Source organism: Akebia trifoliata, chromosome 16, assembly GCF_017979445.1.
Source record: "Akebia trifoliata isolate Shusen 1 chromosome 16, ASM1797944v1, whole genome shotgun sequence".
Classification (NCBI taxonomy): Eukaryota; Viridiplantae; Streptophyta; class Magnoliopsida; order Ranunculales; family Lardizabalaceae; genus Akebia; species Akebia trifoliata.
In genome coordinates, this window is record NC_141390.1 from 24061527 (window position 1) to 24173184 (window position 111658).

The 111658-nt window shown below is 32.5% G+C and overlaps 9 protein-coding genes across 25 annotated transcripts; 1 reads left to right on the forward strand and 8 right to left on the reverse strand.

Moving 5' to 3' along the window:
* Positions 1-11989: 11989 nt before the first annotated feature.
* LOC147382987 (glutathione transferase GST 23-like) lies at positions 11990-15662 on the reverse strand. Of its 2 annotated transcripts, none has more exons than XM_086429006.1 (2): positions 15274-15662; positions 11990-12454 (listed from the first exon to the last, which is right to left on the reverse strand). In XM_086429006.1, exons 1-2 carry the CDS (start codon positions 15589-15591, stop codon positions 12098-12100), a joined length of 675 nt encoding a protein of 224 aa, XP_086285132.1. In that variant the 5' UTR covers positions 15592-15662; the 3' UTR covers positions 11990-12097. The 2 variants fall into 2 exon arrangements, with proteins under 2 accessions (XP_086285132.1, XP_086285131.1); XM_086429005.1 differs by lacking the exon at positions 15274-15662 and adding an exon at positions 14407-15257.
* Positions 15663-25761: 10099 nt separating this feature from the next.
* LOC147382988 (S-norcoclaurine synthase 1-like) lies at positions 25762-33752 on the reverse strand. 16 transcript variants are annotated; one of them, XM_086428472.1, is made up of 11 exons: positions 33225-33752; positions 33058-33124; positions 32889-32944; positions 31744-31803; positions 30472-30899; positions 29846-29985; positions 28202-28292; positions 27952-28065; positions 26813-27060; positions 26244-26306; positions 25762-26157 (listed from the first exon to the last, which is right to left on the reverse strand). In XM_086428472.1, the coding sequence occupies exons 8-10, from the start codon at positions 28036-28038 to the stop codon at positions 26270-26272; spliced, it is 372 nt and encodes a 123-aa protein (XP_086284598.1). In that variant the 5' UTR covers positions 28039-28065; positions 28202-28292; positions 29846-29985; positions 30472-30899; positions 31744-31803; positions 32889-32944; positions 33058-33124; positions 33225-33752; the 3' UTR covers positions 25762-26157; positions 26244-26269. The 16 variants fall into 16 exon arrangements, with proteins under 16 accessions (XP_086284598.1, XP_086284599.1, XP_086284593.1 ...); XM_086428473.1 differs by having other exon boundaries at positions 25762-26162; XM_086428467.1 differs by having other exon boundaries at positions 25762-26097; positions 26244-26339; positions 33225-33751.
* Positions 33753-36713: 2961 nt separating this feature from the next.
* LOC147382989 (glutathione transferase GST 23-like) lies at positions 36714-38680 on the reverse strand. Its single transcript, XM_086429527.1, has 2 exons — positions 38293-38680; positions 36714-37196 (listed from the first exon to the last, which is right to left on the reverse strand). Exons 1-2 carry the CDS (start codon positions 38608-38610, stop codon positions 36840-36842), a joined length of 675 nt encoding a protein of 224 aa, XP_086285653.1. The 5' UTR covers positions 38611-38680; the 3' UTR covers positions 36714-36839.
* A 10139-nt stretch (positions 38681-48819) lies between these two features.
* LOC147382990 (glutathione transferase GST 23-like) lies at positions 48820-51179 on the reverse strand. Its single transcript, XM_086428781.1, has 2 exons — positions 50862-51179; positions 48820-49176 (listed from the first exon to the last, which is right to left on the reverse strand). Exons 1-2 carry the CDS (start codon positions 51177-51179, stop codon positions 48820-48822), a joined length of 675 nt encoding a protein of 224 aa, XP_086284907.1.
* A 14078-nt stretch (positions 51180-65257) lies between these two features.
* Positions 65258-67792, reverse strand: LOC147382991 (glutathione transferase GST 23-like). Its single transcript, XM_086426981.1, has 2 exons — positions 67343-67792; positions 65258-65720 (listed from the first exon to the last, which is right to left on the reverse strand). Exons 1-2 carry the CDS (start codon positions 67658-67660, stop codon positions 65364-65366), a joined length of 675 nt encoding a protein of 224 aa, XP_086283107.1. The 5' UTR covers positions 67661-67792; the 3' UTR covers positions 65258-65363.
* Positions 67793-75063: 7271 nt separating this feature from the next.
* LOC147382992 (glutathione transferase GST 23-like) lies at positions 75064-76726 on the reverse strand. Its single transcript, XM_086428746.1, has 2 exons — positions 76334-76726; positions 75064-75526 (listed from the first exon to the last, which is right to left on the reverse strand). The coding sequence occupies exons 1-2, from the start codon at positions 76649-76651 to the stop codon at positions 75170-75172; spliced, it is 675 nt and encodes a 224-aa protein (XP_086284872.1). The 5' UTR covers positions 76652-76726; the 3' UTR covers positions 75064-75169.
* Positions 76727-79666: 2940 nt separating this feature from the next.
* Positions 79667-81560, reverse strand: LOC147382993 (glutathione transferase GST 23-like). The gene is made up of 2 exons (XM_086428747.1): positions 81184-81560; positions 79667-80133 (listed from the first exon to the last, which is right to left on the reverse strand). The coding sequence occupies exons 1-2, from the start codon at positions 81499-81501 to the stop codon at positions 79786-79788; spliced, it is 666 nt and encodes a 221-aa protein (XP_086284873.1). The 5' UTR covers positions 81502-81560; the 3' UTR covers positions 79667-79785.
* A 4448-nt stretch (positions 81561-86008) lies between these two features.
* On the forward strand, positions 86009-91158 carry LOC147382994 (malate dehydrogenase, cytoplasmic). Its single transcript, XM_086428179.1, has 7 exons — positions 86009-86168; positions 88433-88591; positions 88894-89069; positions 89170-89447; positions 90104-90239; positions 90350-90461; positions 90819-91158. Exons 1-7 carry the CDS (start codon positions 86126-86128, stop codon positions 90911-90913), a joined length of 999 nt encoding a protein of 332 aa, XP_086284305.1. The 5' UTR covers positions 86009-86125; the 3' UTR covers positions 90914-91158.
* Positions 91159-101413: 10255 nt separating this feature from the next.
* Positions 101414-104329, reverse strand: LOC147382995 (transcription factor MYB30-like). The gene is made up of 3 exons (XM_086428903.1): positions 104040-104329; positions 103589-103718; positions 101414-102077 (listed from the first exon to the last, which is right to left on the reverse strand). Exons 1-3 carry the CDS (start codon positions 104170-104172, stop codon positions 101495-101497), a joined length of 846 nt encoding a protein of 281 aa, XP_086285029.1. The 5' UTR covers positions 104173-104329; the 3' UTR covers positions 101414-101494.
* Between the last annotated feature and the right edge of the window lie 7329 nt (positions 104330-111658).

Consider the following 111658-nt stretch of genomic DNA (forward strand, 5'->3'; position numbering starts at 1 on the left):
CCGAACTAAAAAAATTAAATTTTTATTAGAGTTAGAATTAGTAAAATCCGACTACACTATTAAATCGCAACGAAAATTATAGAAAATGGAGTATTAGTTTGTCAGTTTTTGAGTTCGGAAAGTCGAATTATCATAAAAAACGAAAAAAGTTCAAAAATACCACGTGTGCTCTAATATTTTTATATATAAAAAAATTTCTAAATTTCGGTACTATTCATTATCTTCCAAACCTGTCAACAAAAAACAGTTGTGTTTTTTTTAAACGTTGATTTCTACCAACTTTAATTTCGATCTACATCGCGAACGGGACTCCATCGACATTCTGTGAAGAAGGGAAAAAACTTCTGTGACATCAAACTCTATAAATCCCATCTATTTTTTTTTCTTTTTTTCTTTCTTCGTATTTCATCGAAAATCAGTCGTACCATATATGGGAGTTTCAACCTTTTAACCCATGATTTTACCGACTTAAGGCCTAAATCATTCTTCGTCTCAGAAATGGTAAAGAATGTCATTGTCGAGATCTTCGAAACCAGCGGATCCATTTAAAAAATCAACAATCTCCACATCAAATCCACCTCGATTTTTGCATTGGTCGCCTCAATTCCTGCACATGTTCTTCAATTCTAATGCACAAAGAGTGGTAGGGGTTAATTATTTTTACTAGTAATCATAGATTTTGAAAATACATTTAGGATTTTATAAATCTTTCGATCTCATTTCCAAATGTAGAATTTTGGTCGTTTATTTCAAATTCATATAAAATATATGTGTTTTGATAAGGTCCCAATAACTTTACTTTGGGACCGTAATTTCCCGGATTCTATCACATTATAAATGCCAGTTCCTTTAAATAATTACAAAATTAAACTATTTATCCAAATTAATAGAGCTAATGAGATTTTATTGTTAATTGTAGATAAATAAAGCGCACGTGAAAGTTATCAAATCGCGAAACAACTACGGTTACAATACGCGAGCCGAAAGGAAGTTTCCAAAAAAACCTCGATCGATTTGGACGCCACGTCACCGCGCCGCGGTTAGGCTTTGGTGCTCCGCGGTGATTTCGAGGAATTTGTCCTCGAGATTTTCACAGAAGCTTCCAATTGCTTCGGTGGTTGTAACTGAATGGGTCGTTCGAAGCGAATCATCCGAAAAGTTGACCCGATTACCCGAATACGAATGTTATAAATTAGAAGGTTGATTTTAGAGAAGGGGTCTTCTCTTGGCTCTCTTCTTCTCTAATTTTTGATTTTTCCTCTCTTTAATCTTCTTTTATTCTCTGTAATTTTCCTTTGGGTGAGATCTTGAGTGTAGTGAGAACATCAAGAGTGAACCATTCATTGTTTGTGTAATTTTTGGGAGAGCTATAAAAGAAGAATTTCGGATCGATCATCATCTTCTTCACCAATGTTCTTTGATCTTTTATTAATTTCTGCAATTTTAATTCCTGCGATGATTGGCTAAATTCTCATTAGAGAAGTTAAGGAAGCTAGAGAAAATTAATCCCTCTAGTGTAGATTTAAATTCTTGCTTTGCTTACATGTTTTAATTCTGAAAATTCTATTCTGATTAAGGTAATCCAGCTTATAATTCTGATCCAACTTAGATAGCCATAATTTAGATAAGTTCAAAAATGGCTATGCTTTGTGAAAAATCAGAAGATAAGTTGGGCAATCTCAATCATGCAAGTGTTTTCATAATTATCTTTTAATTACTTTCAAGGATTTAATCGTTCCACCATCCAAACCATGAGCAATGACTTGCTCTATGGATTGAGTTGTATTTAGAATTTATCTATGTTATGGATTCATTGCAAAAGCCTACTTGACTTCTCTAATCTCTCTCTCTTAGATTTTCAATCTTTCTTTTCAGTTTCAATTTCACTTACAAATTAGTTGCTACTCTCATCTCTGTTTTTAAACAAATCAATTTTGTTTTTAAGAAAAATCTATTGCTAATTCTGTTTTGGCCTTTTTATCCGAATGAGATTTTGAATCTTCAATGTCCTTGTGGAACGAATTCGACTTACCAAAGTCCATCTCTTAAATCTTTATCTCTGCATCTCTATAGCAAGCTTTACAATCGATCATGTTTGATGTGTTTAATTGTATTTTATAACAAATTATACGTGGGTGAAACATTTCTCCAGATTACTTTCACCAGTTTAGTAATGTGTACTGCTCAAACCTCATTTTGATCCAATTTTTTTTAATAATTTTTTAATTTAAATGATAAAATAAATAAATTTTAAAGTTTGAGAAAGGGTTTAATAAAAAAAAAATTATATTGAGTTGGTAATTATCAAAAAATGAATGTTATGTTAGAAAAATCGAAAAAAACAAATATCAAAAAAAGGAAAAAAATGAATGAAACGGTAAAATGTCATAATCACACCCGAGGGGTGATGTCTGCATTTTACAGTATTGTGCTATGTATGGGTTGATTAACGGATATCCAAAGGTAATTTATTTTTGGTTGCATATTTATTTATGATTATATTAGCGCACTGTTATTTATTTTAGGTCGAGTGGCTATAATTGTATGGTGATAAATTGGATATCCATTCTCAACACTGTAATGTTAATTTCTTATTTATTTTCAAAAAATATATATATTATGTAAAAACATATGTAAAAACAATGTAACATCAATAAATTTTCAAAATATGGGTTATAAGTTTTTTATTGCGTTAATTTTTTGTGAAGATGATCTCTATGATGGGAAGATTATCCGAAAAAAAAATCAGCCAAATATGAAACTTCTAACCTCATTAAAAGTGATTTAGAATGCGGACCGTCGATTTTTTTTATTAATTTTTGCCAATAATTTGTAAATCACTTTTAATGGATTTAGAAGTTTCAAATTGAGCTGATTTTTTGTGATGATGATCTTCTTATCATAGTGACCAGCCAAAAATCAGCTCAATCAAAAACCTCTAACCCATATTTTGAACTGCCCTTATATATATGGAAATGTTCAACACCCTACACTTTACCCTACGCTTTACCAAATGTGTTTTGTCCTACATGGGTTAGAAGTTTTGGAATGGGCTGATTTTTGGTGAGGATGATCTCTACAATTAGAAGATTCTCCTCACCAAAAATCAGCCCATTCCGAAATTTCTAGCCCCATATTTACAAGTTGAAAAATCGTGGACCATCCATTTCTTGTAAACCATTTTTTATAGGGTTAGAAGTTTTGGAATGGGCTGATTTTTGTTGAGGATGATCTCATCACCATAGAGATCATCCTTACAAAAAATCAGCCTATTCCAAAACTTCTAACCCATATAGGACAAAACACGTTTGGTTAAGCGTAGGGTGGCGAACGGGACCCATATATATATAAGGTCAGGTTCTGTGTACATATATATCTACTCATATATCTACAACGTGTTGTCCTATGTGGTTAAAAGTTTCGGATTTAGCTGATTTTTAATGAGGATAATCTCTATGATGAGGAGATCATCCTCATCAAAAATTAGCTCAATCCAAAATTTTTAACCTCGTCAAATGTAATTTACAAAAAATGGACGGTCCACGATTCTTCAACTCATAAATATGGGGTTAGAAGTTTTAGAATTAGCTGATTTTTAGTGACAATGATATCCTTTTCATAGAGATCATCCTCACCAAAAATTAGCTCAATTCAAAACTTTTAGCTTACATAGGACAAAACACATTGTAGATATATGAGTAGCTATGTGTGTACACGAATCCTGATCCACATATATATATATATGGGCCCCGTTCAGCAACAAACATTTTGGCAAAACATTTTTCAAAACATGGGTTAGAGGTTTTGGAATGAGCTGATATCGATTTTTGGTGAGGATGATCTCTATGGTGAGGAGATCATCCTCACCAAAAATCAGCCCATTCCAAAACTTCTAGCCCCAGTTTACAAGTTGAAAAATTGTAGACCATCCATTTTTTGTAAACCATTTTTGATGGGGTTAGAAGTTTTGGAATGGGCTGAATTTTGGTGATGATGATCTCCTCACCGTAGAGATCATCCTCACCAAAAATCAGCCCATTCCAAAACCTCTAATCCATGTTTTGAAAAATGTGTTTGCCAAAATGTTTGTTGGTGAACATTTCCCTATATATATAGGGGGCGGTTCAAGGGCCATATGTAAAAACATATGGAAAAACAATGGTTTTTCAAAATATGGGTTAGAGGTTTTGGATTGAGCTGATTTTTTGCAAGGATGGTCACTATGATGAGAAGATCATCCTCACAAAAAATCAGCTCAATCCGAAACTTCTAACCCACATTTTGAAAATTTATTAATGTTACATTGTTTTTACATATGTTTTCTCATATGTCCCTTGAACCTGACCCATATATATATATATATATATATGTAGTTATTTTGTGAACTGTTAAAGAGCTTGTGAATACTTGAAGGGATAGTCCATCATATTATCCGAAGTGAAGTATTATCCTAAGATGTTCGATAAGGACAATCAAATTCATATGTGGCATGAGACGCGTATGACAGTGAAGTTACAACTAGAATCTGAGTTTATTTATTTCTATCTTTATCAATAAACTTGTAATGTAAATGTGATCGTATACGAATGAGGATATATAATGGGATTCACATGCATGCCTGATAGGTATAGACAAAGATGGCTAGTTAGTGATCAGTAACAGTCTATAATAGTCAAACGTCTTGACACGTTGAAAAGAGATTCATTGTTTACGGTTACATCAAACGACCAACCTGAGCGGGATAAATGATCTGGCAAGTGTGGTAACGCAGCGACCAACTAGAAAATCAATAACTTACTTCAATATAGTATTGGAACACCATGTCCCGACTGAGAACGATCTAATCGTAGAATCCTAACTCTCAAATTTCATTACTCCACCATTGTGTATTATGTATCAGTTGTTTTATTTTGAATTATAAAATGAAAAATATTTTTATTATTTCAATTTTATCAATTAAAGTTATATAAAAGGAAAATGTTATAATATGAATATTGTTGATAGATATAATGTGAATTTTAATTGTTTAGATACTCATCCCTAACTATATGTACCAATTAATCGTAGTTTATCTTGTAAAATTATGCATATATTAAAATGATTGAGAATGCCTCTAGCTAAGTAGATATACATGTTAGAGAAACATATAGAAAAATAACCTCAAACAAACTCTTGAATGAATTAGAATTAACTACAAAGATGAACAAATACGATTTAAATAAAAATGTTCGTCGATAAATAACCTCAAGAAATATCAATGGGTCGAGCCATTATTAATTTTCTAAATGATTTAGCTAGAGCAAAATAAAATTGACTCTTAAAATTGCAACAAATAGTTTAATTCTTAGTTGAAACATAGCTAACTTGATTCATGTTTCAAACCCAATGCAAAAATATGATTTATATTGGGAAAAATAGAGATAAAGACTTGGACTGAGGGTTGACCACATTGTTTAAAATATTTATGACAACAGTTTTCCATCAAATTCAATTCTAGTATACATTACAAACTCTTCTCCATACATCAAATCCAATACCTTCTCATCAAGTGTGATAAAAATCACATGTCAAACATTTTCTGGTTTAGTTTGTACAGGTGGTTGATCGTGATTCCCTCACCATACTTCTTTGAAATCACCCTCAAATACTTGAATATTTTTTTTCATCTTCATAGTCCTTTGAACCCTATTATTACCAAAATATAAGAGGTGTTCATGTACTACTATGAATTCAGCACATGAAAATGTATACTGAAAAATATAACTCAACTTTATTTTCCTAAAATTGAATAAGCTAATCCCACTCAACTTGATCCATAAATGGTAGGAGGTTCTTTTTTACCTCATCTGGAGCGCCCAAAAATTCTAAATAGTAATTTTTTAAAAGGAATTTGTGGTCTTTCCATTTCTGATTGAAGAATTCAAGAACTCAACCCTTTAAGTCAGCATTGATATCAAAAAATCCCTACATCACATTTTAAAAAGCATAAGAGTAAAATTTTTGGATAAATATAAACAGTCGATGTAGTTTAATTGATTTATTTTTCAAATTTCCTGAATAGTTTCCCAAATGTTCTCTTTAGCTTTAATCGATACTTGCCTCCAATCCGAATACATGAAAAATATGAATCGTGGATTTTGTACCGTGGTACCTAAGAACTGTCCAAGTAACTTTGCTCAATTACCAATAGGCTACTTTTAGTTATTTTTTCGAATACATTTTTTAAAATCCTATGAGCCAATGTTCCAAAGTGATTCAAGACGTATATTGCAATGCACATATTTTTTATGCGTCTTAGTACACCCTGTAGAAAATCATGTACAAAATATTGATTGTCATTCAATTATCTTATATATACATATATGAGTGTAAAATCTTAAAAACAATTACTCAATATTACAAGTTGTTGAATCAAATGCTTGATCAGAAGGGGCAGTCTTGTGTATTTGTATGGATTCAAAATATACCGTCTCATCTCTATGTTGGGGAGGTTGTGAATCATAATACAACATCCTACAATAAAGATCAAGAAAATGATTAATTATTTTGAAAACTTATAGAAAATGTTATTAAGTTAATGATAATGGAGGGTAATTCAAAGTCTTACCAATGAGTTTTCATATTATTAATAATCAAATCTATATCATATGATACATTGAACTTAAAAGCAATATTATACATGAATAATTTCAAATAGCATCACTAGATTTCAACTCATCCTCATCAATACTATTGAAATCTGACACGACAATGTCATCCTCCTTAATCCCATCTGTGTTAATCATTATTCCTAGCATATCTAACCTATCTCATGTTATGTTATCATCAGAGGTGATCAAAGTATCCACTATACTCTGATTATTGCAAGGCAAGCTTTGTAAGTAATCATCGATATCCTCTATTATTTCATTTTCTCTCATTTCAAATAAGTCTCTTAGTTTTGATTGTACAGTAGTATACCAATTTGAATTTATTGAGTCCTTGACGTAGAACACTTGTGTGGTTTAATCAGGGTCTAGAATGTTATTTCTAGAGTCCTTATTACATAAATTTTACAGATAAATTACATATTAAATCCCTCATTAGAAATAATGCATGGTTAGTCCATATTTATCATTGATTTTAAATTAATTATGTATTTCAAAACTAATTATTATAGTTTACATGTAATGAAAAATATTTACAAAGTTTCAAGACGAATCAGAAAAATATAAAGTTACCACTGTGATCCAAAATTCAAAACAATATTGTTGACTAAAAATCAAGTCAATTGGAAAAAATTATACCGTGGTGCCGTGGTCAATGATGATTGTGTGGTCAACGCAAAAAGATAAGCCTTAAAATTCATACTGAAGCTTGGCGGTTGAACACCATTCGTAATAGACTAAGTTTTAGTATTTTTTGTAATCACGAAATGTTTCCAAAATCCTAATTTCTACAAGAAACCCTAATATAATATCTCTATAAATAGGCTATTAAACCATGAATTAAAAGAATCTAGATTTTAGAGAAACCCTATTAATAGTTTTATTTTTTGTTTCTTAGTTTTACTAAAGTTGAAATCAATCTCGCCCAGTTTCAAAATCGAAAAGCAATAAATAATACCTTTCTATCATCTCTACTCTTTTTTTCCATGTTTTATTTTATTTTATTTGTACTTTATTATTTTTGCAATGACAGTTGGCTAAATCTCCGTTAGGTCGATTGAGGAAGTCGAAGCAAGATTTGCCAGTGTTTTTTACTATTCTCGTAATAGCTTTATGATTTTATTGTGATAGTATTAGGTATTTATAATTATGTTAAACATTGAATGTTTCTCAAAGTTTTGATGGTTCCTTGATTAGTTCAAGAAGAACCATGCTTTACGGAGGACAATTAATATTTATCTAATAACCTTGATTTAATTTATTACATACTTTTGATCTCGTTTCTATTATAACTGTTTAATTTTTTCGATCCACAAACATTAGCTTTGTTTAGTGGATTGATATAAATAAAGAACCAGAATTCACTGATAAAGCTTGTGAAAGTAGATCCAATTAATTTACACTTCTCTATCATATTTTTAAGTCTTTATTTTAGTAATTTATTTTAGATAAATTTCTCTCGAAAATTAATTTTAATTGGTTACATAAACTTGAATTCGATTAAAAGTAAAAATACTTTGAATTAATATTGTCTCTATGGTTCGATCTTTGCTTGTTAATGTTTTCTTTTGTACTTTATTTTATCATCATCTACAACATCAAACATGACTTGAGATGCTAGTACAAATTGTTCATTATAAACATTTGCTCCAGTATAGGATAAGTGTATAATTTTTTATTCAAAAATCACTTTGTTGAAGAATGAAGTCATTTGCCTAGAAATAAACTAAGAGAATGACTTGGGTGAGTATATTACACGTGAATCCCATGGTGATGGGAATACAATTATCACCATATAAAAAAAGTGTTCTATATTCTTTCAATTACATGCGTGTTGAGATTTCCATCTTCATAAAGATTGGACTCTATTACTTGGAATCCATATAATAGTTCAATATTTAGAATTATTCATTACCACAATTGATTTTTTTCAATGACATGGTGTCAAACTAAAACCAATATAGAAGTTTTTGTAATTTGGCTAATAAATTCCTAAGACATTAATGTATCAAAGATAAATATAGACATTAAAAATTGACAAGGCCATTGTCATTTGGAATGAAAAGAGTCCCACTAGGTGGGATATTGGTTGGATTAGCTTCAATTAGCACAGTGACCCAAATATTAAAATTACCACTTTTGTTTAGCATTTGATCATTTGGTGGATTTTCTTGTCAATTTTGAGAGCTGGTAACATTAGAGATCTTCTATCACTGATTAAAGGAAACACACCAGAAAAAAAAAATCACCTCATTATTGGACATGACTTTAGAATCCATTTCGTAGGATGTAGATGTTTAATTATCGACCAACCTCTTTATTGCTCTCTAAAGAAATAATAGAATTTCCTCGCTTTCAACAATATCAACAATTCTTTTTTTGTGTGTGTGTTTTCTCATATTAGTGAGGACAAGCCTTCCGATGTTACCAACTCCAATAAGGGACGAGAGAGTCAACTAAATGCTTGAAATGCTAAGCGGGAGTGTTAATTTTAATATTTGAGTTACAAATACGTTGATTGATGTTGATCATGGGACGACCAGCACAATATAAGTTGAGGTCTTAGGGTAAAATTTGAAATAAGGGCCTTTTTATCTTTAATATATTATATAAAAAAATTTGATTGACTTTTTATATAACAATAAAAAATTAACTTAAAATCTACTATTCTCTTTTTTGAGATGTAAATGTGGATCTTAAGTTTTTTTTGTTTTAACTTTCACAGTGCGGACTTCCAACATGGACATGTGTGTAGTAAGTTTCATAGTGTAGTCCGAAAAGAAAAAGAGAAAAATCGATTCTCTTTTCTTTTCTTTAAGTAGCTATATGAGGTTGACTGTATTCTGTATGGTGTTGAAATCTCCAATAAGTGTATTGTTTTACATCATGTGTAGTTATTTACCAGACCAATTATTCATGACAAGGAATAGAGTAAAGGTCTCACGTGTAATGTTAAATATCTATATAGCCATATTCGGGATGAAAATCGTCTTCTAGCTCTAGTTTACCTCCAGGGGTTGTTAGGAGGGTCGATTGAATATCGATTTTATATGCTTTTCAATACATGCATCAACTAAATACCTAACATCTCTTTCCCCCATTTGGAGCCATTGTTGTAGTATAACATGACATGCCTGAATTATTTCATATCTATTCGGTAGAAGACTCCTTATTTTGGGATCCATAAACGTATTGAGGTGACATTATGCCTTAATCGAGCCAATTGTTGCTTATTGTCAGTAATCACCTTCTTATACCAAGTTCTTTTGCATTTTAAAAATAGATAGTGTAATGCCCTAAATTTTTATTTGTATTTCGAAGAAAAATAAATAGTGGAATTTTGAAAAAATTCTTAAAATTAGACTTAGGGTAAAATTTTAGGATTTTTTTATTCTTTTTTTAATGAAATCTAACTTCACAATTGCATTCAAAATGGTAAAAAAACATATTTTTAGTTTGTAAGCACGCTCAAATTCGAGTTTAAACGAAAAAGTTACAAAATCCTCGATTTTCAGGTCAGACCAAACTAAAAAAATGAATTTTTATTAGAATTAGAATTGGTATTATCCTTTCACACGATTAAGTCCGCAATGAAAAATTATAAAAAATGGAGTATTCGCTTGTCAGTTTAGAAATCCGGAAGTCGAATTATCGTAAAAAATGAAACAAATTTAAAAATACTATGCGTCCCGATATTTTATATATAAAAGAAATTTTGAATTTTGTTATCATTCATTATCTCCCAAACCCGTCAAGCAACAATAACGGCATTTTTTTTAAACATTGATTTCTATCAACTTTAATTTCGATCTACGTCACGAACGGGACTCCGTCAACACTTGACGAAGAACAAAAAAATGTCTGTGACGTCAAACTCTGTAAATCCCGCTCACTTCATTTTCTCTTTCTTCTCTTTCTTCATATTTCATCGAAAATCAATCGTATAATATAAGGGTATTTCGACCTTTCAACCTACGATTTTACCTACTAAGAGCTCAAATCGTCCTCTACCGTCGATGGAAAAAATAACATCGTCGTCAAGATGTTCGAAACCACCGAATCTATTTCAAAAATCAATTGTCTCCACATCAGGTCCATCTCAATTTTTGCACTAATTGCCTCAATTTCCGTGTATGTTCTTCAATTCTATTGCACAAAGAGTGGTAGGGGCTTATGATTCTTATTGATAATCATAGATTTCAAAAATGCATTTAGGATTTTCTAAATATTTCAATTTCATTTTCAAATGTAGAATTTTCGTCGTTCATTTCAAATTCATGATAAATTTTATAAATATTTAATTGTGTTTTATAACAAATTATACATGAGCAAGACATTTCACCAGATTAGTTCTACCAGTTTGGTCCTCTACAATGCTCAAACTCTATTTTAATCAAACTCTACCAGATTGAAACTAATTTACCCTAAAAATTTAAGAACATAAAGATGAATGATTTGGGGGTAGAAAATAATGTTAAATTTTAGGTAAAATTATCTAGGGTTTTATGTGAAAAAATATAGAGTTTTCTTTAAAAGGTTTAGTATTAACTTGAAAACGAGACTGAAAATAAAATTGTGTATATTAAAAAATTATACAATAGAGATTGAAAAACTTAAAGATGACTGACTTTGGGAAGGAAAATCAAGGCCCTTAACACGAAGTTGAATAAGAGTATTTAGGTATTTTTCTATTAGTCTATTGAGAAGATTGAGTTCATTGAGGCATGTGCAAAATGTAGAAGATTTTTTCTTTATGACGAGACAAAGTGGTGTAGAAATAGTTCTAATCCCAACTTTACATTTAAACTTAATATAATGAGGGTTATTTTAATCAAAAACCAAGAAAATTATAACCCATTATCTTATTTTGGCTAGTTTTATAAGAGAAACACTTTCCATGCTAACTTAGAGATTGTTTGTTACGGCTTTTTTTTTTACCTGCTTTTCGAGTTGTGAGCTACTTTTAGCCATGTTTGTTAGGTTTGCTTCTACTTTTGTCACTTTCTTTTGAAGCAAAAAAGCTAACAGTCCTCTAGATTGCATGGAAAAACTCCTCCCATCCAAAACAATACAAAAAATAAATAAAATTGGGCTTGATCTAAGGTTTTGAAAAAGGAAGGCTACTTAACTCAAACCAATCGCCCAAATTTAATTTTTTGTAAAGTACATAAAAATTTGTCCTTTGCATCCCTCTCGCATTAGATCATGTTTTTAAATGCCACAAACAAATTATGAACTTATGTGAGCTGGGATTGACTGTGAACATATGAGTTTATTCATTCTTGGATAGAGAGGAATAAAGGCATATATATGATTTGTCTAGTCAACCCGAAAAAGAGAGAGATCATGGAAACTATATATTATTAAAGCTGAAGTATAAATATGATGATATAGTGCATCTCATGCACATTATTATAATACTCTTAATGCCAGAAAAATGTTCTAATTCACTACTCAAAGTGACTAGCTAGAATTTCTTTACGACCGTGAAAGTAAATTACCATCTTATCACGCGATGGTAGACACTCTTTGATTATGGGACAGTTGAGAAAATTCTTCATCCAAGAGTTTAAGTTGGGAAATTTGATTGGATCCAAAGCCTTGAAGAAACCAACTTCCTCCCACACTTCCAACCAATGAGGAACCCAACCTAACACAAAGTCCAAATACCCAATTGTTTCTCCTCCAAAGAACTTCTTCCCTTTGATCTCTCCATCAAGAATTGCAAGAGATTCCATAGTTAAATTTATAGCCTTGTCTTGCTTTTCCCCTTTTGAGCACATAGCAGTGAATGCAGGATCCAATAACTGTCACAAAATTAACCAATATTATATCAATAACTTTTACCTAAAAAATCAAAATATTTATATAATTTCAATAACTAATCTTTTATTTATTTATAACGAGATGTCCAGACTTATGTCCAACTAGAGGGACTGGAAGAGCTAGGGTCGAAGCCAGGGGTGGATTTAGAGTGGGGGCAATGGGGGCACTTGCCCCCATATGAATTTTCAAACCTTCTTTAAAGTAATGAACTATTGCATCCCAATTTGTTTTACACTCTTAGTTGCCCCCACAAAATAGTTTCCATTGTTACGTTGCTCCCACACAAAAAATTACAATCTTCGTTGCCCTCACAAAAAAACTTACACTCTCTTACATTGCCCCCACGAGTTAAATCCTGGCTCCGCCCCTGGTCAAAACCAAGGCATATGTGTCCCTGCCTCGGGCACGTGCAATACCCGCGCATCACACGCACAAGGTAAGTGAGAGAAACAGGTGACCCTGAGGAAATATTGCTCATACTAGGTATCGAACATACAACCATCTCGGAGTTTCAATAATTAGTCTTTGCTACATAAATGGTTCATTGATTCAATCTAGACCATTCATTTTGGAGTGAGAGCCAAAACAGAGTTATAAATAATAATAATAATAAATAAAAGAAAAAAAGAAAAAAGAAAAAGAAGAGTTGAAATTGCATGATTATAATAGAAAATGTCGAAATCATTTAGTTGCCCAAATCACCAGTCCACATACCATGGATTTGATACAGGAAAGGTCTGAGAAAACCTGATAAAATAGTTTGGAAAAATGAATAGATATGCATTAAGATTATATTATGGTAAATAGTGTTTATATTAATATTTATATATACATTTAAAATAGATCTCTAAGAAACTTCTACTAATCCCTAGAAAATTTGTATTTTTACTCTCATCTCAAGTACAAATTGGACGCTATCGTCTAAAGTGATTGAAGATTAGAGAAGTCTAAATAAGTTTAGTGCTAGGGTTGTCAACAACCATTCTACTCTTTAATGTTAACACCTTTATTCCATTTCCTTAGAGAAATTCTTTGATTTGGGACTTTTTTATTAAAGCGAGAAAAACTATTAAACTCTAAAGGGATAGGCTATGAGAGTGAAAGAGTTATCGATAAAGAAATCGATGGTTGGCTATGTCAAATGTCATTGCAATTGTTCCCTTCCTCTTCATTTTTATTTCCTTTCATTTCATAATCGTTTCTGTGTTATGGAAAAAAAAATTGTCTGCTATAATAATGTATTGTAATCACTCATAATAATAATAATAAGGTCTTGTTAACATGTGCCTAAAGTGTAATAAATACACCATGGGAATAAGCACTTATGGGTATTTTGGTAAAAAAAATATTTGTTTTGGGGGACTTTTACGGTATAAAATTCAATTTCTTAGGTGTATTTATTGCACTTTAACATATGCTCCAAGAGACACATTAACAAGACCCTATTATAATAGGGTTAGGTCACTTGACTCTAGGGTTATCAATGGATCGGATAAGTCCGAAATCCAATCCGTTCTGATAACTTCGGGTTTGGATTAATGTTTTGGATTCTAATAGGACTTCGATCCAATATCTTATTGGATTGGATCTGAATCAACCATGCCCCAATCCAATAAGGACCTGATTCTATAATATTTTAGAATGTATATAAATTATATTAAGATGTACAAGGTTTATTTAGATTTTGTATAAAAAACCGGTTTGATGGGATCTGATTGTTAATAGATCGGATCTAGATCTTATTATTGAGTTCCGATAAGAAATCCGATCTGATAAGGGTCCAATATGATACTTATTCGATCGATACCAAATCAACCTTGATCCAATCCATTGACAACCCTACTTGACTCGTAAGGAACAATAAATCTTGGTCGTGAAAGCAAAATATCTAATGTCAAAAAATTAATAATAAGAGGAACCAACACTCACTCACCTTCTCTTCAGCAAATTTAGCCCAAAAGCGTGCTATGGCTCGTTCGTAAGGATCTTTGGACAATATGGGATTTTGCTTCCACGTCTCATCGATGTATTCAAGAACAATGGTGGATTCCGCGATGGGTTTCCCATTGTGAATAAGAACTGGAACCTTCTTATGGACTGGATTGGACTTGAGAAACAGATCACTCTTCTTAACCCAAATATCCTCTTCTATGTATTCATAGTCTACTCCTTTCAGTTTCAGAGCCCAGTGGACCCTGAAAACAAAAGGACTCACCCAAAATCCCAACAACTTCACCTCTTGATTTGCCATAAGACCTTGTTTGCTAAATCACCTAGTTTGCTTCTTATATATATCTCTTCTTTGGAGAGTTCAATTTGATTATTTCTATTGTATATTATATATAGTTGTTTTCAATCTTATGGAAAGAATCTAACATGGGTCAATATTTTTGACTAAATTTGTGGTTTTGCCCTTTTTCTTGACTTTTATAATTTGGGTGGTGCAGAATATTCAATACTATTTTGGCTAATTTGAGATACCCTTGTTTTTTTTTCAAACTGATGACATACCCCTCTTACCAGTCCATAAGAAGATTTGTATATAAAATCAGGTTTGGGCGGATCCAATTGTTAATGGATCAAGTCTGGATCTTATTATTGAGTTCCTATAATTAACCCGATCCGATAAGGGTTCGATATGATACTTATTGGATCGGTACCAAATCAACCTTGATCCGATGCGTTGACAACCCTACTTGACTCATTAAAAATAACTCATAAGAAACAATAAATCTTGGCCGTAAAAGCACAAAATCTAATGACAAAAAATTAATAATAAGAGTAACCAACACTCACTCACCTTCTCTTCTGCAAATTTAGCCCAAAAGCGTGCCATGGCTCGCTCGTAAGGATCTTCGGGCAATATGGGATTTTGCTTCCACATCTCATCGATGTATTCAAGAAGAATGGTGGATTCCGCGATGGGTTTTCCATTGTGAATAAGAACTGGAACCTTCTTATGGACTGGATTGGACTTGAGAAACAAATCACTCTTCTTAATAAAAATATCCTCTTCTATGTATTCATAGTCTACTCCCTTCAGTTTCAGAGCCCATTGAACCCTGAAAACAAAAGGACTCACCCAAAATCCCAACAACTTAACCTCTTGATTTGCCATCTGACCTTGTTTGCTAGATAACCTAGTTTGCTTCTTCTTATATATATCTTCTTTGAAGAGTTCAATTTGATTATTTCTATTGTATATTATATAGAGTTGTTTTGAATCTTATGGAAAGCATCAACATGGGTCAATATTTTTGACTCAATGTGTTGTTTTGCCGTTTTTCTTGACTTTCATAACTTGAGATATCCTTTGGATTTTTGTAAATATTTGAGATATATATATATTTTTTCAAACTGATGACATATCCCTTTTATAATGGTCTTTTATAAAAAAACCTAATAAAATTACTATAATACCCTCATTTTCATTTTTTCTGATTTTTGAATCAATCCTAGATTTATTTGACAAAATCTTCTACGATAAAAACTTGATAGTCCTTAACCTTACTCAAAATCTCAATAATTCAGTCCTCAACATGAATTTGTAGGGGTGTTTATTGACAAATTCCTACTTTGAAAAAGGTTCATCTTTTCGAGTCATTAGACCAGGACTAAAGTCAAAGCGTAGGATTGTCCTTTACTGTGATATTTTGAGGATCATTCAAGCATCAAAGAGGTGAGCATGACTGCACAGATCGAAGCCAAAGTAGCTGATGATGGTAGTGGTAACACTTACGTGTGTAGTTATGTCATGGAAGAGACCAAGCACACTTGAGTTTAAGACTCTTTTATGTTGAATTTCATTGTCAGACCTATCAAACGTGAGAACAGACCTAAGCATGATATCATGCCAAACGGCCATCTTAAATAAATAAATAGAACTTCTATTGCCACACCAACTTTACTAAGATCACCAACCCCAAGGTATGTGCTAATTCTTTGGTAATTTCATACTAATTGAGATGATCTTAGCAAAAGTTGGTGTGGCAAAAGAATCTCAAAAAAAAAATGGCTGACCTTAATTTAAAGAAATTGTCCTTAGATTCATAATCTTTGTGTTCTAGATAAATTAGTGAAATACCTAAACATCGTTAACTACGTGCTTGGTGATAATGATTTTTGAAATATACACCACACAAATCTCTAGCACCATGGATCATCATCATCATTTGAATCTTATTCAAAAGATTTGGTGTGGCTAAATGAATCATATTTCTTTGTTCCATTCTCCTTAGGGTCATTTAATGGAGGAAAAAATTAATTTAAAATCTACTCTTCTCTCTTTTTGAGATGCAAATATGGATCTTAAGTTTTTCTGTTTTAACTTCCAAGGTGCGGACTTTCAACATGAACATGTGTGTAGTTAGTTTCATAGTGTAGTCTCGAAAGAGAAGACGAGAAAAATGGATTCTCTTTTTTTTTTTTTCTTAAATAATTACATGAGGTTGACTGTATTCCATATGGTGTTCTATCTTCAGTAAGTGCATTGTTTTATATCAAGTGTAGTTATTTACCAGACCGACTATTCATGAATAGGAATAGAGTAAAGATCTTACATGTAATGTATCTATATAGCCATCTTCAGGACGAAAGCCGTCTTCTAGTTCTAGTTTACCTCCGGGGGTTGTTAGGAGGGTTGATTGAATATCGATTCTATCTGTTTTTTAATACCTGCATCAACTGAATACTTAAGAAACTCTTACCCCCATTTGGAGCCATTGTTGCAGTATACATTGGCATGCTTGAATTATTCCACATCTATTCGGTAGAAGACTCCCTGTTTTGGGACCCATATAGGTATTGAGGCGACATTAGGTCTTAATCGAGCCAATTGTTGGTTATTGTCAGTAACCACCTTCTTATACCAAGTTCTTTTGCATTTTTAAAATAGACAGTATAATACCCTAAATTTTTATCTGTATCTCGAAGAAAAATAAATAGTGAAATTTTGAAAAAATTCTGAAAGTGAGACTTAGGGTAAAATTTTAAAATTTTTTCTATTCTTTTTTAATGAAATCTAACTTCACCATTGGATTCAAAATGGCTGAAAAACATACTTTTAGTTTGTAAGCATGCTCAAATTCGAGTTTGAACGAAAAACTTACAAAATCCTCAATTTTCAGATCGGACCAAGCTAAAAAAATGAATTTTTATTAGAATTAGAATTTGTATTATCCTCTCACACAATTAGATCTGCAATGAAAAATTATAAAAAAAAATGGAGTATTCGCTCGTCAATTTCAAAATTCGAAAAGTCAAATTATCGTAAAAAATGAAACAAATTTTAAAATACCGCACGTGTCCCGATATTTTTATCTATAAAAGAATTTCTAAATTTTGTTACCATTCCTTATCTCTCGAACCCGTCAACCAACAATAACTGCATATTTTTTAAACATTGGTTTCTACCAACTTTAATTTCGATCTATGTCGCGAACAGGATTCCCTCGACACTCGGCGAAGAGCAAAAAAATGTTCGTGATGTCAAACTCCACAAATCTCGCTCATTTATTTTTCATTTTTCATTTTTCTTTTTTATTTTTCTTTTTTCTTCTCTTTCTTCATATTTCATCGAAAATCAATCATATAATATATGGGGATTTCGATATTTCAACTTACTATTTTACCTATTTAGAGCTCAAATCGTCATCTGCTACAGAAGGGAAAAAGTACCCCGTCATCAAGATCTTCAAAATCACCAGATCTGTTTCAAAAATCAATTGTCTCCACATCAAATCCATCTCAATTTTTGCATTAATTGCCTCGATTTCCATGTATGTTCTTTAATTTTATCGTACAAAGAGTGGTAGGGACTTATAATTCTTATTGATAATCATAAATTTCAAAAATGCATTTAGGATTTTATAAATCTTTCGATTTCATTTTCAAATGTAGAATTTTTGTCGTTCATTTCAAATTCATGTTAAATATATGTGTTTGATGTATTTAATTGTGCTTTATAACAAATTATACATGAGCGGGATATTTCACTGGATTACTTCTGTCAGTTTGGTCCTCTACACTGTTCAGACCCCATTTTGATCTAATTTTTGTCATTTTTCAATTAAAATGATAAAAAAAAAAATTTTGAAATTTTGAAAAAGGATTTAATAATTAAAGAATTTTTATTGAGTTGATAATTATCGAAAAAATAATTTTATGTTCAAAAAATAGAAAAAGGCAAATATCAAAAAAGGAAAAAAAGGATGAAACGGTTAAATGTCAGAATCACACTAAATGAGTGATGTCTGCATTTTAAAGTATTGTGCTATATGTAGGTTGATGAACATATATCTAGGGGTACTTTACTTTCTGTTGCATGTTTATTTACAATTATGTTAGCGCAATGTTATTTATTTTAAGTCCGGTGGCTACAATTGCATGGTAGGAAACTGGATATCCATTCTTAACTCTATTATGTTAATTTCTTATTTATATTCAAAGAAAATAGTAATATGTATATGTAGCTATTTTGTGAAATGTTAAAGAGCTTGTGATTGCCTGAAGGGATAGTCCGTCATATCATGCAGAGTTATGTACTATCTTGGGATGTACGGTATGGATATCTAAGTTCATAGTGGTATATGATGCGTAAACTGAAATCCGGATTTTTTCTTTCTATTTTTACCAATGAACTTGTAATGTAAAGGTGGTGGTATACAAATAAAGATGTATAATAATAATCACATGTACGCCTGATAAATATAAACGAAGATGGTTAGTCAATGATCACTAACAGTCTATAGTAGTCAATCGTCTTTACACGTCAAAAAGAGACTCATTACTTACGATCACGTCAAATGGCCAACATGAGTGGGATAAATGATCCCGCAAGTCTGGTAATGCAACGACCAATCACAAAATCAAGAACTTACATCAATACATTATTAGAACACTATGTCTCGACTGGAAGGGATCCAATCATAGAATCCCAACTTTCTAATTCTACTATTCTACGATTGTGTATTATGTATAAGTTATTTTATTTTGAATTATAAAATGAAATGCATGTTTATTATTTCAATTTTATTAATTAGAATTATATAAAAGGAAATTATTATAGTATGAATACTGCTGATGGATATAATATGAATTTTAATTTTTTCTATGCTCATCCATAACTATATATACCAGTTAATCATAGTTTATCTTGTAAAATTATGTATGTATTAAAATGATTGAGAATGCTTACTCGTTCATGCTAGAAAATGTTATTAGTCGAAATTGTTTATTTACCTATTAGGTAACCATTGTTACTCACATATTCATTCTCCATTTTTTTTAGTTTCGGATTTGACGCTTAGTGAGACAGATGTAAAGCACAAGTGAGGATTATCTAGTAGGTCAGCTAGACAACCAAAGTCCCTTTCCTGGTGAGCACTAAGACTATACCCATTAACGAAATCAATTTGTCCAGGTTATATTATAGATTTTGGTTGAGAGTTATGATTTTGTTGGAAAAAGGAGTTTATGTATAATCCGATATATTAATTACTTCTTCCACACTCTAATTTATATTATATTGTAGATGTAATAGACTTCCGTTGTTATTCATTTTTGTAAATATATATATGATATTATATGTATGGTTTATCATGTGAAATAGATTGACTGCCTTAGAATGCTAACATAAACAAAGAAAACAATGCTAAAATTTTGAGGCACCATCTAGTACATCAAGATCTGACATGGGATTTTGTGTTAGTATTTTTAGGGGCGCCACAAATAGAGTACTCAATTTTGGTATCATTTTTTTTTTTTATGAACTCTTCTTATGGACCCAGGACCTTGAGCTTCGGGTGTGTAACGACACTTGTATAGATTTGTTTCGTTAACTGAACAAGGAGTTTCACTATTTTTTTTCTTCTTGTTCCTCAGCTTGTTTGATCTTTTTGTAGCTCAACTTTTTGTGCTTGCTCGTGTTGGGCATGAAATAAGCAACCTCAAACAGTTCTTAATATATTAAGAATCGCGATCCAGAATGGTATCATGTTTCTATAGCAATATATAGTGTCTACATGGCACATTTTTATTGGAGATTAAATACACTATATTACATACCTTATAGAAAACGGCTTGGTTAGGAGAGCTTAACATATTTCAAAATCCAACCAAACATGGAATTTAGATACTACTGCTATTCTATAGGAATTAGATATCTTACTGTATCTTGCTTAATAGATTAATAAAAAATATGACTCAAATGTACTCTTCTTCGACTTGATTTTTCATCTCAGAACTAGTTATCTCCTACTTCTTTCGATAATTTTTTTAACCTTCATCTTAGACCTCAAGATTCTATCCTCTACTTCTACATTCAAACCTCAAGTCTAATTAAATTTTTTAAGAAATATAAAATGATAAAATTTTTGGTAAAAAAATCTAGGGGGCCGTGTGGATACAGTGTTTTGTGGTTTCGCGCAAGAGTAATTTAGAGAAGTAGCACCATTGGTACTATGTGAAAAAGCACCAAAATGACACCAAAGTAAAGAAGTTCTCTCTAGGAGCTATTTATCCAAACACCTTTAAAGTGTTTTTGACTCCTCGCAAGAGTCAAAAGCACTTAAAAAAGTTAATCCACACAGGGCCTAGGATTTTGCATAATTGTTAAGAAACTATAGAAAATGATGGACTGAAAATAAGGTTGGACATATTGAAATTAATTTACCATAAAAATTTAAGAGCATAAAAATGAATGATTTGGGGGTGGAAAATCATGTAAAATTTTAGGTAAAATAATCTAGTTTTATGTGAAATATCTAGAGTTTTCTTTAAAGGGGTTAATGTTAACTTGAAAACAAGATTGAAAATAAAATTGTGAAGATTAAAAAATTATACAATAGAGATTGAAAAACTTAAAGATGATTGACTTTGGGAAGAAAAATCATGGCCCTTAACTCGAAGTAGAAGATAAGAGTATTTAGGTATTTTTCTATTAGTCTATTCAAAAGATTGAGTTCAATGAGGTATGTGCAAAATGTAGGAGATTTTTTCTTTATGATGAGACAAAGTGGTGTAGAAATGGTTCTAATCCCAACTTTACATTTAAACTTAATATAATGAGGGTTATTTTAATCAAAAACCAAGAAAATTATAACCAATTATCTTATTTTGGTTAGTTTTTAAAAAAGAAACACTTTCCATGCTAACTTAGGGATTGTTTGTTACAGCTCTTTTCAGCTATTTTTTGAGTTGTGTGCCACTTTTAGACATGTTTATGAGGCTAGCTTCTGCTTTCGTCACTTTCTTTTGCAGCAAAAAAGCTAACAGTCCTCTAGCTTTCATGGAAAAACTCCCCCCCTCCCCCATCCAAAATAATAAATTAAAAAAAAAAATTGGACTGGATCCAAGGTTTTGAAAAAGGATGGCTAATGAACTCGAACCAATCTCTCAAATTTAGTTTTTTGAAAAGTACATAAAAATTTGTCCTCTGCATTCCTCCCGCATGAGATCGTGGTTTTAAATGCCACAAACAAATTACGAAGATTTGAGCCAGGATTGAGTGTGAACATATGAGTTCATTCGTGCTTTGGCTAGAGGGGAAGAAAGGCATATATATGATTTGTCTAATCAACCCGAAAAAAAGAGACCATGGAAACTATATATTATTAAAGCTGAAGTATAAGAAGGATGGTATAGTGCATCTCATGGATATTATTTTGACTAGCTAGAATTTCTTTACGACCATGAAAATAAATTCCATCTTATCACGTGGTGGTAGACACTCTTTGATTATGGGAAAGTTGAGAAAATTCATCCAAGAGTTTAAGTTGGGAAAGTTGATTGGGTCCAAAGCCTTGAAGCAACCAACTTCCTCCCACACTTCCAACCAATGAGGAATCCAACCTAAACAATGTCCAAATACCCAATTGTTTCTCCACCAAAGAATTTCTTCCCTTTGATCTCTCCATCAAGAATTGCAAGAGATCCATGGTTAAATTTAAAGCCTCGTGTCGTTTTTCCCCTTTTGAGTACATAGCAGTGTATGCAGAATCCAATAACTGTTACAAAATTAACCAAGATTATATCAATAACTTTCACCAAAAAAATCAAAATATTTATATAATTTCAATAACTAGTCTTTTATTTATTTATAACAGGATGTCCAGACCTATGTCCAACTTGAGGGACCGGATGAGCTAGGATCGGAGCCAAGGCATATGGATTCCTCCCTTTGGCACGTGCAACGCCCGCACATCACACCCACCAGATAAGTGAGGGAAGAAGGTGATCCCGAGGAAATATTTCTCATACTGGGTATCAAACATACAACCTCTCTCGGAGTTTCCATAACTAGTCTTTGCTACATAAATGGTTCATTGATTCAATCTACACCATTCATTTTGGAGTGAGAGGCAAAACAGAGTTATAAATAATAACAATAAAAAATAAAAGAAAAAAAGAAGAGCTGAACTTGCATGATTATAATAGACAATGGTGAAATCATTTAGTGCCCAAATCCCTAGTTCACATACCATGGATTTGATACAGGAAAGGTTCGAGAAAACTCGATAAAATAATTTGGAAAAATGAATCGATATGCATTAAGATTATATTATGGTAAATAGTTTTTATATTAATATTTATATGTGTTTAAAAATATGCCTAAAAGTTTAAGACCAAGGTTCAAATAGATGTCTAAGAAACTTCTACTAATCCCTAGAAAATGCGTGATTTTACTCTCATCTCAAGTACAAATTGGACGCTATCGTCTAAAGGGTTGTCGACAACTATTCTACTTTTTAATGATAACACATCCATTCCCTTTCCTTAGAGAAATTCTTTGATTTGGGATTTTTATTAAAGCGAGAAAAACTATTAAACTCTAAAGGGATAGGCTATGAGAGTGAATTAAAGAGTTATCGATAAAGAAATCAATTGTTGGCTAATGTCGATTGTCATTGCAATTGTTCCCTTCCTCTTCTTTTTTATTTCCTTTCATTTCATAGTCGCTTCTGTGTTATAGAAAAAAAAAAATTTGTCTGCTATGACAATGTATTGTAATTACTAATAATAATAATAAGGGTCTTGTTACTGTGAGCCTAAAGTGCAATAAATACACCTTGGTAATAAGCATCTGAGGGTATTTTGGTAAAAAAAAAGATTTATTTAAAGGGTTTTTCGGTATAAAACTCAATATCTTAGGTGTATTTATTGCACTTTAACATGTGCCATAAGACACACATTAACAAGACCCTATTACAATAGGGTTGGGGCCAATTGACTCTAGGGTTGTCAATGGATGATAAGCCTGAAATCTGATCTGTTCCGATAACTTCGGGTTTGGATCAATATTTTGGATTCTGATAAGGCTTCGATCAGTTATCTTATTGGATCGGATCTGGATCAACCATGCACCGATCCGATAAGATGTGTGAGGTTTATTTAGATTTTGTATATAAAAACCGGGTTTGACCCAATCCAATTGTTAATGGATCGGGTTTGGATCTTATTATTGAGTTCCGATAATAAATCTGATCCAATAAGAATCCGATATAATACTTATTGGATCAGTACCAAATCAACCTTGACCCGATCCATTGACAACCCCACTTGACTTATAAAAAATGACTCATAAGAAACAATAAATCTTGGCAATAAAAGCACAAAATCTAATGTTGAAAAATGAATAATAAGAGGAACCAACACTCACCTTCTCTTGAGCAAATTTAGCCCAAAAGCGTGCCATGGCTCATTCGTAAGGATCTTCGGGCAATATGGAATTTTGCTTCCATGTCTCATCGATGTATTCAAGAACAATGGTGGATTCCGCGATGGGTTTCCCATTGTGAATAAGAACTGAAACCTTCTCATGGACTGTATTGGACTTGAGAAATAGATCACTCTTCTTAACAAAAATATCCTCTTGAGTTGCCATCAGACCTTGTTTGCTAAAGCACCTAATTTGCTTCTTCTTATATGTATATCTTCTTTCAAGAGTTCAATTTGATTATATATATATACAGGGGCGGAGCTAGTAAGGAGCTGGTGGGGGCAATTGCCCCCACAGAACTTTGAGACACCCCTATACTTGCAACTAATTACATGCCCCATTTGTCTCAACTCCCTCACCTCTCTCCCCATTTACCCCCACAACCTCATCTCCCTCCATTTTTTGCCCCCACAACCTCACCTCCTTCCAATTGTATTTTCCAGCACAAATAACTTTTCCACCATTCAAGGTCTTCAACTATACAACTAACCATAGTTTGCCCCCACTACAAGAAAATCCTGGCTCCACCCCTGTATATATATATCTTCTTTGAAGAGCTCAATTTGATTATTTATATTGTGTATTATATAGAGTTGTTTTCAATCTTATGGAAAGAATCAGCATGAATATTTTTTACACAATTTGTGGGTTGGTGCAGAATTCAATACTATTTTGGCTAATATCCTTTGGTTTTTGTAAATATTTGAGTACCCACTTTTTTTTTTCAAATTGATGACATATCCCTTTTACTATGGTCTTTTGTAAAAAAATACTAATAAAATTACTAAAATACCCTCATTTTCATTTTTTCTGATAAAAAAATCTTCTAGGATAAAAACTTGATAGTCCTTATCCTTACTCAAAATCTCAATAATTCAGTCCTCAACGTGAATTTGTAGGGTGTTTATAGATAAATTCCTACTTTCAAAAGGTTCATCTTTCGAGTCATTAGATCAAGACTAAAGTCAAAGGTTAGGATTGTCCATTTCTGTGATATTTTGAGGATCATTCAAGCATCAAAGAGGTAGTCGACTACAAAATATGAGGTATTTAGAGGCGGTTTTAAACTGCCACCAATTTTACCTAAACCGCCTCTAATATATTTAAGGGCGGTTTGACTAAACCGCCCACTATAGTGGCGTCGCTGATTCCTTTTAGTGGCCAACTAAGGGCGGTTTTAAAACCGCCTCTAAATAATGATTTAAGGGCGTTTTTAATATTTTTAGAGGCTATTTGTAAACCGCCTCTAATAATATTAATTTAATGGCGGTTTAAAAACCGCCTCTAAAGAATATGATTTAAAGACGGTTCTTATATTTTAGAGGCTATTTGAAAACAGCCTCTAATAATAATAATTTAAGGGCAGTTTTAAAACCGCCTCTAAATATTGTTATTTAACGGCGGTTTTTATATTTTAGAGGCAGTTTGAAAACCACCCTTAATAACAAATTAGTTTTTAAAAAAATAACATTAGAGGCAGTTCAAAACCGCCTCTAATGTTGTAAAAAAAGAATTAACAAAATATTCATTCCAAAATAAAACCTAGAATTATATAAAGAAAAAGAGCTGCTATTGGCACTACAAATTTCACTTATCATTTATTTATAAAAAGATAACACAACCTGTAAATGAATATTTTACCAAACATAACAGTGCAAACTGTATTTTAAGACTTCCATGGGGTGAGTATGAATTTCAGACAGAAAATGGGTATAGTCCATGCAAATGATTCCAAATCACAGTTGGCGCTCATTAAAAAATAACATCAGCCAAGTTTCATGTTCCATCCTAATGGGCCCTGAATAAAGCTTGCTAGAAGCCAAAGAGGACCACATAACCAGAGATCTATAAGCTCAAACATCTGCCATGTTTCATCTTCTTCGTTGTATGCATGTGTATCTGTGCATCCTACTCACTAAAATGTCATATAGCCAATTTGCAGATTTGATATCCATAGGAACAACTTCCCTATACTTGGCAAGCATGAAACATAACAGAATTATAAGAAAGATAATTATGACTTTCTATTTTGTTTCAATGCTAATATAGAATACCTCTTTCAGTGCAAGTATAATTTCAGTCAAGAAAATGTCACATTTCCTTTGTTTTGATTGATCCTGTAAGTCACATTTCCTTTGTTTTGATTGATCCTGTAAACACAAACAAAAGTTCTTGCTTTTAGATGCAGGTGATTTTCTAATGAAATATTCAATGCATCCAAATCCAAGTTTATTCATTATAGATAACCATTACATTTCGAGGATTGCCAAATTCCAAGTAAAACCAAACAACGACAAAAAGAAACGAAGTGACTTACCTCAAACCAATAAAAAACATGGGTGATTAAGAAGTATAAGCAGTCAAGTCTATGATGTTTGGCAGAAAAATGATAGGAAGGAAGCACTTCAATCATCAGCTGAAGTAAGCCATCAAGCTTAGTTTTCATAAATTCGACTGAGAATTTATGAAAATAAGATTTTGTAATTGAGCATCTACTAATAATCCATCTACTAATATAAATAATAAATGTATACTTACAATGATGACTCCAAAATATGTTTATTTATAAATAATTATAGAATTTTGGATTCCCATAATTATGTGTGTACAATGACTTAAATACCTGAAAGAAGAGGGGTAGTTAGGCCAGAATGTCATGTTTCTTTGAGGGGTAGGAAGGGAAAGAAGGAAAAGCATGTCAGCCCAGTCCAGCTTCTGCTCTTCAGACACAACAAAGGCTTGTCCATAGCCTTCAATGCTGTTGGGTAGCTGTGAGTTTGCTTTCTTCTCCTCTAATGCCAGCCTAAAGAACTCTTCTATGTCAGCCTTCATCTTCTCAATTATTTCCTCCGGGACTCCAAATTTGATCAACTGCTTAACATCCAAATTCAAATGTTTTCGTTATATATGTTGTGGAAATCAAGGTTTATAATCTTGTCTCAAGACAATGTTTCAACAAATCTAGACCAAAACATTTGAAGACAATTTAAAATTCTAAAGCAAGCCGAAACATTATTGAAACATTCAATATAGTCTCGACCGAAATCAAATATTCTAAGATGGTATGAAACTTGATTTGCCCATTTTTGTTTCACCATTTATCGAGAAATTATTATTTTTGTGTCACAGAAATTATTTTCTTGCCCCTGGGACAGTTTCTTTCCATGGGGTCAGACTATTTGAGACCAACTATTTTTGGTGGGTAGGCTAGACTCAAAGCCACAACCTCTAATTAAGTTGCATTATAAACTGTCAACCAATTGAAACATACTTTTGGGGCCAACTCTCACATAGATCTTCGTCCAATTCTAATTTATTTTTTTGTCACCAGATTAAGCCATCACATCTGTGGAATATATATCAGTTTGGCCCCCAATGTTGTATATAGTAGCATTTGGGAGGGCATGCTGTGCTTGAAATCTAAATCTATGATGTGAGTGCTCCACAACTTTTTGGTACCGAGTAGTTAAGGTAGAAGCAACACCAGGTGATCCCACATGAGTATGTTCTTCAGGAAACCCCATATGAATAATATGTTTCTCCCATCACCACTTCACTACACATTTTCAGAAGTAGACTTTGACACCCACGTTATCTATTCTTTTCTATCTTTCCCTACATATGTAAAGTGAGGTATATGCTTCATGACTGTTCAACTTATAACATCTGTTCTAAGTTCTAAGTTTTATGAGAAAATTAAGTAAATGACAGTTCAAAATCACAAAAGCTGGTATTGGTAACTCTCTTTTCACTGTATGATACCTGCACTTCATCAGACAAAGCTCCTCCTCCACGAGCACAAAGTAGTTCTGCCAGTAAGTACTCTAGTTGCTGATGCATTCTTTGCATCTCATTGGATATTGGATCTCTGTTGACCTATAGAACAAAACAAGAATCCCCATATGTGGCCAGCGTATATGAGAATTAAAACTAGATGAGAATTAAAACTAGATAACCTCCCCAGTGTAAAGTATATTGGGAAAAACAGAAATAGTAAACTGAAAAAACTTACAATGGGCTTATTCTGAATATCACAGCAGGATTGGCATATTTGAGAGTGTTGAGAGTTTCCTTTGCATTGATATCTATTGGGCTGATGCACGCTATAAGAGGGCATAGTTTGGAAGATGTTAGAAAAGCAAGTGTGGTCATCTACCACCAGAAAACAACCTTGTGCTTGGGAAATTTATAGAAAATTACTAATGAAAGTGTGGAACCCTGAAGGGGGATGAAGAACTCTAATCAAGTGTTAAAAATAGAAGAAAAGGAACTGAATTGATGGATTCAGGACTCATAATCCCAGTCTGATCCGGGTTAAAGTTGTCCTCAGAAATTTTAAAGTTCAAGGTCCTATCATAGCTATGAATTCCATTGAAGAGACATTGCCCCTGTACTTAAGAAAGCTACAAGGCAACTAGAGGTTAAGGCTGATACCAATAATATCTGGGATTCGAGGAAACAAAGAGCCTCTGAAGATCGAACAACATTGTGAACATACTCGAGTTTCTAGATTGTAGTGTAGGTCATAAAATTGTGTACATGCATAGTTAAATAAATGATGAAAAATATAACAAATATTAGGCAAAAATAGGAAAGGAAGTTGAAAATTTAAGATAGTGGTTACGATAATGTCAAGTTTCCAGCTATTATCAGAAGTTCCAGCAACCATAAAGTAGATCATGAGAAAAACAATCATTTATAATGAAAATATGAAACCAAGGGAACAATACATATAAAACACACGCCAGTATCAAACACAAATACATTTCACCATAACCTCCAACAAGTTTAAAAAATATAGCAAATTAACAGAGGTACATTGGCAACAAACTTGAACTACAGTCATAGAAGAAACAAATTTACACTATGAGAATCAAGAATCTTATGTAAGTGGATTTTCAATTCCTAAAAATGGGTTATATACTAAAAAGCGAAAAAAGTGTTTTGCAAACATACAAACAGGCCCTTATGTAATTTTTTTCCTTGGTAATTCTTTTTTATGCTATACTTAAGTATCATATGCACTACATGTGTTTGTAATGTATTAGAATGATCTGTTAGGAACTCAGGATATATAGAGTAGCTTATTCTCAATCAGGTTTGAATTGATGCCTTATAATGGAGCAGGATTCATCACATAAATACTTTATTTTTTCTAAAATCAAGGGGACAAAGTAAGGCACTAATATCTAATTTCAGTGTTGTGTCTGCCCTTAGAATTTCCAATAATGACACCATATACCTTTATGACGACATCATTCTCAAATCCAAGCTTTCTCATTAAGATGCTATGTACTTAGATTCATTACTGTGACAGCAAATTTCATAGGTATCTCTTTCAATTCCATATGAATGGAATTGGAGAGAAAAAATTAAGAATAAGAAACCATACAGTTGTGCTTGGCAGAAAATTTTCTGTGATAACACCACCACGAGGTCCAATACACTTGATACTATAACCTTCCCTCTTAATAGTCAAAATAGCTGGCTCCCAGATATCAAAGTCTTGAGATAAAAAGTAGGGGAAAAAGTATAACTACAACTGAGTAAAGATATGATAGTATGAAGAAAGCAATAGCTAAAAATTTGAACAAAGGGACAACAATATGAGAAATTAAGAACTATTCAAGCATTTAAGCAGAGATGGGTAGCTTACATCAGCGTGGTGTTCTAACAAAACTTTCACAGCGTCCTGTTGTCCACGGCCACCAACCCAAATCAACGGTGTACCCACATCACTTTGCGATTCCAAATCAACCCCTTTGGAAAGTAAATATCTAAGCAACTCAATGTTTCCTGCAAACATAATGCTTTCTTTAGAACAAGCAGCATGAATAATAAGATTATAAATAGAAATATAACAACGGAAGAAAAACAAATTTGAAGCAAAAGGTCAGAATTGACATGAAAGAACATGAACACACTAACTCCCCAATTTCCCATACTAGGTGTACTCGTCGTCAGTCGTTAGTCTTTCTTCAAGATGAGTATTAAGAATAAAAAGTTCCTAGTATATTGTGTGCCTTCCATTTAATATTTAAAAAAAAAAAAAAAACAGAAAGAGTGCCCACAATTTGACTCAAGTAACACACCATTTCTTGTAGTCCATCCACAAACTAGTTAATTAATTAGATAAATATTATGAACAAATCATGTTCAGTCATGCTATATGCAAAGTGAACCTAATCAATTAACTACAATAAGAAAAGTAAATGACATTCATACTTAGTGCAATCTAAACTAATTAAAAAATTGCATGTAAGCATAAAGTAGGGAACTCACCAATATCAAAAATAGAACATGATAAGGGATCTCTCTCTCTCTCTCTCTCTCTCTCAATGAGAAGATCGCGTGCATCCTTGCCAAAATCATTTACTATATAGGGACACATCCTCATCATTTCTACAATGAGAACCAAAATTGCAAAAAGATAACCAACTGATTGCCAAAGATTAGTTTCAATCAAGACACAATGGAAAGAAAATTACAAAAATGTACAAGTGAAGGTCATATAGATATACACCCATCCACTTCAGCCTGAAGTGTACAACACAGACAAGGCCCCTGCAAGGGCCGGGTTAGAAACTGTGTCTAGCTTTCGACAGAGTCTTTAGCTTGACGATTTTCCAAAACCAAAACACATTCATCACTGTCAACGTGGGAGCTATCACTAGCAAGCTGTAGAAACCTATAAGGAAAATTTGTTTGACCTGAAAATCAAAATAGAAGAACAAGATGGGATTACCAATCTTTATGAGAGAGAGAGAGAGAGACCCACCCTAAATTATAGAAGTACTCTATACAAAAAAGCAGAAAAACCAAACCTGTCTCAACCGAGACATTTGGAAAAAAATACTAATTGTTTCATATTTTGAGGTCAATGTTTCATTCCGGTCTTGACCAAAACATTCTGAGACAATACAAAACTTCAAACCATGGTTTGGACCACTCACAAGCCCAACCAATGGACCACCTCTTGGACAAATATGTACAACTTGCCAATCCTAACAGCCTAAAAGAAGAATTTTAATGAAAGTTAATTGATTCTATCATGGAGATTGAGGTTTTAATTTTGGATAATGTCTTGTTGGATGCATCGGTAAATCAGGTTTCCTTGGTTACTACATCAACCTGTACATGTGTTTTGCACATATAAATGACAAATAAGATATACGAAGTTGGGCTTAGACCCATAGTTCAGTTGGTTTCACACATTGCAAAGCAACTTTGAGGTCATGGGTTCAAGTCCAGATTATCCATCAAGGAAAAAGATATACAAAGTTCAGTAGTCATAAAACAGTTGGGTTGCTATTGGAATACCAGGGAATTTTGGGTTTTCTCTGGGCTCTGAATTCAGGTTATGAACATGCTCGCATGCGTGCACAGAAGGATAGCTGATCCATTTGTGTGGTTTAGCATTCTCTTAAAATATGGACCAACCCAGCAGAAACTTACCTGATCAAAATGGAGGTACAGGTGGGCGAAAAAGAAGATGAATCAATGGTTTCGTAATAGCACTCTCTTAAAATATGGACCAACCCAGCAGAAACTTACCTGATCAAAATGGAGGTACAGGTGGGCAAAAAAGAAGATAAACAGAAGGATCCTCGCAACCTAAAGTCATAGAAAATCCTTGAGTTATGAATCCTGTCATCAAAAGGTTAAATACAAACACAGGTGGGAAAGAACATATAAAAACTCCAAATGGTTGCATTAGTCATAAGATCAAAACAGTGAAGGGTTAAAATTACGACGGCCCTCCAGCTAATTTCAAAAGCTCATTATAATCCCTCAGAACTCAATGAAGTTGACGTGGACTGGTCAAGTTCCCTATACCAGGTCCCTGTCTGATACTTTTCTTGATGAGTTTTTCATCCACTCGAATCACTTAAAAATTATAGCAAAAAGAAACACGATATCCTGACTTCTTAGGTCTTTCCTAGATTCTTGAGTGCTAGACTCATGTATCTCAAGATTACAAATAGCCTAGATTAAGTGCAATTTAGCACCTACAATGGGCATTATCCATATAAAAAGGGAATCTATTCTTGCATATAATTTGATTACAAAATACAATTATTATCTGGTGTTGAACAGACAATGGACAAAAGTACATTTCTGTCTTTGTTTCATATGAGTTGGGTTTTTCCTAACAACTTTAAATTATTTATCACACCACAATTAACGATTAAAACACATTCTTCAAACATTACAAAGATTAATCCACGTGTCACCATACCTCCAAAATAAAATAGTACTCGACATATTTGTAGAGGAAAACTCATGGTCTATATAAACAGGAAAAAATGGAAAGAAAATAACAAAGTTCAAAGATTGGGGAAGGAAGAAAGGGAAATGTAACACCAGCTTCAGCATGAAAAACAAGAAAAATATCTATGGAAAAATAGTATACAGAACAACCTACTTATAAGAACAAATGTTCCAATAAAGAAATATACACATCTTAAAATGAAAAATGTTAATGTTAGGATACACCTCTACTTTTTCTTCATAAAACAGCACAAACTACCTTACAAATTATGCCAAAAACAACACAAACAGGGAAAACTAGAACTCAAAACTTCGTACATTTTCACAGTAGACGATTAAACATAAACAAATAAAAAGAATTATATAAAAAATTTAAATAAATAAAAAAAAGAACAAGAAAGGGTTTGAGAAGAGGGGCAAATACTTACATGATATATGTAGATTTGGTTCTCTAGGATCCATCAAATACTGTAAATCAGATATTCTGAAAAAAAAAAAAAAAATTTAATTCGAATCAGCATTGGACGCTAATGATAAAATATAAAAATAAAATATCATTCAAAATCAATTGTATTGCAAGGAAAAAAAAATACTTACCTGTTCTAACTCTTGATAGATTTGGGTTTTGAACAAAAACCCTCCTTTCTTCTTCTTCTTCTTCAACCTTGACAAATCGTGAGAACGGGATCATTCTCTAATGGGACGGAGATATATAGTGGAAGTGGGAGAGAGGGAGAGAGGAGAAGAGGAAATGAAGAACTTACTGCCAAAATGGAGACCATGAAGGCGCCAAATTGAAAATGCCTCGATTCTTCACTGCATTTTGGAAGAAGGAACCTCGATTTAGGGTTTGTTAGGTCGATTTACAAACTCGCCATCGATTTAGGGTTTCGTTTCTTCTTTCTTCAAAGGCGTTTCCAACGGAAATGCCTCCCATTCATCAGATGCTCGTCGTTCTTCACAGGCGTTTCCAACGAAACTGCCCCTAATCGTCGTTCTTCCCAGGTGGTTTTCGCAACATCGCCTCCAACGGATCTGTATTTTGGGGCTGTTTCGTGAAACCGCCGTGAATAATCTGTCTCTCGTTCTCCAATGGAGGCGTGTTTTAAAAACGACGTGGTTTGGAGCTCTGTGGTGGCTCTTTCTTTAAAAACGCCCCTCACATTGTTTTATTGCTGGCACTTCACAAAACCGCCGAATAAAAACGCCTTAAATGCCTATCATTTTTGTAGTGGTCGATCAGCATGACTGCACAGATCGAAGTCGAACATGAGAACAGACCTAAGCATTGATATCATGCCAATCGCCATCTTGAATAAATAAATAGAACTTCTCTTCCCACACCACCTTTACTAAGATCACCCTAAGATATGTGCTAATTCTTTGGTGATTTCATACTTAATTGAGATGCTCTTAGCAAAAGTTGGTGTGGCAAAAGCATCTCAAAAAAAACAAAAAATGGCTGGCCTTAATTTAAAGAAATGGTGCTTAGATTCATAATCTTTGTGTTTTAGATATATGAGTGAAACACCTAAACATCGTTAACAACATGCATGGTGATAATGATTTTTGAAATGTACACCACACAAATCTCTAGCTCCATGGATCATCATCATCTTAATCTTATTCAAAAGATTTGGTGTCAGCTAAACGAATCATATGTCTTCATTCCATTCTCTTTATGGTCATTTAATGGAGGAAAAAGTTAATTGAAAATCTAATCTTCTCTTGTTTTGAGATGCAAATATGGATGTTAAGCTTTTTTGTTTTAACTTCCACGGTGCGGATTTCCAGCATGAATATGTGTGTAGTTAGTTTCATAGTGTAGTCCCAAGAGAGAAGAAGAGAAAAATGGATTCTCTTTTCTTTTCTTTAAGTAGTTACATGAGGTTGACCGTATTCCATATGGTGTTTTATCTTTAGTAAGTGTATTGTTTTACATCAAGTGTAGTTATTTACCAAACTGACAATTCATGATAAGGAATAGAGTAAAGATCTGACATGTAATGTTAAGTATCTATATAGCCCTCTTTGAGACGAAAGCCGTCTTCTAACTCTAGTTTACCTCCGAAGATTGTTAGGAAGGTTGATAGAATATCGATTTTATCTATTTTTCAATACCTGCATCAACGGAATACCTAACAACTCTTACCCTCATTTGGAGCCATTGTCACAATATAGTATGGCATGCCTAAATTATTCCATATCTATTCAGTAGAAAACTCCCCTTTTGGGACCCATATAGGTATTGAGCCAACATTAGGTCTTAATTGAGCCAATTATTGTGTATTGTCAATAACTGCATTCTTATACCGAGTTCTTTTGCGTTTTAAAATAGATAGTGTAATACACCGAATTTTTATTTGAATTTTGAGGAAAATAAATAGTAAAACTTTGAGAAAATTCTGAAAGTAGGACTTAAGGTAAAATTTTAGGATTTTTCTATTTATTGTTAATAAAACCTGACTTCACCGTTGTATTCAAAATAGCCAAAAAAAAAAATTTAACCTTTAAGCATGCTCAAATTTGAATTCAAATGAAAAATGTACAAAATCCTCAATTTTCAAGTCGGACCGAACTAAAAAAAATGAATTTTTAATTGTGTCCTCCAACCTGCATACTTTGCAGATAAGGGTATTTACGTATTTTTCTATTAGTCTATAAAGAAGATTGAGTTCAATGAGGCATGTAGGAGATTTTTTATTTATAATGAGACAAAATGGTGTAGAAGTGGTTATAGTCTCAACTTTACATTTAAACTTAATATAATGAGAGTCATTTTAATCAAAAATCAAGAAAATTGTAACCCATCATCTTATTTTGGTTAGTTTTTAAAAGAGAAACACTTTCCATGCTAACTTAGAGATTGTTTGTTACGACTTTTTTCGCCTGTTTTTTGAGCTGTGAACCGCTTTTAGCCATGTTTGTTAGGTTAGCTTCCGCTTTTGTCACTTTCTTTAGAAACAAAAAAGCCAACAGCCCTCTAGATTTCATGTAAAAACTCCTACCCCCACCCACCATCAAAAAAAAAAAAAATAGGCTTGATCCAAGACTCTGAAAGAGGACGGCTACAGAACTTGAACCAATCTGCCAAATTTAAAATTAAAATTTAACAATGAAAATATATCTTTTTTAGTTTATTTTAAAATACATAAAATTTTGTCCTCTGCATCCCTCCCGCATGAGATCATGTTTTTAAATGCCACAAACAAATTATGAACATACGGGCCGAGATTGAGTGCGAACATATGAGATCATTCATGTTAGAAAAAATAGAACTTGAACTTAAATTGTATTGCTCTGAGGCACGTAGTAATCTACGTTGTCTTATAGACAACAGACGCCCCCACTCCGATTAAACACGAAGATGCAGATGGGTTGCTGGCGAACTTGTCTTCAGGATACAACAGAGCCCAGTTCTAACACAACTGTATATTTCCTCAAAATTTGCACTATTTTGAGAAAATCTGTCACTCAGAATCTCGGATACACGAATGCCTCTTTTTGTAAAAAAAAAAATTAGTTATATATTTTAACAGAATTAATCTCCATAAATATATATCAATTTAAAAATCACACCCATTCGTAAATGATTTTTGAATCTCAATAGGTATGAAACCCATTGGAACCACTAGGCACCTATTCGGATCAAGGAATCCGTTAAGCACCCTTAAGCCCCTTCGACACCTTTCGGTTCGGCCTTGGTGCCTATCCAAAATTGGACGGCCCTATTAAATATTTAATTTTTCTCTCTCTCTCTCTCTCTTTTTCTTTTCTTTCTTTCTTATTTTATATCTATATATATATATAAATAAAATAAAAAAGAATTACTAAATTTCCATATAGCTTGAAGCCATTAGGAGCTCTCAAGGAGAGAGTCTTTGGAATGAAGAAAGAGTTGAGAATAGGTTCTTATATATAGGTTTAAAAATCCTTCCAAAACATTTTAAAAAGCAATGTGGGATTTATAAAAATTTGAAAAAAGGAGCCAAAAGAACTTTTACAAATTCCAATCCATGTGAAAAGTTATCAACCAATAGAAATGCTCTTTTTTAAAAATTACTTACTTTTCTTTTAACAAAAAGTAAACCAACCATAAAGTAACTTTCAAAAATATCATTTTTAAAATAAACCAAATTAATTTTATTTGAATCAATTTTAAATAAATATTAATCATCATTTATTAACATTTATTTTAACAATTCATGCTTTGGACATAGAGGAATAAAGGCATATATATTACTTGTCTAGTCAACCCGAAAAAGAGAGAGATCATGGAAACTATATATTATTAAAGCTGAAGTATAAATATTGATGATATATTGCATCTCATGCACATTATTCTAATACTCTTAATGCCAGACAAATGTTCTAATTCACTACTCAAAGTAACTAGCTAGAATTTCTTTACGACCGAGAAAGTAAATTACCATCTTATCACGCGACGGTAGACACTCTTTGATTATGGGAAAGTTGAGAAAATTCTTCATCCAAGAGTTTAAGTTGGGAAATTTGATTGGATCCAAAGCCTTGAAGCAGCCAACTTCCTCCCACACTTCCAACCAATGAGGAACCCAACCTAACACAATGTCCAAATACCCAATTGTTTCTCCTCCAAAGAACTTCTTCCCTTTGATCTCTCCATCAAGAATTGCAAGAGACTCCATGGTTAAATTTATAGCCTTGTCTTGTTTTTCCCCTTTTGAGCACATAGCAGTGTATGCAGGATCCAATAACTGTCACAAAATTAACCAAGATTATATCAATAACTTTTATCAAAAAAAAATTAAAATATTTATATAATTTCAATAACTAGTCTTTTTTTTTTTATTTTTTTTATTTTTTTTTTTTTTATTATTTATTTTTTTTACATATATTTATTTATAATGGCATGTCTAGACTTATGTCCAGCTAGGGGGGCCGGATGAGCTAGGGTCTGAGCCAAGGCATATGGGTCCCTCCCCCAAGCATGTGCAACGCTCGCACATTACACGCACCAGGTAAGTTAGGGAAGCGGGTGATCTCGAGGAAATATTGCTTATACTGGGTATCGAACATAGAAGCCTCTCGGAGTTTCAATAACTAGTCTTTGCTACATAAATGGTTCATTGATTCAATCTAGACCATTCATTTTGGAGTGAGAGGCAAAACAGAGTTATAAATAATAATAATAATAATGATAAATGAAAGTAAAACGAAAGAAGAAAAAAGAAAAAAAGGAAAAGAATAGCTGAAATTGCATGATTATAATAGAAAATGGTGAAAATTCAATTTCTTAGGTGTATTTATTGCACTTTAATGTGTGCCCCTAAGACACACATTAACAATACCTTATTATAATAGGGCCACTTGACTATAGGGCTGTCAATGGATCGGATAAGCCTGAAATCTGATGCATTCTGATAACTTCAGGTTTGAATCGATGTTTTGGATTTCGATAAGACTTCGATCCGATATCTTGTTGGATCGGATCTGAATCAATCATGCCCCAATCCGATAAGGACATGATTCTATAATATTTTAGAATGTATATAAATTATATTAAGATGTGCGAGGCTTATTAAGATTTTGTATATAAAACCAGGTTTGGCCCGATCGGATTATTAATGGATCGGGTCTGAATCTTGTTATTGAGTTCCAATAATTAACCCAATCCGATAAGGGTTCAATATGATACTTATTGGATCGGTACCAAATCAACCTTGATCCGATGCATTGACAACCCTACTTGACTCATTAAAAATAACTCATAAGAAACAATAAATCTTGGTCGTAAAAGCAAAAAAATCAATGTCAAAAAATTAATAATAAGAGGAACCAACACTCACTCACCTTCTCTTCAGCAAATTTAGTCCAAAAGCGTGCCATGGCTCGTTCGTAAGGATCTTTGGGCAATATGGGATTTTGCTTCCACGTCTCATCGATGTATTCAAGAACAATGGTGGATTCCACGATGGATTTTCCATTGTGAATAAGAACTGGAACCTTCTTATGGACTGGATTGGACTTGAGAAGCAGATCACTCTTCTTAACCCAAAGATCCTCTTCTATGTATTGATAGTCTACTCCCTTCAGTTTCAGAGCCCATTGGACCTTGAAAACAGTAGGGCTCACCCAAAATCCCAACAACTTAATCTCTTGATTTGCCATCTGACCTTGTTTGCTAAATCACCTAGTTAGCTTCTTCTTGTATATATCTTCTTTGAAGAGTTCAATTTGATTATTTCTATTGTATATTATATAGAGTTGTTTTCAGTCTTATGGAAAACATGGGTCAATAGTTTTGACTAAATTTGTGGTTTTGCCCTTTTTCTTGACTTTTATAATTTGGGTGGTGCAGAATATTCAATACTATTTTGGCTAATTTGAGATATCCTTTGGATTTTTTTTGTAAATATTTGAGATAACTTTTTTTTTTGTCTTTTTCAAACTGATGACATACCCCTCTTACCATGGTCTTTTATTTAGAAAAACCTAATAAAATTACTATAATACCATCATTTTCATTTTTTCTGATTTTTGAATCAATCCTAGGTTTATTTGACAAAATCTTCTAGGATAAAAACTTGATAGTCCTTAACCTCACTCAAAATCTCAATAATTCAGTCCTCAACATGAATTTGTAGGGGTGTTTATAGATAAATTCCTACTTTGAAAAAGGTTCATCTTTTCAAATCATTAGGCCAGGACTAAAGTCAAAGCGTAGGATTGTCCTTTACTGTGATATTTTGAGGATCATTCGAGCATCAAAGAGGTGAGCATGACTGCACAGATCGAAGTCAAAGTAGCTGATGATGGTAGTGGTAACACTCACGTGTGTGGTCATGTTATGGAAGAGACCAAGAACACGCCTTAAATTTGAGACTCTTTCATGTTGGGTTTCATTGTCAGACCTATCAAACGTGAGAACAGACCTAAGCATGATATCATGCCAAACGCCATCTTGAATAAATAAATAGAACTTCTATTGCCACACCAACTTTTACTAAGATCATCCCAAGATATGTGCTAATTCATTGGTGATTTCATACTAATTAAGATGCTCTTAGCAAAATTTGATGTGGCAAAAGAATCTCAAAAGGTAAAAATAAAAAATGGCTGGCCTTAATTTAAAGAAATGGTGTTTAGATTCATAATCTTTGTGTTTTCGATAAATTAGTGAAACACCTAAACATCGTTAACAACGTGCATGGTGATAATGATTTTTGAAATATACACCATGGATCATGATCATCTGAATCTTATTCAAAAGATTTGGTGCCGGCTAAATGAATCATATTTCTTCGTTCCATTCTCTTTAGAGTCATGTAATGTTAAATATCTATATGGCCCTCTTCGGGACGAAAGCTGTCTTCTAGCTCTTGTTTACCTTCGGGGGTTGTTAGAAGGGTTGATTCTAAATGCTTTGCAATACCCACATCAACTAAATGCCTAACAACTCTTTCCCCCATTTGGAGCCATTGTCACAGTATAACATGGCATGCCTGAATTATTCCACATCCATTCAGTAGAGAACTCCACTTCTTGGGACCCATATAGGTATTAAGGTGACATTAGGCCTTAATCAAGCCAACTATTTTTTTTTTTTTTTTTTATCGGTAAGCTGAGGCTATAAAGGGCCCCACCCTTATATATTAAACGCTACTAACGCCGAAAAATACAGACATTGAGATCCTCCATGAGGATGTGATACAAATCCATGGGAACATTAAAAGAATCAAAAAAACAAATTTTCGTATTACGGGCTCCTCTACTAGCAAGCCAATCAGCTGCTTTATTTGATTCACACCAACTAAACTCTACTATAGCATAATTAAATCCCCGCATCTCCCTTCTAATGTCTCTAACAAGGCTAGTTAACTTTCAAGGCGTAGTCCACTCATCTTTAATACATTTAACAGTCACTAACGAATCTAAAGACACAACTATATCCGAAACTCCTTTCATTTTAAGATGTTGAATACCTTGGAGAATCGCTTCAATTTCAATCGCTACAATTTCTATATGATTCGATCTCCCCATACCAGCCATGACCAATTCTCCATTATTATTTCTTGCAATAAATCTAATTCCAACCCCTATTTCTGATAAAGACCCATTAGTATTCAACTTGATAATCCCCATTGAAGGAACAAGCCAACGAACAACATAGCTATCCTTATTTTTCAGAGTTCCATTGCAGCCCCAAACCTGAATCAGATTTAGTATTTCATTATTTGTTATCTTCAAGCCGTTCACTCTACCGCAAACATCCGCCATGATCATCTGACTTAGTTGCTGCCCACTCATCTCTGTTTCATTAAAGATACGTCGATTCCGTTCACGCCATATATGGTACACCGTAGCACATAGCATCAGATTAAGAATAATTGAAACGGGTTGATTAGCAATATACTCAATTTCCTCTTCTAAAGTACCGACTGAATCTTTCTCAATCTCGGCCCTGTTCAATACATTCTTCCAATAGTCCCTGTTATATCTACACTTAAAAAAACAAGTGTTCATTCTCCTCCCCATCATTCCGGCATAGCACACATCTAGAAGAGAGCATTAACCCTCTCTTCCTTAAGTTTTCAATAGTAAGCAGCCTACGATTCATCGCAAGCCAAGCTATGAAAGAATGACGTGGTATTCTTATCTTATTCCAAATAGTTTTGTACCACATAACCTCTGTATCCTGATTTCTGATCACATTCCATGCTGATTTAAACGTAAACTCCCCATTCATATTCGTTGTCCATACAATTTTATCTTTTTCATTCGGCCACGGAGGATGATGCGCTTCAACTAAATTTGCGATTTCCATCATTCTTAAGCCATCTCTCATTAGACCTTCCCAACCCTCACTTCCAGCAAAATCAACGATCATTGCATATAGATTGCTATTCATCCGATGAACAGCCCTTCTACCAAATTGTTCCACTAACGCCCCCCTGCCAATCAAGTGTCATTCCAAAATGACACCGTCGAACCATCATCCACTAAGAACCGAATGTGATTCTTAGTGAGATCACGAACTTTCATAATGCCTCTCCAAGCCCAAGATGCATTGTTTGGAGGATTACATCTCCAAATAGTACCCTTAGCAACATATTTGCTTCTCATCCATGCACTCTAAAGACTCTTGTTATTAACTATTTTCCAGAATAGCTTCATAAGACCAATGGTATTCCAATCTTTAATTCTTTTTAATCCAAGACCCCCTTCTTTAAAAGGTCGACAAACATTGGACCAACTAACAACATGAAAGGATTTACTAGACATAGTCCCACTCCAAAGGAAATTTTTCAACAAGGATTCAATCTTAATAATGACCCCTTTAGGAAGAGAGAAACAAGACGACCAGTATATTTGAAAAGAAGAGAGAATCGATTTGATAAGCTCAAGTCTACCAGCAAAGGATAAAAATCTAGATTTCCATCCCTCAATTCATTTTTGAATTTTCTCAATCAAAGGGTAGCACATCAATATCGTCAGACGAGTAGAAAACGAGGGGAGACCTAAATACCGAATTGGGAGGTTACTTTCTCTGAATGACAATGTTTGAATGATAAGATCTTTGTTTAAACACGATTGACTAAAAAATAAATTACTCTTTTCAACATTAGTTTGGAGACCAGAAATATTGAAAAAATCATCAAGTAGATTTTTGATGTTGATTGCAGATTAAACACTATCTTTAAAAAATAAAACAATATCATATGCAAACAATAGATGAGATATTTGTGGAAGATTATTATTGGTAGGGACAGAAATAAGATTATTCTCAATTCTATTTTCAAGAATGCACGAGAAGGCTTCCATGACAATTGTAAAAATATAAAGCGAAATAGGATCTCCTTGTCTTAACCCACATTTACTAGGAAAATAGCCATACGAGGATCCATTAAGAACAGTAGAAAATCTAGGAGTAGTAATACATTCCCTAATCCAAGAAATCCAAGTCTGGTCACACCTCAATTGATTGAGAATATTAAAAACGAAATCCCATTTGACCTTATCATAAGCTTTCTTCAAATCTACTTTGACAGAAAAAAAAAAAGGAGAATGATAAGTTCTCAATTATTCAATTTTGGGATATTAATCTTATCAAGATTATCAAAGTTTGAATACAAGTTTCTTAAAAATAATAATAAATTATATTAAATTCTAAATTAATGTGGCTAACAATAATGTGTTACCAATTTCAGGTGAAAAGGGTACATTCGGAAATCAACAAAAGGTGTAACAATTACTGTTACAACATGCGGGCAAAAGGAAGCATTCGGCAAAATCTCGAGGAATTTGGGCGCCACGACACCGTCCAGTGGTTAGGCCTTGGTGCTCCGCGGTGATTTCGAGGAATTTGGCCTCGAGATTTTCACAAAAGCTTCCAATTGCTTCGGTGGTTGTAATTGAATGGGTCGTTTGAATCAAATCATTCGCCAAATCAACCTGATTACCCGAATATGATTGTTATAAATTGGAAGGTTGATTTCAGATAAAAGGGCTCTCTTCTTCTGTAATTTTTGGTTTTTCTTGCTTTAGATTTCTCTGTAATTTTCTTTTGAGAAAGCTCTTGAGTGTAGTGATAACATCAAGAGTGATCCATTCATTGTTTTTATAATTCTTTGGAGAGCTATAAAAGAAGAATTTCAGATTGATCATCATCTTCTTCACCCATGTTCTTTGTTCTTTTATTAATTTCTGCAATTTTAATTCTTGCGATGATTGGCTAAATTCTCATTAGAGAAGTTAAGAAAGCCAGAGCAAATTCATCCCTCTAATATAGTTTTAGATTCTTATTTTATTTACATGTTTATTATTTTGAAAATTCTCTTCTGATTAAGATAATCTAACTTATAGTTCTGATCCAACTTAGATAGCCATTACTTAGATAAGTTCAAGAATGACTATGCTCTGTGAAAAATCAGAAGAGAAGTTAAGCAATCTAAATCATATTAGTATTTTCATGGATAGCTTTTGATTACTTTCAATGATTCAATTGTTCTACCTTCCGATCCATGAGCAATGACTTGCTCTATGGATTAAGTTATCTCTTAGAACTAATCTATATTATGGATGATTTGCTAAGGTTTGATTAACTTCTCTAAGTCTTCTCTCTCAGATTTTCACTCTCTATTTTCTGTTTTAAATTTTAATTGCAAGTTAATTTTTATTTCATTTGTACAACAAATCAATTCTGTTTTAAAACCAATCTGTTTCTAACTCTGTTTTTTATTTTAACCGATTGAACATTTGAATCCAAACTGTCCCTGTGGAACGAATTCGACTTGCCCAAAGTCTTATTTTACATCTCTTAATCTCTGTATTTATATATCAAGTTTTACAATCGATCAGAGAACTCGAGTTAAGATGGGAATTTCGAAAAAGTTCATGGGCTAACAAAATGTTATCCGAAATATTTCTCCCTTTAATGAACGCTGATTGGTTTAGGCTAATGATAGAAGGTAAAATCTGAGAAAAACAATTAGCCAAAATTTTCGTAATCACTTTGTAAACAAAATTACAAAGAGAGATAGGTCTGAATCTATCCAACCGATTCGCCTCTTTAACTTTAGGAATAAGAACTAAAAGAGTAGAATTCAATTCCTTAAGTAATTTCCCACGAGAAAAGAAGTTTAAAATAGCTCGAACAAAATCCTCTTCCACAATATCTCAAAAAGAAATAAAGAATTCCGCACAAAACCCATCAGGTCTAGGGGCCTTATTAAGAGGGGATTGGAAGACAACAGAACGAATTTCCTCTCTAGTCACTGGTCTAGACAAGCTATTAGATTGGTCCAAAGATAGTCTATTTTTAAAAGGAATATAAGGACAAGGAGTATTAGAAGAAGACGAGAATACCTCTTGGAAGTAATTAATTGCAAAGTCCCCAATATTCTCTTCACCTCTGATAGGATCCCCCGAGTTATCAAGAATCTCGTAAATCCCATTTCTAGCAACATTAGAAGCCATCGAAGCATAGAAAAACTTGGTGTTCGTATCCCCTTCTTTCAACCACTGGACCCGAGATTTTTGCCTAAACATGAGCTCCTCTGCTGTAATCTCTTTAATCAGCTCATTAATCGTTGTCCTCTCTTGATTAGCCAGCTCAGAATTAAGAGGATGAATTTGAATTTGTTGCTGAATATTTTTAAGCTTTGTTTCAGCCACTACTTTCCTACTTGTAACATTCCCATACTTCAAACTATTCCAGCTTTTAATGGCCATCTTAACCCTTCGAAGCTTGGAAGCTAAAACAAAAGAAGGATTCCCATCAATACATGTTTCCCACACCTCTATCACAATATCTCGAAACCCATTTTGACCAATCCAAGACGTAAAAAATTTAAAGCTACTCCAACTCATTCTAATTTGATCTACCAAACTGAATTTAATAGGAGCATGATCGGAAATGCCTAGATGCAAATAATTCAAACGCACATTAGGCCATTTTTTAACCCAATAAACATTTACTAAAGCTCTATCCAGTCTACTCATTATACGCCTAGCATCCGTCGCCTTATTGCTCCAAGATAGACAAATATATGTCGTATTCATGTCTTGTAACCCACAAGTATTAATACAATCATTAAACTCCTCCAAATTCCTTCGAGGAGCCAGATTTCCTCCTACCTTTTTGTTTCTGAATCAGACCGTATTAAAATCACCCATGACCACCCACGGAATCTCAATGCTGGCTGCCAATTCTGTCAATGATCTCCAAAGTTCTACCCTCTCCGAGCGAAAATTTGCTGCATAAATACAAGTAAGCAAAAAAAATTGCATTATCGTTAAGGCGATACACCTTACAATGAATAAATTGATCCGTCTCTAATATTTTATCCACTCTAATTTTAATTGGGTTCCAACCAACCCAAATTCTCCCTGAATTATCTGATTCATAATTGTCTATATAACTCCATCTCTTTTGAATGCTTCAACGAAATCCCACTGATCTAAATTGCTCCACTTTAGTCTCATTTAAGACTAACAAATCAAGATTTTCTGAACACAGAAGGTCTTTCACTGCTCTTCTCTTGCTGATGTGATTCATACCCCTGATGTTCCAACATCCAGCATTCATAAACACTTCTCAGAATTCGTGCCATCCACAGTAGGCACACCCTTTGAACGTGTCATGATTGTTGAAATCTGCTTCGATTTAGTCTTCTTATTAACCTTTTTCGACTTCCCATTCGATCCTTTCTGCTTTTTCTTTTTCTTATTGTTATCTTGATTAGGTTTCCTAGCAAAATCCGCATTGGAGCTCCTCTCTGTGAAATTTGATTCATAGTAGTCCAAGTCTGAATCATGATTTCCATCAGAGCTATCTGCTAGAACTGAGAATTGATTCTTAATCTTCTGGCTTACACGATCTGTACCCTCCTCAGACCATGAAAGATCTGCACTAGTGGATATCTCCCCTATAGCTGAACTTTCCTTTTGAAGCACAACAGCTGGAGAAGGATATTCCAACGTCCTGGTAAGAGAACTTTCCTTATTTCTACCTGAATAATTTGAATTAGAAACTTCATCTAAATGGATCTGCATCGAAGGAGAAGTTTCTATAGCAGGACCATCACAAACGGCAATACCACCTTCCTCAATATTACATTCCTTTCCTGACTCACTTTCTATCTTCTCGTCCTTGTCATCTTCCCTGCCATTAACACTATCAGGAATTACAGCAAGTTCCATGTTCTCAACGTGTATTGTTGATTGAATAGGAGCTTTAACACGCCAATCCAAAATCTCTTTAGGCTGATTATTTGGATGTTGTTTCTGTTTGATTTTCGGACAGCGTTCATTTGAGTGATCAAACGATCTACACTCAGCACAACACTTGGGCTTCCATTCATACTGAATTGGCGGTATCACCTCTGCTCCTGCCTCTCTATTAAGAACAATTGATTCTGGAAAATAGTAGTCCGGTTCAATCTCTACACATATCCTAGCATAAGATAGTCGAGATCTATTTGCTGTTGGTTCATCCATATACAAAGGTATTCCGAAAGTACTTCCAATAGATGCCAAACTATCAGGACCCCAAAATTGCAAAGGGAGTTTAGGCAATCATATCCAAACTGGGCTAGAATTGAGCATCTCTTTTGTCATAGACAATCCGGATTGCCATCTCCTAAGGATCAATGGACACCCTCCTATAGTCCAAATTGCTGAATTTAGAATATTCGCATAGTCTTCTGATAATCTGAACTTGAAAAGAAAGAATCCATCGTCCATCGAGATAATCTTCACCGAGCCTTTAATTTTCCAAAGTTTATTGATCGCAGCCTTTAAACTCAGAAAATAAGGTCTCTTCCTCAACACATAACCAACGAAAGTGTTCTCCCATCGAAGAATCTCTCTTTGGACTTCCTCCTCTGGGATTGAGATCACCCTTTTCCCCTTTAAATCTGGTTTTGGTTCAAGGGATCTATCCAAGGAGGTATCGCCTCCTCTAAAGAGGTTTCTCCAAGAAAACTCACTAGACGATTCACCCATTTTAATAAAGAAAAACACGATTTACGCACAGAAATTTGCAGATTGTTCTTGTATCAATCCACAGATTGAATCGAACTATCTCAAAAATTTCCCGCCTTCTTATACTGAGTTCCTTTGCGTTGTAAAAACAGATAGTCGAGTACTCAATTTTAGTATCATTTTTTAACGAACTCTCCTTATGGACCCAGGACCTTGAGTTTCGGGTATGTAATGACATTTGTATGGATTTATTTCATTGACTAAACAAGGAGTTTCACTCTTTTTTTTTCTTCTTGCTCCTCATCTTGTTTGTTCATTTTCCAGCTCAACTTTTTGCGTCTGCTCATGTTGGACATGAAATGAGCGACCTCAATCACTTCTTAATATATTAAGAGTCGCAATCCAAAGTGATATCATGTTTCTATAGCAATATATAGTGTCTACATGGCACGTTTTTATTGGAGATTGAATACATTGGATTACATACCTTATAGAAAACGGCTTGATTAGCGAAGCCTAACGTGTTTCAAAACCAACCAAACATGGAATTTAGACACTGCTCCTATTCTATAGGAACTAGATATCTTACTTGATCTTGTTTAATAGATTAATAGAAAATATGACCCAAATGTACTCGTCTTCGACATCTAACCATAAACCTTTGATTTTTCTTCTCAAAACTAGTTATCACCTATTTCTTTCAATAATTTTTTGAACCTTCATCTTAAACCTCAAGATTCTACCTTTTACTTCTACATTCAAACCCCAAGTCTAAATAATTATTTGTGAAATATAAAATGATAAAATTTTGAGTAGAAAAATCTAGGATTTTGCATAATTGTTAAGGAACTATAGAAAACAATAGACTGAAAATAAGTTCGGACATATTGAAATTAATTTATCCTAAAATTTAAGAGCTTAAACATGAATGATTTTGGGTAGAAAATAATGTAAAATTTTAGGTTAAATGGTTTTATGTGAAAAAATCTAAAGTTTTCTTTAAAGGGGTTAGTGTTAACTTGAAAACGAGATTGAAAATCAAATTGTATAGATAAAAAAATTATACAATAGGGATTGAAAAACTTAAAGATGACTGACTTTGGAAAGAAAAATCAAGGCCCTTAACTTGAAGTTGATGTCTATTGAGAAGATTGAATTCAATGAGGCATGTGCAAAATGTAGGAGATTTTTTCTTTATGATGAGGCAAAGTGGTGTAGAAATGGTTCTAATCCCAACTTTACATTTAAACTAAATATAATGAGGATTATTTTAATCAAAAACCAAGAAAATTATAACCCATTATCTTATTTTGGTTAGTTTTTAAAAAAGAAACACTTTCCATGCTAACTTAGGGATTGTTTGTTACAGCTCTTTTCAGCTGTTTTTTGAGTTGTGAGTCACTTTTAGCCATGTTTATTAGGCTAGCTTCTGCTTTCGTCACTTTCTTTTGCAGCAAAAAAGCTAACAGTCCTCCAGCTTTCATGGAAAAACTCCCCCCCTCCCCATCCAAAATAATAAATAAATAAATAAAATTGGACTTGATCCAAGGTTTTGAAAAAAGACGGCTTATGAACTCGAACCAATCTCTCAAATTTAGTTTTTTGAAAAGTACATAAAAATTTGTCCTCTCCATCCCTCCCGCATGAGATCATGGTTTTAATTGCCACAAACAAATTATGAAGATTTGAGCCGGGATTGAGTGTGAACATATGAGTTCATTCATGCTTTGGCTAGGGGGGAAGAAAGGCATATATATGATTTGTCTAATCAACCCGAAAAAGAGAGATCATGGAAACTCTATATTATTAAAGCTGAAGTATAAGAAGGATGGTATAGTGCATCTCATGCATATTATTTTAATACTCTTAATGCCAGACAAATGTTCTAATTCACTACTCAAAGTGACTAGCTAGAATTTCTTTACGACCATGAAAATAAATTATCATCTTATCACGTGGTGGTAGACACTCTTTGATTATGGGAAAGTCGAGAAAATTGTTCATCCAAGAGTTTAAGTTGGGAAATTTGGTTGGGTCCAAAGCCTTGAAGCAACCAACTTCCTCCCACACTTCCAACCAATGAGGAACCCAACCTAACACAATGTCCAAATACCCTATTGTTTCTCCTCCAAAGAACTTCTTCCCTTTGATCTCTCCATCAAGAATTGCAAGAGACTCCATGGTTAAATTTAAAGCCTTGTCTCGTTTTTCCCCTTTTGAGTACATAGCAGTGTATGCAGGATCCAACAACTGTCACAAAATTAACCAAGATTATATCAATAACTTTTACCAAAAAAATCAAAATATTTATATAATTTCAATAACTAGTCTTTTATTTATTTATAACGGGATGTCCAGACTTATGTCCAACTTGAGGGACCGGATGAGCTAGGCTCGGAGCCAAGGCATATGGGTTCCTCCCTTAGGCACGTGCAACGCCTGCATATCACACCCACCAGATAAGTGAGGGAAGAAGGTGACCCCGAGGAAATATTTCTCATACTGGGTATCAAACATACAACCCTCTTGGAGTTTCCATAACTAGTCTTTGCTATATAAATGGTTCATTGATTCAATCTAGGCCATTCATTTTGGAGTAAGAGGCAAAACAAAGTTACACATAATAATAATAAATAAATAAATAAAAGTCAAAAAAGAAAAAGAGAACAAAGAAAAAAGAAGAGTTGAAATTGCATGATTATAATAGAAAATGGCGAAATCATTTAGTTGCCCAAATCACCAGTCCACATACCATGGATTTGATACAGGAAAGGTTCGAGAAAACTCGATAAAATAGTTTGGAAAAATGAATAGATATGCTTTAAGATTATATTGAGGTAAATAGTTTTTATATTAATATTTATATATATGTTTAAAAATATGCCTAAAAGATTAAGACCAAGGTTCAAAATAGATGTCTAAGAAACTTCTACTAATCCCTAGAAAATGCGTCTTTTTACTCTCATCTCAAGTACAAATTGGACGCTATCATCTAAAGGGTTGTCAACAACCATTCTACTTTTTAATGCTAACACATCCTTTCCATTTCCATAGAGAAATTCTTTGATTTGGGATTTTTTATTAAAGCGGGAAAAACTATTAAACTCTAAAGGGATAGGCTACGAGAGTGAATTAAAGAGTTATCGATAAAGAAATCAATGGTTGGCTAATGTCGATTGTCAATGCAATTGTTCCCTTCCTCTTCTTTTTTATTTACTTTAATTTCATAGTCGCTTCGGTGTTATAGGAAAAAAAATATTTTGTCCGCTATGACAATGTATTGTAATCACTAATAATAATAATAAGGGTCTTGTCACGGTGAGCCTAAAGTGCAATAAATACACCTTGGAAATAAGCATCTGAGGGTATTTTGGTCAAAAAAGATTTATTTGAAGGGTTTTTCGGTATAAAATTCAATATCTTAGGTGTATTTATTGCACTTCAACATGTGCCATAAGACACACATTAACAAGACCCTATTATAATAGGGTTGGGGCCAATTGACTCTAGGGCTGTCAATGGATCGGATAAGCCTGAAATCCGATCCGTTCCGATAACTTCGGGTTTGGATCAATATTTTGGATTCTAATAAGGCTTCAATCCGTTATCTTATTAGATCGGATCTGGATCAACCATGCACCGATCCGATAAGATATGCGAGGTTTATTTAGATTTTGTATATAAAAATCGGGTTTGACCCAATCCAATTGTTAATGGATCAGGTTTGGATCTTATTATTGAGTTCCGATAATAAATCTGATCCAATAAGAATCTGATATGATACTTATTGGATCAGTACCAAATCAACCTTGACCCGATCCATTGACAACCCCACTTGACTTATGAAAAATGACTCATAAGAAACAATAAATCTTGGCAATAAAAGCACAAAATCTAATGTCGAAAAATGAATACTAAGAGGAACCAACACTCACCTTCTCTTGAGCAAATTTAGCCCAAAAGCGTGCCATGGCTCGTTCGTAAGGATCTTCGGGCAATATGGGATTTTGCTTCCATGTCTCATCGATGTATTCAAGAACAATGGTGGATTCCGCGATGGGTTTCCCATTGTGAATAAGAACTGGAACCTTCTTATGGACTGGATTGGACTTGAGAAGCAGATCACTCTTCTTAACAAAAATATCCTCTTCTATGCATTGATAGTCTACTCCCTTCAGTTTCAAAGCCCATTGGACCCTGAAAACAGAAGGACTCACCCAAAATGCCAACAACTTCACCTCTTGATTTGCCATCAGACCTTGTTTGCTAAAGCACCTAATTTGCTTAATAGGTATATCTTCTTTCAAGAGTTCAATTTGATTATATATACATATATCTTCTTTGAAGAGTTCAATTTGATTATTTATATTGTGTATTATATAGAGTTGTTTTCAATCTTATGGAAAGAATCAACATGAATATTTTTTACTCAATTTGTGGGTTGGTGTAGAATTCAATACTATTTTGGCTAATATCCTTTGGTTTTTGTAAATATTTGAGATACCCACTTTTTTTTTTCAAACTGATGACATATCCCTTTTACTATGGTTTTTTGTAAAAAAAATACAAATAAAATTACTAAAATACCCTCACTTTCATTTTTTCTGATAAAAAAATCTTCTAGGATAAAAACTTGATAGTCCTTATCCTTACTCAAAATCTCAATAATTCAGTCCTCAACGTGAATTTGTAGGGTGTTTATAGATAAATTCCTACTTTCAAAAAGTTCATCTTTCGAGTCATTAGATCAAGACTAAAGTAAAAGGTTAGGATTGTCCATTTCTGTGATATTTTGAGGATCATTCAAGCATCAAAGAGGTAGTCGATCAGCATGACTGCACAGATCGAAGTCAAACATGAGAACAGACCTAAGCATTGATATCATGCCAAAGGCCATCTTGAATAAATAAATAGAACTTCTCTTCCCACACCAACTTTTACTAAGATCACCCTAAGATATGTGCTAATTCTTTGGTGATTTCATACTTAATTGAGATGCTCTTAGCAAAAGTTGGTGTGGCAAAAGAATCTCAAAAAAAATTAAAAAAAATTGGCTGGCCTTAATTTAAAGAAATGGTGCTTAGATTCATAATCTTTGTGTTTTAGATATATGAGTGAAACACCTGAACATCGTTAACAACATGCATGGTGATAATGATTTTTGAAATGCACACCACACAAATCTCTAGCTCCATGGATCATCATCATCTCAATCTTATTCAAAAGATTTGGTGCCAGCTAAATGAATCATATGTCTTCATTCCATTCTCTTTATGGTCATTTAATGGAGGAAAAAATTAATTTAAAATCTACTCTTCTCTTTTTTTGAGATGCAAATATGGATGTTAAGCTTATTTGTTTTAACTTCCACGGTGCGGATTTCCAACATGGATATGTGTGTAGTTAGTATCATAGTGTAGTCCTAAGAGAGAAGAGGAGAAAAATGGATTCTCTTTTCTTTTCTTTAAGTAGTTACATGAGGTTGACCGTATTCCATATGGTGTTTTATCTTTAGTAAGTGCATTGTTTTACATCAAGTGTAGTTATTTACCAAACCGGCAATTCATGATAAGGAATAGAGTAAAGATCTGACATATAATGTTAAGTATCTATATAGCCCTCTTTGAGACGAAAGCCGTCTTCTAGCTCTAGTTTACCTCTAAGGGTTGTTAGGAAGGTTGATTGAATATCGATTTTATTTGCTTTTCAATACCTGCATCAACTGAATACCTAACAACTCTTTCCCTCATTTGGAGCCATTGCCGCAATATAGCATGGCATGCCTAAATTATTCCATACCTATTCAACAGAGGACTCACCTTTTTGGGACCCATATAGGCATTGAGCCGACATTAGGTCTTAATCGAGCCAATTATTGTGTATTGTCAATAACTGCATTCTTGTACCGAGTTCTTTTGCGTTTTAAAATAGATAGTGTAACACCCCAAATTTTTATTTGTATTTTGAGGAAAATAAATAGTGGAACTTAGAGAAAATTCTGAAAGTGGGACTTAAGGTAAAACTTTAGAATTTTTATATTTATTGTTAATAAAACCTGACTTCATCGTTGTATTCAAAATAGTCAAAAAATATATTTTAACCTTTAAACATGTTCAAATTTGAGTTCAAACGAAAAATGTGCAAAATCCTCAATTTTCAAGTCAGATCGAACTAAAAAAAATGAATTTTTATTAGAATTAGAATTGGTAAAATCTGACTAGACCATTAAATCGCAACGAAAATTATAGAAAATAGAGTATTCGTTTATTAGTTTCTGAGTTCGGAAAGTCGAATTATCATAAAAAACGAAAAAAGTTCAAAAATACCCGTGCGTTCTAATATTTTTATATATAAAAAAATTTCTAAATTTCGTTACTATACATTATCTCCCAAACCCGTCAACCAAAAACAGTTGTGTTTTTTTTTTTTAAACGTTGATTTCTACCAACTTTAATTTCAATCTACATCGCAAACAGGACTCCGTCGACACTCGGTGAAGAAAGGAAAAACGTCTGTTACGTCAAACTCTACAAATCCCGTCTATTTTTTTTTCTTTTTTTTTTTCTTTCTTCGTATTTCATCGAAAATCAGTCGTACCATATATGGGGTTTCAACCTTTTAACCCATGATTTTACTGACTTAAAGCCTAAATCGTTCTCCATCGCAGAAAGGAAAAAAGAATGTTGTTGTCGAGATCTTCGAAACCACCAGATCTATTTCAAAAATCAATAGTCTCCACATCAAATCCACCTCGATTTTTGCACTAGTCGCTTCAATTCCTGCACACGTTCTTCAATTCTAATTTACAAAGAGTGGTAGGGGTTATTTTTACTAGTAATCATAGATTTTGAAAATACATTTAAATCTTTCGATCTCATTTCCAAATGTAGAATTTTCGTCGTTTATTTCAAATTCATGTAAAATATATGTGTTTGATGTGTTTAATTGTATTTTATAACAAATTATACGTGGGTGAGACATTTCACCGGATTACTTTCGTCAATTTAATAATATGCAATGCTCAAACCCCATTTTGATCTAATTTTTTTATAATTTTTCAATTTAAATGATAAAAAAAAAAAAATTTAAAGTTTGAGAAAGGATTTAATAATCAAAAAAATTTATATTGAGTTGGTAATTATCAAAAAAGGAATTTTATGTTAGAAAAATCGAAAAAAACAAATATTGAAAAAAAAAGGAAAAATGAATGAAATGGTAAAATGTCATAATCACATCTGAGGGGTGATGTCTACATTTTACAGTATTGTGCTATGTATAGGGTGATGAACGGATATCCAAAGGTAATTTATTTTCGGTTGCATATTTATTTATGATTATATTAGCGTACTGTTATTTATTTTAGGTCAAGTGGCTATAATTGTATAGTGGGAAATTGAATATCCATTCTCAATACTGTAATGTTAATTTCTTATTTATTTTCAAAGAAAAAAATTATATATATATATATATATATATATATATATATATACACACGAACAGACCAAGGGACATCTGAAAAAACATATGTAAAAACAATGTAACATTAATAAATTTTCAAAATATGGGTTAGAAGTTTTGGATTGAGCTAATTTTTTGTGAGGATGATCTCTATGATGGGTAGATCATCCAAAAAAAAATATATATCTGCCCAATATGAAACTTCTAACCTCATTAAAAGTGATTTAAAATGTGGACCGTCGATTTTTTTGTGAATTTTTGCCAATAATTTGTAAATCACTTTTAATGGATTTAGAAGTTTCAAATTGAGCTGATTTTTTGTGATGGTAATCTTCTCATCATAGTGACCATTCTCGCAAAAAATTAGCTCAATCAAAAACCTCTAACCTATATTTTGAAAAACCATTGTTTTTTACATATGTTTTTACATATGCCCATGAATATATATATATATATATATATATATATATATATATATATATATATATATATATATATGGAACTGTTCAACACCCTACACTTTACCCTACGCTTTACCAAACGTGTTTTGTCCTACATGGGTTAGAAGTTTTGGAATGGGTTAATTTTAACTATTAGTACAAGAAAATACAATTAAATATTTTTTATTTAAGAAGGTGGAATAATAAGTTATTACCTGTGTACCCCAAAGTAGTTCAGCCAAATTTATGATACGACCAAGTTGTTGACTCATAAATGATATCAGTATTTGGAATTGCATCGACGTGCTTGTCTGAAATCCAGTCATCTCTCACTGTGTTTCAATGACTTCTCGACATGCCTCATCAGCTAGATGATTTGCCTCAATGGCCTGTGAGATACACTCTTGATGGGTGCGTTGGCGTCCAAAAAACATTAATGGTCTCACTCATATCTCCATCTGCCTAACACGATCATGACCATCTTCTTCCATGACTTGGGAGAAGATGTCATTCCTACTTGTGTTGTTTTGGGAATCATTTGACAATTATGACTCCTCTTTTTTTCTCATCTCATCCTAAAATAAATTAAATACAATCAATACTTACATGATTTAGAAAAGAAAAGACATAAAAAAAAATTTGTAACTTGAAAACATTTTCATAAGATAGATAATTTGAATGCATAAGTTTTTCTAATAGAATAGGTTGGAAACATATACATACAACAGTTTTCGTTGTCTCTGCATCTATAAAGGTATTGTCATTTTTGTATGGGTTACTATGAATACTTGCATCCAGAATGGCTCCATTTAATTATTTTTCTCTGTTTATTAACAAGTAAAGCATAATAAGTCAATAAAAATTAATTCAATCATGGACTAAATAGGTTTAATGGTCATTTGATTTTACCTCCTCCTCGAATTTCCTTGTGAAACTCTTCGTGCCAGATGTGTGATGCATTTTTTGTTTCTTACAATTGGTTTTGTTTTTCATTTCATGCATCTACAAAGTAAATCATAAAAAGTTAAATAATATTCAGACCTTACTACAATTAATTAAATGAATTTCTATGTATCTATAGTTGTTATTCATTCCTTACCAACTTTGTTTTCCTAAAATTGAACAAGCTAGTCCCACTCAACTTGATCCATAAATGGTGGGAGGTTCTTTTTTACCACATCTGGTGCGTCCAAAAATTCTAAATAGTAATTTTTTAAAAAGGATTTGTGGTCTTTCCATTTCTGATTGAAGAATTCAAGAACCCAACCCTTTAAGTCAGCATTGATATCAAAAAATCCCTACATCACATTTAAAAAAGCAATATAAATAGTCAATGTAGTTTAATTAATTTATTTTTCAGATTTCCTAAATAGTTTCCCAAATGTTCTCTTTAGTTTTAATCGATACTCGCCTCCTCCAATCCGAATACATGAAAAATAAGAATCGTGGCTTTTGTACCGTGGTACCTAAGAATTGCCCAAGTAACTTGGCTCCATTGCCAATAGGCTACTTTTAGTTATTTTTTCAAATACATTTTTTTAAATCCTATGAGCCAATGTTTCAAAGTGATTCAAGACGTGTTTTGCCATGCACATGTTTTTTATGCGCCTTAGTAGACCCTGTAGAAAATCATGTACAAAATATTGATTGTCATTCAATTATCTTATATATACATATATGAGTGCAAAATCTTAAAAATAATTACTCAATATTACAAGTTGTTGAATCAAATGCCTGATCAGAAGGGGTAGTCTTGTCTATTTGTGTAGGTCCGAAATATACTGTCTCATCTCTATATTGGGAAGGTGGTGAATCATGATGCAACATCCTATAATAAAGATCAAGAAAATGATTAATTATTTTGAAAACTTATAGGAAATGTTATTAAGTTAATGATAATGGAGGGTAATTCAAAGTCTTACCAGTAAGTTTTCATATTATTAATAATCAAATTTATATCATATGATACATTGAACTTAAAAGCAATATTATACATGAATAATTTCAAATAGCATCACTAGATTTCAACTCATCCTCATCAATACTATTGAAATTTGACACGATAATGTCATCCTCCTTAATCTCATTTGCGTTAATCGTTATTCCTGGCATATCTAACCTATCTCATGTTACGCTATCATCAAAAGTGATCAAAGTATCCACCATACTCTGATTATTGCAAGGCAAGCTTTGTAAATACTCATCGATATCCTCTATTATTCCATTTTCTCTCATTTCAAATAAGTCTCTTAGTTTTGATTGTACAGTAGTATATCAGTTTGAATTTATTGAATCCTTGACGTAGAACACTTGTGTGGCTTGATCAGGGTCTAGAATGTTATTTCTAGAGCCCTTATTACATGAATTTTACGGATAAATTACATATTAAATCCCTCATTAGAAATAATGTATAGTAAGTCCATATTTATCATTGATTTCAATTTAATTATGTATTTCAAAACTAATTATTGTAGTTTACATGTAATAGAAAATATTTACAAAGTTTCAAGACGAATCAGAAAAATCTAAAGTTACCACTGTGAACCAAAATCCAAAACAATATTGTTGACTAAAAATCAAGTCAATTGGAAAAAATTATACCACGATGCCGTGGTCAACGATGACCGTGTGCTCAACACAAAAAGATAAGCCTCAAAATTCATACTGAAGCTTGATGGTTGAACACCATTCGTAATGGACTAAGTTTTAGTATTTTTTGTAATCACGGAATGTTTCCAAAATCCTAATTTCTACAAGGAAACCTAATATGATATCTATAAATAGGCTACTAGACCACGAGTTAAAAGAATCTAGATTTTAGAGAATTAATAATATTAGTTTTATTTTTTGTTTCTTAGTTTTACTAAAGTTGTAAGAAGGCTTGCCCAGTTTCAAAATCGAAAAGCAATACAGAATACATTTCTTTCATCTCTATTCTTTTTTTTCATGTTTTCTTTATTTTATTTGTACTTTATTATTTTTGCGATAACTGTTGACTAAATCTCAGTTAGGTTAGTTGAGGAAGTCGAAGCAAGATTTGTCAGTGTTTTTTACTATTCTCGTAATAGCTTTATGATTTTATTGTGATAATGTTAGGTAGTTATTATTATGTTAAACATTGAATGTTTCTCAAAGTTTTAATGGTTCCTTGATTAGTTCAAGAAGAACCATGCTTTACAGAGGACAATTAATATTTATCTAATAACCTTGACTTAATTTATTGCATACTTTTGATCTCGTTTTTATTATAACTATTTGATTTTTTCGATTCACAAACATTAGCTTTGTTTAGTAGATTGAGACAAATAAAGAACCAGAATTCACTAATAAAGCTTGTGAAGGTAGATCTAATTAATCTACACTTCTCTATCATATTTTTAAGTATTTATTTTAGTAGTTTATTTTAAATAAATCTCTCTCGAAAACTATTTTTAATTGGTTACATAAACTTGAATTGAATTAAAAGTAAAAATACTTTGAATTAACATTGTCTCTATGGTTTGACCCTTGCTTGCTAATGTTTTTTTTATTCTTTATTTTATCATCATCTATAACATCGAACATGACTTGAGATGCTAGTATAAATTGTTCATTGTAAACATTTGCTCCAGTATAGGATAAGTGTATAACTTTTGATTCAAAAATCATTTTGTTGGAGAATGAAGTCATTTGCCCAGAAATAAACTAAGAGAATGACTTGGGTGAGTATATTACACGTGAATCCCATGCTGATGGGAATACAATTATCACCATATAAAGAAAGTGTTCTATATTCTTTCAATTACATGCGTGTTGAGATTTCCATCTTCATAAAGATTGGACTCCATTACTTGGAATCCATATAATAGTTCAATATATAGAATTATTCATTACCACAATTGATTTTTTTCAATGACATGGTGTCAAAATAAAATCAACACATTGGCTAATAAATTCCTAAGACATTAATGTATCTAAGATAAATAGAGACATTAAAAATTGACAAGGCCATTGTCATTTGAAATGAAAAGAGTCCCACTAGGTGGGATGTTGGTTGGATTAGCTTCAATTAACACAGTGACCCAAATATTAAAATCACCACTTTCGTTTAGCATTTGATCATTTGGTGGATTTTCTTTTCTATTTTGAGAGCTGGTAACATTAGAGATCTTCCATCACTAATTTTAGGAAACACACCAAAAAAAAAAAATCACCTCATTATTGGACATGACTTTAAAATCCATTTCTTAGGATGTAGATGTTTAATTATCGACCACTCTCTTTATTGGTCTCTAAAGAAATATTACAATTTCCTCGCTCTCAACAATATTAACGATTCTTTTTTTGTGTGTGTATTTTCTCATATTAGTGAGGACAAGCCTTCTTATGTTACCAACTCCCATAAGGGACGAGAGAGTCAACTAAATGCTTGAAATGCTAAGCGGGAGTGTTAATTTTAATATTTGAGTTACAAATACGTTGATTGATGTTGATCACGGGACGACCAGCACAATATAAGTTGAGGTCTTTGGGTAAAATTTGAAATGAGGGCCTTTTTATCTTTAATATATTATATATAAAAATTTGATTGACTTTTTATATAACAATAAAAAATTAACTTAAAATCTACTATTCTCTTTTTTGAGATGTAAATGTGGATCTTAAGTTTTTTTTGTTTTAACTTTCACAGTGCGGACTTCCAACATGGACATATGTGTCGTTAGTTTCATAGTGTAGTCCGAAAAGAAAAGGAGAAAAATCGATTCTCTTTTCTTTTCTTAAGTAGCTGCATGAGGTTGACTGTATTCTATATGGTGTTGAAATCTCCAATAAGTATATTGTTTTACATCAAGTGTAGTTATTTACCAGACCAATTATTCATGACAAGGAATAAAGTAAAGGTTTCACGTGTAATGTTAAATATCTATATAGCTATATTCGGGACGAAAGTCGTCTTTTAGCTCTAGTTTACCTCCAGGGGTTGTTAGGAGGGTTGATTGAATATCGATTTTATATGCTTTTCAATACATGCATCAACTAAATACCTAACATCTCTTTCCCCCATTTGGAGCCATTGTTGCAGTATAACATGACATGCCTGAATTATTTTACATCTATTCAGTAGAAGACTCCATATTTTCGGATCCATAAACGTATTGAGGTGGCATTATGCCTTAATCAAGCCAATTGTTGCTTATTGTCAATAACCACCTTCTTATACCAAGTTCTTTTGCATTTTAAAAATAGATAGTGTAATGCTCTGAATTTTTATTTGTATTTCGAAGAAAAATAAATAGTGGAATTTTGAAAAAATTCTTAAAGTTAGACTTAGAGTAAAATTTTAGAATTTTTTTTTTTGTTCTTTTTTAATGAAATCTAACTTCATCATTGCATTCAAAATGATTGAAAAACATATTTTTAGTTTGTAAGCACGCTCAAATTCGAGTTTGAACGAAACAGTTACAAAATCCTCGATTTTCAGGTCAGACCAAGCTAAAAAATAAATAAATTTTTATTAGAATTAGAATTGGTATTATCCTTTCACACGATTAAGTCTGTAATGAAAAATTATAAAAAATGGAGTATTTGCTTGTCAATTTAGAAATTCGAAAAGTCGAATTATCGTAAAAAATGAAACAAATTTAAAAATACTGTGCATCCCGATATTTTTATAAATAAAAGAATTTTTTATTTTGTTACCATTTATTATCTCCCAAACCCGTCAACAAACAATAACTGCATTTTTTTAAACATTGATTTATACCAACTTTAATTTCGATCTACGTCGCGAACAGGACTCCATCAACACTTGACGAAGAACAAAAAAATGTCCGTGACGTCAAACTCTGCAAATCCCGCTCACTTCTTTTTCTTTTTATTTTTTTCTTTTTCTTCTCTTTCTTCATATTTCATCGAAAATCAATCGTATAATATAAGGGGATTTCGACCTTTCAACCTACGATTTTACCTACTAAGAGCTCAAATCGTCCTCTACTGCCGAAGGAAAAAAGAACGTCGTCGTCAAGATCTTCGAAACCACCGGATCTATTTCGAAAATCAATTGTCTCCACGTCAGATCCATATCAATTTTTGCACTAATTGCCTCCATTTCCATGTATGTTCTTCAATTCTATCGCACAAAGAGTAGTAGGGACTTATGATTCTTATTGATAATCATAGATTTCAAAAATGCATTTAGGATTTTATAAATCTTTCAATTTCATTTTCAAATGTAGAATTTTCGTCGTTCATTTCAAATTCATGATAAATATATGTGTTTGATATATTTAATTGTGTTTTATAACAAATTATACATGAGCGGGACATTTCTCCATATTACTTCTACCAGTTTGGTCTTCTACAATGCTTAGACCCTATTTTGATCTAATTTTTGTAATTTTTCAATTAAAATGATAAAAAATAACTTTGAAAATTTGAAAAAGGGTTTAATAATTAAGGAATTTATATTCAGTTAATAATTATCAAAAAAAGAATTTTATGTTCAAAAAATCAAAAAAGGAAAAAAAAAAAGATGAAACGGTTAAATGTCATAATCATACTCGATGGATGATGTCTGCTATTTCTTATTTGTTTTCAAAAAAAACAATAATATGATATGTAGCTATTTTGTGAAATGTTAAAGAACTTATGAATGCTTGAAGGAATAGTCCATCATATCATTCAGAGTTATATACTATCTTGGGATGTACGGTAGGGACAACTAAGCTCATACGTGGTATAGGATGCGTAAATTGAAATTTGGATTTTTTTTCTTTTTATCTTTACCAGTGAACTTATAATGTAAAGGTGGTGGTATACAAATGGGGATGTATAATGAGAATTATATGCACGTCGGATAGACATAGACGAAAATGGCTAGTCAGTAATCACCAACAATCTATAATAGTTAAACGTCTTTACACGTTGAAAAGAGACCCATTATTAACGATTACGTCAAACGACCAATCCGAGTTGGATAAATGATCCCGTAAGTGTGGTAATGCAACAAACAATCACAAAATCAAGAACTTACATTAGTACATTATTGGAACACCATGTCTCGACTGGAAGCGATCGAATCATAAAATCCCAACTCTCTAATTTCACTACTCCACCATTGTATATTATATATCAGTTATTTTATTTTAAATTATAACCTGTTTACTATTTCAATTTTATCAATTAAAATTGTATAAAAGGAAAATATTATAGTATGAATACTACTGATGGATATAATATGAATTTTAATTTTTTTATATGCTCATCCCTGACTATATGTACTAGTTAATCATAGTTTATCTTGTAAAATTATGCATGTATTAAAATGATTGAGAATGCTTACTTGTTCATGCTAGGAAAGGTTATTAGTTGAAATATTTTTTTTACTCACTCATTCCTTCTTCATTTTTTTTAATTTCAGATTTTACGCTTGACGAGATAGATGTAAAGCACGAGTGAGAATTATCTGGTAGGTCAAATAGACAATTAGAGTTCTTTTCCTAGTGAGTACTAAGGTTATACCCATTAGCGACATCAATTTGTCTAGGTTGTAGTATAGCATTTGGTTGAGAGTTAGGATTTTGTTAGAGAGATGAATTTTTGTATAATCCTATATATTAATTACTTCTTCTGCACTCTAATATACTTATGTTGTTAGATGTATTAGACTTTTGTTGTTATTAATTTTTGTAAATATATATATGATATTATATGTATGGTTTATCATGTGAAACAGATTGAATGCCTTAGAATGCTAACATAAACAGAGAAAACCATGCTGAAATATCGAGATGCCACCCAATGTCTCGAGATCTGACATGGGATTTTGTGTTAGTACTTTTGGGGGCGTCACAGATAAAGTACTAAATTTTAATATCATTTTTTAATGAACTCTTCTTATGGACCCAGGATCTTGAGCTTCAGGTGTGTAACGACACTTGTATGGATTTGTTTTGTTAACTGAACAAGGAGTTTCACTCCTTTTTTTTCTTCTTGCTCCTCATCTTGTTTAGTTTTTTTGTAGCTCAACTTTTTGTGCTTACTCGTGTTGGGCATGAAATGAACGACCTCAAACAGTTCTTAATATATTAACAGTCACGATCCATAATGGTATCATGTTTCTATAGCAATATATAGTGTCTAAATGGCACATTTTTATTGGACATTAAATACACTGGATTACATACCTTATAGAAAACGGCTTGGTTAGGAGAACCTGACATGTTTCAAAATCTAACCAAACGTGGAATTTCGGACACTGCTCCTATTCTAAAGGAATTAAATATCTTACTTGATCTTGCTTAATAGATTAATAGAAAATATGACCCAAATGTACTCGTCTTTGACATCTAGTTATAAACCCTTCATTTTTCATCACAAAACTAGTTATCTCATACTTCTTTCGATAATTTCTTTAACCTTCATCTTAAACCTCAAGATTCTACCCTCTACTTCTACATTCAAACCTCAAGTCTAATTAACATTTTTGTGAAATATAAAATGATAAAATTTTGAGTAGAAAAATCTAGGGGGCCGTGTAGATACAAGAGCTAGAAGTACTTAGAACATAAGTACTCCCAAAAGTATTTTTTGAAGTACTGTATAAAGTAGGTGAATAATTGTTGTGTGTTTGGATGTAAATTCTAATAAGTACTTTTGATAGAATCTTGTGTTTGAGAACTATTCTGGATTCTGCTAAAATGACTAGAATGCCCTTATAAGTATCATTTACTATTTTTAACATTATAACTCAACAAATTATGCTTCTGAAAGAAATAAAAGTAATTACTGTTTTTATCCATATAAAATTATATAAACACTCAACAATTATAAACAAATGGAAGATGTTGTGAGCAAATATATACAACCACTAAAAATATGAAGAAGCTATCCTCACATCAATAAATAGTAAATTTACGTGTAATTATTCACATCAATCTTGTAAGAAGAAACTTTCAACCATGGTTGGAACCCTTATGGATAAATTATTGAGTAAACAATTGGTGGAACTAGAAATCCAAATCCAAATACTATACTAAAAGGCTACCACCACATCAATGGATAGTAATATAATATTATTCAATTGCATTTTTGAAGGCATGCTTGTAATTTTCAAAATTTAAAAGGGGCATACTTGTCCCAAATGCTACACCAAAATACTACAACCACATCCATGGATATTAATATAATATTATTCCAATTGCCTTTTCGAGGGTATACTTGTAATTTTCAAAATTTTATGAACGCATACTTGTCCCAATCATGTTATTTTGACGGTGTTCTGTGGTTTCGCACAAGAGTAATTTAGAGAAGTAACACCATTGGTACTTCGTGAAAAAACACCAAAGTAAAGTAGTTCTCTCTAAGAGCTATTTATTCAAACACCTTTAAAGTACTTTTGGCTCCCCACAAGAGTCAAAAGCACTTAAAAAAGTCAATCCAAACAGGTCCTAGGATTTTGCATAATTGTTAAGAAATTATAGAAAACGATGGACTGAAAATAAGGTTGGACAGATTGAAACTAATTTACCCTAAAAATTTAAGAGCATAAATTTGAATGATTTGGGAGTAGAAAATAATGTAAAATTTTAGATAAAATAATCTAGGGTTTTATGTGAAAAAATATAGAGTTTTCTTTAAAGGGGTTAGTGTTAACTTGAAAACGAGATAGAAAATAAAATTGCGTAAATTAAAAAATTATACAATAGAGATTGAAAAACTTAAAGATGACTGACTTTGAGAAGAAAAATCAAGGCCCTTAACACAAAGTTGAATAAAAGTATTTAGGTATTTTTCTATTAGTCTATTGAAAAGATTGAGTTCAATGAGGCATGTGCAAAATGTAGGAGATTTTTTCTTTATGACGAGACAAAGTGGTGTAGAAATGGTTCTAATCCCAACTTTACATTTAAACTTAATATAATAAGGGTTATTTTGATCAAAAACCAAGAAAATTATAACCCATTATCTTGTTTTGGTTAGTTTTAAAAGAGAAACACTTTCCATGCTAACTGAGGGATTATTTGTTACGGATTTATTTTCGCCTGATTTTCGAGTTGTGAGCCACTTTTAGCCATGTTTGTTAGGTTAGCTTCTGCTTTCGTCACTTTCTTTTCAAGCAAAAAAGCTAACAATCCTCTAGATTGCATGGAAAAACTCCTACCATCCAAAACAATACAAAAAATAAATAAAATTGGGCTTGATCCAAGGTTTTGAAAAAGGTAGGCTACTGAACTCAAACCAATCGTCCAAATTTAATTTTTTGTAAAGTACATAAAAATTTGTCCTTTGCATCCCTCTCACATTAGATCATGTTTTTAAATGCCAGAAACAAATTATGAACATATATGAGCTGGGATTGAGTGTGAACATATGAGCTCATTCATGCTTTGGATAGAGAGGAATAAAGGCATATATATATATGATTTGTCTAGTCAACCCGAAAAAGAGAGAGATCTTGGAAACTATATATTATTAAAGCTGAAGTATAAATATGATGATATAGTGCATCTCATGCACATTATTATAATACTCTTAATGCCAGACAAGTGTTCTAATTCACTACTCAAAGTGACTAGCTAGAATTTCTTTACGACCATGAAAATAAATTACCATCTTATCACGTGGTGGTAGACACTCTTTGATTATGGGAAAGTTGAGAAAATTCTTCATCCAAGAGTTTAAGTTGGGAAATTTGATTGGGTCGAAAGCCTTGAAGCAGCCAACTTCCTCCCACACTTCCAACCAATGAGGAACCCAACCTAACACAATGTCCAAATACCCAATTGTTTCTCCTCCAAAGAACTTCTTCCCTTTGATCACTCCATCAAGAATTGCAAGAGATTCCATGATTAAATTTATAGCCTTCTCTTGTTTTTCCCCTTTTGAGCACATAGCAGTGAATGTAGGATCCAATAACTGTCACAAAATTAACCAATATCATATCAATAACTTTTACCAAAAAAATCAAAATATTTATATAATTTCAATAACTAATCTTTTATTTATTTATAACCGGATTTCCAGACTTATGTCCAACTAGAGGGACTGGATGAGCTAGGGTCGAAGCCAAGGCATATGGATCCCTCCCCTGGGCACGTGCAACACCCACACATCACATGCACCAGGTAAGTGAGGGAAGCGGGTGACCTTGAGGATATATTGCTCATACTGGCTATCGAACATACAATCCTCTCGGAGTTTCAATAATTAGTCTTTGCTACAGAAATGGTTCATTGATTCAATCTAGACCATTCATTTTGGAGTGTGGCAAAACAGAGTTATAAATAATTATAATTATAATAAATAAATAAAAGAAAAAAAGAAAAAATAAGAGTTGAGATTGCATGATACAGGAAAGGTTTGAGAAAACTTGATAAAATAGTTTAGAAAAATGAATAGATATGCATTAAGATTATATTATGGTAAATGGTGTTTATATATATATATATGTTTAAAATAGATCTCTAAGAAACTTCTACTAATCCCTAGAAAATGTGTATTTTTACTCTCATCTCAAGTACAAATTGGTCGCTATCGTCTAAAGTGATTGAAGATTAGAGAAGTCTAAATAAGTTTAGTGCTTTGGTTGTCGACAACCATTCTACTTTTTAATGATAACACCTCTATTCCATTATTTGATTTGGGATTTTTTATTAAAGCAAGAAAAACTATTAAACTCTAAAGGGATAGGCTATGAGAGTGAAAGAGTTATCGATAAAGAAATCGATGGTTGGCTATTGTCAAATGTCATTGCAATTGTTCCCTTCCTCTTCGTTTTTATTTCCTTTCATTTCATAATCGTTTCTGTGTTATGGAAAAAAAAAATTGTCCGCTATAAGAATGTATTGTAATCACTCATAATAATAATAATAAGGTCTTGTTAACGTGTGCTTAAAGTGTAATAAATACACCTTGGGAATAAGCACTTAAGGGTATTTTGGTAAAAAAACATTTTGTTTTGGGGGGCTTTTACGGTATAAAATGCAATTTCTTAGGTGTATTTATTTCACTTTAACATATGCCCCAAGAGACACATTAACAAGAGCCTATTATAATAGGGTTAGGTCACTTGACTCTAGGGTTGCCAATGGATCGGATAAGTCCGAAATTCGATCCGTTCTGATAACTTCGGGTTTGGATCAATGTTTTGAATTCTAATAAGACTTTGATCTGATATCTTATTGGATTGGATCTAAATCAACCATGCCCCGATCCGATAAAGACCCAATTCTATAATATTTTAGAATGTATATAAATTATATTAAGATGTGCGAGGTTTATTTAGATTTTGTATATAAAATCGGATTTAACCTGATCCGATTGTTAATGGATCAGGTCCGGATCTTATTATTGAGTTCTAATAATAAATCCGATCTGATAAGGGTCCGATATGATACTTACTAGATCAGTACCAAATCAACCTTGATCCAATCCATTGACAACCCTACTTGACTCATAAGAAACAATAAAACTTGGCCATAAAAGCAAAAAATCTAATGTAAAAAAATTAATAATAAGAGGAACCAACACTCACTCACCTTCTCTTCAGCAAATTTAGCCCAAAAGCGTGCTATGGCTCGTTCGTAAGGATCTTCGGGCAATATGGGATTTTGCTTCCACGTCTCATCGATGTATTCAAGAACAATGGTGGATTCCGCGATGGGTTTCCCATTGTGAATAAGAACTGGAACCAACTTATGGACTGGATTGGACTTGAGAAACAGATCACTCTTCTTACCCCAAATATCCTCTTCTATGTATTCATAGTCTACTCCCTTCAGTTTCAGAGCCCATTGGACCCTGAAAACAAAACAACTCGACCAAAATCCCAACAACTTCACCTCTTGATTTGCCATCTGACCTTGTTTGCTAAATCACCTAGTTTGCTTCTTCTTATATATATATCTTTTTTGAAGAGTTCAATTTGATTATTTCTATTGTATATTATATGCACCCAGTTTGTTTCTTCTTATATATATATATATAAATATCTTTTTTGAAGAGTTCAATTTGATTACTTCTATTGTATATTATTGTATATTATATAGAGTTGTTTTCAATCTTATGGAAAGCATCAACATGGGTCAATATTTTTGACCTTTTTTCTTGCCTTTTAGAATTTGGGTGGTGCAGAATTCAATACTATTTTGGCTAATTTGAGATGTCCTTTGGGTTTTTATAAATATTTGAGATACCCTTTATTTTTTTTTTTCAAATTGATGACATATCCCTTTTACTATGCTCTTTTGTAAAAGACTAATAAAATTATTAAAATACCCTCATTTTTCATTCTTTCTGATTTTTGAATCAATCCTATACTTATTTGACAAAATCTTCTAGGATAATAACTTGATAGTCCTTATCTTTGCTCAAAATCTCAATAATTCAGTCCTCAACATGAATTTGTAGGGGTGTTTATAGATAAATTCCTACTTTGAAAAAGGTTCATCTTTTGAGTCATTAGACAAAGACTAAAGTCAAAGGTTAAGATTGTCCATTACTGTGATATTTTGAGGATCATTCAAGCATCAAAGAGGTAGTCCATCAGCATGCCTGCACAGATCGAAGTAAAAGTAGTTGGTGGATGGTACGTGTGTGGTTATGTCATGGAAGAGACCAAGAACACGCCTTGAATTTGAGACTCTTTTATGTTGAATTTCATTGTCAGACCTATGAAACATGAGAACAGACCTAAGCATGATATCATACCAAAACTCCATCTTAAATAAATAAATAGAACTTCTATTGCTACACCAACTTTTACTAAGATCACCCCACCCTAAGATATGTGCTAATTCTTTGGTGATTTCATACTAATTTAGATGCTCTTTGCAAAAGTTGGTGTGGCAAAAGAATCTCAAAAGAGTAAAAAAAAAAAATGGCTGACCTTAATTTAAAGAAATGATGCTTAGATTCACAATCTTTTTGTTTTAGATAAGTTAGTCAAACACCTAAACATTGTTAACAACGTGCATGGTGATAATGATTTTTGAAATATACACTATGGATCATCATCATCTTAATCTTATTCAGAAGATTTGGCGTCAGCTAAATGAATCATATTTCTTCCTTCCATTCTCCTTAGGGTCATTTAATGGAGGAAAAAATTAATTTAAAATCTACTCTTCTGTTTTTTTGAGATGCAAATATGGATCTTAAGTTTTTTTGTTTTAACTTCCACGGTGCGGACTTCCAACATTAACATGTGTGTAGTTAGTTTCATAGCGTAGTCTCGAAGGAGAAGAGGAGAAAAATGGATTCTCTTTTCTTTTCTTTAAGTAACTACATGAGGTTGACTTATTCCATATGGTGTTCTATCTTTAGTAAGTGCATAGTTTTATATCAAGTGTAGTTATTTACCAGACCGACTATTCATGACAAGGAATAGAGTAAAGATCTGACATGTAATGTTAAGTATCTATATAGCCATCTTTAGGACGAAAGCCGTCTTCTAGTTCTAATTTACCTCAGGGGGTTGTTAGGAGGGTTGATTAAATATCGATTCTATTTGCTTTTTAATACCTAACAACTCTTTCCCCCATTGGAGCCATTGTCGCAGTATAACATGACATGTTTGAATTATTCCACATCTATTCGGTAGAAGACTCCCTTTTTTGGGACCCATATAGGTATTGAGGCGACATTAGGCCTTAATCGAGCCAATTGTTGCTTATTGTCAGTAACCATCTTCTTATACCAAGTTCTTTTGCATTTTAAAAATAGATAATGTAATACCCTGAATTTTTATTTGTATCTCGAAGAAAATAAATAATAGAATTTTGAAAAAATTCTAAAAGTGAAACTTTAGGTAAAATTTTAAGATTTTTTTTTTATTTTTTATTTAATGAAATCTAACTTCACCATTGGATTCAAAATGGTCGAAAAACATACTTTTAGTTTGTAAGCACGCTCAAATTCGAGTTTGAACAAAAAAATTACAAAATCCTCGATTTTCAGGTCGGACCTAGCTAAAAAAATGAATTTTTATTAGAATTAGAATTGGTATCATCCTCTCACACAATTAGATTTATAATGAAAAATTATAAAAAATGAAGTATTCACTCGTCAGTTTCAAAATTCGGAAAGTTGAATTATAGTAAAAAAAGAAATAAATTTTAAAATACCGCACGTGTCCCGATATTTTTACATATAAAAAAAAAAATTTAATTTTATTACCATTCCTTATTTCCCAAACCCGTCAACCAACAGTAACTGCATTTTTTTTAAACATTGGTTTCTACCAACTTTAATTTCGATCTACGTCGCGAACAGGACTCCGTCGACACTCGGCAAAGAACAAAAAATGTTTATGACGTCAAACTCTACAAATCCCGCTCATTTATTTTCTTTTTTCTTTTTCTCTGTTTCTTCTCTTTCTTCGTATTTCATCGAAAATTAGTCGTATGATATATGGGGATTTCGACCTTTCAACCTACTATTTTACTTCCTTAGAGCTCAAATCGTCGTCTGCCGCAAAAGGAAAAAGAACGTCGTCGTCAAGATCTTCGAAACCACCGGATTTATTTCAAAAATCAATTGTCTCGACGTTAGATCCATCTCAATTTTTGCATTAATTGCCTCGATTTTCGTGTATGTTATTTAATTCTATCACACAAAGAGTGGTAAGGGCTTATAATACTTATTGATAATCATATTTCAAAAATGTATTTAGGATTTTATAAATCTTTTGATTTCATTTTCAAATGTTGAATTTTCGTCGTTCATATCAAATTCATGCTAAATATATGTGTTTGATGTATTTTAATTGTGCTTTATAACAAATTATACATGAACGAGACATTTCACTGATTACTTCTGTCAGTTTGGTCCTCTGCACTGCTTAAACCTCGTTTTGATCTAATTTTTATAATTTTTCAATTAAAATGATAAAACATAAATTTTAAATTTTAAAATTTGAAAAAGGGTTTAATAATTAAAGAATTTATATTGAGTTGATAATTATTGAAAAAAGAATTTGATGTTCGAAAAATAGAAAAAGGCAAATATCGAAAAAGGAAAAAAATGATGAAACGGTTAAATGTCAGAATCGCACTCAATGAGTGATGTCTGCATTTTACAGTATTGTGCTTTGTGTGGGTTGATGAACAAATATCCAGGGGTAATTTACTTTCTGTTGCATGTTTATTTACAATTATGTTAGCACACTATTATTTATTTTAGGTCCGGTAGCTACAATTACATGGTAAAAAATTGGATATCTATTTTTAACTCTATCATGTTAATTTCGTATTTATTTTCAAAGAAGACAATAATATGTATATGTAACTATTTTGTGAAATGTTAAAGAGCTTATAAATGCCTGAAGGAATAGTCCGTCATATTATCCAGAGTTATTTACTATCTTGAGATGTACAGTAAGGATAACCAAGCTCAAACGTGGTATATGATGCGTAAATTGAAATCTGAGTTTTTTTTCTTTCTATTTTTACCAGTGAACTTGTAATGTAAAGGTGGTGGTAATAGGAATCATATGCACGCCTGATAGATATAGACGAAGATGGCTAGTCAATGATCACTAACAGTCTATAGTAGTCAAACGTCTTTACACGTTGAAAAGAGATTCATTACTTACGATCACATCAAACGGTCAACTTGAGTGGGATAAATGATCCCGCAAATTTGGTAATGCAATGACAGATCACAAAATCAAGAATTTACATCAGTACATTATCGGAACAACATGTCTCGACTGGAAACGATCCAATCATAGAATCTCAATTTTCTAATTCTACTACTCTACTATTGTGTATTATGTATCAATTATTTTATTTTGAATTATAAAATGAAAAGCATGTTTATTATTTCAATTTTATCAATTAGAATTGTATAAAAGGAAAATATTATAGTATGAATACTGCTGATGGATATAATATGAATTTTAATTTTTTATATGCTCATCCCTGACTATATATACTAGTTAATCATAGTTTATCTTGTAAAATTATGCATGTATTAAAATAATTGAGAATGCTTACTCGTACATGTTAGGAAATGTTATTAGTCGAAATTGTTTGTTTACCTATTGGGTAACCATTGTTACTCACACATTCCTTCTCCATTTTTTTTTTAGTTTCAGATTCGATGCTTGATGAGACAGAAGTAGAGCACGAGTCAGGATTATCTGGTAGATCAGATAAACAACCAAAGTCATTTTCCTTGTGAGTAATAGGACTATACCTATTAGTGACATCAATTTGTCCAAGTTGTAGTATAGATTTTGATTGAGAGTTAGAATTTTGTTAGAGAGAGGAGTTTCTGTATAATCCGATATATTAATTACTTATTCCGCACTCTAATCTACGTTATGTTGTTAGATGTATTAGACTTCCGTTGTTATATATTTTTGTAAATATATACATGATATTATATGTATGGTTTATCAGGTGAAATATATTGAGTGCCTTGGAATGCTAACATAAATAGAGAAAATCATGTTGAAATTTCGAGGCGTCATCTAGTGCCTCGAGATCTGACATGGGATTTTGTGTTAGTATTTTTAGGGGCGCCACAGATAGAGTACTCAATTTTGGTATCATTTTTTAATGAACTCTTCTTATGGACCTAGGACCTTGAGCTTCGAGTGTGTAACGACACTTGTATGAATTTGTTTCGTTAATTGAACAAGGAGTTTCACTATTTTTTTCTTCTTGTACCTCATCTCGTTTGGTTTTTTTTGTAGCTCAACTTTTTGTGCTTGCTCGTGTTGGGCATGAAATGAGCGACCTCAAACAGTTCTTCATATATTAAGAGCTGCAATCCAAAATGGAATCATGTTTCTATAGCAATATATAGTGTCTACATGGCACGTTTTTATTGGAGATTAAATACACTAGATTACGTACCTTATAGAAAACAGCTTGGTTAAGAGAGCCTTACATATTTCAAAATCCAACCAAACGTGGAATTTAGACACTACTCCTATTCTATAGGAATTAGATATCTTACTTGATCTTGCTTAGTAAATTAATAGAAAATATGACTCAAATGTACTCTTCCTCGACATCTAGCTATAAACCTTTGATTTTTCATCTTAGAACTTGTTATCTCATACTTCTTTCGATAATTTTTTAACCTTCATCTTAAACCTCAAGATTCTATCCTCTACTTCTACATTCAAACCTCAAGTCTAATTAACTTTTTTGTGAAATATAAAATGATAAAATTTTGGGTAGGAAAATCTAAGAGCCCGTGTGGATATAAAAGCTAGAAGTATTTAGAACATAAGTACTCTCAAAAATACTTTTTGAAGTACTGTCTAAAGTAGGTGAACAATTGTTGTGTGTTTGGATGCAAATTATAAGAAGTGCTTCTGATAGAATTTTGTGTTTGGAAACTATTCTGGATTCTGCTAAAATGATCAGAATACCCTTATAAGTATCATTTACTGTTTTTAACATTATAACTCAACAAATTATGCTCCGAAAGAAATAAAAGTAGTTACTGTTTTTATCTATAAAAACTTATATAAACACCCAACAATTATAAACAAATGAAAAATATTGTGAGCAAATATATATAACCACTAAAAATATGAAAAGCTTTCTCCACATCAATAGATAGTAAATTTGCGTGTAATTATTCACATCAATCTTGTAAGAAGAAATTTTCAACCATGGTCGGAACCCTCATGGATAAATTATTGAGTGAACAATTGGTGGAGCTAGAAATCCAAATCCAAATACTACACTAAAAGGCTACCACCACATCAATGGATAGTAATATAATATTATTCAATTGCATTTTTGAAGACATGCTTGTAATTTTCAAAATTTATGAGGGGCATACTTGTCCCAAATGCTACACCAAAAACTATAACCACATCAATGAATGGTAATATAATATTATTGCAATTCAATTTTTAGGGTGTGCTTGTAATTTTCAAAATTTATGAGGGGCATACTTGTCACAAATGTTATGCCAAAAGGCTACCACCACATCCATGGATATTAATATAATATTATTCCAATTGCCTTTTTGAGGGTATGCTTGTAATTTTTAAAATTTATGAGAGTATACTTGTCTCAATCACATTATTTTGACGGTATTTTGTGGTTTCGCGCAAGAGTAATTTAGAGAAGTAGCACCATTGGTACTTCGTGAAAAAGCACCAAAATAACTGCAAAGTAAAGTAATTCTTTTTAGGAGCTATTTATCCAAACACCCTTAAAGTGCTTTTGACTCTCCCGCAAGAGTCAAAAGCACTTAAAAAAGTCAATCCACACAAACCCTACAATTTTGTATAATTGTTAAGAAACTATAGAAAACGATGAATTGAAAATAAGGTTGGACAGATTGAAATTAATTTACCCTAAAAATTTAAGAGCATAAAAATGAATGATTTGGGGGTGGAGAATAATGTAAAATTTTAGGTAAAAAATCTAGGGTTTCATGTGAAAAATCTAGAGTTTTCTTTAAAGGGGTTAGCGTTAACTTAGAAACGAAATTGAAAATAAAATTGTATAGATTAAAAAATTATATAACAGATATTGAAAAACTTAAAGATGACTGACTTTGGGAAGAAAAATCAAGGTCCTTAACTCGAAGTTGAAGATAAGAGTATTTAGGTATTTTTTTGTTTGTCTATTGAGAATATTGAGTTCAATGAGGCATGTGCAAAATGTAGGAGATTTTTTCTTTTAGGACGAGACCAAGTGGTGTAGAAATAGTTATAATCCCAACTTTACATTTAAACTTAATATAATGAGGGTTATTTTAATCAAAAACCAAGAAAATTATAACCCATTATCTTATTTTGGTTAGTTTTTTAAAAAAGAAACACTTTCCATGCTAACTTAGGGATTGTTTGTTACAGCTTTTTTCAACTGGTGAGTCACTTTTAGCCATGTTTGTTAGGCTAGCTTATGCTTTTGTCACTATCTTTTGAAGCAAAAAAGCTAACAGTCCTCTAGCTTTCATGGAAAAACCTCCCTCCCCCTCCCCTCCCCTCCCCTCCCCTCCAAAACAATAAATAAATAAATAAAATTGGACTTGATCTAAGATTTTAAAAAAGGACGACTACTGAACTCGAACCAATCTCTGAAATTTAATTTTATGAAAAATACATAAAAATGTGTCCTCTGCATCCCTCCCACATGAGATCATGGTTTTAAATGCCACAAACAAATTACGAAGAAATGAGACGGGATTGAGTGTGAACATATGAGTTCATTCATGCTTTGGGTAGAGAGGAATAAAGGCATATATATGATTTGTCTAGTCAACCCGAAAAAGAGAGAGATCATGGAAACACTATATTGTTAAAGCTGAAGTATAAATATGATGATATAGTGCATCTCATGCACATTATTATAATACTCTTAATGCCACACAAATGTTCTAATTCACTACTCAAAGTGAGTAGCTAGAATTTTTTTACGACCGTGAAAATAAATTACCATCTTATCACGCGGCGGTAGACACTCTTTGATTATGGGAAAGTTGAGAAAATTCTTCATCCAAGCATTTAAGTTGGGAAATTTAATTGGATCCACCGCCTTGTAGCAGCCAACTTCCTCGAACACATCCAACCACTGAGGAATCCAACCTAACACAATGTCCAAATACCCAATTGTTTCTCCTCCAAAGAATTTCTTCCCTTTGATCTCTCCATCAAGAATTGCAAGAGACTCCATGGTTAAATTTATAGCCTTGTCTTGTTTTTCCCCTTTTGAGCACATAGCAATGTATGCAGGATCCAATAACTGTCACAAAATTAACCAATATTATATCAATAACTTTTATCAAAAAAATCAAATATTTATATAATTTCAATAACTAGTCTTTATTTATTTATTTATTTATTTATATAATTGTTCTGTGTTATAGAAAAAAAATATTATCCGCCATTACAATGTATTGTAATCACTTATAATAATAATAAGGGTCTTGTTAACATGTGCCTAAAATGCGATAAATATACCTTGGGAATAAGCATCTGAGAGTATTTTGATAAAAAAAAGATTTTTTGGAGGGCTTTTTTGATATAAAATTCAATTTCTTAGGTGTATTTATTACACTTTAGCGTATGCCCTATGTCACACATTAACAAGACCATATTATAATAAGGTTGGGGCCACTTGACTCTAGGGCCGTCAATGGATCAGATAAGCCTGAAATCCGATCCGTTCCAATAACTTCAAGTTTGGTTCGATGTTTTGGATTTTGATAAGACTTCAATCTGATATCTCATTGGATCAGATCTGGATCAATCATGCCCTGATATGATAAGGACCCAATTCTATAATATTTTAAATCGTATATGAATTATATCGAAACTTGGTTTGACCCAATCCAATTGTTAATGGACCGGGTCTGGATCTTATTGTTGAGTTCCGATAATAAATCCAATCCGATAAGGATCTAATAGGATACTTATTGGATCGGTACCAAGTCGACCTTGTTCCAATCCATTGACAACCCTACTTGACTCATAAGAAACAATAAAACTTGGTCGTAAAAGCAAAAAAATCTAATGTCAAAAATTAATAATAAGAGGAACCAACACTCACCTTCTCTTCAGCAAATTTAGCCCAAAAGCGTGCCATCGCTCGTTCGTAAGGATCTTCGGGCAATATGGGATTTTGCTTCCACGTCTCATCGATGTATTCAAGAACAATGGTGGATTCCGCGATGGGTTTCCCATTGTGAATAAGAACTGGAACCTTCTTATGGACTGGATTGGACTTGAGAAACAGATCACTCTTCTTAACCCAAATATCCTCTTCTATGTATTCATAGTCTACTCCCTTCAGTTTCAGAGCCCAGTGGACCCTGAAAACAAAAGGACTCACCCAAAATCCCAACAACTTCACCTCTTGATTTGCCATAAGACCTTGTTTGCTAAATCACCTAGTTTGCTTCTTATATAAATCTCTTCTTTGGAGAGTTCAATTTGATTATTTCTATTGTATATTATATATAGTTGTTTTCAATCTTATGGAAAGAATCTAACATGGGTCAATATTTTTGACTAAATTTGTGGTTTTGCCCTTTTTCTTGACTTTTATAATTTGGGTGGTGCAGAATATTCAATACTATTTTGGCTAATTTGAGATACCCTTGTTTTTTTTTTTTTTTCAAACTGATGACATACCCCTCTTACATGGTCTTTTATTAAAAAAAAAATCTAATAAAATTACTATAATACCCTCATTTTCATTTTTTCTGATTTTTGAATCAATCCTAGATTCATTTGACAAAATCTTCTAGGATAAAAACTTGATAGTCCTTATCCTTACTCAAAATCTCAATAATTCAGTCCTCAACATGAATTTGTAGGGGTGTTTATAGATGAATTCCTACTTTGAAAAAGGTTCATCTTTTCGAGTCATTAGACCAGGACTAAAGTCAAAGCCTAGGATTGTCCTTTACTGTGATATTTTGAGGATCATTCGAGCATCAAAGACGTGAGCATGACTGCACAGATCGAAGTCAAAGTAGCTGATATCATGCCAAACGCCATCTTGAATAAATAAATAGAACTTCTATTGCCACACCAACTTTTACTAAGATCATCCCAAGATATGTGCTAATTCATTGGTGATTTCATACTATTTGAGATGCTCTTAGCAAAAGTTGATGTGGCAAAAGAATCTCAAAAAGTAAAAATAAAAAATGGCTGGCCTTAGTTTAAAGAAATGGTGTTTAGATTCATAATCTTTGTGTTTTAGATAAATTAGTGAAACACCTAAACATCGTTAACAACGTGCATGGTGATAATGATTTTTGAAATATACACCATGGATCATAATCATCTGAATCTTATTCAAAAGATTTGGTGCCAACTAAATGAATCATATTTATTCGTTCCATTCTCTTTAGAGTCATGTAATGTTAAATATCTATATGGCCCTTTTCGGGACGAAAGCTGTCTTCTAGCTCTTGTTTTCCTTCGGGGGTTGTTAGAAGGGTTGATTCTATATGATTTTCAATACCTGCATCAACTAAATGCCTAACAACTCTTTCCCCCATTTGGAGCCATTGTCGCAGTATAACATGGCATGCCTGAATTATTCCACATCCATTCAGTAGAGAACTCCACTTCTTAGGACCTATATAGGTATTGAGGCGACATTAGGCCTTAATCAAGTCAACTGTTTCTTATTGTCAGTAACCGCCTTCTTATACCGAGTTTCTTTGCGTTTTAAAAACAAATAGTCGAGTACTCAATTTTAGTATCATTTTTTAACGAACTCTCCTTATGGACCCAGGACCTTGAGCTTCGGGTGTGTAATGACACTTGTATGGATTTGTTTTGTTGACTGAACAAGGAGTTTCACTCTTTTATTTTTTTTATTTTTCTTCTTGCTCCTTATCTGGTTTGCTCTTATTGTAACTCAACTTTTTGTACTCTGCTCGTGTTGGGCATGAAATGAGCTACCTCAATCACTTCTTACTATATTAAGAGTTGCAATCCAAAATGATATCATGTTTCTATAAAAATATATAATATCTACATGGCACATTTTTATTGGAGATTAAATACATTACGTTACATACCTTATAGAAAATGGCTTGGTTAGAAGAGCTTGACGTGTTTCAAAATCCAACCAAACATGGAATTTAGACACTGCTCCTATTCTATAGGAACTAGATACCTTACTTGATCTTGATTAATAGATTAATAGAAAATATGACCCAAATGTATTCGTCTTCGACATCTAGCTATAAACCCTTGATTTTTCTTATCAAAACTAGTTGTCTCTTACTTCTTTCTCAATAATTTTTTTAACCTTTGTCTTGAACGTCAAGATTCTACTCTCTACTTTTACATTCAAACCTCAAGTCTAAATAACTTTTTTGCGAAGTATAAAATGATAAAATTTTAGATAGAAAAATCTAGGATTTTGGCTAAATATGTTAAGGAACAATGGAAAACGATGTATTGAAAATAAGTTGGACATATTGAAATTAATTTACCCTAAAATTTAAGAGCTTAAAGATGAATGATTTTGGGTAGAAAATAATGTAAAATTTTAGGTAAAATAATCTAGGGTTTTATGTATTAAAAAAAAAATCTAGAGTTTTCTTTAAGGGGTTAGTGTTAACTTGAAAACGAGATTGAAGATAAACTTGTGTAGATTAAAAAATTGTACAATAGTGATGGAAGAACATAAAGATAACCGATTTTGGGAAGAAAAATCAGGGCTCTTAGCTCGAAGTTGAAGATAAGATTTTTTTTATTAGTCTATTGAGAAGATTGAGTTCAATAAGGCATGTGCAAAATGTAGGAGATTTTTTCTTTATTATGAGACAAAGTGGTGTAAAAATGGTTCTAATCCCAACTTTACATTTAAATTTAATAAAATGAAAGTTATTTTGATCAAAAACCAAGAAAATTATAACCCATTATCTTATTTTGATTAGTTTTAAAAGAAAAACACTTTCCATACTAACTTAGGGATTTTTTGTTACGACTTTTTTTCGCCTGCTTTTTGAGTTGTGAGTCACTTTTAGCCATGTTTGTTAGGCTAGCTTTTGCTTTCGTCACTTTCTTTTAAAGCGAAAAAACTAACAGTCTTCTAGATTTCATGGAAAAACGCCTCTCTCCCACCCCCCCTTCCAAAACAATAAAAAAATAAATAAAATTGAGCTTAATCCAAGGTTTTGTAAAATGAAGGCAACTGAACTCGAACCAATCGACGCCAAATTTAGTTTTTTGAAAAGTACATAAAAATTTATCCTCTGCATCCCTCTCGCATTAGATCATGTTTCTAAATGCCACAAACAAATTATGAACATATATGAACCGGGATTGAGTGTGAACATATGAGTTCATTCATTTTTGAGATAACGGGGAATAAAGGCATATATATGATTTGTCTAATCAACCCGAAAAAGAGAGATAATGGAAACCATATATTATTAAAGCTGATGTATTAAAATGATGATATAGTGCATCTCATGCACATTATTATAATACTCTTAATGCTCAGACAAATGTTCTAATTCACTACTCAAATTAACTAGCTAGAATTTCTTTACGACCGTGAAAATAAATTACCATCTTATCACGCGGTGGTAGACACTCTTTGATTATGGGAAAGTTGAGAAAATTCTTCATCCAAGCGTTTAAATTGGGAAATTTGATTGGGTCCAAAGCCTTGAAGCAACCAACTTCCTCACACACTTCCAACCAATGAGGAACCCAACCTAACACAATGTCCAAATACCCAATTGTTTCTCCTCCAAAGAACTTCTTCCCTTTCATCTCTCCATCAAGAATTGCAAGAGACTCTATGGTTAAATTTATAGCCTTGTCTCGTTTTTCCCCTTTTAACCACATAGCAGTGAATGCAGGTTCCAATAACTGTCACACAATTAACCAAGATTATATCAATAACTTTTACCAAAAAAATCAAAATATTTATATAATTTTAATAACTATTCTTTCTTTTTTTTACATATATTTATTTTTAACGGGATGTCTAGACTTATGTCCAACTAGGGGGGCAGATGAGCTCGGGTCAAAGCCAAGGCATATGGGTCCCTCCCCCAAGCACATGCAACGCCCGGACATCACACGCACCAGGTAAGTTAGGGAAGCGGGTGACCCCAAGGAAATATTGCTCATACTGGTATCAAACATAGATGCCTCTCGGAGTTTCAATAACTAGTCTTTGCTACATAAATGGTTCATTGATACAATCTAGACCATTCATCTTTGAGTGAGAGGCAAAACAGAGTTATAAATAATAATAATAATAATAATAATAATAATAAAAGTAAAAAAGAAAAAAAGAAAAAAAGAAAAGAAGAGTTGAAATTGCATGATTATAATAGAAAATGGTGAAAATTCAATTTCTTAAGTGTATTTATTGCACTTTAATGTGTGCCCCTAAGACACATTAACAAGACCTTATCATTATAGGGCCACATTACTATAGGGCTGTCAATGGATCGGATAAGCCTGAAATCCAAACCGTTCCGATAACTTTGGGTTTGGATCGATGTTTTGGATTTTGATAAGGCTTCGATCTAATATCTTATTGGATCGGATCTGGATCAACCATTCCCCTATCCGATAAGGACCCGATTCTATAATTTTTTAGAATGTATATAAATTATATTAAGATGTGCGAGGTTTATTTAGATTTTGTATATAAAATCAGGTTTGGCCCGATCCAATTGTTAATGGATCAAGTCTGGATCTTATTATTGAGTTCCTATAATTAACCCGATCCGATAAGGGTTCGATATGATACTTATTGGATCGGTACCAAATCAACCTTGATCCGATGCGTTGACAACCCTACTTGACTCATTAAAAATAACTCATAAGAAACAATAAATCTTGGCCGTAAAAGCACAAAATCTAATGACAAAAAATTAATAATAAGAGGAACCAACACTCACTCACCTTCTCTTCTGCAAATTTAGCCCAAAAGCGTGCCATGGCTCGCTCGTAAGGATCTTCGGGCAATATGGGATTTTGCTTCCACGTCTCATCGATGTATTCAAGAAGAATGGTGGATTCCGCGATGGGTTTTCCATTGTGAATAAGAACTGGGACCTTCTTATGGACTGGATTGGACTTGAGAAACAAATCACTCTTCTTAATAAAAATATCCTCTTCTATGTATTCATAGTCTACTCCCTTCAGTTTCAGAGCCCATTGAACCCTGAAAACAAAAGGACTCACCCAAAATCCCAACAACTTCACCTCTTGATTTGCCATAAGACCTTGTTTGCTAAATCACCTAGTTTGCTTCTTATATATTTGAAGAGTTCAATTTGATTATTTCTATTGTATATTATATAGGGTTGTTTTCAATCTTATGGAAAGAATCAACTTGGGTCAATATTTTTGACTCAATTTGTCGTTTTGCCCTTTTTCTTGACTTTTATAATTTGGGTGGAGCAGAATATTCAATACTATTTTGGCTAATTTGAGATATCCTTTGGATTTTGTAAATATTTGAGATAATTTTTTTTTTTCTTTTTCAAAATGATGACATACCCCTTTTACCATGGTCTTTTATTTAAAAAAAAAAAAGCTAATAAAATTACTATAATACCCTCATTTTCATTTTTTCTGATTTTTGAATCAATCCTAGATTTATTTGACAAAATCTTCTAGGATAAAAACTTGGTAGTCCTTATCTTTACTCAAAATCTCAATAATTTAGACCTCAACATGAATTTGTAGGGGTGTTTATAGATAAATTCCTAGTTTGAAAAAGGTTCATCTTTTCGAGTCATTAGACCAAGACTAAAGTCAATGGTTAGGATTGTCCTTTACTGTGATATTTTGAGGATCATTCAAGCATTAAAGAGGCAGTCCATCAGCATGTCTGCGTAGATTGAAGTCAAAGTAGCTGATGATGGTAGTGGCAACACGTACGTGTGTGGTTATGTCATGGAAGAGACCAAGAAACTGCCTTAAATTTGAGACTCTTCCAGGTTGAGGTTCATTGCCAGACTTATCAAACGTGAGAACAGACCTAAGCATGATATCATGCCAAACGCCATCTTGAATAAATAAATAGAACTTCTATTGCTACACCAACTTTTACTAAGATCATCCCAAGATATGTGTTAATTCTTTGATAATTTCATAGTAATTGATATGCTCTTAGCAAAAGTTGGTGTGGCAAAAGAATCTCCACAAAAAATAAAAAAAAATATGACTGGCCTTAATTTAAAGAAACGGGGCTTAGATTCATAATTTTCGTGTTTTAGATAAATTCGTGACACACCTAAACATTGTTAAGAACATGCAGAGTGATAATGATTTTTGAAATATACACTACACAATTCCCTAGCATCATGGATCATCATCGTTTGAATCTTATTCAAAAGATTTGGTGTCAGCTAAATGAATGATTTTTCTTCATTCCATTCTCTTTAGGGTCATTTAATGGAGGAAAATTATAATTTCCTATGCCTATTTAGTATTTTGGTCCGTGATACAAAAGTGTTATCGGGTTGTCCATTTCTTTTAACTAACTAAGGATTTAAATGGAGAATTCGTCCAAAGGTGTTTAGGTGTATGGGTGATGTCTTCGTTTATGTTTTAAGGGTAGTGTTAAAGGCACCCCAATTTATCAAGGGCACCCCACACTATAGACAAATTGTTTCGTCTTATACAAGTTAGAACTTTTGAAATGAACTAATTTTTGGTGAGGATGATCTCTATGGTGAGTAGATCATCTTCACCAAAATTGTCTAACCCCATCAGAACAAGTTGAAGAATCGTAAATCGTCCATCTTTTTTGTAAATCACATTTGATATGGTTAGAAGTTCAAGAATGAGCTAATTTTTATTGAGGATGATCTCCTCACCATATAAATCCTCCCCACCAAAAAAAGCCCATTACTTAGTTTTTAACTCATATATAACAAACAAATTGGATATGGTGTCGGGGCACCCTTAGTGATAATTGAGGTGTTTTTAACACTACTTATGTTCTAATTATATACACCCATAGACTTACTTAATGTGACTCCATAAATTAAACTATTACTTTCCTCATGACATGCATGTGATACAAATACTTTAATAATATGAAAATCACGAGAATAAAAGGGTGATTTAGATATGCCACTCAACCTTTTGGTAAATATTTGATGTACCATATGTTTTCGAACTAAAAACACGGCTGCTAACTTAATCCTTTTATTTTTTTATTTTTTTATCAATAAAAAAAAAAAAAAAACTCTTGATTTTTCTTTCAAAATCTATCATCTTCAAGTTCTTCAATCTATACAACAAATTACTTTTAATATTTACATTAAATCTCATCTTCAATTATCTATTTTCAAATCTATCTTAGTCCCTTGTAGAAACCCATTGATTTTTGTATCCAGAATTCCACCATCTCTCACGTCCCTCCAAAACTTTTAGATAATTGCTATTTGCACCCAACTTTATCCCTTCCCCCCCCCCCCCTCACTCTCTCTTTTGGATTTTATATGAGCCTAGTCATAATTGTAAATAACTATTGAAATTGTTTGGACGAGTGTTATATTATTTTGTAATGTTGAGATTATAATTTGTAACAAACCTTCATAATGTTTGAAGAGTGTGTTTTAATCTTTAATTGAGGTGCGATAAATAATTTAAGAAATTGGGTGTAAAACATAAAAGTTGGGTTACCAGTAACAATTCCCAAATTTCATCATGCTCTTGAATTTGAGGGTTGAAGAAGATGAAGAGAAAAGTAAAAACATTTCACTCGAGACGTTAACGATTATCCATTTTGAGAAAATCAATGACACACATTACAATGAGATCATTTAACAATTATATTTCTACATTAGATAATCCGAGGTCAAGGGCATATCAAAACGTAGGGTTATTTAGAAAAATTCATCTAAATAAGCATAGACATGTCTAAATCAACCAAAATAAAATGATATTACAATTGTTTCCCACGAGTTATTGAAAGGCTGTCAATGGATAGGATTGAATATCTAATGCATTGTGTGCCAAATACTCCAGATTTGGATAGGAGTGAGAATACTCGCACCCACTTTTTGAGACATCGACACCCACTTATGAAAAAAGAGAATGACGAATGGGTCCCATTTGTATTAGTATTTAGACCCACCATTATAACTAGCCATTTGCACTCTAAAACCTTAAACTTCCGTGCCATTGGGAAGAAGAAGAGAACTCCTCTAGTTTTTCCATTTTATGATGATTTTATAGCTCAAAAGGTTCTAAAAACCATTATTTCGATGGATTACGATAATGAAAATAGGTAATTATTGAAATCTTATTTTATTTTTGAGCTTTTCTCGTTGATTTATTTGAACTCAAAGGAATAATTTCCAAGAACTCAATTTAAAAATGAAATGACTCAATCAAATGATCACAATTACAATGAATAGGATAAATCCAAAGTTGTAGATAAAACTTGTATCTTTCCATGCATTTATCGATCTTCATTTTTGTATTTTACATTTTACAAAAAAATCTCTATGTCAATAGGACGTGCCTGACATGGCTTAATACATGTTACTTGTGTCCTATTGACATAGTTTTTAGAAATAAAAAAAATATGTCGACAAGACACATCTGATACGATTTAATCTATGTCCTGTTGACATGGCTTAACACATGTCAACATGAACAAATAAAAAATGTTTTTTTTATAAACATTATTTACAAGTTCTTGGTATCAATATTTTCTAAAAATATTTGTCAATGTTTTTAAACATTTAAATGTTGTACATTAGATTTTAACCCTAATTTAAATCAATTCTTATCATTTGCCCTAATTTTTCTATAGCTTTTTTCCCATTATAAAAACATTACAAAGCAGAGATGATAAACAAATAAAAAAAAACTTTATATATATATATATATATATATATATATATATGTCTTGCCACATTGACTCATAAAATCACTCGAAGTAGAGTCTGGGCAGAGCACCATTGATTTTCCTCAAGTGTTGTATCTAGAGGAAATTATCTATGATTTTCTTCCTCTTCATCTCGAGTGCTATTTCAAGTCACTTTAACTCTTTTTTCCCTAAAATCTTATGACGAAATGTTCAACATTTAGAAGAGAGATTTACCCGGCAGATCCAATTGTTGTCTTTTTATTATAAAAAGTCCTTTTGAATTTTGACAATTCTAAGTGAACCTTAATTTATGAAGTTTGTTACCCACCAACCTCACTTTTTCAACTTTGTTACTAGAAGAAAAAAAAAAAAAAAATCCCTAGAGTAGGGATCAACGTCATAAAATTTGACTTTATATGATTAATTTGTTATTTAACATGCCTTGGAGTCGGTTTTAAACCCATCAATTAGGGATATTTAAAAATATGATACGATGTCACAGTATTCTAAAGAATAAAATTCTAAGAATTTTAAATAAAATTTTCAAAATTAAAAAAAAAAAAATTAATTTTCACCGTTAAATTTTAATTTTAAATTTGAGAGTAACCATCCATTTGCAATACTCAATCAAGCTAAAAAAAAATTGCTTTTTTTTTTTTTTTTCGATTTTTTCTTTTGAATCTGAGTTTTTTCATGAAAAATAAAAATATGTGCAGTTGAATTACTAATTTGATAAGCCATGTAAGCCGAAAAATCCTTAGTAAGATTTTAAATCTTACTAACTTAGCATGATAGCATGATTCACAACAGATAGGCCTGCCCGGTAAATCTCTGTATTTAAAGTGGAATATTCGCTTTACGCACTCGGCGCATTTTAGACACCATTACCCTTTTTGTGAACTCTCTATAAAAATCTCTTATTGTTTTCATCGTCCTCAGTACTCCATTGAAGTCTTTTTCTCTTCATCTTCTGTTATCTATTCAAGGATTTCTCTTTAATCTCCATTAATGGCGAAGGATCCAGTTCGTGTTCTTGTTACAGGAGCAGCAGGTTTGATTAAAAAAAAGATCTCTTTTTCTTTCCAGATCTGTTTGACTCTTTGGAGATTTTTTATTTTTTATTTTTTGATTTAATTCGCATAGGTCTTTCTCTGTGATGATTTTTACTGATCTGTTGTTGAATCGGTTGATGATCTAATAAATTTGATGGTTAAGAGTATTGGATCCAGTAGATTTCACTGTAGGACTATAGGACTGTCTGAAAGTTTGGATTTTGAAGTATATTGAAAGGATCAAGTTTTTGAAACAAGTGTTAGTTTCTATCTTTAATTTTATTTGGAACTAAAGATCTTGTTCATAGTAACCTCAGATCTGAAGGCTTCTACAGATAACTGTGTTGTTTCTAGCAGATATTTTAGTTGATCCTGAAGTTTCCAATGTATTGTGCGAAAATGAATCGTTTTGAATCTGTTAATGGTTAGGTTATAAGATTCAGTATATTTTTCACTGGAAGACTGTCTGAAAGTCTAGACTTAGAAGGAAATTTTGAAGGATCATTATTTTTGGAACTAAAGGCTTATTTTTTTTATTATCTCAGATCTTACTAAGGCTTCAACCGATTTTCATATTGTTTCTAGCAGATATTTTAGTTGATCCTGAAGTTTCAAATGGTTTTGTGCGGAAATGCATCATTATTTTCTAGATTAATCGATTTTTTTGATCATCTGAACATCTGCATGTCCGATATCCAGTACACATAGATCTGGATGATCGAAATTTATGGATTAGTGTCATTTAACATTGATCTGTCTTGGTCTGTGTTGCTCTATATTGCAAGTTATTTATTTTCTCTTGGTTTTGTTCCTGCGTTTCTTTCTTCAGAGATCTCATGCCATTAGATCCATAAGAATCAAGTGCTATGCAATTGCACCATTTGTCTGACGCTTTAGTAATTTTTTCTTCTTCTGTGGGCTCAAGTGTCCATTTAGCTCTTCTGTTTGTCAGATCGAGGATCAAAACAGCTTGTCTGTTGGATCTTCAAGCAATAGTCTTGTTGGTGCTGGTCTTTATTTTCTTTAGGTCGAAAGTCTGAGATGGATTTAGAGGAGTTTTGTTTGAAGATTTTGTAGTTAGTTGGGATCGGGTGTGCGCTTTACATTTAGAGTAGTCACTTTGTAAGCTGTCGTTGCTTGGTTGGTCATCTTGCCCGACCTTGCTTTTATCAATAAAATTTCTTGCTTATAAAAAAAAAGGGAAAAAACACTTTTCCAGTTTATCCATATTAGTTTTATTTCTTTATCTGGTTCTCTTATTTAGTACTTGCGAGCTTACTTGACTGTATTGCACCTGCTTTGCTTCCCTTTCTGTCTATTTTTTTAAAGTAAAACTGTATCTAATTGATCTTTAGTTTCTTTCCACACGTGATTGTTTGGCTATTAAACAGTCCAAGTTCATTGATGGCAAATTGATTGATAATTGATTCATTTTTTTTTACATCTTTTGTGATTATTCTTTGTTGAAGAGGTTTTTCTGGTCCATGGTGTTAATTTGTTAGTTTTTTCATGAGATGAGTTCCATGTTGCTTCTATGTTACATGTCCATTGTTTTCAGATTCCATTTTATTAGAGGTCCGAGTTTCAAATTATATTCCAGTTGGCAACATCCCAAAAGGGACGCGGGATACCCTACATTGTCAAAAATAAAAAAAATAAAAAAAAATCCAATTGAAATGATTGGGACATCTTCTGTTTCATGGATTTATTAAATCATCAATGCATTTGCCTTACTTTCATAATGCCTAACAATTATTTTTAACTATATGAAAGTAGGAGCATCAATGGGAACCTAATTATTCTACATAAATGAACCCAGTTATTCATATATTGCCTGAGTTGTCAACCTGATTAATAACTGATTGGGTAAGGATGTCCTCTGTACAAAAATTTCATTCTCTACCTGACCTTATACCCAAATCTTATATATATCGGACCCTATTTGTTGACTTCAGATTCATTTTATAGATCCTTTTACTGGTTGGGTTGAGTCTAGATGCATTGGTACTTAAGTTTTTACTCTTTTTTTTTTCCATTTAACTAATCAACATCCTAGTTGATAAAATGAGTGTGAGCCTTGATAGGATTTTTTTTTTTTTGGGTACATTCTTATCATTGTTTTATTCGAATTGACAATGTCAAAAAGATCAAAGCTAAGATGCATATTTTATATTCGTGTTAATGTAGAACAAGTAGACGCCTCACCTGGTTCTTCTTAATTTTTTTAATGCAAATGTTCAAAGAATATTGGTTGAATTTGCAGGACAAATAGGTTATGCTCTTGTCCCGATGATTGCTAGAGGAGTGATGCTGGGTCCCGACCAGCCTGTAATTCTGCACATGCTTGATATTCCAGTGGCAGCAGAATCCTTGAATGGGGTGAAAATGGAGTTGGTGGATGCTGCATTCCCTCTTCTTAAAGGTAGTTTTCCTTTTCTTCTCTCTATGTGATATATTATCCAAGGTAAATGGAGAAGAGTAGGACTAGTCTGACTAACTTAGTAAGTAAAAAAAAAGGCCTCACTAAGGCTCATCAACTGTCAAAACAAAACCTCGATAAATCACGATGATTTCTTTCGATGGTGGATAAGCCTTAATAAGGCCTTTTTTCCATACTAAGTTAAGTGTTTTTGAATGGAGGATTAGCCCACGTTGATTTTTGAGATCAATGATTAGTTACACTCTATTGATCGGAGAAAACACCTAATATGATATTTTAATCAGGTGTTGTTGCTACAACTGATGTGGTTGAGGCCTGCACTGGGGTCAACATCGCAGTCATGGTGGGTGGGTTCCCTAGGAAAGAAGGAATGGAAAGGAAAGATGTCATGACGAGAAATGTATCCATCTACAAGTCTCAGGCCTCTGCTCTAGAAAAGCACGCTGCTGCAAATTGCAAGGTTCTTGATATTCCACCCTATTTTACCAAAATTGAGTCATTTGATACGGAAAAAAATTCATATGAGTGGCTCACACGATTCTTCTTCGTCAACATTGCAGGTGCTTGTTGTTGCGAACCCGGCAAACACCAATGCCTTGATCCTGAAGGAGTTTGCACCGTCTATCCCCGAAAAAAACATTACTTGTTTGACTCGTCTGGATCATAATAGGGCACTTGGGCAGATTTCAGAGAGACTGAATGTTCAAGTCTCTGATGTTAAGAATGCTATTATTTGGGGAAATCATTCTTCAACACAGTATCCTGATGTTAACCATGCAACCGTAAAAACGCCAGGCGGAGAAAAGCCTGTCCGGGAGCTTATTGCGGATGATGCATGGTACGAAGGCACATTACCTTTTCTTTATGTCACTTCATTTAGCTAGGGCTTAAAATGGGCTGGGTTCATTCCGGATCTGAGTACATCCATATTCAGATCCAAATTTTATATCCGGATCTGACTCGGATCCTATTAGCTAAAACCATATCCGTACCATTTTACTTTCACTAAATCTGGATCCTACCTGATGGAAATGCTTGATTTGGGTTGGTTGGGTCGGATAATTTCAGACCATTCAATACTATTCAATTTTATCATTATAATGTTTCTATCTTATAAGAATTCATCTTATATTAAAGTGTAGAAAAAAAAATTATATTTTTTCCCTTGAACCCGTACTTATGCTAACTATTAACAATATTCTGTACTAACCAAGTATTTACCTATAAAAAGAATGATATTTTGAAAAATATAAAAATATAATTTTCAAAGCAATCTATCATTTGGATCTAGTTGGATATAGGGACGGATCCTTACCCTACCCGGGTCTGACTTGGGTCCAAGGATATCAACCCATATTCGACCCATATGTTTATTCCGATCTACTCCAAGGGTCCAAAAATGCTAAATTTGGATCACTCAGATTTCGGATAAGATCCAACCCATGTTGTGCCCTATGTTTAGCTGAGTGAGCTCACCGACCTTTATAATTGAAGGTTGAAGGGAGAGTTCATCACCATTGTACAACAACGTGGAGCTGCAATCATCAAAGCTCGAAAACTCTCAAGTGCGTTATCTGCTGCCAGCTCTGCTTGCGATCACATACGTGATTGGGTGCTTGGAACTCCAGAGGTTATTATTTCATTTTATTTTTTTTGGCTTTTTCATGTATAATATGGATATATTAATATAGTGTAACATACCATCTCATACTCTTGATTCCTCCTGTTGGGTTTCCTTAGGGCACTTGGGTTTCCATGGGAGTGTACTCTGATGGATCATACAATGTTCCAGCTGGACTTATATATTCCTTCCCTGTTACTTGCTGTGGTGGAGAATGGAAAATCGTGCAAGGTAGGAGTGTAGCCATGGATCTTTTAAATTATTGCTTATGAATTTGATTTAAGATTTTTCAAATTTTTTTGCCATTGGTTGTGTGTATGTTTTTTCTTAGTAACAAAGCTATCATCATCAAAGCCTTGTCCCAAAAAAAATGGGTTTGGGAACGATCTTATTCCCTCAATCAACATTTGTCACAAAGTTCAGATTAGTCGATATATAAACTGGAGAAACTTTTATCAAAGAAAGAAGAGAAAAGACGAATCAATTTCTTTTTAGCTGTTATTGCAATTGGTTTCAGTTCCAAGTCTATAACAATTTCAAATTTCTTAAATAATGGGACTTGTTCTATCCTTTCTTTAATTGGTGCAGGTCTTTCGATCGATGAGCACTCAAGGAAGAAATTGGATTTGACTGCGGAGGAGCTGACCGAGGAAAAGGCTTTGGCTTACTCATGCCTCAATTGAACTCTCTCTTCTAATTCTCTGGATTGTTGTCGGTAACAAGACTCATCTTTTAAAGCAGCTACTGTTTTGAATAAATCTTCAATCTAGGAACATGCTTTTGTTTTATTGTCTTTTTGATGCATGTGAGATGATTTTGAATTTTTGCTCTATGTAGAGTGAGTAGCTCTCATGCTTAGTTTGTTTATGATTTATATGTGATCGCTGGGTCCCATTGAGCAGTTTCAATTATAAACTTTTGATTTTGATTAATCACATTGAAGTGTGTATCTAAAGTAATCAAATAACTACTCAATAATCAAATGTAATCGCTAGCCCTTCCTATCTTCTTACATGACGGATATGGTAAGGCACATGATTGCATTTGATTGAGGGTCTAATGGTTCCTTCGGACTATAAGATTTATTTATGGTCAAAATTTTAAACCTTCTGATGTGTGACCTAAATTTTTTGGTATTCGCACCACTCTTGTTACGATCTGAGTATTATAATTAGTCAACTTTTATATCTTTTTTCCCACTATTCCGGAGATCCCATGATGCATTGTCAGGATTTATCTTTTATCTCGGCGAGTCCATGGATACCTGATCCTTGTTAGCAATTTGGAATACAACAAAAATTTGATCGTGGAAAAATTGAGTTCTATTTCCTTTTGGGTTGCAAAAGTCTGGTAAAAAATTTGGTAAAAATTCGATAAATAAAAAATTATGCTTGGTATAAAAAATGTGTTTTTATCCTTTATTTTTTTATTTTTTTATTTTTTATAATATTTTTTTATTGTAACTTAAAATGCGTGAATCACTAAGAATAATTTAATAATCTGGAGAGTAATACTTTCATTGAGAAAGAAAATGAAAAAACTCGTGAATTAAACAGCAAATTGCGATTTCTTTTTATAATTTCACATTAAAGCCCACACCCAATTAACATTTTCTCACTTGAAAAAAGATAAAATAAAATAAAGAATTTTACTTTTCCCCCTTGATTACATGTTATCTAATGGTTTGACTCTCACAAACTGATGACATACTTTCTAGACCTCGATCTTAGTCTTTTGCCCATAATTCCCAATATTGATATTGACATATGATCTACGCTATCAACGTATCTAATACAAGCTTTAAGGTGAAAATCTGAGTGGTTGTTGATGCCACAATATTGGTTCCCAACGATTACTACAATCCTATTTGGTAACATTGTCAACTTCTACTGTTGTAAAATATTGTTGTTGTTTGCTGTTGGAATTGTTGTGAAAAAGTTCTTTAGAAAAAATTGTGTTTGATAAACTGTGATTGAAAACTGTTGTGCTATTTGTGAATGTATTTGTTTAGTGTTTGATAAAAATATTTTTACTTGTTGGGTTATATGATAAATTGAACCAAATGTGTTTTTACAAGATGAGACAAATAAATAATAAAATAAGAGGTAAAATGTTAAAAAAAAATCTAAATATTAATGCATTATATCTAAATATAAATTAAAATTTTGACAAAAATCTCCTCCATAAATGGAAATCATGAAATTTTTTACCTGAAAATTGTTTCTCTCTCTAAAATAATTAAATAATAATTAGTGATTTAGTTGACTTGAATGAGCTACAAGTATGGTTTTAAAACTCGGATTCGTGTCTTGTCTCGTCCAGCCCAGATATTGAGTTGTCTCGGACGAGTTTGAGACATCTTGTTCAAAAATTAAAAAAATGAACATGGGATTATAAATCCAGTTCAAAAAATTGTCTTGTCCGTCCATCTTTTCAATGCCTAATATCGAGACGACTCGGATGATACGTCTAGGTCTTGGACAAATTTTGAAGAGGAATCACAAACAAGGCATCAATCGAATCTTACAATCTCTCTCTCTCTCTCTTACTTTGATCTTAGGTTTCAATAAGAAATAATACACATCACAAAGAAGAAACATTTGTAGAGATGAAAATCTAGCGTTTAAGCTAACATCAAACCAAGTCAATTGATCTCATAAGGCATAAAACAAACCAGTCATGGAAATATATCTATGGGATCAATGAATCTTACAAATATAAAATTCGAAATTCAAAAACTCAAATTTATGAGATCAAAATTCAAAAGATGCAAGCTGTGATGAAAAACTGATCGAGCTCATAGGGCATATGTACAAACCAGTCATGGAAATAGTTTTCAACACCAAGCTAAATCGATCTCATTGTTATCAAACGCCACCTACGATATTTTGAAGTCTCCATACTAAAAAAAATTTATTTTACATTTTTCTCTTTTTTAAGTGATTTGTATATAAGAAATATAGTACATTTTTTTTATTAAAAAAACATGTAACCAATGACTTGAATGTGTTGAACAGATGTAGTTAAGGCATAAAATGGGTTAGATTTTATCTAAAATCTGAGTTATTCGAATCCAAATTTAGCAGGTTTGGATCCTTGGAGTAGATCCAAATAAAAATATGGGTTAATGTCCCTTGACCCGACTCACATTCGGGTCATATATGGATCCGTCCCTATATCTGCCTATATCCAAATAATATGTTGCTTTGAAATCCACTGGGGCTAGCTGATATGGTAAGAGTGACTAGTTGTGCTCCCTGATCCTGACTTCGAATCTCTATATGCCATTCCACAAGATTATATTTAAATACCTGCACAGTATAGGGTGATAGTACGTGCGGCTCACCAAAGAAAAAAAAATTGCTTTGAAAATTATATTTTTAGTATTTTTAGAATATCTTTTTTTCTACTACTTTAATATAACATGAATTCTTATCAAATAAAAGAATTATAATGATAAAATTGAACAATATAACAATTAAACAAGAAATGTAGGAAAAAATATTGAATGGTCTAGATTTTAGAATTATCTAACCTGACCAACATGAATCAAGCAATTCACTCAGGCTGGATTCAAAATTAATGAAAGCAAAATGGTTTGGATATGATTTTATCTAATAAGATGGGTGTCAAATTCGGATATGAATATGGATATGGTTAGATCCGATGAAACACTGTATTTCTTTCTTGTAATTTGCTTGTCAAGTTGTGTTTTTCAAAGCAATTAAGGGTATATTTGATTGCATGAAAAGTGACTTTCCATGGAATTTGAAATCTATGAAAAAATAGCGATGGAAAATAGGTAGGGTTGGAAAATCAAATTCTATTGTTTGATTGTACTTGGATAAAAATCATAGGAAAATTATATGAGGAAGAAGAAGAAGAAAAATGAGAGAAGGAAGAGAAGAAAAAAAATGAGAGGAGGGGAGAAGAAGAAGAAGATGAGGAGGAAGAGGGAGGGGGGAGGATGTGGTGGTGGTGACGGTGACGGTGGAGGTAAGTGAGGAAGAAGAGAGGAGAACGACGTAGTGGTAGCGATGGTGATGGTGGCGGCAGAGGTAAGTGGGGAAGAAGATGATGATGAAGATGAGGGGAGAACATGGTGGTGGTGGTGACAGAGGTGAAAGATGGAGAGAGAGAGAAGGTGGTCGGAATTGGTGATGACGGCAACGACAATAGTGACGATGGCAACGATGATGGTGACGATGGCAATGTTAGTGTGATGGTGGTGGTGATATGGAAGAAGATATGAGTGGAGAAGAATTGGGGATGAAAATTTTGGATGGATTTCACTTTCCCACCCATATAGGTGGGAAAGTGAAATCTATGTTTTGGTGGACTTTTTGATTGAGGTGGAAAATGAATTTTCATTTCTATGTGCAATCAAACACTTGAAAAATGTCATTGTCTATGAAAATTGATTTTCCACCTTATTTTCCATGTGTAATCAAACATACCCTAATTTTATTCATGTTTTGTACAAGATTTTGTTACATATCAAAGGGTCAACTCAAGTAAATCATTGAAGTCATTTTTCATTAATTTGCAGTGTAGACTAAAAGGTGGCATGTGCAAACACACATGTTTTTGAAGGGTTTGTTTATAATTTAAAATATTAAAGAAGGTGATTTTGAATATTATATTGTAAAAAGTATAGTTTTTGTAATTTTAAAAACTAACTCAATGTAATTTTAGGGACGTACAATTGAATTTTTTATTATTTATATTTTTGATAGGATGTTGATTATATTAAGTTTAAACATTGAGGTGGGGCATTTTTTAAGTCCAAATTTTGGTGTCAAATCATTTCTACACTGCCGTTCTCTCATTATCATTATAATAGTAAAGAAGAGAAGACCGAGGTCAAGGAGTATGTCATCAGCTCAAAATCGGGATTCACCAATCATATGAGTCCACCTATGTTAAATGGCATCCCCAATTTACTAAACTACCCTTACTATGCTTGATGTGGCATTGAAGGTAAAAAATCACTTGTCACGCTTTGACACCTAATTGGAGGCTATACTTGCTAAGTAGTCGAAGGATAATGCTGAAGTAAATATTAAATGGTGTGGTAGTGCACATGTAACCATACTTTTCATCGAGATACGAGTGAAAATTATATGTGATTTTGTGTGCACCACAACATAGAATGTCAGAATCAATATTGAACATTTCAATGTTACTCCAGCACGACTCTTATTCAAAGCATGTCCGATTGTTCTCTCTAAGGAGATTTGTTTTGAACCAATAATCTTTCCAAAATGTTGTAAATTTCTCGGACTAGTTGATTAATTAGATGAGTCAATGAATTAATCAGTAATTTGTTGATTAATCTCAAAATATGGTAAAACTTTTAACTTTCATTCGCAAAATTACTTTCTTAAACATTTAACTTTTAAGAACAAAACAAAATTTCTAGCGAGATTGAAAGATGATGGATTTTGGTTATAAATCCAAAAATATCATTTCTATATTTCTCAATTTTTTTGATTTACGGGTTCTGAAGTTCACAGGACTATATTGCTTGTCTGGTACAAATGTGGTGCATCCAGTATAATAGAATGATCTAATCTCAATATTGTGGAAAGAAGGTTGGCTGAGATAGGGGAAGCAAGGTTGTCAAGTTATTCGGATCGAAACAAACCCTTTTTCTCATACATTATTTAAGTGTTAGTTCATTTTTGGAGTCCCGACTTTCAAGACAATCGATTCTATTATTGAAATCTCACCTGCTTGTTATGGGAGTTAAATCGTAGAAGACCATATTTATTTATGCTAAAATAGTAACAAGATAAGATGAGTTAGATTATTTTGGGAAGATTGCCAAGATTACAAAGTTTCGTTCTCAACATCAATTTCCACTCGAGATGGGGTTATGGTGGGAGATAAAATTATCATCCCATCTAGACCACTCAATTGATACATATCTCGAGACATTATTATGCCACATGATATTATCAATATTTGATTTCATCGTGTATCTAAGAAGAATCCGAATAAGAAATGATTATGTTTTAGAAAAATTCAAATAATAGTTCCTAGTACTTGTTTTACTCAATAGACAGTGACTAGTCAATTACAGTTTAGATTTCTACATCGAAATAATCTTCAATCATTTACAATTTAGATTTCTACATCCAATAATCTTCAATGATCAAGCACTTCATGCATATTGATGGTCTAGCGCATGCGGTGGTTAGTTTTGTTTCAACGGCAAAGTCACCTTGATACAACATGGCTTCATTTGGTGTACGTACACCCAATAACTTTGGAGCAGTGGATCATTAGTCATCTTTGCGACGACCATGGTTTTTAAACTCGTCTAAAATCAAGATGTATATCCTGAGTTAACTTGGTATCGGAGCTGAACGAGACCAACTCACAAAGTCATTTTTTTTGACCGAGTTTAACATCTCACGTTTAATTTTTTGAGTTGTCTCACGAGATGTCTCAAACGTATCGGAAAACTCGTCTGAGATGACTCGGTATCGGAGTTGAACGAGATGAGTCGGGATACCGACTTTAAAAACTCAATCTAGTCATAATGATGTGTTACATCAATTTCCTCCACCATCTCAACATTATTACGAAATTTATTTTTCTCAAATCTTAAATAATTAAGAAAGAATGAGCAAAATATAATTTTAGAATGCAGTTTCATTTCATCACATAACTCGGAGCATGAGAATGATATATATTTTATAGGCTTTTAAGAATCATGCAAAACTGATGATGGAATAGTTTCATATTTGTTTCATGAATTATAGAGGCGTCTCTTAAGAGTAAAAACTTCATGCCATTATCCGAATTCGAAATAGATGTTCGAATTTTTTTATATTAATACTTGATTAGTGGAATATGAATTTGGATAATTGAGTATCTTTCCATGGACATGTCTAACGCTGACTTTTGGTCAAGTGTAGACTTAATTAATCTTGCATTTTGCAGGGTTAACCCAAATATCGCTAATTTCGTTTGGGGGGTGAGGGGTATTATAATTACTCAAATTCTCTAATTTAAATGGAATCAACAAATTTGTGTATTTTTGTTGTGGACAAATACAATGGGTTTAATTAGAAAATTAAGAATAAACAACTATCTAATGTTAAATAAAACTAATCCTACCTTAATTTCTATAAAAATTTGATCTGACTTGAATTATAAGACACCTTAGAGGGAAAAAAGCATATAAATCATATAGACCAATTCACTAGTTAATTATAATTAAATTCTTGGAAAGATCAAGATCATCCACATATGAGTCAAAAGTTTCAGGATGGGCTGAGTTTTTGTGTGGATGATCTCTATGATGAGGAGATCATCCTCACAAAAAAAATTAAAATCAGCTCATTCTAAAACTTTTAACCCCAGTTTACAATTTAAAGAATTATGGACCATTAATTATTTGTAAATAGTTTTTTATAGGGTTAAAAGATTTAAAATGACCCTATTTTTTTAAGGGTGATTTCCTCACCATTGAGATCATCCTTAAGAAAAATGAGTCAACGCCAAAACTTCAAACCCATATATTAAAAAATGTTTGACTCACTTTAGGCCTCCGAACACATGGGTTAAGTTCCAATTACTGTTGAAAGTTTTGTTGAGGTTAAAAGTATCAGAATGAGCTATTTTGTTGGAGTGAAAATATGCATATAAACAAACGATTGTCAAATAAGGATTGTCACCTGATCCCAAATATATTTATTTATTTATTGTTTTTGGCGAGTCACCACAACCTTACCAATATCTTGGGGATACTTGGTCCAATGATGAACCCTGACCAATTGATTTTACGTTTACGTGATTGGGATCTTGTGTCTTTTCATGAGTCATTTTTCATTAGTTATGAGAATCGGACCCTTGTATATATGATTCATTTTTATAATTTTAAATTAACGTAATCAAATTGACTCATGAGTCATCACCAATGGTAGAATCCAAACCCAAGTACCATTTCTTACGTAAAGTTGCGAAAATGCTAAACTTACATTTCACCTTGATTGCATGTCTGCTGGTAATCTCACAAATACTATTTATCCTATTTTCAAACTGATCGATGACATGTTTTCTTAACCTTGCTTTATTCTTTGTCAATAATTCTCAATATTGATATCAAAGCATGATCTACGTCGTCAACGGATCTACTACGAACTCCCTCAACACGCTAAAAATATTTTCTTCGAGAAAAATAATCCAAGAGAAGAGATTATCTACACGGCTCATATTCTAAATCAACAACTACATCCCTAGATTCTTTGAAGTCAATTCACACTAAAAGTAATTTATTTTACTTTTTTGTCTTTTTTATATAAGAAATATATAAATTAACAAATTTGATAAAAAAAACTCATATGGCCCTTGAAGACGTTGAAAAGATGTCGTTTTATATAAATTTTAATTAAACACAATGTTTCTTTAGTGTATTTTGCTTGTCTTGGCGTGCTTTTCAAGGCAATTTCACAGGACATGGCACATGATCCTCTCTTGCAATCATTTGTCATAATTTATATGAGCACATTCACGTGTAACACGATGGTTTGTTGTTAGCAGTTACTGAGGATCATTTTTCATTGATTTGTGAGAGAAGACTGAGGTCCAGGGGTTTGCATCAATTTAAAAACTTAGGGGGACTCACAAATTTTAAAACTATCAAAGGTGGTGAAACAGACCCACATAAAACCTAAACTAAACATGAGGAATAATGGAGAATGAAGAATGTATTTTTAATTTACAATTTTTATTATTTTTTATTTTTCAAATTAGACTTAATGATGCAATTTACTTAGAGAGAAAAAAAAAAAAGAAGTCCATCCACTAATCACATCAAACAAAACTCCAAATAAAATTCTATTATTTTGATGGGATTTTGTTTGTAAGTCCATTAATTTTGCCTACTTTGTCTTAGAGTGATGGACACCTCGTCGACTTCACTATTACAATGAATTTGAATAAATTTTATAACTTTCAAAAAGATTGATTAAAATGTCAAATTCTTATCAATTAATTAGAGATAAAAAGACAAAAGAAAACTTAAACACTAGACCCATTCGTCGACTATGGCCCTCTTATGTGCATTATGTCAAATCCTTTAGCGTTTCCACCAAGTAAATATGGGTCCCCTCAAGCACATTGGAGGGCTGCGCTTGCTAATTAACTAAAGCATGTTAGGTTGCTCTTTCTAGGGAGTTTAATTTGTTTGGACAAGTTATAAAATTCTCTAATTTTTTTTATTTTATTTTATAAGTATAATTTTATGAATAATGGGTTTCTGACGCCTCCCTTATGACATGCACTCCCTGGCATGTCATGTGCTATAATCATAGATTTTTTTTGGGATATACAATTGCACATATTTATGGGGATGTACAATTGTGTATCCCGAGAAAATATATATGATTCTAGCCCATGCCATGTCAAATGAGCGTATATCAGAGGAGCCATTAGAAAACCACGACTCTAATTTTATAGCCCTTGAGGCTACAAGGAAAGAACCATAAAAAGAGAGAGAGAAAAACTACAATAAAACAACTCACAGCACTTCAAGGGGGTATAATTCTTCTCAATTGAAAATGAAATTCTCGAAGAACTGGCTTTTAAAGTCTTTGTTTAATTTGCACCAAGTCACCAATTTAAAAGCTGTCCCAAAATCTCCAAGATTTTCACGTGCGTTGATTTCTCCACATCTTGCAAGTCTCTTCTATTTCTCTCCAACTAAAGGCCTCAACAAACAGCAAAAGGGAGGATGAACCAAAAGTACATTTTCCTACTTTAAAAAATCTCAAAGCTTCTCTTAATAAGAGACTCAGATGAATTCAACAAATGGATGAATTAATCAGCAATTTATCGATTAATCTTGAAATATGAAAACATTTTACCTTTCACCCACAAATTTTATTTTCATAAATAATTAAATGTCAAGAATGCGATAAGGTTTTAAAGAGATTGAAGATGATACCATGATGGTTTCATAATAAATCAACAAAATATCATTCTATATTCTCCACTTTTTATTTTTATTTTCTTACAAATCTTTCCCAATTTTATGTGAATTAATCAAATTGAACCCCTACCAAATAACCAAAATCCGAACTTTGTTATTGTGGGCGACTCATTGATCTTATGCACTGCATTGTAGATCGTACTTGCATATATGTCTAAGGACCATGCAACAGCAATGCCATGTCGAGTACACACCAAAGTCAATAATGTTTCAATTCAAATGAGGCATTGTCTTTGAGCTAATGTACAATAATGAAATAAATTTGAGTTGAATGGCTATGAAACAACAATTGAGAAGCAATAGAGTCCAATTATTTTTTGGTAAATCTGCTTCGACCAGGGGGTGGGCCAAACATCCATTCTAGTAAACCAAAGTAATGCACCACATGGCGCATTTCCCTCACAATTAGAGAGACACCACCAAGAGATTGAAAAATTATGTTATTGTCCAATCCAAAGTTGAGAAGGGGAAATTGGGCACTCGAGGCTGTTTGGTTGTAGAGAAAATATTTTCATAAAAATATTTTCCAGAGTAGTGATAATATAATGCCCCTCTCTGACACACGGCCCCCTACGCTCTCATCACAGAACAGTAGATCAGTTGCCTTGGGATGCACAAGAAAAATATTTATGATTATGCATATCCCAAGGCAAATGATCTACGATTTTGTGATGAGGGCATAAGGAGCCGTGTGTTAGAGGGGGGAGTTAGAAAATCATTACACTAAAAGAAATGCCATCTTAATTTTTTATATAGGAGTAGTCGTGACATAATAATATTAGAAATTTCCCACGAAAGAAATATATTTTTCGTGCACAGGTGGAGAATTTTTTTTTTTCCAACAAATGGGAAATTTTTTCATCAGAAAAATGATTTTCAAGCAAAACACACAATAATAGAGACAGAGACAAGCAAATTACATTTTCTTGGGAAAACAAATTTCCAAACCAATCATACAAACCTAATGTCAACACCTTAGAAAAGTCCTATAAAAAATTCTATGTTAGCTTCCCAACTTGCTTTTCTACTCATTTTCCAACTCCTCCAATCAATTTCTTACACATTAAGTCAATATTGTTTTTTTCTTGGTCTTCAATTCTACCACCAACGGATACTTTTCAAATCCCTTTAAATTATTGAAACTTTTACACAATTGTGGTCCCTCCCTTGAAATTTCTTCCCCTTTATGCATAACGGTCAAAACCCATAATTCAAAATTCAAATCCCTTTCCCACTTAGAACACAAACCCAAATTGTTCCATTATTCTGGCAATTCTGATAACTCCCCTGTTTCCATGAAGATATTGAACCAAAAATCCATGCCACCATCATCGTTCGTATTGTAAATCTTCGAGATTGGAGAGAAGGGTAATTGAAACCATGGGTCATTTGCAATTGTGGGAAATTCCTCGGGCAAAGCTTCTGCCCACAAATTTTCTTCAAATTCGGGGAAATTCTCCGAGGTGTCGATGTACTCATTCTTGATGTTTATGTTATGGTTTTCACTTGTTACGACCGAGGAATTGCTGCACGATTGCTGTGGGGATATCAATACATTGCTTGGACTCTCAAATCTTAGGGAGGTTGGAATATCGATTAATTCGGATTTGAATTGGTATTCGGAATTGGAATTGGAACTAGAATTGGAATTGGAATTGGGTTTGGGTTTGGGTTTGGGTTTTGGTTTGGATTCCCCACCTATGTTGGCTTCATATTTTGATATTTCAAAATAATGTGAGTTGGGGGAATTATTTTGTTTGAGTTTCTTTTTCAAATGGGTGTGCCAGACATTTTTGATTTCATTGTCGGTTCGACCAGGTAATCTTGATGCAATCACTGACCATCTGAAAATAAAAAAATAAAAAAATATATATTAAAAAAAAAAATTGCAATAGATTGATAAAATAAAATTTTATTAAAATAAAAACAAGAAAAAAAGAGTTACTATTGCCACACTAACTATATGCAATTCTTTGGTGATTTACATAAAAATTGGTGTGGCATTAGCAGCTCTAAAAATATACAAATGGCACTTCAATGTCTGTATCATTCATATAAATAATATTTAACACACTAAACAATGAAATTAAATATAATTTTTCATTTGTTGATAATTATTTTATTTTATTTTAATGATCACGAGCTCTCCGACTACCAAAGGGACAGATTATGAGACTGAGAGTGAAGAAATCAAAGCTTGTCTATTGTTGGAATGCCGTTGAAGTTACTCTTTTATTTTTCTTCCTCATGGTTCAAAAACTTTTATTTTGTATCCTTATTTTTCTGCATTATATATAGTTTTATAATTTGATATATTATAAAATGTTAGTGTGTTATAATAATATATAAAGAGAAAATGTTGAGCAGATGTGAGACATAAAAATTAGTTAATTAATATATTTTAACTCAACATGTTTAGTATTATAATCTCTCTTGTCTTCTACCACGACTTTAAGCTTCAATAAAATTTTCTTGTCTTTTATGGTGACTCATGGTCCATCTCTTTGTAATAATTCCCATTACTGACATGGACACATGCATGCACATGGATCTACATTAACAGATCAAATATCAACTTTGTGCTTTAAAATCTAAGTTGCAATCCATGCCAAAGAAATCATAATTTCTTTCTTTTTTATTTCATTTTATTTTTAAAGAATAATTATGACACTCAGATGAATTAATTAAGAATATATAAAATAGAAAAAGTTCCAATGAGACTCATCTTCGCAATTAACTATTACATCACTAGACTCTATAAAGTTAATCAATTAGAAATATTCCTTTTTTTTTTTTTTTTTTTTTTTCTATTTTTGAGTGGTTTGTATAAAAAAATATATATTTATATATAATATAATTTCTTGTGAAGGTGTGATTTTCAAGGTAATTTGTTGTTTCTAATTTCTATTTTCTATAGGGCGTTGCACATGTTCATCTGTTACAATCATTTATCATAATATGTATCAACAGTCATGAACAAAGGTGTTGCATGTGGGTTTGTCATTGCAGATCAAATAATACAAACTGTGAATCTTTTCAGATTCAAGATGTTTTCTTGAAAAATCAATTTCTTTTTAGAAAATCTACGAAGAGAGATTAATTACAGCTTTAGAATCATAGATTAAACTCGTCGAGACGACTTAAAAATTGTTCGAGTGACTAGATTGGAATTTGGATTTCAAGTGGCTTACTATATATGATTAGAATAACCAAATATTGAATATAGATAGTCTAATTTTTTTTTTCTTTTCGATATTTTAATGTATGCATTGTAATTTTATTATTGCAAAAAATTTCACTAAAATTCAATTTTTAAAAATTTAAATAGTTTTATTGTAAAGTAATCGATACCAACCTGTTCCCCAAAATTTCGTGTAGCTTGACGATAGTATCTTCTTCTTCCTTGCTAAAATTCCCTCGCTTAATATCTGGTCTCAAATAATTTGTCCATCGGAGTCTGCAACTCTTACCACACCTTAATAAACCTGAAATAAATTAAATAGAAATAAAAAGGATTATAGACAATATTACAAAATTATGTTACTTTAAATTTTAATTTTATTATAAAGGAAATTGATAAAATATTTATAAAAAAATACAACCATTTTTCTTTCAATCCTATGTATTAAAGATGGGTTTTTATTTATTTATTATAATATATCTTGGGTTTCCCCCAACACCCTTTTGTGGTGGATGGGACTAATTCTTACTATCAAAAGCCATGATCCCATGTATTTCTATTACTATGAAATTCATAAATGAAGAATAAGAAAGAAATGTAGAGTTGGGATTTTGTAATTAATTACCAGCTTGTTTAGGAAGCGCTCGCCAATTTCCATGACCGTGTTGTTGAATGTATGTGATCAATATTTGATCTTCTTCAGAGGTCCATGGCCCCTTCTTGAGTCCCATCTTCTCACAACAAGGAGCCCTCACCATCTTTCTCTCTCTCTCTCTTTTTACACACAAACACTCCCAAAGCTCAAGAGCTTTTCATAGCCAAGGCTTGCTATTTATTATAAGTGAAGTCGAAACTAAAACGTCTTAAAAATAGTCAAAAGAAATCAAGATTAGATCTCATTTGTCAAAAGCAAAAAAAAAAAACTAGTATTTTCTAGGAAATGAGAGCCCGCCACCTTTCTCTCTCCCTCTCTCTCTCTCTCTCTGTCTATATTTGATTAGTCGCACTAAGTAGAGATGGCTCATTAAAAAGTTGTTTCTTTAACTGTCTTTAATTATTTTTATTTTATTATAAAAGATAGAGGGATCTCACATCTCATGACCCCAAGATAGAGGGATCTCTCATCTCATGACCCCATGCATGAAAAGCTTATTATAAATAAATAACAAATAGTAGTAAGCCCATGACGCTATCTTGCCTTATTTAAAAAAGAAAAAAAAAAAATAAGCATCTTGTTCACATGGTTCTTCACTTTCTTCTCGGTTGCTTCAAGCCCTTCAAGTTCAACAGTGTTTGGATCTTGTACGGTATCTTGGTCAAATAGTCACCAAACGTGTGATTGGATGCAAATGTATATAAAATAATATATTAATATAATATTATAGATAATAAAAATAAGTGTTATTTTTTTTTTTAAAGCCAAAAAACCTTCACTTGGTTAATACTCGACTGACATGGCATGAACATAGACCTATAGATTTTTTCTTGGGATACACAACTGCACATCCCCATAAAAGATGTGTAATTGTGTATCTTAAGAAAAAATATCTATGATTTCTTATTCATGTCACATCAGCCAAGTATTGACCAAGATTTTCTATGCTCTCCTTGAGATATAAAACTGTGATTTCCCATAGGAAAAAAAAAATGTAATTTTGTATTTTAAGAAGGGCAGATCTACAATTTTCAAGCATGTCACGCCAGGTACGTCGATTGAGTATGTCACATGCCTAAGTTTAATTATCACGACTCTTTTTAAAATACTAATGATGGGAACATGAGGGATTACGGAGAAAAATTAATTTGAGGTTGAATAAGAAAGGGAGATTTCACACACTATTGAATCTTCTTGCTTTCTTTTAGAGAATTTATGTTTGAAGAGCTGTGAGGAGTTGAGGATTCAAAGAAAGAGACTTATGGCCTTGTGACGGTATCTGTAGGAATATGTGTTAGATGAAGGGCTTTTGATTTTAATTTTACTTGTCAAACCCAACTGATATTGATTGATAGATTAATCTTACTTTTATTGTCAAGTGGCCTACCTCTCACGGATTCCTGTGGAAGAGAGGGATTGTTATTGGGATTCCTAGACACAATGAACTTAGCAAAGGGTCTCTCTCAGCTTTACGAAATGGTCAATCAATCGTCACTAAATATTCCCTTAGGACGGTGCAAAATTTCGTCCGATTTCAAAATGTTTGGGCAAAATGTTTTAATTGAAATAAATATGAAATATATTTCAGAATGCCAAAATGTTGATAGAAACTAGAATGAATATCTAACCTCAAATATTTCTAAATGTCTCAAAATATTTTTTAGAATTTTTTGGTCGAGATCGTGTGTCTCCAATTTTCTTCTAACTGAAAAAATATCTACAAATGAGATTTACTATGATAGATTTAATGTTTCGTACTTAATCATCACTAAATACTTCAATTAAAATGTGATGTGCAGATGTTGCACGTGCCCCAAGACTAGTCCTTGGACAAGACCATAGTCTATAGACTGCACAAAACTTAAATACGGGCCGGTCCGTTGAGTACTCAGTTATTAAAAAAAAATGTGATGGGAACATAACATTAATATAAATATAAGATTTATGACTTCTTATTATAAGGGTTTATCTATGGGTTGGATCTTCATTAAAGAATGCTGGAAGGATAAGTTTGGCGGGAGATCGATAAATAAAACTTCCATAAAATGAGGCAATGCTGGAAGTGAGATTTTGTTGTTCTATTGATACAAAAGTTTGACATTCACCCCTAAAAAGCATTGTTGAGTACCCATTATTTGTAAACTAAAAATTTTGACAAGAAAATTTGATGGGCCAAAGCCAACAAATTTTAGAAACCGAATTTTGACAATCCAAGGCTTTGAAATTGTTTATGTTCTCCATATTCAATGGCTTAGAGTCGTCAAATTTCACCCATCCTCCATTTATTTGACAGTTTCAACTAGTCAAAGAAAAAAAAAACCAACAATGAAAATTTTGACGCCTTAATCCATCAAATTTTATAAAATTTGACGGCCTTCGGCTGTCAAATATAATTTTTTTCGAAGTTGTGACTCCATTGAAATATTACTCTTCGAGATTTTGATTTAAAATTCTATTAATTTCATTTAGGATCTAAATTTCAAAGAAATGAGAATGTTATAGAATTACTCTCCCTGTATCCAAAAGGCCAAAACAATTCGCTCCCTACATCCTCCCACAGAAGCCTGTATGACAATGGAATCTGATTCCATCGAACACAGAAAATATTTTTCACAAAATGTTACTTCTAAAATATATATGCTTTTTATCTTATGTACAACTATCTTTGAAGAATTTGGTAAAGGAAAATGCTGAAGTAACATTAAAATTGACATCGATGCTCACATTACTGGCATGGATGTATGTATGAAATCATAAATGCTTTTCTTTGAGATACGAGTGAAAAGCATCTATGGCCATGTGTGCACCTTCACATCAGCAATGTGAGAATTAATGTCAATTTTAATGTTACTCCAGCCCGACTCTTTGGTAAAACTCCTTTACCACAAACCATGAGCTTAATTTTTTTTTTTTTTTTTTTTTATGTCATTCAAATATAAAAAGTATCAATTAGATGTAACCTTATCGATATGGTTATGGATTCCCTGTCAATTATAAAAATAAAAAAAAATCAAAATCAAAAGGAGCTTTTGTAAAAATAAATTACTATATTTATTTAACAAGTATTTATTCAATTATAATTTATAGGGACAATGGCCATAAAAACCTAGTTTTTGAAGATATATATAAAAAGTCCATTATAAAAAACCAATAATGCTGAAGTGATCTCAGTCTAAAATCTCATATTGCACTTCTTGACGTGAAAGTGTATGGGAATCATAGATGCTTTTCATCGAGATATGCGTGAAAACATCTATGGTTCCTATCCACTTTCATGTCAAGAAGTGTGATACAAGGTTCTAGTTTGAGGTCACTTTAGCACAACTCAAAAAAATATGTACTCTTTAGTGCTTTTTTATTATCAAATATTAGTCTAAAATAGATTTTTGAAGCGAAAATACCATAATTACCTTTTCAACGATTTTTGAGGTTTAAAGAAACATTCTTATTTGAGAATATTTTAAGTACTTCTATGTTTTAAAATTAATAACAAGCCTTTGGACTATGGTCATCTCTCACAAAATAATGAAAAAAAAAATCCTTATTTTCTCTTTCCAAAATTAAGAAGCTAACTTACTGATGATGATGATTACAACAAAAATAATGCTGGAGATGAGTATGGTGGTCGTCACCATTAAACTGATTTGATCTATGTATGTTTGATTTATTAAAATATATAAATAATTTTTAATAATTAAACATAATTTTAAAACTCAACTTGAATGTTCATCGATTCAGCTAAAAAATTAGCAAGTTGACTTCAATGAGTCAAATAAAATTATATTGAATTTATTAATCATTTTTATAAAATATTTATTGTTTATTCTTCACAAAAATATTAACAACCAAATAAATTGGTCAAGTTTTTTATTTGACGAGATATATTTTTAGATCATAATACTTTGTGTAGATGTTAAAAGGATATTTCAGGTATTTTTCTTAAAAGAATCTCTAAAAGGTCCTTAATAGGTTAATATTTTATTAAATGGGATTTAAATGGTCTGAATTATTTACTAGGGGACTATTCAATACATATTCTCAATGAAGAGTCCTTCACAGTAATTGTCCCTAACTTATATAAGGATAAATTATTATTTCAGGAGTTGAATATGACAAAATTTCGATTCTGGCTCATTGTTCATTTTAATTCCCCAAACCCTGAAAAGTCAACTTGCACCTTTTACAAAGTGATGATGTTGTTGGTTTAAAGTGGTGAGATCATTGTGAACCAACAATGTGTGTGTGTATATATATCTATATATATATATATACATAGAGGGTCAGGTTCAAGGGCCATGTGAGAAAACATGTAAGAAAACTTTCGTTTTTCAAAATAAGGGTTAGAGGTTTTGGATTGAGCTGATTTTTTGCAAGGATGGTCACTATGATGAGAAGTTCATCCTCACAAAAAATCAGCTCAATCAGAAACCTCTAAATCCATCAAAAGTGATTTACAAATTAGTGATAAAAATTGAAAAAAAATCGACGGTCCACATTCTAAATCACTTTTAATGGGGTTAGAAGTTTCAGATTGGGCTGATTTTTTTTTTTTTGGATGATCTTCCCATCATAGAGATCATCCTCACAAAAAATCAGCTCAATCTAAAATTTCTAACCCATATTTTAAAATTTTATTTACCGCCGAAAGTTTTCTTACATGTTTTCTCACATGGCCCTTGAACCTGATATATATATATATATATGTAGGGGTGGCTCATGGGACATATGTAAAAACAATGGTTTTTCAAAATATAGGTTAGAGGCTTTGGATTGAGCTGATTTTTTGAGAGAATGGTTAGTATGATGAGAAGATCATCCTCACAAAAAATCAACTCAATCTAAAACTTCTAAATCTATCAAAGTGATTTACAAATTATTGGCAAAAAAATCAACGGTCCACATTCTAAATCACTTTTAATGAGGTTAGAAGTTTTAGATTGGACTGATTTTTTTTTCCGGATGATCTTCCCATCATAGAGATCATCCTCACAAAAAATCAGCTCAATCCGAAACTTCTAACCCATATTTTGAAATTTTAATAATGTTATATTGTTTTTACATATGTTTTTTCATATGTCCCTTGATCCGTTCCTTATATATACATAAAATGTTCAGAATGGGTTGATTTTTTGTGAGGATGATCTCTATGGTGAAGAGATCATCCTTGTCAAAAATGAGCTCATTCTGAAACTTCTAGTCCCATGTTTACAAGTTGAAGAATTCTGGACCGTCCATTTTTTGTAAATCACTTTTGATGGGGTTAGAAGTTTTGGAAGGGGCTGATTTTTTTTTTATTTATTATTATTATTATTATTTGCAAGAATGATGCCCTTACCATGCAGATCATCCTCACAAAAAATCAGCCCATTCCAAACCTTTTTACCCATATAAGACAAAAAAGTTGTAAAGAGAGCCAGACATGGGTTTTGGAATAGGCTGATTTTTTGTGAGGGTGATCTCTATGGTGAAGGGATCATCCTCACCAAAATCAGCTCATTCTGAAACTTCTAACCCTAGTTTACAAATAAAAAAATTGGGACCATCCATTTTTTTTATAAATCACTTTTGTTAGAAGTTTTGGAATGAGCTGATTTTTTGTGAGAATGATCTCTACGATCTGAAACTTCTAAGCTATATATTTAAAAAATGTTTGACTCTCTTTAGGACTTCTGAACACACACACACACACACACACACACACACACACACACACACACACACACACACACACACACACACACACACACACACACACACACACACACACACACACACACACACCACACACACACACACACACACACACATATATATATATATATATATATATATATATATAAAAACCATATGTAAAAGCAATGGTTTTTCAAAAATATGGGTTAGAGGTTTTGGATGGAGCTGATTTTTTGCAAGGATGGTTACTATGATGAGAAGATCATCCTTATAAAAAATCAGCTCAATCTGAAATTTCTAAATCCATCAAAAGTGATTTACAAATTATTGGCAAAAATTGACAAAAAAATTGACGATCCACATTCTAAATCACTTTTAATAGGGTTAGAAGTTTCAGATTAGACTGAATTTTTTTTTTTTTTTCGGATGATCTTCCCATCATAGAGATCATCTTCACAAAAAATCAGCTCAATCCGAAACTTCTAACCCATATTTTGAAAATTTATTAATGTTACATTGTTTTTACATATGTCTTTTCATATGGACCTTGATCCATTCCCTATATATATATTGGGGGCGGTTTAAGGGACATATGTAAAACCATATGTAAAAACAATGGTCTTTCAAAATATGGGTTAGAGGTTTTGGATTGAGCTAATTTTTTGCGAGGATGGTCACTATGATAAGAATATCATCTTCACAAAAAATCAGCTCAATCCAATGAAAAAACATATGTAAAAACAATGGTTTTTCAAAACATTGTTAGAGATTTTGGATTGAGCTGATTTTTTTTGTGAGGATGGTCACTATGATGAGAAGATCATCCTCACAAAAAATCAGCTTAATCTGAAACTTCTAAATCCATCGAAAGTGATTTACAAGTTATTAATAAAAATTGGTAAAAAATCGACAATCCACATTTTAAATCATTTTTAATGGGGTTTGAAGTTTCAGATTGAACTGATATTTTTTTCGGATGATCTTCCCATCATAGAGATCATCCTCACAAAAAATCAGCTCAATCCGAAACTTCTAACCCATGTTTTAAAATTTTATTAATGTTACATTGTTTTTACATATGTTTTTTCATATCGCCCTTGATCTGACCCATATATATATATATGGGTAGCGTTCAAGGGCAAACTTTTTAGCAAACTTTTTGGCAAAACATTTTTCAAAACATGGGTTAGAGGTTTTGGAATGGGCTGATTTTTGGTGAGGATGATCTCTACGGTGAGTAGATCATCCTCACCAAAAATCAGCCCATTCCAAAACTTCTAACCCATGTTTACCAGCTGAAAAATCGTGGACCGTCCATTTTTTGTAAACTGTTTTTGATGGGGTTAGAAGTTTTGGAATGGGCTGATTTTTGGTGATGATGATCTCCTTACCGTAGAGATCATCCTCACCAAAAATCAGCCTATTCCAAAACCTCTAACTCATGTTTTGAAAAATGTGTTGCCAAAAAGTTTGCTAAAAAGTTGGCCATTGAACGCCCCCTATATATATATATATATGGGAAATGTTTAGCAACAAACATTTTTCAAAACATGGGTTAGAGGTTTTGGAATGGGCTGATTTTTGGTGAGGATGATCTCCGTAGAGATCATCCTCACCAAAAATCAGCCCATTCCAAAACCTCTAACCCATGTTTTGAAAAATGTTTTGCCAAAATGTTTGTTGCTGAACGGGGCCCTATATATATATGTACATAGTGACCATCCTCGCGAAAAATCAGCTCAATTCAAAACCTCTAACCCATATTTTGAAAAACCATTGTTTTTACATGTCCCTTGAACCGTCCCTTATGTATATATATATATATATATATATATATATATATATATATATAAAACCAACGAAATCATCACATTGAAAAATCTGTGATCTCTCTATTTGAGTTTTTCGAATTAAAA

Bases quoted from the DNA above. Each gene is read 5' to 3' on its own strand.
- LOC147382987 (XM_086429006.1), bottom strand. From the start codon at position 15,591: ATGGCAAATCAAGAGGTTAAGTTGTTGGGATTTTGGGTGAGTCCTTTT. The intron at 12,455-15,273 runs GTGAGTGAGTGT...ATTTTGTGACAG, and splicing joins CTAAATTTGCAGAAGAGAAG to TTATTGGATCCTGCATTCAC.
- LOC147382988 (XM_086428467.1), bottom strand. From the start codon at position 28,038: ATGCAAAGAATGCATCAGCAACTAGAGTACTTACTGGCAGAACTACTT. The intron at 27,061-27,951 runs GTATCATACAGT...GATGTTAAGCAG, and splicing joins CTTTGTCTGATGAAGTGCAG to TTGATCAAATTTGGAGTCCC. The intron at 26,340-26,812 runs GTATTTAAGTCA...TTGTGTTTACAG, and splicing joins AACTACCCCTCTTCTTTCAG to GATCAATCAAAACAAAGGAA.
- LOC147382989 (XM_086429527.1), bottom strand. From the start codon at position 38,610: ATGGCAAATCAAGAGATTAAGTTGTTGGGATTTTGGGTGAGCCCTACT. The intron at 37,197-38,292 runs GTGAGTGAGTGT...ATTTTGTGACAG, and splicing joins CTAAATTTGCTGAAGAGAAG to TTATTGGATCCTGCATACAC.
- LOC147382990 (XM_086428781.1), bottom strand. From the start codon at position 51,179: ATGGCAAATCAAGAGGTGAAGTTGTTGGCATTTTGGGTGAGTCCTTCT. The intron at 49,177-50,861 runs GTGAGTGTTGGT...ATTTTGTGACAG, and splicing joins CTAAATTTGCTCAAGAGAAG to TTGTTGGATCCTGCATACAC.
- LOC147382991 (XM_086426981.1), bottom strand. From the start codon at position 67,660: ATGGCAAATCAAGAGGTGAAGTTGTTGGGATTTTGGTCGAGTTGTTTT. The intron at 65,721-67,342 runs GTGAGTGAGTGT...ATTTTGTGACAG, and splicing joins CTAAATTTGCTGAAGAGAAG to TTATTGGATCCTACATTCAC.
- LOC147382992 (XM_086428746.1), bottom strand. From the start codon at position 76,651: ATGGCAAATCAAGAGGTGAAGTTGTTGGGATTTTGGGTGAGTCCTTTT. The intron at 75,527-76,333 runs GTGAGTGTTGGT...ATTTTGTGACAG, and splicing joins CTAAATTTGCTGAAGAGAAG to TTATTGGATCCTGCATACAT.
- LOC147382993 (XM_086428747.1), bottom strand. From the start codon at position 81,501: ATGGCAAATCAAGAGGTGAAGTTGTTGGGATTTTGGGTGAGTCCTTTT. The intron at 80,134-81,183 runs GTGAGTGAGTGT...ATTGTGTGACAG, and splicing joins CTAAATTTGCAGAAGAGAAG to TTATTGGAACCTGCATTCAC.
- LOC147382994 (XM_086428179.1), top strand. From the start codon at position 86,126: ATGGCGAAGGATCCAGTTCGTGTTCTTGTTACAGGAGCAGCAG. The intron at 88,592-88,893 runs GTAGTTTTCCTT...TATTTTAATCAG, and splicing joins TGCATTCCCTCTTCTTAAAG to GTGTTGTTGCTACAACTGAT. The intron at 89,448-90,103 runs GTACGAAGGCAC...TTATAATTGAAG, and splicing joins CTTATTGCGGATGATGCATG to GTTGAAGGGAGAGTTCATCA.
- LOC147382995 (XM_086428903.1), bottom strand. From the start codon at position 104,172: ATGGTGAGGGCTCCTTGTTGTGAGAAGATGGGACTCAAGAAGGGGCCA. The intron at 103,719-104,039 runs GTAATTAATTAC...AATTTATTTCAG, and splicing joins AGCGCTTCCTAAACAAGCTG to GTTTATTAAGGTGTGGTAAG. The intron at 102,078-103,588 runs GTTGGTATCGAT...TTTTATTTTCAG, and splicing joins CACGAAATTTTGGGGAACAG to ATGGTCAGTGATTGCATCAA.